This window comes from Dromaius novaehollandiae, chromosome 2 (assembly GCF_036370855.1).
Source record: "Dromaius novaehollandiae isolate bDroNov1 chromosome 2, bDroNov1.hap1, whole genome shotgun sequence".
NCBI lineage: Eukaryota > Metazoa > Chordata > Aves > Casuariiformes > Dromaiidae > Dromaius > Dromaius novaehollandiae.
The window spans coordinates 100,656,265-100,778,092 of NC_088099.1; the positions used below are offsets into that span (position 1 = coordinate 100,656,265).

At 39.3% G+C, this 121,828-nt stretch overlaps 2 protein-coding genes across 14 annotated transcripts; one reads left to right on the forward strand and one right to left on the reverse strand.

Annotated features, from left to right (window-relative positions):
- Window positions 1–2,293: 2,293 nt before the first annotated feature.
- On the forward strand, window positions 2,294–34,785 carry ADTRP (androgen dependent TFPI regulating protein). 2 transcript variants are annotated; one of them, XM_026104761.2, is made up of 6 exons: window positions 2,294–2,913; window positions 10,244–10,378; window positions 11,789–11,890; window positions 23,170–23,285; window positions 27,073–27,224; window positions 33,899–34,785. In XM_026104761.2, the coding sequence occupies exons 1-6, from the start codon at window positions 2,761–2,763 to the stop codon at window positions 33,940–33,942; spliced, it is 702 nt and encodes a 233-aa protein (XP_025960546.2). In that variant the 5' UTR covers window positions 2,294–2,760; the 3' UTR covers window positions 33,943–34,785. The 2 variants fall into 2 exon arrangements, with proteins under 2 accessions (XP_025960546.2, XP_025960547.1); XM_026104762.2 differs by lacking the exon at window positions 10,244–10,378 and having other exon boundaries at window positions 2,296–2,913.
- TMEM170B (transmembrane protein 170B) lies at window positions 13,931–86,737 on the reverse strand. Of its 12 annotated transcripts, none has more exons than XR_010387834.1 (12): window positions 86,199–86,335; window positions 53,892–53,939; window positions 53,218–53,393; window positions 41,074–41,278; window positions 37,986–38,505; window positions 31,840–31,929; window positions 31,008–31,074; window positions 30,147–30,265; window positions 29,458–29,560; window positions 28,815–28,896; window positions 22,102–22,156; window positions 13,931–20,900 (listed from the first exon to the last, which is right to left on the reverse strand). XR_010387834.1 is itself a non-coding variant. In XM_026104787.2 (3 exons), exons 1-3 carry the CDS (start codon window positions 86,293–86,295, stop codon window positions 71,771–71,773), a joined length of 399 nt encoding a protein of 132 aa, XP_025960572.1. In that variant the 5' UTR covers window positions 86,296–86,737; the 3' UTR covers window positions 65,162–71,770. The 12 variants fall into 12 exon arrangements, 1 of the variants encoding a protein (XP_025960572.1); XR_010387832.1 differs by having other exon boundaries at window positions 30,114–30,479; XR_010387827.1 differs by having other exon boundaries at window positions 13,932–20,900; window positions 30,147–30,479; window positions 31,840–31,926.
- Between the last annotated feature and the right edge of the window lie 35,091 nt (window positions 86,738–121,828).

Consider the following 121,828-nt stretch of genomic DNA (forward strand, 5'->3'; position numbering starts at 1 on the left):
TTTCAGTGCAAAGTCAGATAAGTTGACTTACCTCACAGCCCTGGAAGAGGGCACAGGCTGAGAACATTTTGTCGATATAAGGCAATTTAGAGCTCCCATTACTTGTTACTATGCCTTAGCTGAACTGCATTAATGACCAAGTGGGAGCTCCTAGTGTGCTTTAGTACAAAGTCAGCTATCACTGTTTAATTCGGATAAGCCCCTGAAACGGACTGGGAACACTTGCAGTGCGCACTCGTGTGACTCAGCTGCAGGGGAGCAGCCGACTTGAGCTGAGCTGCAATACGAAGCAGATGGAGAACGGTAGCTCCTTAAACCATCCTGCAAGATCTGCAGCAGCACATCTGTCTGAGCCCTGATGTGCTCCCTCTTTCTTCCTCCTCTCTGCCTCCCCAGTGAAACGTTTTGGGCTGGATTTCCTGCTCCACTGAACCTTGAGTAGATGTTCACACCAATGGAAAGATGGCAGAAGATACCACTTTTCTAGTGTATTTTCTTGCTGCATCATACTGGCAGTGAAATAAAAAAGTCTTCATGAAGTGCGGGGTGTTAGACTTCAGATCCTATCTGGCACTCATTCTTTCTCTGTGATTTTTCTACCTCTGATCTTCATCTCTTAGCTTGGCTGAAGGATATGCATCTTGCTTCTTGTGTATGGGAAAACAAAACAGATGGTCTCAGTCTGTGGGACAGGTGTCCCCATCAGAAAACTGTCACCATACTTGACACCTTCTCAGCCATACTGGCCAAGATCCCCCAGAAGAGAAAAAAGGTACCTTGCCATTTTGCATACATTTACATTCATTTGCATAAATCCAGACACCTACTGAGCAGAAGCACATGCTTTCCTGTTTTAAAAGTTGCACTACAGCAAAATCCTCAAAAAGACTGGTGTGAAGATAACTTGTTAAGTGCTGAATGCCTGATGTCTTTAATATGCAAAACAATAACAAAAAAGGCCCTTCCATGCCATATTCCTACTCTTGTTCCTGCCTTCTGCCGCAGGGATCTGTCTTACCAAGGTGGAACAGAGGAAGCAGTTCATGCCAGCACTGCTCCCTCTCCCCAAAACATCTGTAAATGCAATTGAAAACTATTTTCTGCTGGATTTCTTAGGGAAAGACCAGTGACGCTGTCAGAGTCCAAAACAACATGCTCCCATCTTTTCTCCTTCACTCTTTTTTTTGTTCTTTCTGGCAAGGGGTTTTCTCCTCCAACCTCAAACAACCAGAAGAGGATCTACATTTATATTTTTCTAAGTGAGGCAGAAATATTTCATTTGGATTGTGATCACTGGAATGTCTGGGGAATCTGAATGTGGGTAATCTAAATTAGGAAAGAAGTCAATGAAACACAAGAGGATATTGAAGGGCCTAAGTGCGAAGGCTGTTTCTCAACATGCATGCACTTTGCTGTCTGAGTTCATGTGAAATCATCCCACGTGGAGCCTTAAGTCCAGCATCAGGGAAAAAAAATCTGAGAAAAAGACCAAAACAACCCAAAATGCAGCAGATTGCTCAACGGTCCCCAGGGGCCAGTTAGAAGGGCAAAAAAAGAGATCACTTAATGCACTCTGCTTGGCCGAAGCTCAGCCTGCCCCAACGGGACAGCCTCCCCATGGCAAGGAGAGGGTTCAGTCTCCATGTCCCACTCCAGAGCAGAGCTGGGATGAAGGCACTGGCACAGGCTCCCGCTCCCTGCCGCAGCACTCGGGGGGCAATTATACTGCTGACAGCACTGCAGTCACAGAGCCCAGGACCCAAATAGGAGATGCTGTGTGTATTTTCCAGTGTTAATTAGAGCTGCTCAGCAAGAGAGGAGGGGAGGGAAAAATGAACATTTTCATGAGAAATTTTTTGATGGCTGCATTTCGGGGTCATTTCATGAACATCGGCTCCTCGTTACCTTGGGCCACACACCACAACAGTGCCACACCACGGATGAGGGGTCATCTGAAGCTTAATATCAGTGACTAGAGAAGCAGGTAGGTGAGGAGCCCTGCTCAGGGCTTAGGTTTTGCCACCAGAGGCCTTTGCCCCTTGTCTCCATCCCCTGCCAGAGGCACAAAGTGACTCAGGCTTTGGCAGAGCCGCTGCACACATTTGTTAAGGATCCCAGCTGTGCGGAGTAGAGTGAAGGAGGCAGAGCCTTTCCCTACAAAAAATTGTCAACACTCACGGTGCTTTTCAACCCAAAGTACCTTTGCCTACCAATCCTTTCAGCTTCCTTTCCACTCTCATAGCATATTAACAAACCGATTGTTTCTCTTTCAGAGGCCGTTATGTTCCCCACTTCTTCCTCTGGCACAAGGAAAATCAGTCACAAAGATTTCCCAAGCTGAGCTGGAGACACGGCTGCACCAATAGCTGCAAACGAGGCAAATGCTGCTTGTTTTCACTCACTACCCGAAGCGTGACAGGCAGTTACACGCAAGCGGCAGCAGACCTCCTCCCCTCCTCCGACTTTTGCAAAAATACTTATATAACTCTGCAACTAATCCTCACTAATCTTGAGCAAGGCATCTAAATCCAAGGAATAAGACTATTCTTCCCCACCTCCCCAAACTTATCACTACAGTAAAAAAGAAAACAAACAGAAGCAAAGTTCACAGCATTGTAATATTCCTTTCAGTGCGAGCAAAGTGTCCTGAGTCTGCTCCGAAGTAAACTCTCCTGCCCTGCCGTTTCCCATGCACAGCAGCCGAGGACCTTAAGAGAAAAGCTGCTTTTGGACTGATTATCACTTGCTCGTAGCTGAAGCATGGAAATCTCTACTCTCACTGTGTACCATTGCCTTGCTTTTGTCTGGTATTTTTTTGTCAGCTATTCAATCACACTTGTAGGAACAGAAGACCGACCATCTGAAGTGTTCCTTTACGGTGGGCAGTGGAAATATTTGACAGTTCTCAATCTGGTAAGTGAACGTGTTGTACAGTGATACCAATATGTCTATTTGTTTGTCTGCCATCTGTGCCTCAAGACATATGCAGCTGCTGTATTTGCTGCTGTTGAACTGCTTCCTTTAATGGTTTACGCCCCAAAGGAAACTAAGCAGATACCCATGCTTGTACTGTGACATGTATTCACAGGTTTCATGTGGGAAGAATATTGGGTGACAAGGTGGTTGGCTTTCAAAGGGTAAGTACACTGAAGCTAGCTGCCTCCTCATACAACACAAGCTGTGAGGGAGAAGAGGGGGGAAAAAAGGTAGAATACATCCAGCCAGGATGTGTAAGTTTGAAGTGTGTTACTTAACCCTTAACTTACAGTTAAGCAACAGCAATACACATTAGAATGCTGCTTGCAGTTTGACTTCCATTTTTAGTAGGTTTGCATGCCTTGCAAGTTAAAGAAAAGGTGAAACAAAGTGTGATGCTAATTTTGCCACTCAGAGTGCATGCTTCATTTGAAAATCGGTTTAGAGCACGAGGGAAAGAAGTTCCAGCCTGTAAAGAGAGATATTTGTGACATTATTGCATGTGTTTTAATAGTGCTGTCAACTCTTTGCTGCATTTCCTAAAATTACACAGAAAAATGTTGACTGTAATGTGTTCCAGTTCTCCTGTTAGGCTAACGTGTCACTAGGTATAGATTGAAAGGAAAGTACCTAAGCTGCTCTGGGGGAGAAGGGTTGTTCGCAGTCCAGGTGCTTCACCAGTGACTCATGATGGTGGTGGTCATGGGCTGGAAAGATGGGACATGTTGGGGACATTCCTGCAAGCACAAGTTTCAGGGACACCTGCTAGTCTGAAGGATGACAAAAGGGACCTCCATAGCCTTTCCTCCGTTGTGCACAACAGGCAGAGTTAAATATCAGTGTAAGTTCTGGCCCTGCGTGTATTTATCTCCATCTTTAGAGGCATCATTTTATGACAGCACAGGAGTCACCCTACAGTAGAGTTTGATGGCAAACTCTCACGTATGCCTCTAGTGCCTAATGGAAATGTAAGTACAAGAGCACAGTATCACCTCTACTGGCACAGAGCCTAACCTAACAGGACCCCAGCTCCAAGCGGGGCCTCTGGAGACTCCAGGGGACTTCGGAAATATTTATAACCAAGAGCAGTGACTGCCATGTGAGGTACCCGACAACAGCCCAGGCTTCAGGGAGCCACAGCGTCCTTCTCAGGGGCCAAGCCCAAGGTAGTCAGAGTGGGAAGAAGGAGGGTGTATGTATCGCTGCAGTCAAGATTACATACATATGTTGCTCTATTAGCTTCTTATCAGTACGTTTTGGCTTTTTATGATGTTTTTTAAAACTAATTTTACTGAAACACCAATGATAAAATGGTCAGGATTCAATAACCTTAAGGATATCTAGATCCTAACTCTGGGAAGTGTGTTGGCATACATCAGCAGACTAAAGCACCAACAACCAGGGCCCGAACAAGCTGCTGCCTGTTTGCCCAGTTCCCCTCCTTGGGTTCTTGGATAAAGCTGGCCCCAATCAAGCACCAGCTGTACCCTCCAGCAAAGCAATGCCTCCATCCCCCATCTCCAGGCACAGCTATAATGAGATCTAACCCACCAGTATAATAACACGTGTCTAAAATATGAGGTCAAGAGGAGAAAGTGATCCTTATCTGAGTCTTTTGGGAAGCAGAAAGACTCATTGAAATTAGTATGCAGCTTCCTCCAGTGACCAGCAGTGGATGATCAGGGAAAGAAGACGTAAGACGAGTATGTAAGACAGAGAGTAAGTGTAAAATGATCCTTCCATGGGTCTAACCTCTTGGCTTGGCTTAACAAGGGTATACAGACCTGAACCAGAGGCTAAATCCAGGCCAATGTAGCTAATGCCTATTCAGAGCCTTTCTGATACACAGTCATCTATCTAAAGAAAAAACAGAACTATTTATACGTTTGTTACCTTCCATATCTTGTGGCAATGAATCCCATTTTGCCTGTGTGAGAAAGCAAATCATTTTGTTGGCGTAAGCCTGCTTTCTGATAACTGAATTGGATGCCTCTTTATTTCTGTTATAATTTAGTTGCCTTTCCCTGTTCACCTTTTCTTTGCCACTCATTATTTTAGAGACCTCTACCATATTTTTCCCTTAGTTATTCTTTCCTCCAGGCTGAAAGTTCTAATCTTTTTCATCTGTCATCACAAAGGGCTGCTTCTTCCATTAAAACATCCTTGTTGCCCTGCTCAGTAGTTTTTCTAGTTTTGAGAAGAGGTTAAGTAGGGCAGCCTGCAGCGGTCAAGCTATGAGCACAGCATGGATTTATACAGCGGCCTAAAGGTGTTTCCTAGTCTGTTGTTTTTTCCTTCTTAATAATTTTTAACTCTGTATTTGTCTTTTTTGATTACCAATAGGCAACAAGCTAGAGGTTTTAGTGAGAACACCAACACTGATTTTCACCTGTTATTCGATCTCTTGGGCGCTCAGTATCCTGAGATTCTTTTGCAGTCAGGCTTAGCTTTGACAGAAAAAAAAAATATGAAGCTTTATCACCTCACTGTTCACCTCCTTTTCTAGCTCACTCATTAATCTGCAGAACAGCTCAGGTCTTGTTAAATCTGAGTGAGTGGGGGCCCTTCCTTCACTTATCCAGTCCTTTGTTTCCTATCTTTTAACTAGTTATTGATCCAACCCTAACTCTAAAATGGAGCTGTCAGACAACAGGAAGATGATCTGGGCTGAAGACAACATTGCCTTTCTCTTGCACAGAAAAGGTGGTGACAGAGCAGGGAGTGGAAAATTGCTCCTTTGTGGCCTGTAGTCCTTCCCTCACAGAGATTTTTTTTTTTTCTGAAGAAAGGGTTGCTGAAGAGGGAAAGAGGTTGGGGGAAAGAAACATTTGTAGCTGGGGCTTAGAGCGGCAAAGCCCCCTTTCCTGATGTCCCCTTCAAACTGAGGAGCGCTCAGGCAGCTCCCTTCCCACACACGAGTCTGCAAATCACAACTGGGTTGCACTTCTATGATCTGGAAGTAGGCCCAGGAAATGCCTAGGGAGGCCAGGAAATATAGTCCCGGGGTAGAAGAGCAGACAAAAATTTCTGCTGGAAGATGCTGATTTGGAGGAACTGCCACACTGGGCTGGGCTGGGCTGGGCCCGTGCCTCCGAAACTGCCCCGAGCCAGGCAGAGAGACCACTCGTCCATCTCCTCTGTGTCCTGCCAGGCTGTGATTGCCTGGCTTCTGGCATTTGCCAGCTCCATCGCTTGGAAAATTCCCCCCCAAACTCCTCTTAGCTCTTTGGAACTGCTTATTAGAAGAGGCAAGAAATTCCTTTCTACAGAAAATTGCTGTGTCTCACTTGCTCTGATTTGAAATGAAAGATACTGGGAAATGCGACTTTTTCCAGGAATGGAAATGCAGTTGGACTCCTCGCTCTGCTGAAAGAATTTCTTCTAGATATGATCCTCTTTTAGCGACTCTTTCAGTTCCTTGCTATCCACATGATTCTCCCAAGAGAACTACAGCTCTGATCTTACTTTGTATTCAGCTATCTAGTTAATGATTATAGCAATCAAGACTAAAGAAGGAGCTATTTTTGTAAAAAAAAAGAAAAAAGAAAAAAAAAGAAAAAGAAAAAGATATGTAGGTTTAGTTTCAGAGGTGTTCATTGATCAATATTGAACAGGCTGAAATGTCAGATAAAAACAGTTTTGTATCCATTTGTCTTATACAAAACAGTTCAAGCTGAATCATTCATTGACTAATATCTGAGCTCATAAAAGTCTGCTCATTGCCATAAATCATAGTAAAACATTGCATGAGGAGACACTGCACCTTTAAAAAACTATTAATTGCATTCCTATCCCATTTTATTCCTTACACTTTTGTCTCCTATAATTGAAACGTTTTCAATTCTCCTGAAAGCTGTTTTTTATTTATTTCAAAATAGACCCAGTATTTATTATACATATTTTCCAGCATGTTATTGTGAGAATATATATGTGTCTATACTAAAAGCTCACTGTTATGTCTAATAGCCTACTTGGAATATTAGATTTATCCCCCCTTAAGGACAAAGCTTAGAGCCCAAGTTATTTACACTAGCTTGAGAATCCAATGTACTCATATAACTAGATCTTATATATGAAAATAAATCATGTCAGGTTAGTTAAATAGAAATACCCCTTTGATAAAAATGGGCAGCAGATAAAAATGAAGGCTTGTTTTTTTCACTATTCTTAGTTTGGAAAATCTATCTGGCCAATTTAAGCACTTCTAAAGCACCTAGCACCATGTAACTCTGCAGAGTTTATAGAGAAAAGCAAAATCTCTCCAAAAAGGATAATCAAATCCATATTCTCCTCTTTGGGTTAATCATTAGTTTTCTGAATGCTTCCAGTCCTCTTTCTATTCTTGTAGGAATACTTTAGGGGATCCTCTTTATTTACAGTCAGTGGATTTATATTCTATAAGTGGCTGCAATATATTTGCAAATGCCAGCACTGGTGGTTGGGAAATTCACAGGACATCTGGAATAATGTGATGTTTTCGTGTCAATTTTTTTTAATGTCAACATTTTCCCATTAGTGAAGGACTGCGAGGACTGGATGCACCTTTCTTGTAGGAATAAGCTTGAGTCTGGAAGAATGCAGATTTGGAGTCCTGATTCAAGTCTATCAGTGATTCATCTTGCCAGACTGTCTATTATTGGGATGCTAGGAAGGATTCGAGCTATGTTCGGTTTTCTTGTTTGAAAAGTATTTTTATATTCTCCCACTGCTCCTGAAAATGCAGGCTGATTACAAACTAACCGAAACCCCTTTGAGTGAGTCCTCACTAATGGACAAGGGTAGAGCTATGAGCACCACAAAAATAAACCCCTGAGACTGAGTTCGAACTCCTTTAGGAATTGGGGGGTTTTTTTATGTTCAACCAGAGAAATGGATCAGGTTACATATACAGATAAGTATTTTCCATATGGAAGATAACACTGTCCTCTCCTGCACATGACAGAATATTTACCAGACTGAGAATGTGGCTGTTTTGGGACTATCTGTTTCTTTTCAGAAATGTTTGTTTTAGTTAATTTTGAAAGGGAGTGGAGGGGGAGAAAAAGGGAGAAGCCTATCCCTGTCCTATGATTAATGCAAGTCCGACCATGAACGAGATAATAATAGCCCCATCCTCTGGGAACCATGCCTTTCCCTAATTGCTTTATTGGCAATTAGTCACCATGTGTCACCTGACTGTCACCACCCTCATGTAGCCATTTTTCATGCATTTTACAGAAAGTTACTGCTGGCTATATAGGGTGTAACAACGGCTTCCGTTCATCACGAGGCTTTTCTTAGCCCTTCAAGGACCAGGTTTTGGTGTTCTGGTGAGACCAAGCACTCAGACACATACTTGGGTTGAGCATGTCCTTAGCTCCAAGTACACTGTGCCCTAGTAAGTACTTTTCTGGACTAGGCCCCCAACTTGCAGGGTTGAGTCCCTAGTGACTGAAATTATGCCTAGAGTTACAGAAACTGACTGTGATACTGGAGAAAGAAAACCACATTTAAAAGAGCTGGTTTGTGTGTCTTGAAATTGAACAAAACATAAATCAGTTCTAATGAAACTGCTTAATTTTTATGTAAAAGTGTGGCTGTTCACCTCATTTTCTTCAGAGGAGACATGGGCCTTGCAGCTGATCTGGGCGATGTGTGACCTCTGATACACACTGCCTGGGTGACCCTGGGCACCTCACCTAGCCTGCGCTAGCATGTCCCTACCTGCACCCCACAGGTGTGTGTGGGGAGGGAGGGAGGCATGCCACCAGTCATTCGGATGGGCACTGGGCTGGAGTCTACCGTGGCCACCATATGGACTGTGCATGTCCTTTCCCTTTGCCTGGAAGCTGGGATATGGATGGGGATAGTTGTAGATAACTGCAAGGATATGTTAGTCAAGCAATCTACAGCCATTTTGTTCTCCAAGAGGACTCGGTCTCTAAAACTTTCTGAAAATGCTTGTGGAAGCACTTGTTTGAAGATGGGCATGGTAAAATCATAATCCTTTCCTTGCCTCAGATGCTTTGATAATAGAGGAATTTCTGAGGAAAAGGATTGCTCTAATTCTGTCCCCTCCCCAGCACCACCCTTCTCGGCTCCATCAGAAACTGATGAAGTAATCAGCCCCAACTTCAGACATCACGCGCTTCGCTCTAAATAAATATCTGAATCAGAGTAAGATCATGGCAAAAGAGATCTCATCCTGAAAGCTGTAACACAGCCTCTTTCCATCTAAGCAGCGCTAGCGTGTTGAGTATTTGCAATAGGCTGAATTTTGTGTATTGCATCTCTTCGGGACAACCTAGTCTTAAAAAGAAGAGGAAACCCCATGAGTTAAGAGTTGAATCAGACTTGGTGCTGAATGCAAGGCAGCAGGGAAAGAGAAGTACATTTCTGATAGGCTTTTTCTTGCTTTCTGACACATCTGGTTGAGCACGATCTGTTATGTAGCATTAGGAGAGACAATGAAGTAATCAGAAAAGCAATATTGGTTTAAATGACAATTTTCTGACAATCGCACACCCAATTTGCAGAATTGTATTGTATTACAGTGCACTTACCTGATTCTTTATAAATCCTTCCAGCACCCTTGCTAGACAGCCCTACCCTCATTATTTGCAAATGATATTTAAAAACAAAAAACACTCTAGAATTCATTAGTATCAACGAGTTATCTTACTTAGTCCTAGTTACTAAGGTGTGGATTTCTGTTTCTAAGCACTTCAAATTGTTTCCTGAATTCCTTTGAATTCAGCCAAAGAAGTTCTGATTTTGGTAACTTCTGCACCTAATTAACATGTTGGAGCATTTTGAGTTACTTGGCTGGTACAACACTGAGAGCAATTGCACCACGAGTCCCCAGAAAGAAGGGCCTGCATTGGCTAAACCATGGGAGAAGCTATCTAGCAATTGCTTTATGGGAAACCTTTCTTGGCATATTCTGAGTTTTGTTCTCTACTATTCCTACTCAGATACATTGAACATAACAATTAACATATAAAGTGTGAAGGAGCCAGCTTTCAACATGTCCTTCCACCGCTCCCATCTGAATCACATCACACATCTCTGTTTAGACTATTAGACGAGATACTGTTAAAGTTACCTCCCGAACTACTTTATTTAATCAGTTTAGGTTAGTAAAAAAGATTTAGCCAAAAGCTATTTCCCTCATGTGGGCTTGCAGCTCATGAACAAAACAGCTCCCTGAGGAGCAAGAACTGAGTTTATTGAGGAATGTGCTAATTAAAGCTGGATAAGTTTCCCTCATTAGGTGTAATTACTTTAGGTTTTGCAGGCTGTCTTCTATGGGGTGTCCTTCCTGGCTGATGTGTTGAGACTAATTAAGAAACTGCGATGTGTTAAGTGCGTAATTTCCAGCAGAGACCTTCTTTTCAGTGTCCTGACTTTCCCAGTGTCCACAGTAAGTAACCTCTGTACATAAAAATAATCAGTTTCCATATATCCATAGATGTATATAGCATAGCATGCACATAAACAGACAAGAACTAACAAGTAGGCTTTTTTTTACCATTTGAAAAGGGACTTGGACCATTTAAAAGAAGAAATGGTGCTCAGATCCACCTACAAGTCTCATTCATGGTTGAATGCAAAGCCTGTTGTACAAACTTCAGGGTTGCTGTCCCTGAACAAACACGAATTGACCCTGAGGGGTGAAGTGTAACCTCTCTGTTAATCTTCTGTTCCAAATAGCTTTGGCATTATCTACTTAATGGCATTTCTCTGAAGGGCAGCACGGGGCAGCAGGATATGAGACCTAAGAGGCAGTAAAATCTTACATTCCCTTCTCTTACTCCAGTATGGCTTTAAATAAGCGTAAGAGAGAAATAGATTCACAAGACATTAGTTCTAGCCATGGCCTACACCAGATTCACCGTGGATCATCTACTCCCACACAGACAATGCTTTTTCAAACTATTCCGGTGTTATGAGTTGAATGGGAACCAGAAGGTTACTTAGACATGTTGTTACTGCTGTGTGTGAGTGAAACTTGCAATCTCAAAGGGCTGAGAAGCACTGCTTAAATCTAGTCCACAGGCAGCTCAGCCTGCTGGCTCAGTAGAGAAGTCCTGCCAGTGATGGAGACAGTGGCATTGGCTCATTCTTCCTCACTGCACAGGCGTATTCACAAGGCTGCTGTCATATCCCCCAGGCATCCTCACACGCGCACGCTACAGAAGCACAGGCTCTCCTCAGTCTTCTAGCACCTCAAACCCCTGATTTCTAACCCCAGACACAAGATGTGCTCAACTAGCAAATGAGGCCAAGAAAGTGAAAATAAGCTCCTGGATATCAGTAGCTGAGAGCAGAGTTTGTTTCCTCCAGTTAAATTTTTCCACTGTAAATCATCCCCTATTGGAAGAGATGGGTGCCCACAATGCAGCTTGCTTCTGAAACTGCAATTGAGGAATTAGGCTTATGAATTTTAAAGATAGGGTAAGTTTTAGAAAGACTGTCTTATCGAGATCTGTTTTTACTTCGTTACTGAGCTGTGGCTTGACAACCAATCTCTGAGAACTTCTGGACCATCAAAAGATCCCATCTGTAAAAAAAAGTGAAGTTTAAAGTTAACCAAGTATTCCAAAGAAAATGTCATGGTTGGCAGTTTATAAAGGAAGGGTTTCTCACAGTATCAGCACAGAACACCGCACCTCACTGTAAATTCCTTTCTTTATGTTGTAACATGTGTGATATATCTAATTATCTGGCAATCCCACTATTTTTCATGTAGGAGATATTTTGCCTTCTCAGAAATGAAAGCACTATCCAAATCCCATCAACTATGTTTTTCTTTCATTTATTTTGTTTCCAGTTTGTGTCTGTATCCTTTTGGGCACTGTATACCTACAATCGAGAGCTGGTTTACCCCAAAAGCCTTGATGGAATCATCTCCCCATGGTTAAATCATGCAATGGTGAGTAAGAAACACCGCTGACTCTTGCACAGAATACAGTCTTTGCAATGCACATCCCATCATTGCGTTATGTAGCTTTCCAAAAGAGTTTCACAGCTGCTTCTTTCTCACGTCCTTCTTTCTACTTCTCTGAAGTTGATGTTGAGCTGTATACAACAAACAGATGCATGTGCTTGAAGTTGCCTAAAGAAGCCTTTTAGCACACAAGGAATGGCAGTGAATTATTGATTATCAAACCTCTCAAGTCAATGAAATGATGTGAAGTCATAGGTTAAAAAAAAATCCTGCTCGGTTATTGTAGCTCAAAAAATAAATTGTTTCTGCAAACATAAGTCTATAAAATACAAAATGGCTGGAAGTACAGCAAAGCATTTCTTAATTCTTAAAAAAGGTGAAAGAACCAAAGAACATATGACAGCTCAACAGCTAATAAGCTAATGTGTGCACAGCTTTGAATAGCTGGATTGAAATGATTGTTTACAGATTTCTATTAATACTTTCCAGATTTCTCCTTCATTTGCTCTGGCTGTTTTTATGATGTGTTGAATAATCACATATTTCTCATCAGTCAAGTGTAAGGAGGCTGACAGTAACATGGAAACTGTGGGTGGATTATAAGTTCATGGTGGCCTCATGGGGCTAATGGGAAGGGGGAGAGAAGGGAGAGGTTCAGTGCTAGACTTAATCAGAGGAGCCAAAAAGTATGAAATAATCGCACAGAAGTCTCAGCCTCATTTCTCTCCAGATTTCAGTTTCTTAAGCACAACACATTGCAACCCACTGCAACAGTGGCGATGCATTTTGAAGATAAATGCAAGAGGATTCAGGATTTTGAGCTGAAAACTCTTGTTAAATGTTTTGAACAGCCACTTGATTTACATATGCATATTCAGATACATGTGTCTGGAATCCAAACATACATAGGCATAGCCACATTACTGATATCCAAGTGACAAACTGCAGTCATTTTGCACTTTTAACCTTATCACCTGCTCTCTGCCCCCCAAATCCATCTCCACCAAGGCTCCGAAGCAGCACTCCAAACCTCCGAACAGATGCAAACAGGCGCTGCTCTTTCTCAAAAGCACTGTCAACCAAAAATAGGATCCCTCTTGTTCTCAATAACACACTGGTTAGAGATCCAGGAGTCAGTACCAGTGACCGGTCGAAGTTTCAACTCTTCGCAGTAATAGTTGTACTGGGAAAGGGAAGGGCACAGGATGGGGGTGAGAGGAGATGGGCTTTGCTTTCTGTTTTAATCTCAGAGCACAGCTGGGAATTTGCCCTTTCCATTTCCACGTTTGTTTATGACTCGGGTAGGTTGAGAGGTGCTGGAACTTACATTTTCATTTTATGTGGAAGAGCTATTTGCAGGAATTCCTAAAATGTATTCATTATAACTTCTTTCTTACCCTACCTACATCTACATTTCATAACAGAGTCATTTTAACCACAACAAAAAGCTTTTCCATCTCAGAAATGTCAAAAACAGGTGTTAAAAAAGAAAAACAATTCTTCCTCAAAATTATTTTGACGAGAGAAACTTCACACAAAGCAAACCTCTATCAAAACCTAGTATTTTATTTCTAAAGCTCTTAATACACTGCAGACATCTTGCCTTTGACAGTTCCTGGGTGGGAAGTTTTCCTTGCAGTAACTACTGACTGTAAGACATCTGCCGTGAGTGTAGACTGATGCCTGCTATTGACAATCCACATCTTTTTGGATGTGTTCCAATAACGGAGCATCTTAGAAGTCAACTATACACCAGTTCATTGGAGTAAACCATGTGCTGCATTGCATGGCTCTGAAACAAGGGCCATTGCACAGCCCAGGCAATGTCCCTCCAGCCAAAAGAGAACCTGCTCAGTTTAGTCCCATGAAAGTGTTGTATGGGATTACCACATCTTCTTAACTGTGGAAACAGGTGAGGTGGGCAGCAAAACTTTCCATTCAGTTATGGCTGAAGGCAAAATTTCTACAAATGCCATGACAGAGATTTGAAAAGAAAATTTTTAATGTGCTTTAGAAGGAAGCTGTCTTTTAGCATTGCAGAAAGCTTTATTTCTAGACAAAGAGTGTTCAAGTCTTCAAGCTTAGCTGAGGCAATTCTTTTTCCCAATCCAAAATATCCACTGGAAACACTGTGAAGATCCAGGGAGCTATCAACACTTGAAGAGATCAATCTCCAAGCATTGATTACCAAGCAGACACTTTTTCTTTAGACTTTGTTTTCTTGTACATTACTATACTTCATGGCTTCGAGATTACAGACATTTCACAGCAGATTGAGTACAGCAAGCTGGCTTTGGTGGAAAAAGACATCAGTGTATGAGCAGTATACATCAGTGCTATATCATTTGCAGTGGGAGTGTTTTTTTTAACTTGGTCTACTTTAACATTGTAAATAGGGAAAGCATACTTTAACATTGTAAATAGGGAAAGCATATGTTGTTATGTAACTAAAGAGTGAATCTAAAAAATAACCACACAAAAACAGTTCAGGAATATCAATCTTCCTGAGTTCACAGTGAATTTTTAGCATCTTCCTTGTAACAATCAACCAGGCATTCATTTTTCCCTATCTGCTACTCTTACACTATGACAGCATCCTTGTCCACCTGGGATCCGGAGTTGTACCAAGAACATTGCATTTTAGCCACATCTTTGCATTCTCAACAGGAACATTTTCTGTTCTGCAGAAAGGTTGGACAATGAAGAAAGAAATCTTGCTAATAATTTAGAGAGGCCGTATATTCCAGAATACCTGTGTTTCTCTTGTTGTCTTTCTACAGAGTTTAGCCCAAGACTGTGCCTCAGTTTCCTCTTCTGTTTGTCTTGGACAGTTATATTTTACCATCTCTATACAAAGCTTTGAGACTCATGCAAGAAAAAAATACTTGGGTCTCAAACACAATTATTTTACTTGAACAAGGTTTTATAAGTGGAAGATGGCCGAGATTAAAAGCTGCACTGGCCCAGTCATCAAGTGAAATTGTTTATTTCTTTCCCTGTCTTCTCTTTTCAAGCAACATCTGGATACTCTCCAGAAGGCTACTAACTGCTGTAGACAGCTTGGATTGAATCATATGCATGTATTATTCAATTTAATGGCAGTATAGGGGAATACTACATTTTGAAGGGGCTGACAGAATTGAACGTTAAGCAAAAAGGGGCAACAGTGGGTCAGAAGAGATCACTCAAAAACATTTTTCTGTAACAAAAGAAAGGTTAAATGTCAACATTGTCCAGATGCATTCACAAAAACTGTTATGGTGTAACTGTCCTTTTGTAAAGGAGGTTTGTATTTTTTAGTCTGTAGAGTACAATCCTTGTAAAATGTACTAAGCACATTTTCCTTTATGTTTAGGCTGCAGCTATGTTTGGTTTAACCATCTCTTTTCATAACTTATTCTGTAGCTGGTTTACCCTCCTGCCTTGACAAAAAAATCAAGATTTTATTGTCCTTAGCACTTTATAGAAACATAGTTATGAACTATGCATGTTCTGGAGATCTTGTAAACCAAATAACTAAGAATAACAAACAGAGGGATAGTAAATGGAGGCACAGAAGAAAAATGAGTTACCACTCACTCTTATTCATATATGAGGGCATCTGTGTGAAGGATTATATCTTCCCCTAATTACTTTAGGAAGCTCCTGCACCACTAACCAACCCAGTGGTTGCAAAATCTGTGTGTACAGCAGAAGCTGCTTGCTCAGCCCACGCTATCTCGAATCATGCTCCAAGCACGTACCCAAGAACCACTTCAGTTTCAGCTCTTACCATCTCAATTGATTCTTCTTGCAATTGGTATTTAATGTTTAATAATTCTTTTATATTTACACAAGAGATAAACATTTCCATTTGTTTGCATTTCACAGTATCTTGATTTTAAGCGCTCTGGCAACTATGGACATTTACAGACTTCCAACTGTATTCAGCTTTTGGCAAAGAAGGAAAATGTCTCTGAGAGAGATACGGCACATTAAATTAATCACCCAACACATTTAAGTCCAAAGATGCTTAGCTTTTCCCAGCACTACATACATTTTTTTGAAGTTTCCATTTTTGTTGACATTAGCCCTTTTCCTCAGGGAGGAAGTATGTGTTTCAGAGACAAATATTATGGCAGGGAATCCTCCCTGACTTCTGCTACCCCAGAGTGCACAGGTGCAGCCTCCACAACCCACCCCATGAATGAACAGCTGGAGAAAAATATTCCACAGTGAAGAGATGTGTCATTTCAGTCTCATGTTAGCTTCCAGCTGGAGTACATCAGTTTCTTTGACTCTGTGTCTAATGTCAGGGAGAAATGTGATTAAAATTCTGGCTTTGACACTGATACAAAACATTTGCTAATAAGCATTCAGATATTCAGCCAGGGATTTATTTGCAAATACACATGCATGTATGCAGGAAATGTTACCTCTGATGCTGTTTTACCTTTGATCATACAATTAGCATGATGCCTTATCCATTTTCACAATCATGCTCCCAAAATAACTGCCTGTCTCAAAATACATAGAAAAAATATTGCTTGGCAGATGAACATTAACGGACAAGGAAAAGGCAGAAACAGGTGGTAGCTGAAAGTTCAGAGAAGAGTGATGCTAAAGTTAAACCTGAGCAATAGCTTCCTGACTAATTTGTTATCAGATCTGCTCAGTAATAGAACTCTCTGTATCTCCTGCTCTACCCATAAAAGACAAGTAACATGAGAAAAATGTATTTATTTAACCAAACACTTTAACCAAGGCAATTTGCTATTTAAACAAACAAAACAATAAAATGAACAATAGTGCTTAAGCCCCTCCCATCCCAAAAAGAAATGATTAACAAAGGAGGAAAAAATATGAACGGATTACAGAATAAAATTTTAAAGGAGGCATTTGAATGAAGACAGTATCATTGTAAAATAAATCAAAAGAGGGAATTTGTTCCAAGAGGAAGCCAGGAAAGGAGAGAGAGCGCAGGGATCCAGAAAATTATGAGAAGTATAAAACTAAGCAGTGGTTATGGTGACAGGAAGCCATTTAGTTTTATTATGCTCAGATAACACTGAGTGTAATTGTTTATAAAAACATCCAACTCAAGGAAATTTCTAGAGACATTGGGACATTTCCCAACAGAGAACTGAATAACTGAGTAAACATCTTAAGCTTCAACACATGAATGTTGGCTTTTTATGTCTTATAAGACAGCACTGAAGTGGGCTTTTAGTTTTTGTTTGCAGTAACATACTGATGGAGAAGATACAGTCATGAGTATCTACCTGTGGTTTTCAGCACATACGCCCTTTGGGGACTTTGTCTGAAAGAAGATAGGCATTTTTTCAAAAGCACTTGATGGTGTCTGACTGGGCCGAGTGAGGCTCAGTTTGGCCAGTGGTAACTGTAAAACCCCCCTGTTAAAGTCTCACATATTAATGGAGAGCAGACACAGAGGGTATGTAAATACAGACAAATCAGAAATAAACAGCTCTGTCAATGATGGCATCATTTCCTTGGCTCTGGAGTCAAGCAGGGTCAAACTGAGTCAAACTGAGATGCACGCGTTAAGCCTACGTGTGATCTCAGCAACTCCAGGGAGATTATTTCTGTGCTTGAAGCGGAGCACAGGCTGGAGCCGGCAGCTGAGCAGAAATTGTACCAAACCCCGTCTCCTTAGGCCTGGAAAACTTGCTTTTAGTTATATCCTCAAAAGCAGAATGAGTATATAGCACTGAATAAATGCATGGATTCTTCAAAATAATATATGTGAGAAGTAAAAATACTATGTGGTCTTATAGTGCAAAAAGTACTCAGAGAGGACTGTTTATCTCAGTTTAACTCACGAACCTGAAATGTATCCCAGAAAACAACATACAACATAGAGTAGGGAACAAAAAATAAAGACACAGGAAAATGTTATAATCTCACCCTTCTCTGTGGGAGACTAATTAATATGGCAATATTTCAGATAAAGTTCATAAACCTAAGCAACTTTTTTCCTTGTATTCATATGTCAAAGTTTCTGAGTAACCAAATAATTTTGCAATTTTATAATTAGTTGAAATTCCCCTGACTTTGTCAGGATAAAAGCAAATAAACCAAACACAAGTTAAAAATCATAGCTGACAAAAGGAACCACAGAGATTTTTTAAATCAAATAGTCAGAGGCAGAATTCAGATTATAAATGTAATGAGTTAAGAAAACATCTGTGATAATTAAGAGTCCCATAGCCTTTATCCTTCTGCTCAGTGCCCCGTACAAATAAAAACAAAATGCCAATTAAAATACTTCTGTCCTAATATAATTAGTAAATGAAAAGCTTTCCTCAGCAAGAAGGATTTAGACATACAAATGTATTAATATTTAAAAGAACAGAAAAAGAAGTATTAATAGGTTTTGTACTAAGGGATAAATGGATCTCTCATTCCTTGACAGCCAGACCAGTACACACAGCTACTGTCTCAGCCAGTTTTCCTTACCTTGCAGGGAAATAGGTTTTTCTCCCTCTGTGATAATTAGTTTTGTCAGTTTCACTGTTTATATGTGAAACTGAGAAACTGTTAATTGAAATAAAAAATGAGTCACTGTTTCCAGCATTTTTTGCCAATGTTTTGATCTGTGTCAATCTGAGCTTAATTACTGAGCTTTCTTTAAAGCAAGAGGCAAACCTGCATATTTGAATTTGGCTCCATACAGTTATTGCATTCTTTAGACAAATGTTAATTTAAAAGTGTAGCTAAACAGGGTTTAAAGTGCCTTTAATGAACTGTGGCTCCTAGAGACCTATGGTGAATACAACTAGAATGAGAAAACACATATTTTTCAAGAAGAAAATGACAAGTCTTTAAAGCCTTTCAGCTGGTATGATTAACCACGGTATATGGTCCATCACTAATGATGCTGCCAAAGCCAGCTTCTATCGGCTATGAGGGGGAACTCATTTGGAAAGCTAACTGCATGTCATAGGCAAAGGGCATGCTTTGTCCTCCACAGCCAGCCATGCTTTCTTCTGATATTTGCTGTATAAATATGTATCATGAAGAACTCACCTCTTATGGTAAACATGCTCCATTATTCCATAGAATTTCCAGTGTGAATTACCGTTAATGGACAAACTAGAAACTGTAACAGAGCTTTGCAGAAATACGTGAATTCACCAGAAGGCTCTAAGGTAACAGAAATGCAAGGGAAGACTTTCTGGGTTTTGTGTAGAGGTAGAAAGGAATGATGGGAAAAAGAAGCTTTATATCTACAAAAGAACGATGTTAAAACAAACAAACAAAAAGTACATTTGCATTCACATGCATGAAGCCAGCTAAGAGACATTGTAAAAAGCTGTCTTGCATAGTCATTTGTGTGGCAAACCAACAATTTATATGGCCCTATAAAGATCATATCCAGTTATATATACAGTGATTCTCTCTGACTAGTAATAAGCTAATTATATATTACGAAATAAAATTGGGTTATATCATGGCAACATATTCTTAGAGATGTACAATTATTTGTACGGAAGATACAATACACACTTTCATAAATCTTGCACCAGTACTCAGGATAAACTGAAGACCTTTAAAGAACTGTTGATAAAAAGAGAGGCAGACAGCCCCACTCCTGAATACTTTCACTGCTCTTGGAAGTGGATGTGCTCTGCTAGGGAGATGGGAAGCCCAGCTAAAAGCCCTCGTGAGTCAGGCAGAACAGGAACGTAAACTTGTCCCTTCTCCTAAACTGTTAGCTAGTTTCAAAAATACTCAATTTTTCAGTTACTTTCCAGTAAATTTCAAATCTCTTTTGACTTATGAACCCCTCAGTATTTTCTCCAAAACCAGAGATGCCCGTCAGAAAATGACTAGTTAAGCAAATGAGCATTTTCTAAACACAGAATTAAAAGAAGAGCTCTCAACTATGTTTTGCAATGACTACTTGTTTCTTACTCATCATCAGCACAGGTGTGTGAGTTGGAGTAGAGGGCTTCCCCTCCCCATTCCTGGCTTGCAGGTCTCTGTGACTGCACCGCAGAGGACCGAATTGCTGTTCGCGTCCATTGTTGTTAATGCACTGCTGAGGGTGCCTCCAACAGACAGCTAATGTCGGGCTTCTCACTTTGCTGAGGCAAACAAGAAACTGCAATAGGTGCAAAACTCTACTTCTCTTTCCTCTTTCCCCTGTCCTGTGGGATTCATATACCTTAAAGCAGCATGAAGATGTATGAATTGAGAGTGAGAGGCTGGCTAAGCTGGTTAAGACACTGGTGGGCTTAAGACTTGACAGCTTGCTTCCATCAGGAGAGGAGAGTCCCCATTCCTCTATGCCTCCATCCTCTGCTTCCAGACACATGCACTTGCGCTGGCTTTCGGGTCTGCATGGCCTTTGGTGAGCTGCTTCAGCTCACTAAAGCAGAGGAAAACTAATGCATTCCTCCCCCAGTATACATATAGATTTTTTTTTGCCAAGTTAGTAAATCGAATCATCTCACTGGAAAGTCAGAAGAGTGACAACGACGGCCTCCTCAGGGGAGGATAGAGGAGTAGGGCTGCCAGTTTAATGGCACAGAGCTGTTAAATAGGTTCGTCTGCTTTGTCAGTAGGCCCCATGTTAGCGCACCCATCTCCTTGCCATGAGCTGGGTCAGATACGCCCAGAGGGTGCTCTGCAGAATGACACCTAACTTGTGCGGCTTCTCCTACACAAGGACTTCACAGCTTCCCTAGGTGTTCCCTTCTTTGCTTGTAGTTAGGAAGTATTTCCTAGCATAAAGCTAAATCTCTCTTGATGAAAACTGAGCCGTTCACTCTTGGTCCTAACTGTGATGGACATGGAGAACATCACAATTGCTGCTGTATCGGCTTCTAAAGTCTTTGAAAACATTTGTCCTTTCTCAATTTTCTTTTCCCTCTAGATGCAGCAATTCTTTCAGTTATTCTTTCTGCTCCTTTCTGTAGACTGCTTTCCTGTTCATATTTTCTTGCCGTTTGTGCTGTTCCTTTCTGGATGCACTCCAAATTATCTTCACCTGTCAAAATGGGGTACCATAAATCAGAAACAGAATGCCAGCCAAAACCTAATCAATGTCAAGTAGAGCAGACTAGTTACTTCCCAGGTCTTACACACAATATTCCTGTTAATACCATTCCAGAATGCCACACATTTTTTTTCTAAAGCATCATCATACTGCTAACTTGTACTCAGCTAACATTCTGTGAACAAAAAGCCTCAAGCTGAAAAATAAGTACATAAAATGACCCCACCTGAACACTGCTCACTCCAATAAAGAATCATTTCACCAAATCACTCCTAGTAAATTCCTCTTGGTAGAGGAATAATACAGCTCAAGCAACGAGCTTATAGCTGTTAAAAGTGTTTAAATTAATTAAATGAGCAGCAAGGCCATTTCACGTGTCCCAGAGGAATTTTGTAGGCCATTAGATGTCAGCTGAAAATCAGGACTTATATCCACTTTGCATAATGGACAAATCCACTGTGAATGGCTGAATCCTAATAACGAGGATAAAGTGAGAGTTTTCTATCATTGCTCTCTTGCATGGGCATTTTGGTTTTGTTGTGAGACAAACTATTGATGATCTATGGAAAATAAACCTTTTAACGTCATTCTAAAAGTAGCCTAGCACACAGATTTTGGAGTTGAAGACATAGTTACAGAGACTATATATGAAAACAGACTGTGGACATTGAAGGCCTTTTTCAAGTTAAATTAATCCTGGAATCACTTGTACTGATACAGCTATCAACCAGGAAGGTCTTAGGGCTCAAGAATATCTTTATGATATAAGATATCAGAAGATACGAGATAAGATATAAGAGAAAAATCTCAGTGCCAAAAAGTGAGAGGAATTGGAACATCACATAAATCTTTTCTATCCCTATTTTCTGAAAAGTGATAACCAAGACTGAAGCTTGTTTTGGTAGTGGAACTGTTAGGTATGAATAGCAACTCCTGGGGAGGATGCTGGGGGGCTGAGGGAGGACTACAATTTGCAATAAGCTGTCACTTGGCAGTGGCAGACAAAAAGGGATGTCTGCCTCATAGACAGATAAAGCATACTTTAATGTATGTTAATGTATGTAGGTTAATGTGCATTTACACAATTTCATGTATATTTGTGGCATCTTCCATACTATAAATATACAGCAATAAAGCTTTGACACCATACTAGCCTATCATACATTCAGCACAGCTGTGGACACATACATACATTGAAGCCATTAGAATCACTTCCTTTGGACATCAGGGAACTTCACATCATACATCTGATAGATTGTGCCATTAGGTGAAAAAAAAAAAACAAAAAACAAAATCATGTTGGTGTTTTTTTCTTTTTTCTTAAGCCTATTTTTCTTTCTTCCCTGCCCTGTCTCTCCCCATCTAACTGTAAAACCATTTGCTTAATTATTAGGAATTTAACTGAATAGTTGGCTATAACTGTTACAATAGTTGGCTGCCGTTGCACCTCATTGACTGCTTTTGCTGTGTTGTTCCCCAGCACTGTTTAGGCCTTCTGTTAGGCCTTCTGTCCTAGGTATTGCAATTCAAAACTACAGTTTGTTTGCCCAGAGAAAATTACAAAACTTTTAACAGGGAAATTATTTTTTAAAATTGCTACAAGTCAGCCAACATGACGAAGCCTCAGCTTCCCAGGAGCATCCCCCCATTGTCCACTTATTATCTAAGCCCCCAAAGGAGCTCTGCTGCGCTCCCACCTTCTTCCCCGTGGTAAAAGCAAACAGCTTCCCTGTGGGAGGCAGCTCCCCAATTACAAAACAGTTAATGCCACCGCACAACAAACCGCACCTGCATTAGAATAAAACTGATTCTTTACTTCTCTTTTTAATAATAACCTGAAAAAAACCATGAAGATAATTCAGCAATTGCTGACTGAGTTCAAGGAGAAGACTTTCCTTATCTTCAAATGCACATAACAATAGGCTTTACAGTATCTTTTGTACTACAGTGGGTATTACCAAAAATTTACTGCATTTATCAGATGTAAAATGAATGATCACCTACTATAAAATAATATATATCATTCTGAAGGTGAACCTTGTTACAGTACTTTTTACTGCATACCAACAAGAAAAATTCAGTGCTTGTTACTGTAGGAATACTTCTTCATTATGAAAAATGACATTTATGCATTTGTATTTTACACACAGTACTGTTAAATAATCCTTTGCCAACATGCATGTTCTTGAGTGTTGAGAACAGTAATGAATGAACGGGAGGCACTGCTACCAATCTATGACAGATTCTCTTTTCTCCTCAGCACACAGCTGTATTGCCTTTTGCTTTCCTGGAAATCTTTGCCACACCGCATCGTTATCCAACAAAGAAGAAGGGACTGATCCTATTAGGATTTGCCTCTTTTGTTTATATCAGTTGGTAAGAATTGTGTAGTTTAAAACATGGAGTTTTCTTCAAGTGATCTGCTTTGGAAAAGAAGGCTAAACGCTGTATTTAGATTAAGTTTTCTCACAGACACATGGGACAAATAGCCTGTTTTATGGATAAGTCACATAAACATTAGGTGAGACCATAAAAACTCTTTCCAGACATAGGAAGAGTAGCTTTCTTCAAAGACAGTATAGTCCCCAAAGCTATACATGGTAACTCCTGCTATTCTAAGTCCTCTTTAGAAAGACAACTAAATTGTCATAAACTCTGGGATACTTCAAGTTTTTTCTATTAGGATAGCATTCTCCTCTTATTTCTACCAGGACTACTAAATTCACCTTTGCTTTTTATCTTGCTTATTGTAGAAAGAGCAAATCTCAAAGGTCTGGGGGTCATGGGCCCAGAAGACGAATAACACTTATTTTGATATTTGGCAGGGAAATCTGAGTGGATTTAGAAACTTCAGTTAGAAAGTGATACTCAGAGCCAGGTGCATATGGACTGGCGTATCAAGGAGGCGTCTTCTCCACTGTCACCTCCAACTGCACTGATGAAAACCCCTATGTTTCCAGTGATATGCCATCATTTATTTGCAACCAGTTGATCCCACTTCCCATTTGCAGGGATTCTGAGAAAATAAACTATATCTAACTGGGCCTCTCTTCTGTTCATAGCCCACTTCCTCTGTGTGTGACAAACCACTGGAGCTGGGTTTGCATCTGTTCCTGCTCATAGCATCCAGGCTCCGGTGCCAGGGTCCCATCACAGGAGGCATAGACAGCTCCATGAAGCCACAGGCAGCTGTCAACATTTCAAATCACTCTGAGTATACATTACATTGAACCTCAGCTCAGGAATGTATCTGGATAGTTTCAGGATGCACTGTGATATAAGACACTTCCCAGAGCTGTACTGGACATGGGAAGCATCTAGACCCTACAGTAGAATAACTGATAAACAGAGAAGAAATTTGTTCTCACGCAAAGTTTTCTACAAAGTAGCTGGAACTACTATGACATTTAATCTTCCCATTTTACCCACCAGTTCTTACTCCCAGCTAGATACACTGCAACATTATCTACCTCAGTCCCACTGAATGAAAATCTGGAATAGAAAATAAATCACACAGATAAAACAATCTTGTGATTTGAAACTCATAATAGTGGCTTTGGAAGCAATGAACTTTGCTACTACATTATATAACCAAATTAGGAACCATTTATCCTAATCCTGCCCAGAGCCTAATATGATTATGATCATGGCTTCCTAAATACCATTCCTATGTTCTGGTTCACTCAGTTACTTAACGCTAGCTTCATTTTGCTTGTCTTCTGGTGGCCTTTGGCTTTTACTGTCATTGAGATCAGACAACTCTCCAGGCAACGAATGTAGCCATGTGTGCCATGTTTTCTCCTAAAGCCCCTCATACCTAGCAATTTCACGGGAGATACTGGTAATGCCGTGGCTTGAATTCTCACTGTAGAGTGAGAATCAATATAAGGATCTGGCTGCTGAGAGGGAGAGAAATATATTGCCTTCCCAGGTTATTTTCAGTCAATCCTAACAAACGTCGTGCAATAATCCTGGCTGCAGGGCAGTGAAAAATCGAGCACTAGGTGACTCCTTGCACCACGTACCTACCTCTGAGTGGGATTTCGCTAAAGCTTTGTATATATGTAGTATTCAAAACAGAAAGCTCATTTTCAATCGTGGGACATCAGGGCTAAAAGAACTGTAACAAATGTTAGCTAATTCTTGCAAGAGTGGATACTGCACCTCCTGTTTGCACTAAGTAACGCTGTACTCTGGGAGTAATCACGCTGAAAACAATGAAGGATGTATAAATATTAGAACTGGCATTTTAAATCTTAAAGTAACAAAAGCTTGCCCTTTTCCATATCAGTGGTAAAATCAATTTAAAAGTAAAGATCAGGATAAAATAAATCTTAATCATCACAATTATACAAGTGCTTTTGTAGAAAAGATCAAACTACCTTTGTAAGGGAACATAAATCATTATAGATCGCCCACATCAATTTAAATCTAGAGACTAATGGCTCTCTTGTAATGTGTCCATATTCTACCTCTGCTATGAACCAAGATTTTTCTTTCTCTGTATGTTCATTTTCAGGTCACAACCTTTTAATTTCAAATTAACCACAATTTCAGAGAACCCACATAACCCCAGTATTTATTTCTCTTCTTTTTGGATCTTCCCATTTAATAACTCCTTAGGGACTTTTTTTTTTTCCTGCAGCAAGTCCAGAGCTCCCATTAACATTAATGGAAATGATGTACAAGTAATGATAGGACAGAATAAACCTCCCATTGCCTCCCGCTGGTTTATCACAGTATATCACCTCTCAGTGGTATCTATATGATGTCCTAAATTCTATAGCAGTTTGGCATTACCCTTTCTTTCTCTAACTAGAGAAATAAGAGCTCCCCTCTTCAGCCATTATTTTTTCTTTGTACTCTCCAATTTCTCGATTTTGTGACATATTTTCCTGCTGGTGGGGCAGCTTGTTTGTCACTTCTCTTTCTGAGGCATGACATGCCCTATAAGGGGCAAGCAGGGGTCCCTTCAGAGGAAGTAAGGTTGTATTCCCTTGTAAATGCTGGTAGTGGAGAGGAAGGTGCAGAAGACTCCTCAGCTATATTTATCAATCAAGAATTAAACCATTCGGGACCCTTTTGACCCAAGGGTTCTTTCTGGGAAGTGCTGCCCAATGTCAGAAGAGCACATCCTCATAACAATCACCACAGACCTGCCCCATTTTGGTATTTTTTATATAATCAATAAAGAATATATATAATATTATATATTATAATTATATATAATATAATATAATATATTAATTAATTATATTATATTATATTATATTATATTATATTATATATTTTATATATATATTTATAGACTGTATTGGTTTGTAAATTTTATATATAAAGAATATCCTTATAATCTTAAATCCAAGCATTTGCTGCTGGCCATTCTTATGAACTGTAAACCATGAAAAAAAAGTCAGCAAACCGACAGCCACTACAAGATTCATTCTGAGAGAAGAAAAAGCGAGAAAGGGAGGGCCTAAGCAGAAGAAGAGAAGCCTTATAAAGGAGGCATAATTATTATCTTTCTCTTCTATTCTTTCCCTCTTACAAACGATGCTTTGCAAATGGTTCTGAAACAAAAAGGCAAAGCAGTTATATCTCAGCTAGCTACCTGGAAGTTGTTCCTCCTCTCCTTCTACTTTTAGACCGAGGGAAAAGTTGAAAGGGAATTTTCCTTGCCCTCTCAGCTCCTGAATGACGATTCCACTTCCTAAAATAGCATGTGGACTGGTCAAAAATGAGAGGTTAGAGACAGTCAATGAGAAAAAGCACTTCTTTCCACACCGACCCTTGGGATCTGGATTGGGACCCTATACTCCATATACTGTTGGGATACTATACTCAGTATAGCTGAGTACAGATCCATATTTCTGAGCATTTTACTTTTTTACTACTATTTTACTGCTATAATAGTCCCTGCCACTGTGGTGGCAACAGAGCATTGTGTACATTTCAACTTGCAATGAAATCCATCTAATTTAACAGTGATTCAAGTGTGCTTCATAGAAAATGGTCCAAATGCCAAGGAGATGTACTGGCAGCTGAGCTAATTTTCTCTGTATCGAGATTGTTTTGATAACTTGGCCCTTCTGGAGTTAGAAATCATGAAGTGGTTCTTCTGACTGAATGATACTAACCAAAGGTCATTTCTCTCCTTGTCTAGGGTCCTGTGGATTTACTCTGTAACAGGAGAGTGGGTATATCCTCTCTTTGCGTTGTTCAGCCCAGTCGGGCTAGCAGCCTTTTTCACTGGTAGCCTTGCCATCATTGTCTGTTTCTACAACTTCGGAGAGTTCCTCAACCGTATGATATGGGGTCAGTTCATACTTTGCTTTTCACTTCTAATCACTTGAAAAAAATGATCTAAAATGAACTCTTGTGATTGCCTAGGTAGGTGGGGAGAGGAGGTGGGCCCTTGTACACTGCAGGGGCATTTGGGTGTCTGATAAAAATTGTTAGGTCCAACAACAAACAAATCAGAGCAAGCATCCCAACTCTACCAAATAAAGCGTGGGCCAGTTTTCTCTAATGTGGCTTGAGAAACATCTCTTACCAGTATAATAACTGGATTTTGAATTCCTTCTCAAACTACGGTACCCAGAAACAAACTATCTGCGACTAAAATTCTTATGCCACATGCGGTGTTTAGTGAACTAGGGAATGGTACTGCTTACTAACAATTTATAAGAAGGCAATGTATTCAGGTGAGAGCATCTCAATAGCTCAGTAGTAAACAACACTTTTGAAAACATCTCCCTTCTGCTTCTGTACTGATATAATCAGTAAGGATTTAAAGAAAATGAAAGTCGGCCTCCTTGGACAAATACGCAATTAGAAAAAAAATGAGTGGTTTAGGAGGAAACATTCACCAGTTAGAAGAGGAAAGAGAACTGATGAAGCTTGGGAGTTTGGGGTTGGGGGGGGGTTCCCCCCCTTCTGGTTTCCTCTCTCATTTTTCATTCAAGATAAAGTTTTTGAGGATGAAAGTGTTTCTGTCAGGAAAATGTGTGTATTTTATTCAGGACAAATGTGTGAATATTTGCAATTTCTTAAACTAGATTTTTGATGAAAAGAAAAACCCTGCAAAAAACACCTCTGAAAATAAACAAGACAACCTCCCTCTGTTCTCAGGGAACATGTGATGCCTGATCTGTTTTGTGAAGTCTCACATGCCTGTCAAGCCAAAGTAGAGTGTCTATAGCTAGTCTCTCACCATTTGTACTCTGCTACCTAAAAGCAGCAGATTGACTTTCAAATGTGCTGAATAACCAGCATCAGTGTTTGATACCTTTGCAAATAAGATGCTCGCTCTACATACCCATGTTTGAAAATGTTGGCTATATTCTATTCTTGCATAAATACAATATGTGATGAAGATTGCTGGTAACTGAAGAGAGATCTGTAGGCATTTTGCACTAACTCTGGTTTAAGAGACATCTCCAAAAAAGCAAATATTACTACTAATATTTTTTGTTTTTTATATTTAATTAAAGACCATGCCATCGCCACTAAAAGACAAAATAGATCTTGTGTCAGATATCAGATCTTATACAATCTAGGTATCAGATTTTTCATCATCAAGTAAGTATTAGATATTCCAGGCCTAGAATATGCCTGATGCAACAACTGAAGATAATCAAAATAAAGCTAATTTGATTGTCAAGGTGTTAATTGACTGAACAAAAGGTTGTGCCAAATAGAGATCAAGTTAACTGCAAAAATTAGCTGCATTTTGAACTGCTGACTAAATACATTCACCTAAGAAAGAGAGGTTAATTCAAAAGATTCTAAGAAACTAGGGCAAACATCTGAATTTCTCTTCTGTATTCGCAGAATGGCTAAAAAGCAGTTCCAGTTGTGATAGTATAAATGTAGCCTCAGAGATTACATATAAATGTACCATACCTTATGTCCTTCACCGATGTCTGATGTGCTGTTGTGGTCCATGGAGGTCCCTGTGTGTGGTGGGTCTGTCCCTCCATTCATGCTTCATATTTTTTAAAAGAACCACAAAATCATGGCCTTAACAATTACTTGGTGTTTTCATCTAAGCACTGGGCACTCATCCTAAATTGCCTGTGTAATCTCTTGTTACTTTAAATGTATTCTCAGCTCTTTGTCTCCAGGACTGACAACATTACCCAGATTTGCTGTAAAAAAAGCTGCAGTCTGCATCCCAATAGCTGGCCGCTCTGTAGTATCTGAGTCTGTAGTTTAGTAATATGAGGGCTTTGAGAGCAATAACATCTCAGTGAGTTCCTGCCCACTTCCCCCCACTCTTTCCTACTCTAGCACACATTCTTGTCTTTTGCAAGCAGGGTTGTTTTTAACTTGGATCTTTTTCCTGATCCTTTTCCCAGCTGTGTCCACCCAAGAGAGCAGCAGGACTTCCTTAAGCTGGTATCGATAACATCCCAATATTGTTGAAGCTATTCCAAATTATAGTGTGCCAGAGTCTTAATATATTCCTGACTGAGATAAATCTTATGTTCAGCACTGCCAGAGTAAAAACAGATGCAAAATGAATGAAGATGTGATTCCAACATACCTTTTTTCTTGCAGCAAAATGGCTCCACGTGCTTTTTTTGTCCTACTCTCTTCCTGTCTCTCCTAGCCATAACAATAAAGGAACTGAAACAGTTAAAATACTCCTGTGGAAGAACAAAAAACAAAATAATCTGTGGTGGGAAAGGTTCTTCACCTCTCCTTAACATCCACACACCCCCACCCCCACCATGGAAGTGATACGTGGAACATTGTTTTGAGCTTTCACTTCGGTTTGCTCTCCTGCTCGCAGAACAGTGATTTATGCAGTGCCTTCACAGACCACTGCCAACCAAACCTAATGGCATTACATTTCAAGTGGATACAATGCAAACAGCATAGTGGCATCCTTCTGCCTGTGCCTACAAGCCAGGCTGAGTCCCCAGCAGGCAAGGGACAGGCTCAGGTATGGTGCGACTATGCTGGTGTGCACCGCCGGCACTGCCAGGGCAAAAGGAGAGCATAAAGAGTCTAAGGAGTGACACGGCCTCGTAATGAGGTGGAGGGTGATAGTCACTCCCTTTTGATTCCTGCTCTGCCCCTGAAAGCCACAATTTGAGCTACAGAATTATGTAATTGTCCACTGGCCTCCTACCAGCAAATCTAGAAACAACTTCTCTGATACCCCCTGTAACCACCAAATAAATATGCCTGTCCTACCAACATCTGCTGCAATGCTCCCATGCCATGTACCTCCTGCAGCCAGCCCCACCTAGGCTGCTCTGACCAGTCAGTCTTCGTCCCAAGACAAATGCTCCAGAGCAGGTGCTTCTTCTTCCTTCCCTCCACTTGGAGCATGAAGACATGCTGAGCTTGTGTCCAGGGACATTAAGATAAGTTGCGGTTATTAGAAGATACAAGAAGTGATTAACAAATAGCTTCTCAAGTGTCAGAAACTTGGTTTCCTGTGGACTTGCATCTTGTGGCTGACTGTAGGCTTCAGATTAAGATTTTCCCACAGTGTGCTCTGTTTTATAAGGGCTCTCTTCCATGTTGCTTTATAGCTGCAGGCCACTATCATTTTTCCTAAAATAAAAAGTACCAACTATGTAAATACTTACTCCTTTCCACCCATAAATGTATAGTTGGCTCCAAATTATTCCAAAGTCCATGGATGGCAGCTTTCAGCTATGAACAAGTAATTTTTAAAGCTATACATCCTGTGCTTCACAAAAAGATGTGGTATCATTTCTGAGAGCTGGAAATTCAGGCTGCCTAATAATATAACCTTGTTTTTCCTCTTTAGAGCAGCCAAGAGATGCCAGACCCTAAATGTGTTTTAGTATTTATAGACAAACTATTTCATATAGTATTTGAGGTTTTAAAAATGTATTATTTCTCATTTGCCTTTCCCTCCACTTGCACAGTCGGATTCATGGTAACTAAGGCAACCCAGCTGCACAGGCTGAGTGGCACAGAAAATAGTATCAGTAATGACTTTTTTTGTTTTAAATCCCAAAGTTTCTACAGTACTAGACAATGCTGAGTAATACAGAAACTCCAAAGAGGATAATTGGAAACAATGGGCTGATTCTTTTACTGCCATAAATTTACCTCAGCTGAGAATCTGGCTGCAGGGTCTGAGTACCAAAGATGGATCACACGATATCTTCTGTCATTCCTGACGGGTAGAAAACATCACATGGACAACTGATCTCATTTTATTTTGACCTGTCAAACAGGAGCCCCCCAAAATAAAGCAAAACCGCTTCACCTAGGATTTTGCTCCTGGTGAGACAAGCATATCCTCAGGAGAAATTCAGATCAAAGTTCTCCAAAGTAGAAAGACCAACATTTAAGGTGAGGTCTCTTATCTGGCACCAGTGTTTGATGATGCAGTGGATTCATTTGTCTTTCATCTAGCAGGCCTGAAACATTTTCAGCAGCTGCTTCATTTTGATACTTTGAAATCTATGTGAATAGGAGCTATATGTGATCCTTGTCTTACTGACTAGCAACAACTAGCTACACTGTGAGAGATTTAAATGCTTACTGAGGGAAACCAGGCAAATCACTTGTAGGATTTTACAGCCACAAGGCATCTGCTGAGTTCAAAGAAAACATTCCTCCCCGGGTGGTGGAACTGTCTTTTGAGAGAAACAGGAGCAAAAAGGAAGCTGGCCCAAGCAGGATGAGCCAGACCGGTAGTGAGAAAAGGAGCAGCAGCTCCCACCAGCCCCAGCAAAAGGCTCCCCCAGACTTGCAGCTCCCTCTTCCTCTGGAAGGGAAAGCTTTGGCCAGCAGCTGGCTGAGGAACACCAAGGGAAGCAATACCAGAATTAAACATATTTCCAAAGCAAGGGAAGCATTACAGTTTACGGCAAGGGGTGATCCAGTACACTGTGGTTCATGCACAGAGTTGTTGTCAGGCAAAAAAGAAACTTACAGAGGAGTAAATTTCTCGTGAAGACAAGGCCCAGGACATACATGGTGGGATGTCCTCTTCTAGATCATCTAGGAGCTCTTGAAGACACTGCTGATGCAAACAGAGAAAATTACATGCAACTAAATACAGCCAAAGACATTGCTGAATTGTATTCATCCAAGGCTGATCTAAAGTTATAGGGCAATCTTCTTTTTACATATTTTCCATCTTCTTTTTGAAGTACTTTTTTGTGAAATGCATTTTACATAAGTAGATGTTTTACGAAATGTTTTAGGAACTGATATTTTTTCCCCTCTAGGTTTTATTTTTGTACTTACCTGCTTGTGAAACCAAACTCCCTTAACACCATATCACCAGCTGCTGGGAAACCCAGCCTACATGACAGCACATTAATCTGTGCAATACAAAGTAATATGATAATATAAAATCGAATTCTTGATGCTTTCATTTTGTTTATCAGCTATTGAATTGAGATTGCAGAACCCCAAGTGGAAAATCATTGAATGCAAAGGGTATTTGTGGGGGGTAAAAAGTCAGTCAATCACCATATTAGCACGGGCTTAGTTATGAATGGCAGTTTTTGTATGAACTTTAAAATGCTCGTGTTCTGCAGGTACTTGTCAATCTAGACACAGGTTCTACCTTTCTTTATCACAGCCCTGTTACTTCTTTAGTGTCCTGGGGCATTTTAAATAGAGCCTCCTCTCTAGAAAATATTTTCATTTGTTCTATCATGCCTTTAAGAACAAAGAACAGTCCAAGTTATATACGTTTCTTTCAGTGAAGTAACAATGTTTATTTCTACAATTTCACTATATTGTCAGTGATGAATGGAACTCAAGTTCAGGAGCAAAAGAGTAGTATTTAAAAGCCCCAGTGTGTGCAAACTAAATATTCGTGTTTACTTTTGCCTTATCCATTCATCCTATTTGTGCCACAGACTTGTGATGGCATATTTATATCCTTCCTATTTGTCAGTCAAGTTGAAGATTACCACTGGGGTACAGGAATCTAGCTATTTAAAGAAAATATGCATCATCTGTTACATGCCCGGCTGCTGCTGACAAGTTTATCTGACGATCCACTGGAGGGAGACATGATCAGCAGCTCTGGCAGCCCAGGCTTCCAGTTTCATCATTGGAGGCCAAACATATTAACAGATGCTTGCTAATAGATTAGCCCTGGTATAACAGGCTTTTTTTCTACTTCTGTCTTCTATCTTTGAAATACCTATTTGTACCCGTCAGCCTAATGTATTTCCAGGATCATTTAGAAAGGAAGGACTGCAAGGTCTATGTTGCATATCAGGTCAATTGTTGCATGCTATGTAGACTGGAAAATAAATAAAATACAGTGGTTACAGAGTTTCAGAGACTCCAAGGTCTACAGACAAGGAAAGCAGCTTTAAAAGAGGGTTCTCTGTGAGTGGACAATCCTCAACAGGAAAGTGGAGAGTCTGAGGCAGTGTTTTAGATGGTAGGAATTCCTAATCACATATGGCTGGTGGCCCCTCAGGTGCCAAAAGGCAGCATATCTGATCTCTGGCTGCTGCTCCAGAAGGACGTCTTTAGCAGGTCCTGTGCCATCCTGGCCAGCCACATGAGGATGCTTCAGATATCTTAGTTGCAACGTGCTGCATGCAGGAAATATCTGATGCCTTTTCAGGTGCACTTTGTTTTTTAAGCTTTTTATATTTTCTTATACCAACCAGGCTAGGCTCAGCTGCTGACAGATACTTTTTCCCACTAGCAGAACACCATTATTCTCAACAGATTTGGTCCATGGTAGATTTCAAACCAATCTTCGGAAATCAAATAACCCCCTGCTGGCTACGTACACCCCAGGCACATTCAGCTTCTGCAGCACTTAGCATTAACAGCTGGTTCAAGCTGCACATTCATAGCTCACTCCTTGCCCCAGGCAGACCCATTTCCCCAGGGATGCTGGTAGGCTGGGGACTGGTTCACATCCTTTTCCATAGCAGCATGCCTGATCTGTGAGAGGACTTCTCTATTGTGCCTTTTTTAAAGCAATCCATTCTCTTTTTGCCTCTGAACAGGAGATTCAATAGTAATATTGGACTACAAGCGGAAAGGCAAGTGAAGCCTCCTCTTCAAGCCAAACAATCTCTCCATGAACACTAAAGCCATGAAGTAGAGGAAAATAAATGCAGCTGTGATAAATCCTTTCTTCAATGCATTGCAGCTTCTGGTGAAGCCATTATGTCATCAGGCATATGGAAAACTGGTGGAAAATATGAAATGTTTGCCTCTTACATGATAACTCTGCAACTGCTATGAATAAGAAAATTGTGTTCATCTGTTTACACAGATTTCTCATCTCTTGCACAATATCCATGAGGATGTGTCCGTGGTTAAAACTTGTCACTGGTAAAAGAATTCCCTCATGAGCTTGGCACCACTCTGTAAAAGACCTGTGAATGCAAGCCAGCTCTTGTTTGGATTGCTCTTCATCAGGTCTGGAAAAAATTAAGAAGAGGGATAATTTTAACACTGCTGTGACTTCCAAGCTAGATAGATAACAAATTGGGCTAACAAGGACTGTAATTAGGAATGTCTGTTCAGAAAGTTCACCATGAAGCCAAATTCTCCTAACAAGAAACATTCTGGAATATTAATACACATAATATCTCCCCCCCATTTTTAACAATAATCTGAATGCAACACTTTCTTCCTTTTTCTTGGTTTCAGTTAATCTTGCAGCAAAAGTAACCTAATTATACTGACTGTATGATTGCTTTGACAGAAAGCGTGTTAATTTAAAGCACTGTTTAACATAAAGCTGCCTGCCATATAATTACATTCCATTCACATGTTTACTAATCTTGCTCAATATAGTTGATTCCTCTTATCAGCCTCAACATCTTGTTAACATCTTAAACACTGTAGATGTGCTTTGTAAACTCCAATAAACAGGCAAAATTGACTCTAGTGCAAGTGTTCTTTAATGGTCAATGTGAAAAAGAAACATCTCTCTGCTATTAGTGGTACATTTAAATGAGAATTTGAAACTAGCCGCAGCACTTCAGAGCCTAACTCCCTCTTCATTGCCAAAACACATACATTAGAGCTACTGTGCACTCAGTTCACCAGGGTGTTATTTTCATCTTTTTAATGCTGCTGTAGCTTAGTAAAAATGAAACACATTGTAGGCTGCCCGTGAGCAATAAAAAGATAATGCGTATACCTAAGATTGTTCTTCTTACATGCTAATCACCTGATGAAATTTTAGCTTGGGTAATCAATGTACTAGGACTAGCTTGCAAACTATGTTAACTCTACCTGCCAATGAAAGATGTGTGCACATTTAGTAATTCCCAGTTTATCTAGATTACAGCCTGGGCCCTGGCAAGGCAGGGTGGTTCTTTCCATGTCCAGCCGGAGGCTGTGCATGGCAGATTGCACCCTCAGCTTCCACCAGGATGGTGATTACCTTTGGGTTCTGATGGCAGTGACTTTTCTGCTGAAACAGAGAAGTCTGAGAGAATTGTGCAGCTTTTGTTTCTTTATTTAAAAAGGAAACAGAAAAGACAGTGCTTTCTATTACATTCTGCATGCTGCCTGGAAAACGGAAAGGCTACCTCCGAGCTGTGTGCTTTGAGAACAAGATCAAGAACATTTGTCCCCAAAACACAGATGCTGTGATCTTGGGCTCTGCTCCGATTCTTTCTCTGTAACACACAAGAAGCCGTGTAAGGCAAAGAGTGCACATCACTCATTGCTCACAAACTGCCATTGTCCCTGCAACTTCAGCAAGGCCATACTGAGGTATGCTGAGTAAAGATCTGGCCTTTATGACATTTACACTAGATTTTTCTTCCAGTCTCTTTCCATCTCTCATTTTATTTTGAGTAAATATGCAAAGCCAGTCAGAGCTGCTTATTTATAGCTGTAGATGTTCATGGCTGTATAAATTAGAAGTTATTACTGAATGAGATGCCCGCCCACTCACACAGTGCAGCTGTACAGGAATCCTTTTATGCTGCTTGACTGCATACTGTCTAGAATGGGAGGAAAATGATGTGCTCCCAGTCAAATGAAGGGACTGCTGCTTGAACCCTTGGGCAAAAAAACAGCAATTAATTTTTCCTCTGTACAATGTGCAGTACAACAACCTCAATTATCTACTACTCTTTAGCCCTGCCATTTTTGTTTGGCAGGGAGAGAAAATAAAGGTTTAAATCCACCGGAGGAAAAAAAAAAAAAAAAAAAAAAAAAGCAAAAAAAGCAAAAAAACCCAGAACCTATCACTGAACTTCCTTTTCCCAAGATTAAGCTTTTTGAGGGTCTGGTGAGGGAAGGGAAAAGTAAAATTGGTTATTATTTGAGGTAGCACAATGTCAGAAATTCAGAACATATCACACACATCGGTTTTTTTCTGGTGCAGCAGAAACAGCTGTAAAGTAATACTCGCAATGATTAGGAACTTTCATCTTAGCTCACACCTTTAAAAAAGTATTGACAAGTGCTGTTTTATACCCTCCCCAATTTCCCACACAAATTTCTTGCTTTGGGTCTCTGCCAGTTTCAGGGTCACAATCTGACCTCAATAACATAACTTAAGACTGCTCTAAGCCTTCAGTGGAACTGCTGAAGATTTACTTTGATGGATATGAGGCCAGGATCTGGCATGCAGAAAATATGCATGCACACTCTACCAAAGCATCTAAAACAGTTGCCCAGGGAGGCTAAAATCCAATCTGAGACCTTGTGTTCACTTGGCAGAGCACATAATTAAATACTTTGTGCCACAAAATTAACCAGAAATTCTCAGGAGTATTGGTAAGAGCAGGCTCAGAACCAACCATGAGAGCCGGGCAAAGAACTATTTCCCAGGAAAGTTGTTCAGTAAATATTAGAAAAAATTACAGAATTCATATATAGGTCATAATAAATTTTGTTAATATTCAACCTTAGAGAAAGACATTGTTGACTGTATATGAAGATTCATATGAATACCTCCCTAACAAATTGAGTTCCTGAACTGAAGGCACTACTTTAACCTAAAAATTGTTTGTGACTGTGTTTTACCTGCTGTTTTCTCCAATCAAATAATTAATTCAAATACAATTGCAATAGGTTAGACCTAGTGATCAGTGTTCAAAAGCTCCTAAAGTGAAATCTTTGCTTTTTAAAGTCTCTGGAAGCACAACCCTGCAAGGAGCTCAATGATTTTGAAAAGCAGGCCAAATACCTTGGGTGTTTAATGTGAATGTCCTTTAGTTTCTTAACCTCTAGACACTGGTGTTTAAAAATAATGGTTTCAGTAAAATCTCTAGGAAAAGGCTCAATAATAGCTCCTGACTATAAAATCTAATAATAATACTTGATATTTCAATGTCACCTTCTACAGAATGCTCTCAAACATTTAACAAATCTTCAACTTTCTTTTGCTTTGAGAGGGTAATTTCTCTCACTGCCTGGAAGGCAGAAAAAACTCACCTAAGAAAATAATGCCTTTTTCTATATCTCCACCAAACAGAACTACCTGCTCTGAATACGTAGGATGATCTAGTTTTACTGTCTGTAAGGACTAGGTTCCGAAAGGAGAAAGGACTGAAAGCTATATATAACAGCACATACCTGCTTTTCATTATATGAAATATATTATATGACGTGCTACAACATACCACTACTCCCTCTGCCTGTGTTTGGAAACACCAGATTTTCTTCTGCGGCTTTTCTCTCACATCAGGATCAAGAACTCTGACAGCTGCTATATGTACAATAAAAACGTGCACTGCACAGTATATGCACACAGGGAAAGGGTCCACCCATGATGAGCTCAGGACCCCAGTTCACCAACACCGTAATTCATGCTGCAAAACATAAGAGGTGACTGCCCCGGCTACCTGCCTTGCCAGCTCCGAGGTCACCATTCCCATAGCAGAGGCAACTGAATGGGCAGCACACATCTGTGCCTCAGCTGCTGGTGTTCACAGCCTGAAACAGACACACGAACTCTCACTGAGAGGCCTGCACTGTCTTGGGTTGTTCTCACACATAGCCTGCCCACAAAGCACCTTTCCTGCATCAGCCGGAGATGCAAACTCTTGAAATAACAGGAATCAACGAAGCTCCTGAGTCAGAGCTCTAATATGCTGTGATTATATGATGGCTAGTTACCATATATGTCTCTGCACAGCCACAGCTGAGTTCAGCTAGTCAGAACATCAGGGCCAAAGCGGGAAATGAGTATACAGACGTATAAAAACAGGAACTCCACATATAAGCACTTGTCTGCGTGTGAATATTTATAAACACATGCGGGATTTCCACAAGGCTTTTCTGAAGGCTGACGTAAAAAAAGACAATTTTGGTCGTACGCCTTCAGAACAGAAAAAAAATACGTTTTAAGAAGAGGGTATTGCTACCGCCGGGTTCTCATGCCCCAGGAAAAGAGGACTGAAGCGCAGCAGCTTTGCTCCACCGAAAACGCCGACATTTTCATTTTGTGCCTTTTGGTCCGTTTTGCTTTGCTTCGCGTCCCCGGCGCGGGGCACAGAAGCGCGGGCGGTGCCGGCGCCCGGCGCGGCGGCTCCCGAGGCACCACAGCGTCACCTGGCGGCAAGCGGGCGCCTCCCGGCGCAGCGGCGCGGAGCAGAGGTCACGTCGACGCTGCTTTTGTAATTGTATCTCAAGAGTGCTGTTAAAAAAAAAAAAAAAAAAGAAAGAAAGAAAGTTTTGTAATTGCATCACCCGAATTCGCCGCAGCCCCACTAGCATTTACACCTCGCTCACCCGTGGAGACTTTAGCATAGACATTTCACTTGCCCACCTGCCAGGCAAAGCTGGCCCCGGCCCGATGGGGAACCCACTGCCTGTCCCACCCTGCCATCTCGCAGACAAGTGGCATTGTGCTGTTAAGTCAAAATCACAGGGAGAGTAAATAGAAAGTCGACCGTTTTGTGCACACAGGTAACATTAGAATGCACAAGACAAAAGACACAAAGTTAATAGAGCACATTATTTTTATCCATGGTCTCAGATATTTTTAAACAGACATTGCCAAATGGTTTAGACTTTGAATCACACATACCTTAAAACAGATTGAGGACAATCCTTTTGAGGATTGAGGACAGACACCTTTTGAGGAACAACCCCCAGGCTCTGAACTGTTACACTGCTAAATCTGCCTCCTTGTTGCTAGCTGCCAAACAAGAGCCATTGTCCTTGGGCTATCTAGCCAAAAATAATATGATGCACAACTGTGTTCCCACTGTTGTCTTTGCAAAAGTACTTTCAATTTCCAGAGCTGTGTGGATTTTATGCATTGGTTACCGTACAAATAAATCCAAAAGCAGCTGAAGAACTTGAAAAGCAGCTAGAAACATTGAAGGAATGAGAAAGTAGTAGGGAATGAAAAGGAAAAAAAGCCCATTATAAGGAAGAGTTTATACTAAAAGATAGTGAAGTGTTTAAATTTAGCAGCTAGTTTTTGCATTTGTTTTGTTGCTTTCACCTATACAACAACATTTGAGTCCTCTTTCCATGCACTTATGCCATTAAGACTTGCATATTATTTTTACATATTATTATTTTTGAGCATGGCCAATGCACACTTACATATCAGTTTCAAAGACTGCTTGTGAGGAAACATACAATGGCTACCAGTCCCTGCTGGGGAAGAAGTTTGTTATTTGAATACAAAATATCAGGAAATCATAGGCATCACGGATACACAGCTAACTATAAATATGGCCTGCATCTCATGGGAGATCTGTACTGGAATCAAAACTTCACAGAAAAGCATCCAGAAGAAAAACGGGTTTCCTAAGGTGCTTCCTTAATAACTGACTTTATTTCCTACCTGGAGCTCAGTAAATACCAGTGAAGGATCAGCTTAGCCTTACTGTTATTAACAACCCAGGCCATGGTCAACCGGTAGAACTTTGTATTCCTGCTCTCTGTGCCATACTTTTTTTGATATAAAAGAAAGAAGACAGTATCTAGACTCTCAATTGTTCATCTTCCATCAATAATACATTTTGAATACTTATAAAGTCCTGAAAGATGGAGCAAACACACACATCCACATTTGCATTGTACATGATTTGAAAGTTTGACTTTCCGGTTGTTCATCATGTTTCTACTTCTCGTCATCAATCTACATTTGACTTTCCGGTTGTTCATCATGTTTCTACTTCTCGTCATCAATCTACATCCAAAGTCTCAGTTCTAGATTCTGACTCAGATTCAGAGCTGAACTTTGATCTAAGTCCTAATCACAGCTGTAGGAAAACCAAAAAGGGACAAGAAAAGTCACCTCAACTATTTCAGATGAAAACCAATTTTTGTTCTAGGTCCAGTTTGAATTTCTAGCAAATACTCAAGTTGATTTCCATGTAATGCTATCCAATTACAACATATTTACTAACCACAGCATGTTTTGCTGACAAAATGCTACATATACCTGCTATAATGGGCCTCTGTTTAGCCATTACCAGCTATTTGATAAAAGATCTACAGTTTTAAAAGGCCATGGCAGAAGAGTAGAGAAACACTGAAAAGTCAGATCCCCAAGTGGCCAGCAAAACTGTATGGAGAGAAACTCAGTTATGCTCTCCCTTTAAATGTACCTTATAAGGGAGAAAGTATTACAACATTTGAAGTGTGGTCTGCTGTAAGCAAATTCTGAGTCATTCAAATGTAACCCCCAAAGCTCTGTATCTAGTGGAATGCATACGTTCATCATAAAAGTATGTTCCACTGAACACAACTGCAATGACTTCCTGCTTGGAGGGATCAAAGTCTATTTGTCTAGAGAAACATGCACTTGGGCTCAGGTCTGACCACCTGAGTTCATACAAAGCATGCTCCTTCTAGAGCTGAAGGAGAGGAAATGATCCGGAGGAAATGTACGGGACATCATTCCACAAGTACTTTGTTGTCATCACCTCAAAAATAGAGTCACAACGGAAATACGGTTGATCTGCTCATTATGCTGACAAAAAAAAAAAAATGCTGTTAACGGTGCCTTTAGGAGTTTGAGTTTGTTTTGTTTAGTTACTGGGAGTTGGAGTTTTCTAAATTTATCAGTAGATTCACAAAATACTCCTACATTCTTTGATTTGTCTGAGTATGTGAATACTGTCTCCTATTCCCAGATGAGAAAGGCATTTTAAACAAATTGATAGCATGGAATTTTCCCATACAGTTGCTGTCAGGCAATCAGAGCACTGCATTGCATGTTAGAAATGAAAAATGTGCTTACACTCTTTTTAACTTGGACTAGCCTTTGAGTTCCTCCTCCTTGTCTCAGGGTCAGAACAAGATAGAGCAGTATCTTCCAAACGAGAGCACTTTTCACTGCTGCATTTCTCCAGTAAATACCAGACATAGTCTTGCCCTGGGTTTAATCCTTTCACACACCTGTCTTAACTGATGGCAAGCTTCAATGAAGCAGAGAAAACAGTAGCCTGAGGAATAAAAAATAAACACCATTGTATCAAATGCAAGTAGCACATTTGTGAAACCAATGCACCATGTCTTGTTTGTGTGTTGCCTCATATGCTTTGAGGAGTAATCAGTAAAGCATAATTTCCCTCAGGCTTGAGTTATTAGGATAGATTGAAAATATCTCAAACTCAGACTTACAATGCTGAGCCTTCTTATGTTGATTTTCATATGGGAGGACCTTCCAGTGGAAAAGGAGGCATGCACAAAGGAGAATTCACCCCTTGCTACCATATAATCACATGAAACGTGTAAAACTTCTTACTTCCATAGGGTTAAAGAGGAGGTTAAGGTTTGGGCAAGCAGTATGGACATAGAATAATTTCATAATTAACTAAGAGGTTCCTGTCATTTAACTTCACTTGTCTTGAGCTTTCGCTCCCCCATTGTGTTGGGAACAATCGGGGCATTCCAAGCCCTGGCAGCAGAAAGCAGCCGCCGGCAGGCCAAATCTTTCAACGATCTATTGCTAAAGGCGTGCAGCAGCAGCCAGCTCGAGGACCCTGCTTCCTGCCATTGTTATCACAGCAGCCCTGGAATTTCGTCCAAATGGATTTGACCCCTTCACTAAACAGCCAGTGCATATTTCCCTGATTAGTATATTCCTGTGCATGGATAGGGTGAAGTGGGGGTGGTGGAAGGAAAGCAATTTGCTCCATTCCTGCCAAACTGATATTCGTGTGTTATTCTGTGTTGGACTCCTTGCTGTGTGTGCTGTTTTCTGAGGAAGGCAGCTCACCCATCTGATATGCAGCTGATATGTGCACCTAGTGTGCATTTCATTGGAAATGGTTGCAGAACAAATAAAATAACGGCAAGAATGCAGTTCTTCACTTCGCTGGAGTCGCACTTGTGAAAAACATTTACTAGGTGCCATTTGGGCCCTATGGTATAGAAAGCACTTAGCAAATGAAGATGTTGTTTCAAATTTTCAAGTCCAAAATGCATTATACTTTCTAATAATAGAGCTGTCAGGCTAGCATAACTTCCCACCATGCTTGCATGCATTTTTTCTTTCTGCATGTGCTTACTGATTTTGCCCCAGCTTTTCCTGTGCCAGATGTGGCCTTGGCTTCTGCCTGCAAGAAACACTCTCTGCAGTTCAGAGGCTCTTTTTGCAGAAGAGTTGATTCTTTCTTTTTCTTTTTTTTATCCGGAAGATATTTTTCATAACTGTTCACTGCCACTAAGCCTCTGACATCTCAGATGATGCTCCAGTTCTGTCCCACAAGAATACATCTGAATGGCCTTCTTTGCCTTGTGATTTGATGAGTGTAGTCACCCCATTCACAACCACCGTTTTAAGCTTTCTCTGAGCCTTGTACTCCTACAAACTTTGATCTCTTCCAGATATCTCCATCTGTTTTTCCCCTCATATTTACACCCAAAAATGCCCTCATAAAATTCCCTTTGCCTTTTAACTAGGCCTCAAAATGTACAACAATGCTATAATGCTGAATAGTCGCCCATTAGTATTCCAATCTGCTTCTAGCTGCCCCATTTTGTTCCTCTTTGTCCTATTCCTTGCAACCTTCTGACAAGAGAAACTTCACGATTTCTTCCATGACAAGCTGCTGATGTCTAAGAAAAGGTCATTGTTGCCAGTTCTATCATCCAGTCTTTCCCTCTGCCCACTCAACAAACCCTTTCTTAAAGCCAAAGATTGAAAAAGCATTGAAATTTGAATCTAAGTTTTGCCTTTGTAGCTGGTCTGAATTTCTGCCCTAGGGCATCACCTCATCCCTTGAGGGAGTTGGAAAGGTTAGAACTGCCTCTCTTCTCTCCTGTCATTCAGAAGCTTCATGTCTTTCTTAAACAGATTATACTGAATTAATAGAAAGCCCTTTTTTCTCATCTTTCCTCCTTCTGTAACCCAGACGTTACTCCCTAGCATGTTTCCCTCCCTTCTTCACATCAGGACCTCACAGAAGCACTATTTCTCTATGCTCTCCCTGTTCTAAGCTTCTGTTCTGAAGCAGACATGGTAACTTTATAAAGTATTACTAATCCTAGTTAAAAGTTATTATAAAGGACTATAGTTTGCCATGTATTTATACAGTTCTTTGTATCCCAGGGCCATGGCTTCCTTGTAACCTTAAGCATGACTGAATGTCAAAGGATAGTAATCATAAATTGTGTTTCAACAGACTGACCTTCCTAAAAGCATATTAGGCAATGCTTTGTTTGAATAGATCTCCGGGTACTTTGGATCAGAACCTCAGTTAGGTGTCAGCATACCCCTATCTGAAGTTAGTGGCATCATGTCAGTTTACATCTGGAGTAGCTGACCTGGCACATGTAACCCTGTATTGTGACTCTTTCATCTAAGGAGATCTAAATATCCCCAAAGTATTAATTAGGTCTAAAAATGAGATAAAGACTTTGATACAAGATTTACAAGCAGAGAACTGAGTCTTGGGAAGGCAAGACCCAGGTATACTCCATGACATCTTCTGCTTCTGGTTGAGTGCACACCAAAATGCATCTAGACTGGGTTTTCAGTATGACTCAGCACAAGAGAAGTCAGCAGAAATTGCTGGCTGACAGTACTGCTGTAGGGGTCTCGTATTAGGGCCCTCAAAATAGAAAAGCCCATAACCCAAAATCTACTTTAAAAACACATGAGGATAAAAGGTCTGGCCAGAACCCTGCAGGCATAACAGAAGAGGATCTGGGTCTTCAGGTTCATGGCACAAGACCCTCATTTGATCCCCTTGGTCATTACTGGGCTCTGGATGAGACTCAGTGCATGGAAAAAATGTTTCCTGTGCACTGTGCTTTAACTTTGGCCATCCACTCAACTATGCATTCCCATACAGTCACGTGCTACTATCATGGTTTTAATTAGCAAAGGTTACACAGCTGTATCTGTTGTTTCAGTAAAGTTTTGGCCACAGAGTTCACAGGGCCAACCTGAACTGAAAACCGAGGTTATGAAGTAATCAAGCTAAACACATTTGTTGTAATTATGGCTCCATATTTGTTTTATTCACACACAATCACCTTCCTCTCCTACCCTCCCTTCCCCCAAGCCCCACTGCTAGCTTACCAGTTTGGACCAGTTTATTTTTGCTTTGTTGTGAGCTGTAATTCTGCATCATGTAGACAGCTGAATAAAGTCCTATCTATGTACTAATCTAAGCTGATGTTTTGACGGAGATGATATGGATGTTATGGGTGTGCCTTGGCAACAGTTGGGCAGTAAATGATATGACAGCAAAAAGACAGCATTTGAGCTGACAAAGTACATTGTAGCTGTGCTGCATTTTCAACCTCCAGCCAGGCTGCTCCTAGCCAATGGATTCAAATACCATAACTGAGAATTCATCCCGTACCAAAACAATAATGAGAGATAAAAAGAGACTCGGATGGTCTTCCCCTTTCACTTGCATCCAGACTTTAAAGAAGAAACAAACAGCTTCATCACATAGATATTTTGAAATAAAAGTGCACATAGAAGATTGATCACAGACCAAATTTTCTCAGCTGCACTGGCAAAATGTGCGTGCAACCACATTGAAATTTTGGCCCCTGCAGCTATAGAAATCTCTCCTCTTCTAATAGTGAAGAAGGTTATGTCTGATAATCTACATGAAGTATCAGATTAACTGATGCTTCACTCCACACCGCTGTTGTCTTGTCATTTACATTTCACCTATCTTGGGCTGTGTTATTAAGCTAGTATTAAGCTATTTATTTTTATGTACAATTTATCATTCTTTGTTTTCCATAAATTAGCATGAGGCAGTTATGTTTGGATCACTGCAATGAATGCTCCTGTTAAAAAAAACTGTAATAGGTAAGTTAAAATGGCTTATTAACTCATTTAATTAAATGTCTATAAACTCTTCTATGGATAGTCTTACCTGTCTAAGCTTGGCTTGCTTCAGTGTAATTAGGCCTTTTAGAGATCCAACTATACTGATAGCAGTTTACCTCCCCAGGCTGCTTCTCCCTGTCTTTAAATGCTCTATTGGAAAATCATACAATTTTTAAAATGCTTCATTTTGGATTCTTTGTATTCTGGGCTCTATGTATTTAATCGTTAGGTCCCATTCTTTTCTCAGAAACTTAAATGGAGATGGGAATCTCTTTTTTCCACCTTTTTTGTTTTATATATGGAATACAAGATTGTCTTATGATTAAGTGACTCTAGAATGTCGAGTCCAAACAAAGCTGACACCATGATTCACAACAAAAAAAGTAGGAACTCGCAACATGGCTATACTACTCTGTAAAACTGAGTTTCACATCACAACCTGAAAACAGCTCTCATGCATGCACACTCAACAAAGTCTAAGCCCACATTGGACCTTGTTTGTGACAGGCTAAAACTGCACACATGGTAAGGTACTCAGATGACAGAGAGCAACCATTAAAGCCCTTGAATATCACTGGAAGTGGATTAAACCAAGTCTCCCAAAGGTGCTGTTCATAGGTTAATAGTGTCTTCCTAGAAAAATAGTGTCCCCTCAGAGAGTGGGTTTGTTCTTTAAGTTCCCACACTGATTAATTTCTCAATAGCTTCTCCATATAGAGAAGCCTTAAGTAGCAGTTCTTGAGCTCTTTAGCTAGAGAGAAAGTTGCTGGGATTTAGGGGTTTTTTTCCCCCCCCCCCTCATCGGGAGCTTTTATCTTTTCTGTAAAAGCAACAATTTGACTGTAAATCAAAGCTTGTCAGGTGATTTAGCTTGCCAGAATCAAACAATGATGTCCTATAGTCTGATACCAGAAAAAAGCAAAGAAATCATTGTGATAAATTCTGAGAATTATAAAAAATAACGTACTTTTAAAATCCTGTGGCCTTTCTGTGAAAAAAAAGTTACAGAAGAAAGAGAAGCAGACAGCGAATTTCTACTGGATAAATTTTTACTGGCGTTTCCTTAAGTATCTGGATTATCCATTGTGATCTCAAACACTGGTTCATATGATCATAGGTTAATACTGGTAGGAAGGAACCTTATCCAGCCCAACCTCCTGCTCAAGTGGATTCAGCTATGAACATGTAGGTTTTAAGAGTAATTCTCCCACTTTTTTGTTTCTGTCTTAAAAACCACTTAAAACTAGAAAGCAGCTTCTTTCTTGCCATCAAACTTCAGAAAACATTCACATTTTACACTTTTTTAAAACATGGATATTTAAAGGTGACAGAACATGGAGATTTCCCATCATCCAGTACCCTGTTAAGAAGGCAGGGAAAGACAAACTCTCTCAGTAAAGAAATACATTAGCACATACAACGGAGGACATGTTAAAGATTTCTGTTGTCACATCTGACTGTTTAAGACCCATGAAGTCAACAGGTAAAAAACTGCTATTGCCTTCAACAGGGTTGATTGCCACATGATTTTATCTGATGGAATTACAATGATGTAAGCCAAGACTGAGATAATAATCAAGCCTTGAAATCCAGTCAGAAGAGTGTTGGGGAGAAATACTGTTAACCAATAACTGTTTTTTAACTGAGGCTGTATTATGAGCAAGAAATAGCAGAGGAACTCAGAAAGAAAAACAAACTATCTCCCTCCCCACCCCAAACTTCCTCCAAAACAAAATCTTTACTTGCAAATCTGACTTCTTTTGACATGCTTTTGTTCATGTAGCAAACTCGACTTTAAGCCCAGCAGAGCTTAAAAGTTCCCAGGAAAGAAAGCAGTTCAACAGCAGAGCAATAAAAAGCTAAGAAGGGCCACATCATGTGCCAAGCTCTGAACAGAATGTCTACGCAGGGAGTGAGTTAATGCATAAATGATGAAGTAGGAAGTTGCTAATGACAGATGAGCTCAAAATGAAATGGTTACTGGGATTCCTAGATGCCTATTAGATGAAAAAAATAGTAATTGCAGCAAAGGAGAATGTAAGAAAACATTTGGAAAAGAACCTATTCATAGGGTCTATTAGGCATAAAAGTCTCCCTAGCAAAGAGCAGTTACCTCATCTTGAGGCATTTGAAAATTGCTTTAATAAAGCTTTGGAAAATACACCTCCAAAAAAAAACAGTATTGCATTGGCAGGGGGAAAAGACAGGGTGATCCAGCGGGTCTTTTCTAGCTCTAATTACCATGACCTCAGCTGGACATGCCCAAAAACTTTTAGAAAGGAATGCATGTTAACACTTACATGAGGACATGGGCCCCTAGAGAGATGAATGCGTAATTGCTCCAGCAAAGAAACATCATCTAACTAGTCAGAAATGAAAAGATATCGTACACTGAGCCAGTACTAGTTCAGCTGTGCAATTTTATTTATTTATTTTTACTTACCATCATTTTTTTTACTTACCACTAGTGTAATCTAGGCAATTGATTTCAACAAGGCTATCTATCCCAGTTACCAATGAACCTCACACATTTCAAATCCTTTTAAAGTTCAGATTAACACTTCAACTCAGCAATATTTTATAATAAAATTTAAAAAAATGCACTAGATAAGTGCAAATTCATTTTGCAAAGAAATTGCAGTATGTTTCAGTTATTCTCTTTATTGAGTATGCCCATCCTCAAAACTAATGCCTGTAGTAAGAATTAGGCCTGAATGAATTCTTATTGTTAACACTACTTAAAAATAAAAAGTATTTTTTGAGCAAATTAAAATATTTATCTTTATATCCTGTCTGCTGAAAAAAATTAGTTTCAAAAAAGATTTTGGAAAAGATATTTCAGTTTTTACATGGTTTTAAAGTAGTAAACAACATTTTCGAGATATAAATTTTTACCACAGGTTTTCAGCAATGTTATATTTAAGGCTTTTGTTTACAGTTTTCCATTCAATAACCATATTAAAATGCCATAGGAGATTAAAAACAGCAACAAACTTGAAACCACATCTATTAAACATTTCCTGAGAGGGAAAAGGAATTACTGACATTTTTATTGTTTTATTTTTAATAATAAAAAAGCAGAACAGCTTTGTTTGAATAGCAAGTTCTGAGGACTTGTCAGGACAAACATTACTAAGTCCTAAAGTGGTGATAGTTGACTGCAATTAAATACAGCCTTCCAACCTAAAGAGCCCATCGCATAAACAATGTTAACCTACATGGTTAAATCAAAGGATTAACATAAAATCAGCACGTGAGCATATAACTATGTCAAACTGTGGGCATACTATCACTGGCTTACTATCCAAGGCAAAGGCCTGGGAATAATATTAGTTACAGAGAAAGGCTGGGAGCCCTCCCCAGCCCCAGCTCAACACAGAACAATAGGATGCCCTCCAGGTCTGAAACGGGGGAGATGTCTTGTAGTCGTAGGGTCTTTCCCACCACAAACTCTGCCCACCAACTCCAAGGTGAACTTCAGCCCTAAAACTTGTTGGGACCTGAGACGAATGGAAAACACATAACTGGGGACTTCTGGTTCATGGTATCAGCTTTGTTGATGCTGAAGATAAATGTCTAAAGAGAACAAAATTTACAGTTTGGGATTTTTCTAGTGTTAAAATGATAAGGGAAAGACTCCTTGCTAAGTGCTCCCTGGTGATATGACCCTTTTTCACTCACTTAAAATGTTCAAATTACATTAAAAGCTATAATAGGGAAAGACTATATTTGAAAGAAAGATCAGGATATGAACTTCTACCCAATCTTAAAGGGAGGTGGGGATTTTTTATTATTATTACTTTGTTATTGTCTTTGAGATTAGCCTTAACAACAAGAGCTATTTTTGAAACCGAAACATGAGTGATAAATGCTTGGGTAGTGAGCCAGGGCTTCCTAGGCCACTGGTCCTTAGCTGGGTTTTTAAACATTCTAGAAAATGCCTTTTTCTGTTTTTAAATGACACACACTGTTAGCTGCACCGCGATGCTCGATAGGGCTGAACCAGAAGTGGGGAGAGATATGCATTTGCAGCTGAATGCAGAGGCATTCCTAGTGCTGGCAGCAGGAACCTCATGCCTTTGGCACCCTGCAGAGGAAACAGTGCAGCAGAAGTACCTTGTTCTGGACCTCAGGACAGTTTTCGCCCTCTGGGTAGGCCATGGTCAGAGACCTACCAAACGATGCTCTTTTAAGGTCACTAACCTACTTGACCGTGCTTGTATTCCCCGACATGCTGCCCAAGTAGACACGCATCCCCAGCGTGAGTGCAATAGATGGAATAAAATGCTCATTTGCTCTTCTTTCCCTAAGAGACCCCTGAGAGCTATATGATCTGGAGCTTATGTTTTACATCACCCAGCCTACACCCACTAAAAGTGTGATTTTTAAAATGCCATCATAGTTCCATAGACTACAGAGACTTCATATGTATGTGCATATCCGTAAGTACTCTAAAAATCACCGTACGCATGCATGTGCTCACTACAGAGTGGGCTTTTCATACAAACAATGCACTTAGAAAACTTAGCTAGACTGTGTTTCTTAAAAATCACAAACAGATTAGACTGCTTAATATAGACACACAGCAAGGAATTTAAGTAAGAAACCCACCTTTAACTTATTGACGACAGCATGCCTACAGCTAAATATGCACTTATACGCCTTGCTGAAGTGGGAACTTCAAGACTTGCAAGGAACAGGCACAAAATAAATCAGGAAGTGGAATTTTATTTATTGTTCCCTTTTCTCAAATGTGAGTGCATGATTAAAGTTTTGAGGGACAATTTAAAATATAAGTCCAGTAGAGTATAAGTTGGAAGAAATGCTTTATCTTTAATGTACATTATAAATTCTCTGGGATGAAAAATTATATTTGATGTACATTTTCTGAAATGGTTTAGGAAATAAGAATTTTTCCTAACAGTAGAGTGTGACTTTTAGGTCATTCTCCTATACAGAGAAGATAGTGGGCACCCATTCCCAAGAACATAACATAGCCTTATTTGTGTGCTTAATTAAGATGTTTAATTAAATGCACATTGGATTTAAAATGTTATTTTATAGGGATCCTGCCAATTCTACAAATGTCTTAATCAACGTCTACAGTATTACTTTTCGAGAATTGTAAGAGGCCTTCATAGTTGACAACATATTCCCAAAAAGGAAATATTTTCTTCCTCACAGAACTGAATATTTTAGAAGAAGTAAAACAAAAAGACGCTCACAAAGCTGGCATCTGCCCAAACACATGGTGGAGATAAATTTTGCATCTGCCCTTTGTAAGTTGCTTCAGCCAATATTTTGAAAGCTGGCATTTTGTCTGTTGCATTTGGTGTTTCACTGGGCTCCTCCGCACCTGTTTCATACTGTACATATCTGAAATTCTTCTGTATTCTTTATCATTTCAAATACAGGAACATAAACATCTCTGCTTTTCCTGAGATGACTGTCAATGTCTGTGTATACATCACTGAAATTTCCTAGACTCAAATGCTGTTTTCTCTTGCCAGACACCACTGTGGGTCTTCCTGAACAGCAGGCATTTTTTTCAATAGCAACTTGGAGCTACTAAGGAAGAATAGAAGGTCATTTTCTAAGACAGGATGCCAAGAGGACAGGAATTGAATAGTGCTGGCTGGCCACGAGACGCCATGCAAATCAAGAATGCAGTGTGGTCCCCAGGGAAATAGTTCATGAGCCTGGAGTATACGATAAACCTGCAAATAAAGCCTTCTTAGGCAACTGTGATAACAATGTGCCACATTCCAGAACAGTAAAAAACAAAGGCTACAAAAGTCCTTGCAAAGCAGTGCTCCCATAAATATCTGTGCTTTCAAGGAAAAGAAAAAAAATTGGCACGTTTTTCATTCCTGGTTATTTTTTGAAAACAAAAACAGAACAGCTAAGGGTTAATTCTTCTCAAAATCCTTAAGTAAATGACAGCAGAAAGTAGATGTAACGCTCTTTCACCTTTAACAGGCAAAAAACACTGCTACTCGAAAGCCTGAAAATTTAAACATGCAGAAAACACCCATATGCATTTACAATGTATTGGAGGAAAAAAGTAAATACCATAAATAAGGAGGTGACAAACAAATAGTTCCATAGTATAGTACAAGCGACTACTTTTCTGAATGGCTTAATGTTCCTACCTGGTGGTTAACACCTCAATCTCTTTAAATTGGCTTTCTTACCCTTTTCATTTAGACACTGTGCTGTATTTTGTAGATATGTTGTCTCTTCATTGCCGCTCATAAATTGAGCATAGGTGGTCTGAGATACTTATTCATTCTTTTGTTATTTGCCATTGTTCAGTGACAAATCCATGCAAACAAACAGATCATGAAATGGCTGCAGCAAGAATTCATTGTTCACTGTTAATTATTGATGCTGGGTGACAGGCCAAGTGCATAGGTTTGGGTGGCTGGCAGGGTGGAGAGGAAGAAAGGAATGGGACACCAAATAAAACACACTTGCTAAGGTGATAGACAAAACTCTACCATGCATGTATGAAATATGTGATGCAGCATGAGATTTAACAGGAGAAGCATAACTCAGACTGTCCTGGGAACTGAGTAAGGAAGAATCAAGAGTGCCCCAGAATTCACAAGTCAATCACACTGAACATTTGTGAATCAGTTCAAGCTTATTCTCTCACCCCGTTTGCAACCTCTGCTAGGCTTGAGGTTGGCTGCTTCTATTTCAGATCTGAAGCAGCCCTGGTGCATGCACGAGCTCATTTGCTTCTTTGTTCCAGGTATTCCTGGCAACAGCAGCACAAACAGCACAGATCTTTGTTATTTCGCTCTGTAAAAATTCTTTGACATGGTCAAAGATCACTTCTCTGAAGCAGAGTATGACAGCATACCTCACAACACACTACCTCAACAGCAGGATAGTGGCCTTACTGCCAAGGCTAAAGCCAAAGACGATTAGCTGACTTACAACAAAATAAATCACCACTGAGAAAAAGCAGAGCATCAAGTAGAAAGCAGAAAAAAATAGTTTGATAAAAAGCACCTGAATTATTCCATTTCAAGTGGGAAAATTCGATATCAAAAAAGAAAGTACCTGGAAGACTGCCAAAACAACAGCTGAACTATCTGTATCAAGGCTGTATGGCTTTCATAGGCACCCCCAAGAATTGGTTCAGCAGTTAAGTAAAGCTAAGGTAGGCACTGCCTCCCTATTTCTTAAAGGCATCCAGAATTTATCCATGGATGGGTATGAAACACAGCCGCAGCCAAAATAGCTACAAAATGCCTCTAGAAGAGGAATTGCTGTGTAAGGGCTTAACCATGTGACCAGAAAACTATCAAAGCCTAAATATGGGCGGGTGTCCTATACAATAGCTTCCATCTCTGGCACTTTTTAAGGTATTTTATTGCCAGGCTATGTCATCTGTGGGTACTGTACTGCTGTTCATGCAGTGCTTTATTTTCCATCTCCAATTGCATGACATCCTCTTGCAGACTTCAGAGGGCACTGCTCAGACCATCTCATTTTAAAAACTGAATAGATAAAGATCAGCCTGTTATGTCCTGCCAGGACTGGGAATTGTCCTCAAGCGCTCCAGAAACCTATAGTTAAGAATAAGCAAAGCAACAACCTTCTGATCAGAGAAAGTGCTAAATAGGTATTTAGCCAGAGCAATTTGCTTACATAATTGTCTACTGAAGAAAAACCCAAAGATTGCCATTAATTTTACTCTCTGTTTTCAAAAATAATAATCAACCCTTTGCTCTACTGTAATTCACATACTGACAAAGCTTTCCCATTTCATACGCCCTCCTCTCTGTGCGTCTGAAGAAATACAGAGCCATAGAGAAAAAAAGCAAAGTCATAATGTTGGTTATTCACTTCCACAGCCTGTTCCTTCCCTTCCTCCCAAATAGTACCTGTTCTCAGCAGTATGACCCCTAGGAAAGCTCTCTACCCAATTGATGGTTAAGAGCACTAAGCAGTTTGGGAACTCAGGACTTTTTTTTTTTTCAATTACTAGAGAACTCACAGTCCGTGCAAGTACGTGAACTGTGCAAAAATAAGGCATTATAGGTCAAAAATACGGTATATACAGGTTACCGTTCCTCCATCCCTAGGCAGTCAGCTGTTTTTCACAAAAGCTCAAATCTCCAGATGATTCTTCTTCTCAGTTTCATGCATGTTGAAGACAAATATGAATCTGGGTTTGGATCTGCAATCTGAATTTTCCCCAGTGTTCAGAGTTGCTCAGATTCAGTTTCCCATTTCAGACACACCTGCAGAGATTAATTCATTTGGGAAAAATAAGAATAGCATATCATGATATAAAGCCTGCAAAGAAAAAATGTATTAACCTTCTTTTCAGATACCACTTATTGCTGAATGCATATATTCATCTCAAAACTATTATAAACCTGACTCTTGGATTCCACTTCCTCATACTCAAAAACCTCCTATGCAATTATTTCCTTCCCACCCTCCCCAGCCCCTGACCTTCCTGGATGTATGCCAACTTTGTTATTTTTCAAAGGTGAAAAACAAAATCTATCCCAGTAACTTACTCTGGCAAAACCTAACTTAAAATGTTAAATTTAAGAAGAGTGGAATGGCCCAGTCCAGGGGCTTCCAAGCAGTCAGTAGACCTGATGAAATCCATCCCCCCTTCCCCCCCCCCCAAAAAGGACCCTTCTTTCCCCGTATTTTACAATGATAGAGCTCAAAGGCCTGCAAGTACAGAACACTAGTCACATTCAAGCCTGAAAATACACACTTACCTATATCTAGCTTCTTGGCAAGTAATTAATGAAGTTGCCACAAGGATGCTATGGGTCCAAGAACAAAAAGGTGGGTGAGCCATTCAATCATGAACTGAAGTGATGCTTCCCTCCCACATACCCCAACACACAGCTAAAGATCATCTCCATTTATATTATTTGTGAAACAATTTGACTGAGTAGCTAGGTAGCTGGGGGGGGAGTGTGTGTGGAGGAACCTATAGCTTCTGTAAAACAACATACAAAGCAAAGCTGAATAATGAAGCTCTGATTATTTATTCCAACTGGACACCTTCTCCCCCAAGGATCACTGGCACTCAAAAATTTCAGTATCAAAATTTCACACTTCCCTTTTCTGCTTACAAGATCAGTGCCCTGGTGATTTGTTTTATTATTATTATTGTTACTATATTTTTCTAAGAAAATAAGCAGCTGCTATATGGAAGTGAATTAGCTTTCTTTCAAAACATGTTTTGCAACAGGTTTGATTTCATTCAGTGCCAACCAGAAGATAGACAGTGATCTTATTTATGAAGGCTGGATCTATTGTCTAGATTTAATTAGCTGATACTTCCCATTTTGTTATTGCAGATCCTTAATTCTTTTCCTAAAGTGATGTGCTTTAAAAAATGTTTTCCAAAGAAAGCAGAAGACGTTTGTATTCATTCTAATTTTTCAGGAAATTAAAACATGCCAAACTTTTTCAGCTAATTAGCTTGAAGTACCTTGCTGCTCACTGCCAGAACTGACCTGTAACACCTCTCTCTCTCTTGCTACATTTCCAACCATACATTTACTTCCTTTCACACTCTTACATCATTCAGCAACTTTTTTCCACAGGACATTTCCTCTCACCAGCTGTTCATTTACTCATTAGAAAATATATCCTAATGGATACATTGAAGTTTGTTTTACAGATATTGGCATACCGTACTACTGTTGTTTCTGGAGGAAAAGAAGGTGCCACTTCAAGAGGCAAAGGGGGATATTGATCTTTGTGTGACATTCCCCCATACTGCAGAGAGAAACAGTAGAAAGTAGGTAGGCAGGATAATGAACAACTACTATTTCTTCTTCTTGCTATATTCATTAAATACTGTGATCATGGGGGAAAAATGTGAAGAGCTTTAAGGCTTTAAATTAGTCATTAGCCACTGTTTTGCCCAGTAATGAATGCAACTGAACGCTCTTTGGGAATTGTCTGAGTCTTCAAATCATTTCTGTTAGCACCATATGAGACTCATTAATTAAATCTTTTAATGTTGATCTTTAACACCTCACTTATAGCGACTGCTATGTAACAGGATTTGTCTACGCAATCTAGGTTAGCCATTCCCACCTAACTCTGCATGTGGACTCTCTTGCTTTAGAACTAATTAATTCTTCACTTTAATTTCATATTACGGAAAACATTCAAAGAAAGCCAAGCCCTGCACTTCTTGCAAACATCTCTGCTTTTTGAAATGCTTGAGATAGGGACTGCCTATGTACAATGTGATTATGTAGCCATTGCAGTGTGTTTTATCCTTGACCAGGGCCTGAAATGCTACCACAAGAGTAGTGACTTGCAACAAAATTGACCCTTTCTCTTGAAACTGGATCAATGCACCCATAAAACGTATAGCAACAAAGAATTATAGATGAAATGCATTTACTAATCTATGCTTTGCTTTTACTGCTGCTTCAGCAAAACCTGGAATGCTTGCCTATGGAAATCACTGGCATGAAACATCTGTCCAAAACTTTTTGATGTAAATAAATCAGAGCATGTTTAAAATAACAGTAATTCTTCTGAAGGCTTACAGATATTATTCAGTATTAGACAGGGAATTCTCTCTTTACTCATAAATCACACATGCTACACAGAATAGCAATTGGGGCTTCTTCATATTCTCCTTCCCTACCCCTTCAGCCCTACTCTCACAGTGCTGCTACCCTGGGAAAATGGTGAACACTTATAGGAAGAAAACCATGCTACCCCCAAGTTCATTCAACCCATGTCTCCTTTTAGAACATGTTAATAGCTTGTTATGGTGGCATTGACAATATGAACAGTCATCTGCAAAGCACAAAATCATTAGTATATTTCAGAAAATATCCTAGATCACTGCAAAGTTTTGAAATGGCATGAATACCTTTTATATATATGCATATATATGCTTATAAAATGTGTACCAGGGGTTCAGGATCTGTAGCTCATCAAAAATAAATTTAAAATGCTGTTATGTTCTGTAACTAAAGCTGTAGCAGTGCTCATCTAGCTAAGGAATACTGTTAATCTAAGCTGTTCTCAGATACTTGCTATTTTTTAAAACAACAGTAAGTCTCAGAATAAAAGATGAGACTAAATCAATATACCCTTTCCCCTTTCCCCTTTCTAGGTCCAGCACAAAATATACAAAAAACATGATATTAGAATATAGAAATCCCTGCAAAAATCTCACACATTTTTAGTTTGAATTCCCCTACTGCTTCCCAGTAGATTGTGCCTTGCTCCTATGAAGAAAGGTAAAGGCAAGGAGGAGATGAAATTTTACTATTGTATGCCTGCAAGTCCTTTTTTCCCTACAAGACAATTCTCTGTACTGATGTCCTTTTGTCTGCTGCAAGTCAGTTATCATGTTTCTTTCATACAGCTAAAAGGAATCAAAGGGCACTTCAGTCAGCTGACTACTGCATCTGTCTTTAGGACACCTGGGAAAAGGATTCCTGTAGATTTGGGCACCAAACAACAAGTACTCAGTACTAATATCAGGATTCAATGATAATTTTACTTGTCCTTAGTAGAGTAGTAATTTTTTCTTTTAATTCATACTTTTCATAAAGTTTATTTAAAATTTTTTAGGCTATTTAATTTCTGTTTCAAAGTGCATAACAGAAAATTTCCCTTTTCAATAGCGCATTTGAAGTATCCAGCCAATAAATGCAGACAAAAGCAAAGCTAGGAGAACAAGAATATTTGATAGTGCTTATGTATAAGATCATATTTGCAGTATCAATTACACCAGGCAGTTATTGACAAATAATTTTAGATATTTTGAGGCAAGCTCCATTGCAACTGGGGGGCAGTGATGTAGAAAATGCAAGAACAGCTGTAATTTCATATCAGGACATGAATCAAACCATTTAAAAAAGCATCACCTTAATTCCAAAACAGGAAGTTAGGGAGAAAATTCCAGCAGGGATTAAAAGCAATTTGAGAGAAGAGTAACCTCACTGAAATAGAGGCTTATATTCAGCATAGCTGCCAATAAACATACAGCATGAATATGCCCAGGCAAACTGCCGAGTTAAAAAAAAAAAACAAACCAACTTAAAAACCCATTAGGAAAAATTAAGCAGAATTTTGTATGTTGCAGGATCAGTACATACTAGGAATTATGCCTTCACTGCAGTTTACATTTTCCTTAATATGTATCAGACAGTAAATTCCTTTATTTTGTATCAAAATATCTCAGCTGACTACAATAATGAAAGAAATATTAAGCAAATATGTGGAAAGTATCATACTCACTGTAAACAGTGAGTTACAGGAGGCCAGAGAAACCAGAAGGGAAGAGGAAACTGCGCAGGTAAATTAAAGCCTTTCAACACATTGCTGCCGCATTAATCACTTCAAGAACCCACGAGTTAAAAGGCAATAGAGTAGCACCTTTTACTGAACTGAAAATATTGAGACGTAAGCTGCCCTTAAAGCTAAGTTCACACCTAAAGCTCAGAGGCATCTTTTATGACACACTACTATTCCCTGTGCTTTTTATATAACATCTGAGACTATACAAGCACTATGAAGATTTCACAGAGTTCACTGCCATGGGAAGGAGCACCCAAAACTAACATTGGGTTTACATTGTGCAGGGCTATTTTTCCACTATGGTCTAGCAATAAGTTTTATGACACCCCCACCTCCCCTAAGTTGTGTATGCTTTTATGTTCTTGAGATGCATGGGCGCTCAGCCTTCTTTTTCACATGGCAGTACAAGCTGAGCAATTCAACCATGCTCTTATTAAATGACATGTTTGTGAAACTGAGTCTGGAAAGGGAAATTTCAGCTTCTTTTCTACAATTGTCAGGAAAAGATCAATTGGTATAACCTGGTCATGACCCATTATTATTCAGAGGAAGTAATTGGGCAGATAGTGTTACAATCACTAATACTTTCACACAGGTGCAGTACCATCTGCTTCTGCTCTTTTTGGCATGGTCCCTAGTTTAGACATAGGGTAAAACTAGTAGACTGAATCTTGATGAGCCAAGAAAGACCAGTGTCAAATACTTTAGTAGAAGACCAACAGAAGAGAAGTCCGAAGGAGCTTGATACAAGACTACCTTGCAGACATTCAGTTTAAGATTTCTAATAACCACTTTATAAAACAGCCAAAATATTCTTTAAAGCCTCGAACACACATTTTTGCAGTCAGATAGGGTTCATCGTTTAGCTAACTCAGAGTTCATAAAAGGAGATCATCTGCTTCTCTCAGGTGGACATCCAAATTTAGAGGCAACAATCTTTTCATCAGCCATAGCTGCATATTTTCATACTGGTCAGTACAAGGATTTTCAGAGGGGCTATGCTGGACTGTTTGGTCTCAAAAGTAGGATAGCTATCAGTATTCATTCTTTTTGCACTTTAAAGATTCAGTCTGACCTTTGGGCAAGGAGTTTTGCAATAGGTCAGATTGTTTGGAATTTTCTTCTTTTTCTAAGGCAGCAGTCTTTCTTTGAAATCCACAACCCTACAAGTTGCAAGTTCAAAATTAGCAGTGTTTGAAGTTATTCAATGAATCTACACACTTTTAAGTTAGTGTTTTGACAGCAGGAACAATGGCCTATCAAGCAACACGAAATTTCTGGCATTTAATAAATGCCTGCTTCACGCTTGTTGTTTAATTATTGGAGTAATAAATCTCTCCCTTCAGTTTATTTGAAGTACCTTTCAGACACCTGATCCACAGACTACATGCCCAGAAGGCCCTCAGCAAAAATAAGTTTTCAGTGTAATAGTTGAATATTCTTAAACTGACCCTCAGACTTATGCCAAAGGACAGAATTTTAGTGTCGTAGTATTAAAAGTTTACAACAAGGACTCAATTTATTTTTTCAGCTGGAAGTTTCCACAGGATACCTTAATGATGTTTATAGCTTAGATTTAATAGATTTTTCCTGTTCAAATAATTAGTTGGATGACTTTAACTAGCAGAGGCACTCCAAAATACTAAGATGATCAGCTTAGCCTGGAAAAAAACAAAACACACTTTTAAAGAAACAGTAATCTAAAAAGTCTTTTCCAAGTGATTAGCCCACTTTAAATCTAAATTAGCAGTCTTTATTCAGAAGCTGGCAAAGTCACATATAAAGGAGAGATTACCTTAAAGATCTGAAAAGAGTTTACACAAAATTGCAAGGGATCTCCAAAAACTGAACATTCTCCTCCCTCCCCATTTTTCATTAAAGGATGATCCATTTTTACAAAATAGCATGAACTTAGACTGGCATAGGGGTTAATATTGTATCATAGAACACTTCTCAATCCAGACATAAGTTGTCAGATACAAAAAGGAAGGTAAGTGCTGCTATTTTTATTGTGATAGTGCCACAAAGTTTCAATGAAGACACGAATTCCAGTACAAAATGTTTGCTAAAAAGCCCCTTCTGCTTTAGGTCACCTATCATTCATTCTTTTGCTCTGAGACAAGTTTGAATTTCCTCTAAAAAGTTCTGCAGCACTGTGTCCTCAAATCTCTACGTTCATCTGCAGCTAACCTGCTGAAGTGATCACTGTCTTAGGAAGATACCGGGCAGACAGATTCATCAAGTCCAGGGCATGCTAATTGAATGGTTCAGAATGTCTATTTCTAGATGACCGCATGGGAGGTTGAGATAGGCTTGAAGCTGGGAGCCCTAAATATGAAAAAGATTGGCTCAACCCTGAGTAGAAGCACTCATCATAAATAGGTGACTGGGCAGATAAGTAAAAGTATGTTTTTTAGGCTTATACCAGCAATTTCAGGCATTTCGTTCTCTACTGTAATTATTGGTGGAGTTGAAGTTCACTACACAAAGGTTTGGAATCTTTCCTGTAGGATATTAGGTCCTGTAACATAGGTCTACTTCTAATAGGAATTAGTGTATTTTTCTCTTGGTTGACTTTGAGACTGAAATGTTGTTTTGATTGATCTGCTTATAAGGCTAATATTCTTTGGACTGTCCAGTCAAGACACTGGTGGTGGTTCGCAAAGAAATTATTCTGATTGTCACACTTGATAAACATGGTTAGTACTTTGCAAAGATTAAAAGGCAAGAATCTGTCTTGGTACTGAAATGTTTCTTCTTTGAGTATCTCATGTCTGAAATAGGGATCTTGAAGTACCAGAGGCTTCCCACTTCTGGGAATAAGATACACAAGTCTACAATCCACATAATTTTCCATCTTTTTGTAATCGATGAGCAACCTGTTTAACATTACACACACACACACACACACACACACACACAAAATCACTCTTGCTATCTATAGAATGGCAGAGAAGTAGGATAAAATTGAAGGGGAGTTATTTTCTGCATGGGACAGAATAAACTGAAAAGTGATTAGGTTTATTCTATTTCCACATTTGAGAGCTAGAGAGAAGAAAGGTGTGAGGAAGCCTGTGGTACAGCAGTTACTCTGATAGATGCACCTAGCCAAAAAGATAAGATCGTGATCAGGTTGGGTATATAAGGCTCAAGAATAGGATTTATTAAAACAAAGTGTTCAAAGAGAAATCTGTACAGTAAGAGAAAGGGATGAGAACTGTAGCCTGTTTAAATTTACTTTTTTTCTTTTTAGTGTCTAGACTTTTTCCTTACTGTTCACAATGTTTTCTTGTGCAACAAAACAGCTGGTAGTATATATACAAGACTGAAAAACTGGAATTTGAGATTTGCTCACATTTTAATACCTCTGAATACTCTGCTTCAGAAATGTGTCATATTTAGAAGCAGAGGAATTTGATCAACTATTAGAATGCTAATGCACACTGAAACACACCCTGGAAGTAAGATAACAGCAAGTTTTAATGTAGTGGCATTGCACTGACAGAGGTGAGATTGAAGCTGGGCTGTCTGAGTTCTGACTTGCACTAGCAAAAGTGCAGCAAAAAAAAAAAAAAAAAAAGGTATTAAAATACTGAAAAAAATCCCAGTTTGTCAGTGGCCCTATAAAAAGGCCAGAATTAAAGTTGAACTGCACAGGAAGAGTGATAAAGTGAGAGAAGAAAAGAAAAAAGGTACAGCAAGCAGAAAGAAAACACTGTGGTATGTCAGATGGAGGCAATGTCTCAAGGAGAGATTACCTTTTCTCACAGCTTCTCTTAGCCTCCTCTCACTTTTATTATTTCCATACTACATGTCACTGGACAAAAATTTATGTCCTGAGATCCAGAAACATCGCACTGCCGCTTGATTCCTTTATAAAATCCATTTCTTATGCTAGTCATGTATAGAGTAATATTTAATACATTAAACTACTAAGACTTTTTACCTCTGTAAATATAGCATTAAAAAACAGCATTAAAACAAAATTGGAAGTGAGGATTATTGTTCTCGTCATTACCTAGAAGTGCAGTAAGGGAAAGAAAGGGGAGAGAAAGAAGGAAGAATCAAAGGCATGTGCAGGCCAAGAACACCATCTAGTGGCAGAGCTCTTGCTCTGCACGAGGTGTACTTAAACTATTACTATTAGACAAGTCATTGTCTCAGGGAAATAAGTCATTCAACTCTTTTATAATTCTGTAATAATTCTCTACTATAAGAATTGTATCTTCCTTGAGGATTAAGAAGCAATTCAGAGCACATGATCCTGCACTGAACAGGTGATATCCTAAATAAGCAGAATAAAAACCTCTGTAATTGGGAAAGCATCCCTCATTGTAAATGAGCTATTGCAAATGGGCCCTGTAGTAGTGTCTTCCCAATCACACTGTAGCTGCAACGGTTCTGAATTAGCCTTTTCCTGAAGGGCAGCATCCCTGGATATGTACCTTTATGCAGCATCTGTCTGTGAATGACTGGCAGATGAAGTACAACAACTCCCTAGAATCCATTTTTCTGCCAACAGAATACATTAGTCTTTTCTTCCTTATCTTGCTGCTTACTTTTTTCATCACTCTGGACATCACTACCATCATTCAACATGGCAGTCCTAAGGCATCACCTTTGATGTGGATCTCCACACATTTAGAACAGTAAGTCTCTCCTAAAGAAAGAACAAAAAACAATTTGAAATCCAGCCTCTAAGATGAAGCTCATGCCATCGAGTTTCTTGTTATTTCCTTTTCCCTATTCTGGGAAAGCGCATCTTCCCTTGCTCCTTCTCTTACATATACTACAAAGATCTTTATCATAACCCACTGCATCCTTTTCTTGTGCCTCCCTCACTCTTGCTCTTTTCTATCATATTTAAGTTCCACGTTTTTGTTTTCAAGATATTCCACAGCTTGTGCCACTCAAACCATCTCATAAATTATCAAGGCATTTTCACCTGCATTCAGTGGGTCAGTCATGTCACTAGCCAATAGCCATTAACTTTACAAACATTATCATGCTTTTCCCCTTATTAATCCCATTATCACAAAGCTATGTAACTCAAGTAATTATGGTGTTTTAAGAAAGCTTATTCAAACGCTATTTTTTAGCCTGCTGACCAGTGTCATCTGTACCTTGTACTTCTCAACCTGTCCGTAGATAACTGTTTTCTATTGTCTTACACTTAGTTATAGCTTATGTGGGATAGGTTTTGTGTGCACACATGCTATAGTATAAAAGGGGTCCAGTCCATGACTAAAGCTCTAGGCTATCCAGTTGTAGGAATAAGGCTATAAAAAACTCCCAGATAGCATAGCTAAATAAGAATGAAACATTGGTTTATGCTGAATAGTTTGTGGACAACAATCACATGTAATTCCCACAGCATGGGAGGGTACTTTGAACTGTACTGAAAGCAGAAGCTACGTACACAGCAAGCTTCTGAAACAGAAAACATATATTAAGTGCAATTGATAAAGCAGTGAAAACAGAACAAATAGTTCAGGCATTAAAAACAAAAATTCTTTTTTAAGGTAGAAACTGTTCAAAAAAGTAAATACTAGGGACACATTAGAATGCTCTAAAGTAAAATGCAACCACTATACAAAAGTACTGTTCAACTGATACTTAGGGGCTGTGGGAATGAACAGTTTGATTTTTATTTTTGGAAGAGCTGTGTTGAAATACACACATTAAATATGAAACCAGATGCACAGACAGCTGATTACTCTGGCTTCATTTCTACTGATAAGATTTTAAGTTGTTATTATACAACAGTACTTTGTTAGCTTTTAACAATTTAAAAAACTGCTACGGCGCATATCTATCATTACTGGGAATGTTAATAAACAGCACTGTTCTAACACCTGAGAAGCACACTGCACAGCTGTGCAGATACATGCTCTAATTCTTTTGGACACAAGGAATGTATTTGAAATAAAAATTAGGTCTTTATGCTCTCTGAATAACTTAAACATGTGCCCTATTTTACAGTTGAACAGGCTCCACCTGCACTATACCTGTGTGCACAACTTCTTAGAAACATTTTAAATAAGAAATAATTCATACTATTTTTAAGCAAAAGGGTAAAAAAAAAAATGTACAGGAGTCATACTTTGCCAGGCTATTCTGTTGTTCTGGTATTGGGGAAGTAGTAAAAACAAAACAAAACACACTTGTGTGTCAAATGAATCTGATTTAAAAGCCTCTGTGATGCAAGGTAAGATGTAATGGCTTAACAGGATCCCCCAAAAGCCAAGTCTTCCAGAAAGCAAGAAAGTCTGTTCTTGGGGGGGGGGGGGGGGGGGGAGACACCTCTTAAAAAAACTCTTAAAAATAAATGCATATATTTTTTCAGAAGGAAAAAGTGTCTGAACTAGTTTTGAACAACCTGCTTTATCATATTGGGAACTGCCCTTGACCTCTGTTCTCTCCAGCAAGAGGGCTCCAATTTAGGAGGCAGGGATAAGTTACTTGAAACCACCTCCGGTGCTCTTGGCTCCTGTTGTCCCCCCAGCTCCTGATGCAGACCCAGCGCAGTGTTTCCACAGATGCTCCTGCAGCAACACAGGTGCTCCAGGAGTCAGCCAGGAAGCAGCTCTAGGGCATCCCTGAGGTCAGTCAGATCCCAAAGATACCAGCTGTTCTGCACAAGCAGTTAGCTCAAGCAGAGTACAAAATTAACATAGCTATTTGCTTCTGGCAGTTATTATAAAAGCTTATACTTTTGCACAATTTGGCATTGTACCTTGTACAAGTCCATGCAGAATTTATAGTCACATGACTCAGGCATTTTGAATCTTTTCCACCAGACCTATTTCTATTCTTGTGTCTCCACCACCTGAAATAAGCTTTTATTTTGAAAGCAATTTCAGCTTACAAATGTGTTAAAGTCTACTTAAAGATATAGCACTCTTTTTCTTACTCTGCAAAGCCCTCTAAGCTTTTCATGAGAAACTAGCTATTGTGATGCAATCTATAAAACCAGTACTTTCAGTCTACATTAAAGAGATACAGATTTACTAATGAATATTCTCAGACTGATTTAGTAAGACATAGTAGACCTGAATCTTTTATTTAAAATTAGCAGATACAGACCTTAAGCAATAATTTGCCAAACTGGCACCTCCAAAAGCTAGTGACCAATACACTCGTAGTGAATAGAACTTCAATGAAAACTAATCACACGTCACAAAAGCAGGAATAATTAACATCCATCTCCATTACAAGTTTTAGCAAGTCACTTCAACAACAACAAAGTAAAAACATTTACATTAAGCTGATTCAGCATATCTTTTCCAAACACCATCCAATTGTGAGTTGACTTAATCTGATGATGAACTACAGAAGTCAATCTGGTTTTAGCTTCTACCATGACTTTGTTTTCTAAGCTATGGATATGTAGCTGTGTAAATATAAATAATTACTATAACCACAAAAAGAAGTGCCTTCTTTTCTGTTGTAACTGGCCACTAACATATGTTTAGTTTGCTCAGGCCTTTTTTCCCCCCCCCACATGAAAACTGGCAGAAACAGTATTCATAGATGTTAAGATCACACATGAAAAAATGGAGAAGTGAAAGTCCTCAGAACACACTTAAGTCTTGTGTCAACACAGGTCCCACTGAGATTTTTTTGTAATTATAATACAGAAGACAGACACCTGCAAGAACACCACATTACAGTCTAGAAGAATGTGCATCACAAGTCAAATATTAATTTTAGCTTTATTTTGTGTGCATTTGTACATTTAAATCAGGTTCACAAAGTGTAAAACTTAATATTTTGTACAGAGAAGCTCAATGCATAGATTTATGACTTATTTATAAGTACATGCAACAAACTACAGAAAGTTTCTGAAACTATTTTAATAAAAAGTTCAAATAAACGAGCATGAGAAATTGCGTTTCATTTGTAAATTTTGTACATAAGCCATTACAAATATTTCCTGCTACCAGAAAAAAGATAAAAACTTCTTAAATGCTCTTGAAATCTTACAATTAGACAAAGGTTCCGCTGTGCATCCACACTAAAGCAATGGAGTGGAAACTGTGGAGAAATATTCAGTTTAAGTCATTGTCCAACTGTTATTGCTGCTTTTTGAAGAACTTGAAAGCATACAATGAAAACACAGAATTAAAATAGCTAAAGGGCCATATTTAGATCATTACTTCAATTAAAATGCCAAAGGTAACTACAAAATTTTGTCAAATTTTTATTACCTACATAAAAATAATTGTACACAAATAGGGAAATAAAAAAGTTTCTTAAAAAATTAAAAAGTAATAATAGTATACAGTATTTACAGCTTAAGTGTCATCCACTAGAATACTACTATTTTTTAAAAAAATTAGAGTTGAACTATTATATGAACATGCAGTACATCCACAACTCAAAATGAATATCTTTTTCACAGACTGTAATACAGTCCTACACAAAGCATAAGTCAATCAGATGTTAAATTACTCCTCTCCATCACTGTTCTTGCTAACTTTGAGCTTCACAACAAAAGCTTAGGTCAGATCCTCAGCTTAGGTAGCTTCATCAAGTGAAAAGATGAGCATTTATTTCTAAAATACAAAATAAGCTTGCAGAATGTGTTCTACCCACAAAACAATATTTTTATGGAGAGACATTATGCCCAATGAAAAGCGGGGGGTGGGGAGGAGTGTTATTCTATATTATTCTGTATATTACCACAATCAAAAGTTTAATTACATAAATACCTGGTTATCCTTTAAAAACAATAAAAAATAAGGACCTTTGAAACTTCTCTATAAGAGTTAAATTAATTCTGTGTAATGACAATTTCAAACAATGAAAAAATTCCAGCCAACTAATTAAAATAAGCTCTTAGATTTTAGCTCTGATGATGAATATACGTGTGAAAAAAGGTTATGGTTATATAATGGCAATTGGTACCTGAATTAGTATTTTTAAAAAGTTAGCTCTCAAATCAAAAGAGACGTCACTTCAATCAGTTAATTATTGTTTATTCATTCTACTGAAAATAGCTCTTCAGTATTTTGCGTTAGAGTTTCTTCAACCCACAACAGAAGCACAAAAAAAAAATTATTATGCATTCCCTCTAAACACTGAAAAAGAACCTTGCTAGTATTCATGCAGTAGCTTCTTAAAGCATTCAATAACTGCGAGATAAACAATTAGAGTGGAAAAAACTTGTGTTCCTGAAAGAAAATATTCCTTCAGATCATTGGAGTATAATTACTTTTAGATCTGTTATACTGGGATAATATCCTAAGAATTACCACGTCTTTGCAGATTTTGAGATACCTGTGATTATGTTTAAATTTAACACAAACTGATTCCAAGTAGAATGCTAGGCACTAGTGTGGCAAACATGCAGTCAAGCCACAATCTTTGTAACTTACAAGGTGGTTAAAAAAAGAGTAAAAATTCAGGTTAAAGCTTACTTTCTATTCCAACTTTTCTCCTCGCCAAAGGATGTGCACATAAGAAGACAGAAACTAATGACGCCGAGCTGAATATTTTGTGGCTACAAGAGTACAGACGACTTTTCCCATTGACCTTACATTAAGAATGAAAAGCTACAACAATTTTGACTTTTAATCTGATAGAATTTTTCGTCTGTGCTAAATTCACCTGCACACAAAGAGCACTTATTCCTTCTGAAACAACAGCTGAGAATCTGAACAGCCTTTTTATCTTGGGCTGGTCCCAATACAGAGGTTTAAAAATAGTCATAATTAAAAAGGTATTCAGTCAATATGCTGATGCACTCGTATGTTAAACTGTAGTTACACTTCAAATAAAATTATTATATACTGGCTTTTTTTTTTTTTAATTGTCTACTAGTAACCAACAATTTTCAATTTAAATATAGGACACAAGCAGTTTGCACCTCCTCGTCTTTTACCTATAAATATTTAATTTGGCAACAAGAATTTCTAAGTCAGAAGGATAAAAAGCTGCAACATAAAATGACTCAGCTGATTCTGGTGCAGACATCAGAATTATACACATCAGCCTTACAACAAACAGTAAATCATCACTTGTAGTAAAGAAAACAAATTTTGATATAATCACAGCTGGATTGTCTGATGTATTTAAACTGAAATGAAAAACAATTCCTTTATAGGTCAATTGGGCTTCAAGTGTTTCTTCTAGATAACGTAATCAGTTATGAGAAATGAGATTTGAGAATAAGCCAAGATTTACTTTATCTAAGTGTCTCATCATTAATTTTAACTTGGATAGGTGCAATTCATACAAAGAAAAGACTGCATACATAGTAGTTGACAGGCTGATGTGAAAAAAAGTCTATCATACTGGCTTCATGGAAGAACTGAGAACAAGGCTCACGTTGATTAATATCAGATCCTGACACTTCGTGAAAATGGTGGAACATGTTACTTCTGTCAACTGCTAATATAGGAGAAGGCATTAAATATAAAAGGAATGAAAAGAGAAAATAAGAGTGTTTTGTTTACTTTGCCTGTTTAACACCATATCCAGTAGTTCCCACTAATGCAAAGATGTTAACAAAAAGGGACTTTTTTTTTTTTTTTAATAATTTACCAAAGATAGTTTATTTGGAAATCAAATTCAAAACAGTTTAAGTTCAGCAACACCCAAATTCTTTGAAATTGCTTTTCTTCACTCAGTCTCAGCAGTAGTTTTATGGAATGTCCTTTTGACTCCATCACAGCTTCTTATCAGATAGTATTATATATGCCAACATTCACACAAAACACAATTCAAATAGATATAAACTGATCATAACCAAAAATAAATATCAGTGTGCAATGCAGAAGAAGGAACACTATTTCCTTCAGAGTTATAAAAACACAGTGCACATTAAAAATAGAAAGCTACATTACACAAAATCACAACTATCATCTTTGGTCCATGTTGAATATTTAAAACTGGTTAAATTATTGGTTTCTTTAAGAAACTGCAAAGACCAAACCTCAAATCACATTATTAATCATGGTACATACATGGATTAGTTCCGTAACTGTAGAATTACCCATAAAATAACAGATGATAGTTTGGAAGATTGTCCATATACAATACAACTGTAACAGTATGTGTATGGAATGCTTAAATCTGAACTATAACAGTTTCTAATGAAGTGGCAGAAGCTTCTTCGCATTAAATAGTATATTCAGTATTCCCTCCTGCTCCAAAGATTAAATTGTGTTGATAGGTTGTGGATAAGTTGTGTTGATTTGTCCTCTACACTACTGAAAATTTATAGAGAACAATGTAGAATGTGTCTAGCAATATAATGCAGAATCAGGCAGAGCTATTGAAGATAGCTCTAAAAGACCCTGTTTGGAGATCTGCACAGCACTGTATTGTCCAGAGCAGCATTCCATTACTGCCATTCACAAAGAACAAATTTTTATAGCCTACTAGAAAGAAAAAAGGATATCCTAAGTAATTTCATTTTTCTTGGGCAAGTTATCTGAGTTGCTAGTATATATTAGGTCTAGAATACACCTCTCAAACATCATATATATACAAATATAAATAAAAGGGCACCCACAGCTATACGCATACACTCCATCAACTACAGACAGCACCTTATGTCTAACAAAGCTGTTTGTAAGGAGGTGGAATGAAACTTCTCTACTTCAAAGATATAAGCCAACTTACTTGCACCTCCTTTCACTACTTGAGTTATTATGCAGTAAGTTAATGTCATTATCATAGAATACTTTGTAGACTAACTGTTCATCCTCATATGTCCCTTACAAGAAATAGTTAGAAACAACGTTCCATCCAAAAATGTAACTTTCTCTCTGTTAAGCCACTTATACATTGTATTATCTGCCTATTCATTGCTGCTAAGCAATAATACCATATAAAGCAGAGACAACTAAGCACCCAACATAATCTTTTGAAAGTGATTACAAAAGGCTTCCTCCTTGTCAAAGGAGGTAAGTTACAATGGTAAAAGTTTCATTGGCACTGCAATTAAAATAAAGAATGAAGTTCACCAATGAAATTCTATTTGTCATATAAGTTTCTTAAGTTAGCAATAGTTTCTTTTATAGATTTATTAATTTAGTGAAAGATAGCAATGTTGAACACTGGTAGTATAACAACCTTGTACAGTAAATAAGAATCCAGATGCTCAAAGGAGTTTGGGAACTGGGAAGACGTTTAAGTGTAAGGTAAGGTCATGAAATAATCTAAATTACTGAATACAACACCTCATGAAAAGTCTGGGGTTTTTTATTTAGACAAGCATTTCCAGGTTGTAAACAGAAATGCTTTAATGTCTGTTGAGTAACACATTATACCGAACAAGGATGATAATTTTTTTTTTTTAATTCTCTCCCCTAAAAATATATGTAACAAGGCACGTTAGGAGAATTTTCTTCAATTATTTTATTATTGACATTTTACTTAAATACCTGAAACCATTTTTCTTATAAATTAAGATATTGGGGAGAAATTTAAATTGCCTTTTACAGATGTAATAATTTCATTGTCTGCTAAAGTGCAACAACTGCTATGCCAAAAAGTTTCAGCAGAAAGAAACAATGAACTATGAAAAATAAATTTTTGAAGACACTCAAAAAAATTAAAATATGTATGTATTTAGCCACATTTTAAAAGTAATTCAAAGCCAAAAATATTTAACACTGAAAAAGTTTATAAACTTACTTTTACCTTGTTCTCTGTAAAGCCTGTAACTTTGTACATTTTCCAAACAAAAGAAGTCTTAAATGCTTTAAAAGAACAAAATTAATACTAGCATCCTTAGCTCTTAAGAAGGTTTATATGGAGGAAAATAGTGGCGGATGGGTTAATTTGTTACAATACTCTGCAGCACTAAGCAATGTGGTTGGATTGTAAGCTGTATTTTAACCATATCCTTTTGGCTGTGCAGCAGATACCACTGACTTCAACAGTCCTGAAAGTCTTTTTGACATCATAACAGGAACACTTTTGCGCTATTTATTCTGCCTGCTAGCATATTAGAGCCAACTGCTGCCGCTGCATTCAGTTTCCTTATTCCTCACACAGAACTTTGTGCCCTTTTAAGTTTTGCATCTCGAATTAGATTTAAAAATTTCTATTCAACCCAAAACATTTCACATTTAAGACAGTTCACATGCACAACACTACTGCTCCTTTTAAACTAGAAAAACACAAACTCTACTGAAAGCTAAGTATTTGAAAATTCCACATGTATAACCATTCCATGGATACAAGGTGTTCAGAAACCCAGAAGGAAATACAATATAGTGCCCCTCTTCCAAACTTTTGAAATAAGGTAACTGTATTTTATTAAACAAACTTGCCATTTTTGTTTAATAGAATACTGGTATATCTTATTTTTATCCCTTTCCATTCTCCTTATAGGTGTACTCTCTTAAAGACTATGTTATATTTGCTTGCTCTTTAAAGAATATATATAGGGATTAAGAAGTCCTATCAGTACTTAAATAAATATAGGAAGCTTATCTGCAACAAGCAGCCTTTCTGAGGCTTTCAGAGAGCTGGTGACCACCTGTATTTGAGACAAAATATTTACAAGGAAAGTATCAATTTAAGATTTGTTTGTGCATATACAATAGATTGTACTTTGTATCCCTTATACATTCTCCTTAAACTAGTGATGTCTGAACATCTCAGATTTAATATGCAGATAAAAAACCCACGAAGAAATGCTGTGCTGAGCTTCAGAACTGTCACAAGTCAAACATTCTACAGATACTAGTTACATTAGTGTTGTTAAAGCTGTAATTCTTAAATCCCAATGTTCATCTACCTTTCAAAACAGAACAAGTAATTGTTTTTAATGCTGAGTAAGAATATTGAGCATTCAAAGAGATTCTGCTAATAAACAAAAATCAGCTTACTGGTTTACCTGAATTCTTGTAGAGTTTATGTTCTATTCTTCTATTATCACAATTTCAAAAGCTCACCCAACCAACAGTTAAGAGTTTACTTGCAAGTTTGGCATATTCTTCAAGAGTGTCCCTTTGTCTCATTACAACACTGCTAACAACAATGATCCCATTACTAAGCATTAATCTGACTGGCAGCTATTCAAGGTGCTTTGTCTCAGCTTCACATACATGAATTGCACCCTGCCTATGACTGAGGCACATAAGGCGCAGTGCAGAAGTACAGCAGTTCAGACACTAGAGGACAGTCTGTCCACTTGACTGAACCTCTAGATTTGTAGTGCACATTCCACATGCTTCCTTCCTTGTGCACTAATTCAAGTTCACAAGCTGATGAATCCGCTTACAGGAAGCCTCTCTTCAGATTAAAGATTTCTTTAAACCAGGTGAAAATTTTCACAGAAGTCTCAAAGTGTTGCAAGAACTCTTGAAAATGAGATAATTAATGTCAGTACCGTCTGTCCAACACCAAAGACAAGAGCTTCTAAGGGAGCCATATTCTTCCCTGCTACTCTGTAAATTCCAGCTACTGCAGCACCTAGAAATCACAAGGGGGATGGGATGAAATTATTACACACAAATGCACATAAAAAAAGTTGAAGTATATGAGAAATGATTTACAGTATCTGTCTATTTCTATAATATTACAAAACACTATTACCTCACAGCATTACAGAATTATTAGTCTTGCTTGTCTTTATTTTTCTAGTTTTTATGAAAGGCCTTCAGGGATGATTTTCCTAAGTGCATCAGATTACTTTCAAACAAGCTTGCTTTTTTCTTTTCTTTTTTTTTTTTTGTTTTTTTTAAACAAACTGGTGTTTCAAAAGTTAAAAAAAAAAGCAGTTTCCCTGTAGATGTCTTCAAACTTTTTTTTATTTTTATTTTTTTTACATTTTTGTCTTCTGCTAGTTTGAAAAGATAGGAAAAAACCCTCTAGAAACTTTCCAAGTCTACAGTCTATTTTTATCCAGTTTATCTGTGCTTGCGTAGGTCTGGAGAAGACAATAAGACTATTAGTGTCTGTAAAATAATTGCAAACATTTGCATATTTACCAGTTGTAACATTTCAGTTGAATGACTGGTCACACTGTACCGGTTTAGTTTTAACTTAAACTGCTAAAGTGTTAATAGCTTTCCAGTAAACCAAGATGTGCAAAGAATCATAAAATCTTTCATCATTATCTACAAGGGTGTATGAGAGGGAATATCTAATCGATAACACTATATACTGAGCTGTAGCACATTAAAGAACTGAGACTAAGTTTTTGTACAATTGTGTGCAAGTTACCATTTAAAGTGTAACATCAAAAGGCTAGGATAAACCAGAAACAAAACACTGCACTGTAAACAAAGTCAGTTGCTACTAACTCCATCCTATTGCCTTTCATATTCTGAATTTATCATGTGCATTTGAAGAACAGAAGTCACAGAGCAAATGGACAGCTGTGATGTCTCATACCAGAAGACTGAGACAAAGACATACTTTGCATCAATCAGTCAAAAAATGCCTTGCTAATGATGAGCAACACTTTCCATTCAGATGCTTCTGAGTCTTTTAAAAGATACTGGACTGTTTACTGGAGAAAGAAATACAGGCTTGTTCACTACAGCTCTGTTTCTATGGGTAAAAATCTTATTCAATCCACCTCTTGAAAATTCCCCTACAATTAAGCTTTTTTCAGTTTAATGATTTCTTTAGACAAGAAAAGTAAGCACTATACAGAAAATTCAGAAAACACTGGACTCTATGTCTTCTATTTCAGAATTAAGGAAATTTTCCTAAAGATCAAAAAACAAAAATCAACTATAGACTTTTGGCATGTAACATCTCAGATGCCTTTTAACTGTAATTAAACATTTTAAAAGGTCACAGAGGCTTTTTCAGGCTCAAAAGAAAATGGAAAACCAAGCATAATTTTTTAAATCAGTGGCAAGAGTTAAAAAGAAATGAAAATTTTAATTCCTTGAATTAAGGAAATTCTTTGTTTTTGCACAGTCCCTAATGGGACTAGTCTGCTGAAGTGATCATAAAGCCTACTAGTGATACAGAAATACATTAAGTCCCAACAAATTTTCTGCAAATACAATCTATATCTGAATATAATCAGACATCCAACTCCCCCCCCCAAAAAAAAAAAAAAAAAAAAAAAAAAACAACAACAAAAACCCCACACTCATTTTTACAAACACTTTTAGGAGGAGTTGAATTCACTGACTACTGTGGCCAAAATGGCATTCACATAAGTATTAACATTATTAGGCTAATAAGTTTTTTTAAACATACAGCATGAAGTATATTTCATCTGAAATACCTCATCAGAAAGTTAGCCTTATGTTATTTCACTCAGCTACCTTGCATAAGCTTTTTCATTTGTTCCTTGACTAGCTATTGTCAAAAACAGAGACTGTTTAGGCAGAGCCCAGTACTGACCTTAAAATTATTTTGGTAAATGCAGATTGCCCAGATTTAATAATGTCAAATTCTAGTCTCCCAATAACTAACAGAAATTTTTGAATTCTTAAGAAAACAGAGATATTCTGGAAAATATTGATAATAAAAACATCCAAATTTGGTAGTTTGATAATTATTTTTATTTATACTTTTCAAATAATAGTGCACAATACAACCTGTAATGCATAACCCAGCACAATTGGTATAGAGCCAAAATATAATAAAATAGGCTGCCAAAGAGGGGAATGAGAATGTGTAACCAAAAAAGGGGGGTGAGGGGGAAGGGAGAATTGTACGCAGCAGGGGGAGGAGCAGAACAGACTCTTTGGGATAAAACAGAGCTAAAAAATCTTAGCCTCCAGAACAGCTTGACATTTATCTGTTCTTGTCTGTTTCTCGAGAGTAGCCACTGCTATTCAGTCAGTATTTTATGGTTTCTTTATAACCAGTAAGATCCATGCTTTCTCAAAGTTTAAGAACAGAGGATTTTCTTGGTTTTCTACACACTGATAAAGAGATCCCAGTAGTCCAGAAAGTTTGAAAGATCTATCATCTGTAAAATTAAACTTGCATTATTTAATAAGCTATATTGCATTCATTCAGCTACACATAAATGATGCAGAGGATTGGAAATACAAATGGAAAATGAAGCCAGTTTGCTATTTCAATTTCTTAAGCACTGGACTGGGCATGTAAATACTTCAACTTGCATCACAGTTTGCAACACAATAGCTATTAAAAGTCTTTCCTTTAATATTTCATCACTGTAATTTGTCTTCAGAAGTTCCCCATGGAATTTCTTTCAGTTTGAAACAACCCAGTATTGTCTAGAAACAAAAATAGTGAAAGCAGAAAATATTCAGATACCCAAGTTGTGATGCTCCATGCAAAAGCTTCAGAAGCAGCATACAAGTCTGTGGTCTAAACTTGGAGAAATTCTCAGATGAAATGCATTATTTACACAGAAGTAGTACCACTTACCTGTTAAATGTTTTGACCTGTAAAATTGGATGCCAAAAAGCACAACTGTGTTGCTCCTCTTTTTATGCATAGATAAAAGAAACAAAGTACTTTCACTTGAGAAATGGTGAACCTTCCCCACCACAAGATACAGTAAAAGTTTCTGCTTGGATATCTACCATCACATTTCCTATCTTCTACTTACAATATTCAGAAATGGTCATGCCTTTTTGATCTCCTAACAGGGCCACTGGCATATCAATCATAAGACAATTCAGTATCAGTGTAACATGCAATGTAAGGCACTTGACTCCATACATGCCACACCTTAGCAAAACCGGAGCTGAATTTGGCAGAACTATAGAGTAGTAAAGTAATGGAAATTCTAGGCTGGGAAATAAACAGCAATGGAAATAGCCTGTTCAGGAAAACCTTAAGTTAGCGTTTACTATATTTATTACAGGGAAGCATTTTATAAAGTTTTCATTTTTATTTACCTTGGAAACTAACTGACAAGAAAGTCTTTCAGCAGCAACAAGAAATAATCTGTCACAAGTCTTTTATGAATGTGTCTAAAGACAATGCAACACTATTCTGATATTCATTCCCATCTTTGAACTGTCCAGAATGGCAATAAGGCTTGCCTAGAATTAAAAACTTTATCATGGTTCTTAGCTTAACAGTCCCTTATTCTCAACAAAAGCTTTACTGTCCTTTAAGTTGGACTATTTTTGTCAACAATATTGAAAACTTTTGGGTGGAAACTACTGTTAAGGTTACTATAGGCCCTATTCAAAGTGCAAGCTTCTTTCCTATGAAAGTAATATTCACTATTTATTGTTTTTCAACAGAAAGCTCACAGTGCTCCTGGCTGCTTGGAAAAGCTACTGTAGTCCATTTATAAGTTAGATCAAAGTGACTATGACTAAAGTGATATGATAAAGCCAAAGACTGCATAAAGTGACTTACTGATCTTAAACTGACATATATTCCAGTACAAACACAAACAACAATTTATTTGGAAATGTGCAAAAACAGCATCTGATACCAATATCTGTACATGGAAACAACTGTGCAGCATTTCCTTCAAAATGTGCTTGGCAACATCATTTGCAGAGTACATTTGGTGAGGTGTAATGTTTCTGCATTTAGTTAACCACTATCAAAATATTTCTGCTTTCTTCAATGTTTTAATGATGACTATAGATTTTAACTATAGCTCTATGGACCTCATATTAACCCATCTTTCAGCATACTGCTTTAACAGAAAAATGCAGTAGCATCTTATCTGTGGATACAATGTCAAGAAATAAAATCTATCTTGAGTGATATGGAGTAGACTAACACCATGAGAAACTTTAAGACAAAATTGCAACAGAACATTGTACCTGAGACAACAGTGCAGCCTAAATTCATCAGGAAAAGTCTAATGGCATTCCTTTCTCTTTTTTCCCTACCCCAAATAAACTGTAAGGTACCATTATGACCACACAAGAGAGGAAAGTTCTTTCAAATCCATGAGCTAACTATAAAACTACTTGGTCTGTTCTCTTGCTGACTCATATGCGTAGTTCAGATTGTTACATACCCATTTGTTAAAAATAATTAAAAAACACTAAGTTTTTTGATGTAAATCAGTATGTAGTTTGCATCTTCACTTCTTTTAAAAGAGCAACATCCTATCTGGGTGCAGTTTAGAGGTACTGAAGAGGTGGTTTTGATCAAACACCTCTGGCAAAACATCTGTAGCAAATATAGTAGGGCAGTAGCTTTTAAGTAGCTAAATGTTTCCAAAATGAAAGAACAGGAGGACTTCTCTGCTCCTCTGACAGTTCTGTAGTAGATTTATCTTTACACAATAGGAAGAGCAACTCAGATGGCATTTTCAGAAGGACTGCTACATGACTAAGAATTTTTCTTAAACAATTACCAAACAACTACAATTTTAATAGCTGTAAAATAGGTGAAAAAGAAAGACTTACTGGTTATCATTGCTCCAGTTACAGAACCCAGAAATCCAATGCTGACCATAATGACAGAGATCAGCCTCCCCTGCCTATGTCTCTGCAGCATCACAAACATTAATACTCCCACAGCACCATGGACAAAGAGAGAGGAGAAGAGAGCCCACAGGAAAACCCAGTACCACATCTCTGAAAGAAAGCAGTCAAATAAAGGGGTTAATATTTCTGAAGAGATAACCATAAAGCAAGAGATTTAGAAATATTGCATATAATCAACAGTAAAAGTAAAAAGAAAAGCAATACTGTTTTCAGTCTTAAAAAGGAATCCATGTGAATATACCAGAACATGCACAAGACACTTTCTCCTTTTAGAGGTCTATCATAAATAACTGTTCTAATCAAAAAAATTTCTGTCACAATTTTTGTAAGAATACATCTGAATTAATAAGTCCAAGAACAGTTTCTTTAAACAGTGATACAGTATCTTAGAAAGTGCAATTAACAACTGCTGCAGAATGAAATATCAGCTGAAACAGAGATATTTAATGAGGAACGAGTAAATAATTTTCTTTTACAAGAAGAGATGGCAATAGCTAACCTCAAATGGAAAAACTGAGATTAAAGACTTCAGCTTATCTACCCAGGAGCTGTAATGGAGTGCTGTATCAAATTAGCTTCCAAGGAAAACTAATAAAAACACTTGTTAATAAAAAAATAAAAGTTAATAAAAACACTATATTTTAATGAGAAACTTCAATATGTCTAGCTGCTTCTAATTGCTTCTGTCTAGCTTCTAATTGCTTAGCACAGAATTCTAAAGATAGTAATTTAAATAGTAGTGACTACCTAAGCTAGGACAAAAGAAGATGAGAATGCATGGAATACAACATGTGTTTCTCTGAAGCATGCCACAGAGATGCTCATTACTCTGAAAGAAAAGACTAGGAAGCATCAATGAATCTATGTAAGAACTAAAGAATCTTTCTCACGCAATGGTAATTTTCTAAGAATATTTTGTATAACTCAGAAGGGCGAGAAAATGCCACAAAAGCAAAATTGAAAAACTAAATCTAGCCACTTTTTTTTTTTTTTTTTTTTTTTTTTGATGAACTATGGTGATGATCATTAAGTATCAACATAGGATTCAGGAGATTGGGCTGCATTTTCCTGATTGACATAATCCATGAAACTATTATAAATTCAGAGTTTCTGCAATAGTTCCCCCTCAAAAAAATCATGCTGCTTCCTTACAACAGCAGGATACTTCATGTTTATCAGGTGAGTCTGTATTATTGTAGCTTGACATATATCAGTCATTGGAGCAGAAACATGACCCAATTAGTAACAATAAGTTACACACAGCAGATCAACCAAAACGCTAAGAGAACTGTAGTCCTTTGAGCCCAACGTTCATATGATCCAACATTCATGATATGTATACTCACAACACACAAAAAAAAGTTTAAGCTTTTGGTTTAGCAGTACTTTGAGAGTAGACTTATCCTTCCCCCTTCACACAGGCATAAAAGGAAAACTGTATCATAGGTTTTACAATTTCTCTAAACAAAACAGAAAAAATCTCTGAGGGGAGAGGGAAGGAAGGTGGGTGGTCAATATACTCACAGGTAATATTAATAGCTGTAGTTGAAGACTAACTTCTCTTTGAGTGCTTGGGTAGAAGGACACATATATTGAAGGTTACTCCATTCCTTCCTCCTTGGCCCCAAGTTGGGTCTCAAAATCTTTGCAAGAGGATAAGGACTACAGGACTACTCTACTGAATGCCTCATCACTCTTGGAAGCTAGTGTGATAGTGACAAGAGCACTAAGTAGTCACTCTATACATGCCTCGCACAAAAACTCTCTACAGGAAGGCTGATTGTTGATCTTGCATACCATCTTCACGAATAGTATCAGAGGGGAACCACTCTTGCAGTCTCCTAACAGGCCTTTTATGTTATTAGCAAAGATATGGTGCCCTCATTGTTTCTTTTCTAATAAAAAAGAAATGGGCAAGGAGAAGCAAAGGCTCTGTGTGTACAGAACCCGCAGCCCTTCTAGCACCTGAAGCATGTAAAGACAATTTGGCCATACGTAAATAAGCCTGAGGGGATAGAAAAAGGTTTATTTCCTGGCAAAAGTAAAACAGAGTCAGGAAATGGATGTCTTTGGTCGGGAAAACCATGTCAGAAAGGAACACCATGGATAATCTAGCACAAGCTGCTGGGTCTCTTCTAGCAAACATTAAAAGAGCTACCAAGACAGACCCTTTCATTGAAAGACGTCATAAAAAGCAGATTCCCAACAGATCAAAACATTGTTCTATCAGAACCACAAAAACTAATTTCATGTCTCACAGGGGATCATTTCCGTGAGCACTGGGTACACTGTTACTAGACATCTCATAAATTTTAGTTATGGATTGAGTAGATTGTAGTTCAGCAACGGGCTGAACAGATTTTCAAGTCTAAACTGCTTGGGCCACAGTGGTGATAAGAAAGATCACAAAGACTATGACCACTTCACCATGTGGATAACCTAGAAGAACAAAAATTAGAGAAACACACTCTAACATGGAAATCTAGAATGTCTCCTATCCACTCTGCACAAACTTGTGTGTCCAAGTTTGTTGAACGAAAGTAGCTGAAAAGCTTTTCCCTAAAAAATTACTTGACAGGATTACAAGCAGAGAGACTAGCAGGGCTTTTTTTTGCCTTCCCTCACATACATGCTTTTTAAAGGTTTTCATCTGCTGCAACAAGAACTAGTTTTCAGAAGCAATGAAAGATAAAAGTTTCCCTGAACAGAAAACAAAGTACAATTTTGCTGCTTCATCATGTTGGAATTATTCTAGCATATCCCTCAGTGCAAAAATACTTTTTAATTTACTAGAGATTGATTATTGGGCTTTTCTCTTTTGAATGATCAGTATCAGAAAGGAATAGACTGTGAGAGAAGATTCAGTCAATATAGTGGTATGTTCACTGAGTAAGACTACTTAGTGCTAATGGAATAAAAGCCTTGTTTTTTAATATTTGGATTGTTTACATACAGCAGTTCTACAAAAAAATTATACAGGAGCCACAATTAATAGCTTAATTCTGTGTATATAGTTTTTAGCTTACAACTGCAAAGCATTTCAAATTAGTGTGATCTAGATTTAGAAAATAAAATCATATAGAATAATAATTTATATTATGATGCAAAATAAAAAAAGAATAATCACAGAACTCAGCAAATATTCCAGGATTATACCTTACCTAATCTTGACATGACAATAGCATTTTAAAATCTGATATTACAGAAATTGGAAATTCAATCACACAAAGGTTTCTAACCATTGAATTAAATCATACCTTTCTATTGTGAAATTAGCTTTTTCCAGTGAGGGACTCAATAATAAAACACAGGAACACGCTTTCCATAGAACTTAAACACTACAAAATAGGAGCCAGTAATGATCCTAAACGATCAAATGAACTTTTCATCACAGTCATCTTTGTCATATTGAAGTAGCTGTTAAAAAAACCAACGTATTTTTAATTCATAGAATCATATCAACTACTTATATTAGTAAGTGTTTTCTACTCTTCAGCTACAGGCTACATGTTTAGCAAGAGACTACATATTTATTTAGCAACTCATCTGAATTCAAAAATTTCTTTAGATTTTTGAATGGCTATCATCAACTTTGCTAAAACACTGCCTCATTGCAAGCAGCTGAAACAGGACAAATAAATCTCTCTCCAGCATCTTCCATAGAAAAGAGTGTAAGAGTTGTACTTTCTTATCCTCCTTTATTTATCCTTTTTATGCTTGGTAGATCCACAAGCTCACTTTATTTACCTCTGCTCATGAGTAAGACCAGCAATGAACCATCTATGAACCTGAGTAAACCGTCAATCTGGATGGAGATGGCAAGCGGTACAGCCAACCTTTTAAACAAACTGGAGGAGGCTTCCAGCTCCATAAACCTAGAGGGCAACTTAGTCATTCCAACAGATTGAGGGCAGAGAACTTGACGCATGAGTATTTCTGAGTGAAAGTTTGAAGGTCTATAAAATTCAGCATCATCTAACTCCAGAAGTATGAAGAGAGATGGCCTTAAGAAAAAGTGTGCTAGAGTAACACTGAAGGAAGAAAAGCACGTATTGGGGATAATACTCAGAGATGCTAACAGAGAACAGAGGAGCAGAACATGGGCCTCAGGGCAGCAAGGGTCAAGGCCTTGCTTGTTCAGAAATAACAGATTTGTAATACATATAATCCTGAAGAAGTGGGATTGAAGTAATTTAAGAAAATAATGGTACAATTATTCTATGTTTTAAGAGGTATGAACTTAGCTACGTGAGCATCACTGCTACCTCTGATAAACAAAGCATTCTGTCAAAATAACTCAGTATTTGTGTAGCTACATTAATTACCTTGCTCTTCTGATATGAGCTGCATGTAAGGAGTATTTTGCTGGAATGATAATAATGATTTAGCTATGGCAAAGAGTTGCAAATACAAAGCTAGCCTCAGTTTATCTAGTCAGTTCCTTTCAGAGCTGCCCTAAAGAAACAGGAATAAAATAAAACTTTTAAAGAAACTTCCTGCCTCTTTGGTCTACCCTTAGAAAGGTTTCAGAGTTTACATTTAACATATTCAAATTACTTTAAGTAGCCAAAATGCAACTCATTCATACCAAGATTCAGCAGTTTCCAAAGGAATACACCAACTAGGAAGCAGAAGAGATCCAGGTACTCACTAGCTTACAAGGACGGTGGCATACAATCTATTGTGTAGAAGCCACAGCTGTTCTCATAAGGACAATTGAGAACTATTTTTACATCTATTTAAAATCCTAAGCACTTAACTACCATTTTGAATTTTGTCTTCGGTTTATGTTCCTTTCCACCAGCTTTACTTGGGTGCGGTTTTTACTTCTAGAATAGTTGCTTGGCTCAAATACTTTGCAATTCATGCCTTGTCATTCCAGATTTGGAGTACTTCTCTGTTAATCTAATTATTTATACATATCATATGTCTCTGAAGGCATACACAACCTCAATGTTAAAGTTCAGATTTTTTTTTTTTTTTTAACATTACAGAATTCTTAAAGGATGCTAAAGTTTAGAATAACATTCATATCCCTTGTGGTTCAACTTATAGAATTTGAAGTTGTACTACATTAATAGCTTTACCTCAGGTAAATAAGCACAGAGTCAACACAGTAACTGCGTAAATACTAGTATTTACAACAGTTATAAATACATATATCTGAACATGCTGTCCTATTGTCTCTCACCCAGTTACAGTAACTATGCAGTACTTGCCTAGTCCTTCACTTGCAACATTATTTTCTTCCTCTAGCTCTCAGCAAGTTTTGTCAAATGAACGATTGCCTGCAACATTTCACAATCCAAGACCAACTGATTACTCAAACTCTCTCTTCAGATTCTAATCTATGTAGCCAGCCTACCACCATTAGCTTTAGCATTAAAAGGGTCTGTGCTGTAAATCTAAAGATATACGTTACAGTCAACAAGGCAACACATGTCGAAATTTATAAATCTACAGAAATAATGTTATATAACTTCTTAAACTCAAGCACTCAGACTAAGAAATGCAAGGATACTACACGTGCAAGCTTATCTCAGTTCTTTATACATTACAGTATTTTTTCATCACTGGATTCTTTCCTTAATTACTGCATTAGCTGGTACTTCGGAAGTTATCAAGACCATACAGTCAAATAGTCTGTTGCTTGGAGATGCTGGCATTTTTGCTGTGTTAACTGGAAAAGAAGCACTTAATGGAGGGCACTTAAGTCAAAAATTACAGACTAGTCCCCTCAAGTTGCATGACAGGGGATAAAGACACAATCTTCACAATCAGGGAACAAATAATTGCATGATGGAGCTCAAGAAAAAAATATAACAGACATGGAGCATCTTGTGTGTGATGCCTATAATCTCTTATAGATTTTCTCTTTCATCAAATTCAAAATTTATTACTGTCCAGCACTTTTAAATCAAAGATACTTATTTTTAAGTATATGTAAACAGTTACAGAGTCTTGAGCTCAACACCTTAGGACACCAATGGGGCAGGAGGAAGACTGACTTTAAAAGTCACACAGTACAATACAAGTTTTTTTTGTTTGTTTTTTCTCCTCCTCTTAAGAATTGCAGAGGCACTTAGAAGAGACAGTCCTCAACTCCTCCTCCCCCCAATGGTTAATGCAAAACCCACCCAGATCAGAAGCTTAAACCTTTGGAACATGCAATAACTAGACATACACAAAGTTCTACAGTGATTACATGAAGACTAGAAATATTGCAAACCTCTCCGATACGGAAGTAGCCTTTAAACATTTTTTTAACTGCATGTGCAAACTCGAATGTATTTTTGGTTCAGATTCAGCTATTATCAAACTTGTTCCCTAAAGCCTGACCTATCACTAATACTAAAACACAACCAGGCCATATGAAGTGGGTGTTGTTGAGATTTGCTGGAGGAGATAAAATTGGGTGACATAAGAGCCTCCTCTGCCATGTTTACTACATCCTTACCTTCATCTTCTGCAACAATGCTCCTCTCCCTCCCAGGTTGCCTCCTAGGTTCAGCTACAAAGAGCAGTGCTTCAAGCCTTAGCTGTCACAGGGGGAAATGTGCATGCGGCAAGAATGAAATTTCCCAAAGTACCACGCAAGACTACAGACAATGTGTTAAACTAAATGACAGATGGGATTTTTTATTTTCTTTTTTTTTTTTGTTGAACCCGAATCAGGTTCATGGTATAAAAATAATGGTTTGGCTTCTCATTAAGAGAAAGAACAGAAATAAAACAATTAAGGCTCAAAATACTTTCTGGTTTCACCTGGAGTTTAGCTCAGCTCCCAGTTGAAAATTTTGGGGAAAAATATTTTTAAGAAGAATATGATTTTGCTGATAAAATTTTACAGCTTGGTACAAACATAATCCACATTGTTTATCTCAGGAAGATAAATTTTTACTTGTGCAACTTGAGACCTAAGTCAAAAGCATAATTAAGTCCAAAAATAAACATGAAGTAGTTTTAAAGAACTCATGGAATATTGCAGTTTTATGAATGTCATTTAATGATACCCTGAAAAAGTTTCTTATACGTTACATAGATTACTTGATTCATTCCCTTTCACATCTAACAAGACAACTAATTCATTCACACATCTTCTCTCTCATCATGGAAAACTAGAATTTCTGTCTGTGAACAGGAATTTACTTTACTTCTACATTTGGTAAGTACTTTGGGAGGGGTTTACATAAAATAAGTTTCATAACAATTATTCATTAATGTCAAGTACTACATTAAAAACAGTCTCCTGAGATATAATCAATAATGTTGTATACAAAAGATTTTCACCCAGTGGAAGTTGTTGGGGTTTTTTTGTTTTGTTTTGTTTTATTTTTTGACAGTCCACAAAAACATTCAGCACAACAGATCATGGCTGTAAGGACAATCTGCATTCAAGTATTGATTCAGAAACTATAGGGCATCTGCAAATGACACTAATGTAATCTCCAACAACATTACAATGGATGACGATGTCTCCTGTTCTTTAAAGTGAAAAAAAAGCCAACCCCTCCAGCATTAAAAAACCTTATGCAACTCTTCATCATATTGCAAAACCAGCAGGAAACACACTGTTTTTCTTACTTAACTCTTAGCATTTAATCCCATAGAAACACCTACTTTGCATAATGCTCTAAGAAAGAAAAACTTTATAGAGGATGTCTGTCACAAAGAAGAGTTAAATCCATTGTTAGTCTTTTCCTTTAGGGGTATATCTTGCATTTTTACAGAAGCATGCAAGAATAATTATTCAGAAAATGAGCCATGCTAGTACTTAAGAAATTTAATCAGATATACAAGAAAAGTTTATTGATCAAATAAAAAAAAAGATTGTACAGATTTTTTATGTTTTTAACATTAAAAAGTCTCCTAGAAGTTAAAATAACAAGATGTGCCAAAATAAAACCCAACACAGTTTGTATTTGCTACATATTCAACTTTAGCTCCTCCGTTTCCATTCTACTTCTTCCACCTTTGATATGTTTATATTTTTAACTATTTATCATTAATATAGGCAGTCAAGTAGATGACATAGTACTTTTTCATAAATCTCAGAAACACATATCCCTTTTACTCAACATTTTCTATTAAATTTGTCATTACCTAGTATACCCCCATACACAGTAGAAAAAAAATTTACCCAGTAACACCTCCATTAATATCGACTCATTACTAGTCCAGAACTAGAAACTTGTGCTTTTATTTAAACCTGGGCAGAATAGGCAACCAAGAGGTACACCCTCCGCCACATGCCTTTTGAAATACTCTCACAGTGCTCCGTAGGTCCATACCCTTTTTAATCGTGAGGCACAGAGCAGCAGGAAACCTATTTTTGCCAAAGCTTCCTTCTCTTAGCAGAGAAGGAAGACCTGCCTCTACCGTTCCCTTTGCAGCTTTGGTTCACAGAACTTTCCCAGCACAGCTCAGTCTTTAGGAATCCCCCACTCTTCAAGCTACGCCCGTTTGTCAGGAAACATCTGCCACCCCACTGACACCCACAGTCCTGATTGTCTAGGAGCATGCTCAGGGTGAAAACAGTAAGTTAGAGTCCCTGCTTCTCACGCACATCTCGTCTCTCTGATTTTTTATGACTTTCTCTCAAATGCCAATGAATGCATATCCATGAAAACACTCCCCCAAGCACACTCCAGCCTTCCATACAGATCTATACATTTACACACGCTTTCTATAGCACTCTGGTCACACACAGGTATCGATCAGCTCCCGCATATACACGCACACCCTTCACCATTAGCCTTTTATTACATGCATACATACAGAAGTGTGTGAGCACGTTTACACCCTCAACTCCTTTACTCATGCAAAGTTACCAGATCTTAGGCACGAACATCATCCCTCCCAACATATGTCACACAGAGTGACCACTCTACTTTCTCCGGACACGACACTCTTGCACCCAAGCCCTCTGCACACTTATTACACACACTTACAAGCAAGCACGTATCCAAGCACACCGGAACCCTCCCCACATATGCATACACACTAAGTCTCGGGAACACAAACGCTGGCCCTCCCTACATAGCTGCAACAGACCAGCCTCCCCCCTGCACACCGGTCCTGCACACATGCCCTCCATTGTGCACACATACGGCTCGTTCTCCAGCCACACAACAGCCCCCTAGGCACGCACACCGTGTGTGTCACTTGCATACCTACATACAGAAGCGCACATGCACACATATACCCACACACCTCTGCACCCTCACGCGTGCCGCCCTCACACGTGTGTCATGCACAGACCCCCACACATACACACGCACACACACCCCTTCCTGCACCTCCGCCGCCGAGCCACCCCCCGCCGCCTCCCCGGCCTCCCGGCCGCCGCCCAGTTACCGGTGAGGTTGCGCAGGACGGTGCCGTGCGCCCACAGACTCAGCACTTGCTGCACCGACAGGTTTATCATGGAGCTGTCTCCCGTTTCCACCTTCATCTTAGCGGGGGGCCCGGCGACCGCTTCTCCACCGGTCCTCAGCCGGGGGGCGCGAACAGCAGCGGCGCCCTGAGCACGGCGAGGCCGGTGGCCTCTCGCCGCCGGGCTGCGGGGCGGGCGGTCAGCGGCGGCGAGGAGGAGGAAGAGGGCGGGAAGGCGGCGAAGGGACCTCGGCGCGGCGGGGGAGACATCGAGGACAGCGACGGGGGCAGAGGGGGCGATGGCGGCCGGGGGGAGCCGGGCGGTTGGGCCGGCCACCGGCGCTTCCCCGCGGCTCAGGGGCAGGGCCAGGCGGTCCCGAGGTGCGAGCCGGCGGCGGGGGCCGGCGGCAAGGCCCGCGCGGACCCCATCACCTCCTTCCTCCGCAGTAACGGCCACCGCCGCCGCCTCAGTAACGGCATCGCCGCCCCGGTCACCGGCATCACCTGGGGAGGGGCGGGGCAGCTGCGGCGCTCACACGCGCGCGGGCAGCTCTATGGCGCGTCCGCCCCGCGCGCGCGCCCGAGCGGGGGGTGGGGGGAGCCGCGCGTGTAACAGGGCGGCGCGTGCCGCCCGCGGCTCCCGGCGCGAAGCACCAGCTGCTGCCGTAGGGGAGGGAGGGGGGGAGAGAGGGAGGGGAATGGAGGTCGCGCGGGCCAGCGCTGACGGCCCCGCGCACGCGCAGAGCGAGGCGGCGAGGAGGGTGGGAGCCGCGACTCCTTTGGGTGTGGAAGGGGCAGGGTCCCAGGGACCGTTAGGTAGCGCACGAGCCGCGCACCTCTCTCTGATTGGCCCTCGCCATAGGGACGGGCTCACCCCACGTGCCCGTGGCACTGCCCCCTCGCCGCCCGGGGCGTTATTGCCGTTGCGGCCGCGCTGGCCCCCGTTGTGTCGCCGCTGGCCGCGCTCACCTGCTTCCTGGGGCTGACCAGGACCCTGCATGCCGTTACCGTTACTGTTTGGGGGAACAGAATGCAGTACCGAAACACAAAACTCCAGAATACAAGTTTTAGCCTTTCCATGGCTCTCGCCTAGGGGGCTCAGGCTCCTCCAGCTCCACTCCTCAGCTGTGGGAAGAAGGCGAACATGGCCAGTTGATGACAAGGACACTGCCAACGAGCCGCGGAGGAGGGACGGGGCAGGGGCAGATCGAGGCAAAAAGCGACAAGAAAGCAAGGAGAGGAGTCTCAGGAGAGGCTGAGCACCCTGTCTCAGTGTGGAACCCACATTCCCAAATCTTAATATTTCTCTTCTATACCCCCCCCCCCCGCAATCCCTTTCATCCTTATCCATATTAACAGTTAAATTAGCTGTAACATGGTGTCATGGTTGAGGTTGGGTGCTTGGTTGCTTAGCGTGGCAGACTGCCCCAATGATACATTTCCTGTAGGGTGCTAGGATAATTATTCGAGAAACTACTCGAATCATCCAAGAGATCTTCCAGGCTTCTCCCTCCACACCCGCTGCTTCCTTCCAGCCCCTCTTGCCCTCACAAGCATCGGCTCTGCCAGCACTGCAACTACGTGGGGGGAGCATTTTGCTTGGGAAGCCTGGAGCTGTCTGAGCTGAAGTGACAGCAGCGTGTGTGGCAGAGGTGCTGATCGTCCTGAGGCAACATGCAGGCAATGTCGCACAACATTCTGTCTGCTCTTTTGAACTTAAGAGATACACAGCCAATGCTATTGTAGATTAAACCCCTCAAAAGTTAGAAAGTACAAGAAGGCTTGAGTGAATTCTGATTCTGTAGCCGTACTTTAGTCCTAGTTCTTTTGCTTTATGCACACATAATAAAAAAAAAAATGTAATCTTTAGTTAAACACTGCCTCTTTCACAGCAGAGGATTGACAGTGCTTGTTGATTTAAAGGACAGTAATTCTTTTCCATATTCTTAAATATATGGCCCTAGGCAATATTTACTGCACACATTTTCTCAGTGGTCTTTTTTTAACAGTGCTTGCAATAGTACTTCATAAAAGTTATTTTATGTCAGCATATCTTGAGATGCAAGGGGTTGGGGAGGTAAAATAATTCGCAATTTATAGATGAAGAGCCATGACAGACAAATCTACTAATATCCTGTTTGATACAAATGATGTGATTTTTCAGCTATACTACTGTATGCTGTTTAGTTCAGAGGACAGCTTCCATAGACTTTTGTCTATGCAGCAGACAGTGCTTGGCATTTCTGCAAATGGTTATCAAGTCAGGCATTGAGAAACACACAATTAGTGACTCCCTAAAAGTCTCTGGGTGTGACTGATTTAAGCACTATATCACTGGAACAGAGAAAGAATCCAACTGCCAGACTGGGTCCCACTGCCATGATCGAATAAGGTTCTTCCTCTTCCTACTGTTCCATTATTGCAGCAACTTACAGTTGTATAATTCAGGCAGGGGTTCTACAGACAACAGTCTCCTTCATTACACAACAGTGATTTATTCTCAAAGCAGAATTATTCCATACTCTCAGAAAAAATAGCATGCCATTTATGTTGCAATGCAAAACATACAATGGGGAGTTTAGAAACAGTTATTTTGGTTAATTCTTTTTAACTTCTGCATGGTGAACTTTAAGAAAGCAAAAATTTCTCAGTGCACTTTAAAACAAACCCTAAATCTGACTGTATTGTAGATCATTGCTTCATGAACAAGGATGCCTCACAGGACACTGCAACACTAATCAGAGGAACTCTGAGATAAAAGGAAAAGTGACATTTTTTGAACATTTTAATTTATAAACCCTATTGGAATTTACTGTCAGATGTCAGAAAGACAATCAATTAGACGAGAGACATGTATGCAAGCATGCGTATACCTCTGTATATAATGCCTCACTTGTGCCCAGTGACTTTTCAGCCTTCACACACTGATGATTTTTGTATTCCATCCAAGGAAGGATGCATTGGGAATACTGGCTTTGGATCACTTATGTCCAGAGCTTGTTAAAACACACTCCACAAAACTTATGTTTTATGACAGAGGTACAAAGCACTCATTCACCTAGAGGGCAGTTGAATATTGCTGTGAGGAATAATGCTCTAGTTCCCAGACGTTTATAATATCTGCTGGTGCCTGTGCTTTGAGGTTGCACGAATTGCTCTCTCCCTGGAGACAGAGACTTTGGAAATCTTTTAGGCCTACCCAGGTAGGCCTGGGGTAGGGCTGATTATTCTGTGACAGAGCAGGGACTGCAGGTGTCCAGACACATCTCTGTAGAGACACCTCTCTAGAGGTGTCAGAGCCACCTCTCTAGAACTGGCTTTCCTCCCCAGAGCAAGCCACTGAGAGCACAGCCCAGATTCTGCTGAAAATCCACCAGAGAGGTTGTCAAAGTTCAGGTAGGCAACATCCTAATCTCAATTAATTGATCATTTTCTGATCAAAGATAGCTGAAGCACTTAAAGAAGCTCTGTTCACAGTGCAGAAGCAATAAAGGGACAAAGACTCATCTCACAAGGGGCTTCTCATTTATTCCACTTCTCTGCAGTCCCGTCATTCCTCCTTTTTGACATCTACCTCTATTCTTAGGTTTCCTCATTTTCTCAAGTTCTTTTCCTTCTCTTCACTGGATCCCACAGTGGTTCCACTAACATTCATTGCTCCTTTCTTCCCTCCCTGCTGGTCTGCCACAGCCCACACTGTGACTCTTGGTGTAGTACCCAGTCCTACTCTTGGTCTCCTCAGTGTTTCATCACAATCTGCTTTTCAGCTCTTACAACCCTCCCTTTTCCCATGCTTTCCATAGTTTTCCATCCAGTGTTTCTCCAAGCAGCTTATTACAGACCTTCTCTCTCAATGCTGCTTTTTCTGTTTGTTTAGGTTTTGAAAAGTTCTTATTTTCCCTGCATTTTCTCTCTTGCATCCTGTCCCATGCCTTTTTATTACCTGCTCAATGGTACACACTTTTTTGTTATGTAAAAATAAGGCTATCTGGATCATTTATGAAATTATTGTAAAAATACTGACACAAGAAAAAAAGGTGGAGCATGATGATGACATCTCCTGACAGCACAAAGCTGGGAAGAAGATGCAGGAAGAAGTTGAATGAAGCAGGAGAAACAAGGAAAATTCACTACTACAATCTGTAGCTTCATACTGGTGGAAACTGATGGCCAAAATGCTGTCTTCAGAAAGAGCTCATCCGGGAGCAGCTGCTAAGGAGGACCTGAGAGTATTACTTCTCTATGTTATCATGGGGATTATCATAAGCACTTATAGACGGCAGTATATGCAGCAACAGCAGTGACAAATGGGGGCCAAGTGGTGAGGGAGCATGGCTTAGGTGGCTGCTGAAGCTGCGACCTAGGGGGAGAATAAGGCCCAAGACAACAAGGCAGGCACAACAGCGAGGGCCAGAAAGATCGTAAGGAAGAGCAATAATCACAAGAGGCAGAGCTGTAGATAAGGCCAAAAAAGAAAAATAAGAACATGATCTTAGTATTTTATCAGGTACTTCCTTAAAATATTCAAGATGAAAGTGAAAAACTAGCCCTTTTGTAATGGCCTGGTGAGACCTCATCTGAAATACTTCATACTATTGTGGTACCTTGTGATCAGAAGGAATTAAAGCCAGGCTAGGCACAGAAAAGGACTTCTGGAAAGATGAGAGAGTGTGTTGCGTAAGACGGTACTGAGAGAGCTTGTTGACTATTTTAGCTTGGCAAAATGAAGGCTGCCAAGCTAAGAGGGGTATAATTGGTGCCTATAAATACCCTGCAGAAGTAACCTCTAGTGAAAAGAAGCTATTTGAAGGACAGCGTCAGGGGGGAAAAAAAAAAGTTGCATATATTGACCATTAATGTAGTTACACTAGGAGAATGTTTCTATCCAGAGGAAAAAGTTCTGGGCAGAGATTTCCCTAGGAAAAAAGAAAAAAAAATAAAACAAAACAGCACAAAACCCCACAAACCTCCGAGACTTGTGGACAGATACAGGTTTATTGAGCTCAGAAACAGAGCATACGGAGCGGTTTCCTGCGGTCCAGGAAGACAAGTGATGCCTGAAGTTTCCTTTCCAGCGCTATATTTCGGTGGCTACAGCGCTAGTAAGAGCAGAAAGCAGCGCCGCGCCCCCGCCAAGCCGCCACGCCGGCCGCCGGCCGCCGGCTCCCCCGGACCCCGCCGCCGCCCCGGCCCCTGCGCGTCCGGCGGCCGCGCCTCCCGCCGCGGCGCTGCGTGCGCACCGCGCCCTCTGCCGGCTCGCGCGGGAAACGGCCCGGCGCGTGGCCGCAGGCGGACCCAACGGTCCCGGCACGCGGCCCAACGGCTCGGTCGCCGCGCGGCCCAGCACACATAACGGGCGCTGCCGTCCGTGTCTGTGAAAGGGGCGCACCCCCGGTGCTGAAGTGAACCGCGCTACCGTAGTGTTGGGAAAGCACGGCAAGGCGTTCATTTTAGAAGAAGGCCGCTTTCCCCCAGTTTGTGCCCAGAAGTGTGTACGCAAGCAAAGAACACTGGCATGAATTTTGCTCAGCAGCTAACAGAGTATTATGAATAAGAAATAAATGTCCGAATGGTAAGTGTAGAGGGTTGTGATGGAAATTGCATTCAGTTACACTCTTCCACCTGGCAAACAGGAAAAAAAACCACTAGTGACTTTTGAGTCATCTCTTAATTCAAATATTGACTGAGAAAACCAATCATGAGCACTCTTCAAGCTGAAATGTGATTGCATTTAAATAGTGTATCACTGTTATTAATAAACCTTAGAGATACCTGACTATGCACTCTGTTAAGCCTATAAGAGCAAACTAGGTAAACAGGCTTGTGATAATTAGGTCTTTAAGGCTCAGGTCTGCCATTAGAAATAAGAACAGACAGATGAAAAAGTCTGCAGGTAACTGCTGAAAGCTTACACAAGGACTAATCTTTATTCCAGGAGATCTCACTTTCTTTCCAGCATAATTTATATTCCCCATTTCCCTCTCTGTAGTTTCGAGGTTCGGAGGATTCTTTGAGCTGCATGAATGTGAAACACTACAAAAAGCTTGTAAACCATGACTTTTCAAATGACGAAAATTAATTTTACAGCTGGAAAAGTAGAGTCAGCTTAGTTTCTCTGCCCTATAAAAGAGGAGAGCATGTCTACTTATGCTATTTAGAACTTCTATTATTACTTTCCAAAGCTGAATGATAAATTTGATTGGAAAGCTTTTGACCGAATCATTTTCCATTAAAAAAGGCAGTATTGTTCAAAATGAAATAATTTATGAAGTCACATCTTTTTAGGGAAATGAACAACAATGATGATCCTGTATTGCCATGTTTCGAAGTAGATATTTCATTTTTGCATCATGAAGTCAGCTTTTTGTCACAGTAAATGGTCAAAATCCAAACAGTATATTTTGGTCATCTTGAAGAAAAAACTTTCCACTGAAGTTTTTCTAACTAGAGTTAGCCATGCGGATTGACCCACTGGCACTGCAGTTGAAGATTTATTAGAGACAAATTATTTTTACTGAATGGATAGCCCCGGCACAGTTTGGATACCCAGAAATCTTTTTTCCACTTCAAAGATTCTGTTTTTTTAGCCCATGATTCAAGTTGCTGACAAGACAGTACCAAACACAGATAGCAAATGAATACCTCAGACATTAGCAACAGATTTTTGCATACTTCTCCGCCTTTAAGACCACCAATTTATGCTCAGCAGTTACTATGCAGTCAGAAAAACTGGCAGTCACAGTTAGTTGTGGCTTCAGAATTAGGTCATTCAAAGATACGTGGCCTTGTAATCTCAGCTCTTAAAAGGCTGAAATGCGATCTTAGCCCCTGGTCTTGATGATGGATGAAGATGCCTTGACAGCAATGTAGGAGAGGAAGGAAGTGAGGTGATATCATAGGCTAAATATTGCAACTCTTCCCAGCATGAATACAGCCTCACAGGTTGATCTAAACCACCAAAAACATTCAGAACTGGCTTCCAAGGCTATAGAAAGTATTCTAGTAAGGGGGAGACGACAGTGCACAGGAGAAGACCTTTCTCATGTGCCAGTAGATGGAGCTCTTTATTATTAAAGATCTCTGCATGGCAAGCTAGACACTTAAATTTAAGACTTCTGCAATTGTAGGTAACATCTTCCTCCTGCTACCATGACTTGAGTGAGACATTTGTAATGTCACTCTTTCATTTTTGTAGAAGATAAATTCAGATGTTATTTCTCTTTAATATCTGTGAATGGTTATACTCTTCAGTTAAAATCTCATTTTTTAATTAAAGATTTGAAAGAAAAAAGTCAGCTTAGTAGTATCAAAATATCGCTCTGTAAAAGTCATTGACTGTAGCAGATAGTTTGTATGCATTAAAAAACCTTAAAGACTGGACCCATCAAGACATATGTATAAAAGTCGCACTGACTACTCTGAAAAGATATGTGAAGTGATGTTATAGATAAACTACTGCGTAAACTTGGGATCTGAAATTGTTTAAAAGAGCAAGCAACATATTTGCTTTAAACAAGATCACTACTCAGAAAAGTAAGACTTTCTCCTACCCTCTTCTGGATACATACAAGAGTGTATGCACACACACACACGCGGACACACACAGTTTTAAGTCAGGCCTATTGTTAGTGTCACCTCTGCTACTTCTTTTCACAGGATTCATTTACTCTGTGTGAACACCTCTAAAGCAATCGTTTCTTATGATTAAGAGCATTATCCATGTTAACACTGAAAACTGAGTTACCATTTTTATTTCCCTCTTCAGGCTGTTTGAAAGCAGGCAATTACACGTGCAAATCATCTTCAGAAAATACTGGGAATAATCCAGAGGAAACATGCATCTTTCAAAACATGGATGAAACTAATCTCACTGTTCCGCCAGGATTTAAGGATTGTGTAATAATGGGGAACAATCCCTGCTCCTTTGTTCTGTTCAGTATCACTTCAAAAGCATCATTCTGCTAAAATGCAAAAAGCTTCCTACAGATTTATTTCTTTTATTATAGTTTTTTCCCCAATTATTTTTTAAATAAGGTACCAGGCACATGAGAGATCCATGTCAGCAAAATGATGCATGATAGTCAAGTGGGATTTCTTATATGCTTTGGCATTAGCTAGCAAGGTCAAGCAAGTAATTAGCTTTGAAATACCCTATTTTTAAATTCTGGAAGTTTGTTAGAGAAATCTGTTCCTTCATTAAACTATTTTTTATTTAACCTTCACATAACCACATTATTGTCCAGACAGTATATAGGTTTGTATATGTAGTTTGTATATACAATCCTAAATACTGGGATCTTTGTTCTGCAATACATATTTGCATTTCTTTTATGATTCACAATTCAGAAAAACTCAGCTTGTATGCTTCATTGAAGTATCTTGAACTTCAGCCTGCACAGTTAAAGCAATACCTGCATGTATGTATTTGTTGTCCATGGAACACCTAAACTGAGCTCTACCTCATGTCTTGGTTGCATCTCAATCAGTGAACTCTTGAGCAGACAGAAGATGAAACTTGAACAAAGCAGGGCTTTTCCTCAATCCTTCTAGCCCCCCTCCCAAGGCAACTGTGCCTCACACAGAGAACTTCTGTGCTTTGCAATACCACAGTAAGTTCCTAAACAGGTTCTTCCCCCACACTGATCTAACATCCATTGAAATAAAATGGAAATATCAAACTGATTTCAGTGGACTTCACAGTCAGCTCTGAATGGCAGAATTATCTGATCTTATCATGTTTTTTTTTATCTGACAACTAAAACTACCTGTAGTAAGACTATGCATTACAGATACTTCTAGAGATTCAGTTGCTGTAAGAAAGAAAAAGTTCCTTTCTGTCAGTGAGGACCATTGGTACGTATTTTTATTCCTCTATGCCATAGATCAGTTTTATCTAGTCTTACACAGTTCTTGATTAGCCCAACATGTTTGCAGTGCTGATTGACATAACCTAATTGTCCATTTTATCAATATACTGTCTACTTCAGATAATTATTTTAGGGCATTTCTTTCCCTTTTCTATAGAAGCATAACTGTGTTGGCATCATTTCTGTGTCTGCCCTGATTCCCCTAGCCCTGCCACAATCCCATAAAATTCAAAATCTGGCTCTTCTCTTGATTTTAATTTACTGGTTAATTTGAAATTTTTGCCACCACCACAAGTGTATATCATCAACTCGGACCACTATGAGGTTCCCATTTGAATTCTTGAAATTTTCAAGCTGTTTTAGCAGGTCTTTGAATTCCTGTCATCCCTTCTGTTTTCTCTCTTGTTGCAGGTAAAAGCTATTTTTTTCTTTTTGTCTGCCCTAAGTCATTTTGCTCAACACTGCAAAGCATACCTTTGGAAGACATAGTTGTATGGCATTTTTATATGATTGACTTGAACTGTGAACTACGACAGGAACATCTGCTTTTGCCTGCAGATAGTAGAGGTAATAGTGGAAGATAACTTCGGAGTTACAAGAAAGGGAATTGCTTCTTCTCACCTCACTGTGACGTGGCAGGCTATCTTCACTCAGTGACAGCAGATCCAGAATTTTCAAGCCAAATGTTACAAAGGCTGGGTTTTTCAAACATGTTCTAACATGGTTTGCCTAACCTGTCCTTAAAGGCTTCCCATGATTCCACAGGCTCCTGAAACAACCCTATTCCAATGCTTCTCTGCCCTTTTCCATTGAAAGGTGGTATTTCTGTATAACCGATTTTGGAATATTTTATCATCGACTTGCTTGCACAAGAAGGAATCACTAATATAGCATGATTTATTACAGAAATCAGCACAATGTCTGCACAAGGCTATGGAAACATACCTTTTGATGCAAACGTGGTTGCAGCTGACAATATACAGCTGATAATATACAGAAGTAAGAACATCTGTGCAGTGTTTTGCCTCAATTGCCTCCAACTATGAATTCTAAAAATTCTAAAATCTAAAAATTCTCACTGTTTTATCAATACTGTACAACCTTCTTTAATAGATGTTCCTTAAATCAGGAATTTGTAAATGGTGCAGTTCACAATACAGACCTCACATTCTAGCTTTGTAAATTATTATTGTCAATTTACAGTATGCTGTATCTTGACACATTCTTTTTTTAATCACTGTTCTGAGGAAAAGAAAACCAAAGGCATACAAAACCACACATACTTGTAATTGTTAAGCCAGTAAATATGTTGTTTGGATCCGGTCTTGACACTTCTGCAAATTCTGTGTGTATGATCCATTAGCACACCTGAGAGTTTCTTCTTAGTGTTCATTTGTACTGTTGGGCTCTTCAATAATACGGCTTCTAAAGAGAGGAAAAAACAGCAGCATAATTACAGAATATAACAAGGAATCAAGAGACATAGGATCTCTTTCTAGATTAACCTCATGTTGACAGGTAAATCACACAATCAGATCCCTATTATACAGTGTCATAGTTTGTGAATAGTCCTCTTGTCTACAGTGGGTCCCAGGACTTGGATATTATTCAAAACACAAAAAGGTCTCCAAATTGTATTTGTAAATCCTTTGGGTTTTGGTTTCTCCAATTAGAAAACACAGATAGCATTACTTGTGAGGCTTATTTCACTAATAGTTTAAAACACATTGAAAGATTCAGACAGACAGCACTGAGAGTATAAGGTATTGCCAGAGATAAATACTTTCAAGGCAGCTTTGTTATTTTTCTGGCTAACTGCCCACAGTGCTTGGCAAGCAGTTTAATACCACTGGTAGTAGAAATATTTGATTTACTGGATTTGTATGCTCTACATGATTAAAAACCTAAGAAATGGAAAAACAAAGTGAGTACTTCATCATGCCCATTCTAACACCCTGTCCAGAAGCCCTCTTTCCAATCCCTTCCAAGTGAGCTATCATGATACTAATGGATATTAAGAAAAGGGAAGAAAACTTAGGTGAGGACAGGAAGCGTGCTTTCCCACCCAAAGGATGATCAGTGCCTTATCCATTATGTCTAGGCTCTGCCTCCCTCTATGATTTGCTGCAAGAAATCACCTCCTTCTTTGATGGGGGGAATAATCTGCAATTTGGTTGCACAAATCACCTAGCTGGTAGAGACTTTAACTGAGAAGTCCACACAGAGCAACAGTATTTTGGCTACTCACTGTCCTGGGTCCAGAAGCAGTCTAGCTACATTTGCATGGGCCTGTGTGTGGGAGCAGGAGCTCTGCCTTCTGCTTAATTCTCCTGCACTCCTAGTTCAAGGATTAGTGCAGACTGAACTGCATGAAAGTGGTCTGCATCCACTTGCATGGAAATGCCACAAGTCAGGCATATTTTGTACGCAAAACATACCCATTTTCACTGCCAGGCCTTGTGTCCAAAGCCCTAATTAATTAGAGGTGCAGTTTCACAATCAGTTTAAGCACATCTAAGGCTGCACAGAAACTGAAAATGACAGTCTGACACTCTCCCCCCCAGGCCCTCCACTGAGCACGCACTGGTAAGGCTGTGCACTGAGACCAGACTAGTAAACTGAGTGGTCTGAAAACTAATTTTCCTGTAGGAGAGGGAGGGAATGAATAGTTAGGATGGCTTTGTGCTTTCACACATTTGTAGATGGATCTATACATGTGTATGTCCTAAGTCTTTGCTTTGAATGACAACAATGGAAGAAAAAGAAGATATCACAAAACTTATCACTGCTAGGAGTGTCAGGATCTGATCCAAAGTGGCAAATAATACTGCCAGCTTACATGATGTTACCTTTTGACTGCACCAATTGCGACGGCCCTGCCCTAGAAAGAAACTAACTGCTGATAAGATGATGAAGACTATCACACAGACATTTTTGTTTACCTTTTGTTTATTTGGTCAGGAACAGAAACGGTGTGGTAGGATTAATGCAAACAGGTGGCAGTAATTACAGAAACGACAACACAAAATGTAAACATAAGGTGAACATCAAAGTTAAACAGGTTTGCTTGAAATGTACACTGAATAATGAATCCACTTTTTAACAATCCGTGACTCAGGAAAAAAATAAAATCAAGAATAGTCTTGCAATAGGAAAAGAACCACAACTAATTCAGTAAGTTGTCTTCTACAAATAATTTTCCTGTTCCTACTTAGGCATCAGGAGAAAATCTGATTGGTCTCAGTTAGACATTTGCTGTCCTGTCCTCAGATAATATTTGAGAGCTGAGATAGCAGGAATGAATGTGTACACATTTTGTACATTTTAAGAATATTAACTGAACCCAGGAATAAACTATTCTCAGATGGAGGTCTCAGACCTGCCTAACAAAGAGAAAAACTGAAGCAGATACTTTCCAAGGGAGATGTATACAACGGAACTCTTCCAGGCTTTCATTACTTGTTCATAAAACTGGCCAAGAAGAGATTAAATTTAATTTACTGAAACAGATTATAAAAGGAAAATGTCTCAGCATTCTATCCCTTGTGAGACAGATTCCATAACAGAGAGTTAGCTAACAATTTAGTCTTACAGTGTGTGTACATGTTCCACCTCACTTCTGAAAGAGGAACTTGGTGAATTTGCAAAACAAGGAGAAGCACATGTTAGTCCAAGTTCTCTGTTTGTGTCAACCTTTATGGGTAAAGCAGTGCTATGTGCCAGAACATTAGGGAAAGGGTTTCAAGTGTTGGTTTCCAGTTCTCACTACATTACATGAAAAAGTACCTTTTCTGTTTCTACTTTTTAATATGGGGGCAAACAAATACAGCTTCCATAAAAAGCACGGCAGTAATATAAGTACTAATAGTATTACAGATGTGTTGCTAACAAAATCCTACTGACTAGGGGCTGGACATCGTCTGGGTTATGCCAGCACGAACCCTGGCACAGAGCCTTCTAGACAGACTGTCTGTCTGGAGAGGAAGTCGGAATAAGTGGCTTCAACCTTCCTGCAGCCAGAGCTACCAAAGGAAAACAGTGCTGTTCAGAAACCGGATGATGTTAGCTGAAGACGGTTGTGCCACCAGGGGACAACGATTCATCTCTGTCTACTGGCAGCCACTTCTGCCAGAACTCTTCTGGAGGGTTGCCCAAGACTTACAGTTGCCCAGCCTTCATCCATCCTCCTTTCCATTCTGCATGACACAGTACTGGAAACTCAGTAACTACAAGACTTGCTCAGGTTAAGGTGTGCACTGAAGATACATCTTAATGTCACTGCTTGCCGCCTTTTTGGATGTATTCGTCCCTGCAATTCTCCAGGGCTGTACAGAACACTTTTCGAACCTCTCTGTCACTCACAGCTCGCCTGCTTCTAAATGTTTAGAGGCAATCCACTCCCTCCAACAGCATTTGAAAGTCAGACTCTCAAAGTCTCTAGGGCGATTACTCTTAGGTTCTATTTAAAACAAAGTTAAACCATCCTTTAGCTGGAAATTTAGGCTATTCCTATAGGTTTCCAATAGATGCTGCTTTGGCCATAGTGTCTTTCTGGCTGTATTAATTTTATTCTGCCTACAGCAAGTAGAGGCCTTTTTTTTTATGCTGGGGGCTTGCTGATTAGATTATGATTTGCTTTTGCAATTGTGGAAGTATAGCTAAGAAGAGAAATTCACTGCTAAGTGAAGAGATCAGTGCAAGGTTAGAATATCACTCAAATTTCCAGCCTGAGCTGAGTTCTCATTGGTGCATAACACAGGCAGGACCTGATGCCTAAAAGCGGTGAATTATATCCAATGCTCTCTCATAACATAACAAACTAGTTTTTCAGAAGGATTTCATGGCAAAATGTAATGGTAATGATGGTAGCTGTGACGAGCTAAAGGATATAAGCAATTCAAGGGAGAGGCAGAGATAACAGCAATCAACTGACAAAATTGAAAGACAACATTGTTAAAAGAATGCAAGAACGAGAATTACTCTAAAACAAGGCTTAAGGTCTGTGCAGAAATATACCTGACTACCTTACAGGTGACATTCAATGTACAAATGGGGTGAAAATTGCATACCTGCCGATTGTCCTTTGTAGTTCAGAATTATATCATCGGTATACACAATTGTTTCATTTGAATATGCAGTAATTACAAGCAGTTACTTCCTGCTAGACCTTCCAAGATATTCTTCTCTACAAGAATAATAAGGATTGAATGGGATTGAAAGTCTCTTCTTTATGTAATCAGGTACAGAGAAAGGACAATGTTTTCTTACTCTGCCTTGCAACAGATTTTTTACTGAGAGGTAAGCTACCTTGCATTTATAGCTGTGTAAGAATGCATTCACAGCCTGTTACTGCAGGTTAACTTAGAGGCTGTGAATGTACTTTTAGCTTACTGTGTGGTAACTTGTATACCCTTCATACTGATCCTAATGACCAGAGCTAAAACATAACTGAATTTTCACAGGTAGCTAAGGAATCACAGATGAACTCTGGATCCTTTTTAGCTATAGTTTGAAATTTCATAGTTTAATTTCTAATGAGGCTGGTGAAGTAAAGATCTCCAGGGAGCTGGCATCTTTACCTCCAAGGGTCTTTTCCACAGCTCTGTTCCAAAAATACAAGGATCTGCAAGTTGCTTTAATCGTACTAGTGCTGTTGAACCTGTTAAAGCTCAAACATGATGTCAACTGCAAGCCCAGCAGGGCACTTTCATGAGCTTGGATTTCTTTAAATTACAAAAACACACTCTTTACAAGGAGCGGCAGACCTTTAATGTCAATGTTTTATAGTCCAGGTCACAGTTTTTTCACCCTGTACTTAGAATATCAATCTTAGCTTGGTTGACCTCACACTGCTGTACAGATGTAGAATATTCTGCAGGAACAGTAAGTAGTGTAATTAAAGCACCTTGTGACTTTTGAATCAAGGCCAGTCTTACCCTGTTCATGTTTAGTATCTTATAGAAGATGAAGATTATTATTTTGCACTAGAATTTCATTTAGAAATAGGTAAGATCAGTCCCCTTCATGTTGTTTTTCAGTGTGCAGCATAGACTACTGGGCACTGGTGCTGTGATGTGGGAAAAGCTGATCATATCCAGACTCAGTAAGAGCAAAGTATTAGATAGATCTTAAAAAGAACAGAAAAGAGAGGCAGGCAGAGGCAAGGGGAAAGATCCTAAGCTGGTACGTGTTATGTTATGTTTCTTCTTTTACTAGAGATCTTACAGTCATTACAAGGTGCTGGGAGATGTTTTGTAGCCTCTGGTGTATGAAATAGATCAGTGTGTCATCTAATATTTGGTCACCTTTGATTACAGGGGTATATTCTAAGAATTCAAAAGAAATGTGTGTGGTAGATGGACAGTTTCTGATACCTCAACTACTTTACTCTGTAACAGGCTCCAATATTTCTAGTGATGCTATTTGTAAAGTAAGCAACTGCTCAGGGAGGCTTTCTCTGCCAAAGCATTAAATAGTGGGCTGCAGTCCTCAGTGCTGAAATATGTATTTCAGTATAATTTTTTTCTAGGATGCTATTTGGAGGAACTCAGCAACAAAAATAACTGACATAATACTGTGCTATTGTATGGCCACCTGGACAGATGAGTCAGAGTAGCTGTGTTTGTTTTCTGTAGAACACAGCCACATTTGGCCTTTTCTTTCAGGTATGTGGGACCAATAAATTTTACATAAAATTGTCAGCAGCTTTAAACATAGCCAGATAAGAAATGCAAAGAGGCCAGCTCCAAGGAGGCATACTTAAAGAGTGTAGTCATGTTCAGACTCAGTTTTCACAAGATTGTTGCAACATGAAGTGTGATCACATAAACCCAAAGGGCGAAATTCAGCACCAGTGTAAGTAGTCCAAAGACATACTAGTCAGTAAGTGGTGCCAAGTAAGCCAAAGGGCTAGGGCTTAGATGGTACACAAGTATTGCCTAGGCTTTAATTAGGTTCTCCACATAAGGCTGAAATGTGATCCTCCACGAGAACTGAAACAAAGAAAAACACATTTCTGAAATTGTTCTATTTATCAGATTGATTCCATGTCTTGCTGTTGTGGAGCCTGCTGGATTTTACATGAGCCATGGTTTCAATAAGAAGATCTCTGTGGCAAGTCTCAAACTTACCTTAAACACAAATGCCCTTTGGGAGGATGCCAGATGAGCATCAAGTTTGAATAATGAGCTCTTTGCAAAACTAACATCACAATTACTAGTACACTGTCTGTAGTCCAAATGTGTCTTCATGTCACTAACATCATAATTCTACAAGCCTAACAACACTCTGTTTGTCATTAGAACATCTGAAGTTACAGGTTTGTAGGTGCTGACTGCAAATCTCCTGAATTTACTCTGAATTCATCTGTTTCTCATACCATACCACTGGGCACCACCATTCACTATTCTAACCTCCATATCATCCAGCTGCAAGTCATTTTGACTCTCCTCTGCTGACTCAATCAGATGCCACCAATGAATTGGAAATAAAGGTCAAATTTCAAGGCATGCTATCTGTATCTCTTGGGTTGGAGATATACAATAGGTCCAGAAACACATGCGCTCTGCCTTATGCATTCTGTATTACTAGTCAGAAGGAAGCGCTTCTACATAAGTTAGCGTAGACTTTGGCTAAAAGATGATTTTACGTTGCTTTTTGGTTTACTTAGTAAAGGCATCAAGAGTACTGAGTTCAAGAGAATCTCTTTCTATCACAGAGATAGAAACGTGACTGAGTAATTCTGCATAGGGTTTGTGGCTGGCATAGCAAATGAGACAGAATTAACGTTTCATTGCCTAAGAGCCCACTAATGCAGCTGTAATTAACAATTGTATGCTGGGATGCCCAGCAGTTGTGAGGAAGGAGACTTAACATGCCTTTAGTGCTGTTTGTTTTACAAAGCAGTATTTTAGCTGAGTAAGTTACGAGTATTCTAGGCTCACTGGGAGCCAGCAGCACAATTTGATTTCACAGACAAGTAACATTAGATCCTAGAAACATTTGGTGCAGTGGATATTGCTGGCATTGCTGACTGCTGCTTTCTAAGAACATAGATTCTGTCATGTACCTTTACTTAGGGCACAAATTGCTTTCTCTCTTGATCGGCAGAGTGTTACTCTAATCTCACATTATTCAGTATCTATCACTGTAAAGGCCATCAAACACCTTCCATATCCCTTGGACAGTTCTGTAAAGTATGGTCTACAAACTATCCCCCCCCCCCCCCCCCCGCCCTCGCCAAAAGATTTATGCTTCAGAGCAATTAGAATGTTTATTAGTAAAGAGCTGACATTTAACCAGCACAGTAACTATGGAAAGCACATTGAAGTTGTGAAAGACACTTGGATAGTCTGTGCACATGATGCAGGAAGAAAGGACAGGCGGGCAGGCTTTCCTTCTGCAGGGCAATAGAAATTTGCTGAGCATCTGCTACAGTCTCTCACCTTCCATTCATACCTACAGAACTCAGCACATCACAGTTTCTACCTTTGGAAAAGGAGAAGAGAAGGGACAAGCATGATTCATAAGGATCCTGGAATGTGTTTTGGGAAGTAAACAAACAATCTTTCTGAAACATACAACCCATCCGTAAGCAGAATCAGAGCTCTATGCCTTCCTAAGGCCCCTACTCCAAGTTCTAAGAGGCGCTTTAAACTTTTTTGAATGGGATATCAGTGCATCATCAGCTGCCAGTTTTCTGTGATTGTATCCGGAAAAGCCTCTTGAGCTCTTCCATGTCGCATCTGCTGGTGCACACAGGCATGTTCAGCAGTCTTCCATGTTCTTTGACAGGGGAAACCATTCACCATGCTACACCACAGCTGTTGCACTGACAGAGCTGAGAGGCTTGCACATGGCAGCACAGTCAGCAACAAGAGCCAAGAGCCTTCTTGGACCAGCCCTGCCAACAAATAAAATGTTTCAGGTAACTACATCGTAAAACTTATACATTTCAAGCAAAGAGGAGGAAAATAATCTTTGTTTAGGTTCAAGGGAGGACTTCATGCTCAGACATCTAGACAAAACAGCTTGAAAGAGTGAGGGGGACTCCATTATGTGCTCATGAGAGGCAGACTCTGTGATGTTTTACTAGTTGTATTTTTTTTTCCTCCAATATTTTGACTTCATTGCTGTTATTGTTTAAATATCAACAAGATGCATGTTGACACAGGTACTCCAGATACAGAAGGTCTTGCTTCTGTAATCTGTGTGGTCCAAGTGGTGCCTTACTTTATGCATGCTGTCAGTTAATGCCCTAACTGCACTGGGACTATTTTCAAAACCTGTGATGTCTGGTCCAAAGGAAGAATCTAACTAAGTACACCTAAAACATCCTACTGAAAAATAGGCTTATTTGAAGATAAATTATAATAGCTTTTTAGTTTTCCTGGGTTTATTTTCTGGTAGCTGGATATTTATAGCTGCAGTTTTCTACTATTTTTAGGTTGACTCAAGAGGGAATACCCCTTGCTAATGTGAGTAATAGCTAAATGAACTAAATCATGTTTAAAGCCATATCACACTTGCTCAGTCTGGGCCTTCAGCACCTGACACCTATTATATTAAAAGAGACAAAGCAGTCTAACTAAAGTAACCATAAGCCATGGGGGAAGGCAGAAGGGAGGGAGTGTTAAACCAGCCTACATCTGTGATTTCCATCATGGGCAACTTCATTCAACACTTCAAGGAAAAGAAAGCAGGGAGGTAACTCTGTGTAAGGCCACCATGAGATTAAAAAAAAAAAAACCCTTCAGAACAGAGTGGACTGGTTAAGAAAAACTTTTCCTCTGACACAGTCCTTGTTCCCTGATCTTTCTCCTGGCAAAGTAGAAACACACAGCCAAAAGCATTCACATAGCTGTTGAACTTACTTACATGAGGAGTTTAGTGTAAGAGCTGCGGCTGGTAGGAGACAGTGCAAACAAAAGCCAAAACAAAGCCCATTTGATAGTGGAGGTGGCACATCACACATACTCTTTTCAGAGGAAGGAAAAATGACGGAGATCCCATTGTCTCTGCTTTTGTACATCTTACCCTCCCCTCAGGCATTTACTTTCCAAGTGTCCTTTGCAGTTGCTTGTGGTATTAAAAGTGCTGAGCAGATCATTTGTCTGGCAAATGCTAACCTGGGAGAGCATTAACTTTTACCTCTTTCTTATAGTGGCCTGAAGGCCTTTCTACTGCCCTATCCTGAACTCCTAAATAAACTATCAACAGCATTACAGTCAGTCTTATCAGCCCAAAACTACTACTGATGCTAAATAATACCTACTTCATAGCTATAGCTTTGCTGTTTTCCTACCCCTTCTGTTTTGCTAGGTCCATTTTGTTGACTGGAGTCCACTGTGACACTAAGTCCTTTTAAAGTAGTTCTGCTTTGAGGATTTCAGTCCGAGAACTTAATTATATCCTTTGTTATATTCCCAGACTGCAGAGAGTAAGTAAGAGGATGCATGGCACAGTGACCTTTGGTCAAAGGGTAACGCAAGCTGCCAAATCAAGACTACAGAGAAGAGAAATAGTAAGTTTGGTCAACCTAACTAAGTTTATTGTACTATTCTGCTATCAATGTACTACCTGATCCTGGCTTAGCTGTGCTGTTCCCCCTTGGAGCGCATGTTTTCCATAGCCTGCCTCACCAAGAACTGGGAGAGGAGATTATTTCTCAAAGGCATATTCTAAGGATTAACTAACTGTAGTTTGCAGATGTTAACACATTACTTAAGATCTTCCTTAGCATCATCTGAGCAATAAGTGTGTTTGGTTTTTTTTATGTTGGCTTTGAGAAATCAGAAACTTTCTTTTTTTAATAGCTTGCAAATTATGAGAGGTTTCAACCTAGCCAGAAGAATTACAGCTTTGAAATGTGAAGTACTAACCAAGGTCACTTCTGCAAACATAACCCTTGATTTTAAGAACTGGCAGAAAATATTCTTCCCCATTTGTAGGTAGAGACTGTTATTATACACTGTGCTGTTCACAATCTTCTCAAAAATCAAACCTCTGAATTTTGTAACTTTACTGCCTTAGAACTACATAAAATATGCTGGTATTAGGTAACACTGTAACCCATCTTCCCCAGTTTTAAGTAATCAGAAACATAAGGAGGCTTACAAAATCTTTCAGATACATGCCAACATAGCAAAAAAGTTATTTAGCTTTTCTACTTTTGAAGGAAGTCCACTTCGCATGACTAACAGTCTATCAGACTCCTTTTGCAGCTCTTTGTTACTTACCATATCCCACTATTGCTTTTTTTTTTTTTTTTTTTTTTTTTGGTCTCCTCCCAATCCAATTGCTGAAAACAAAACATTAGAACTGCTGTAGGCATACCCCATTTCCAACTTCCTTCAAAGCAGAGATAAGACCAACACACCTTGCAAGATGTGCAGAAACTGTGCAGATTTAACTAGTGAAACTTCTTCCCAGAGGTACAGCATTTTCATGGTGAAGGGCCTTTTCACCCCCATTTTAATCTAATGGGACCACAGTAGAGAAACCTCCCCTGACAGTATCTTGCTAAGGAAAGAAGGCTTCCTTTCTCCAGAGGAAGGTCGATATAGGAAGGTCAATATAGGTCTAAATCCAGTTAAAAAAATATATATATATGTATCAGAATCCAAATACTTAACGTCCTAGAGCTTGGGTGCCCAATGCTCTGTCACTTCATGATTCAGATGTATTCTGAACTGGACCTGAGATACAGTCTTCATCAAGTGCACTGGGATTGCTATGTAGCCTTAGATGCCTTTTGCAAGAGTCTAATCATGGATACCACACGGGCATTATCAGAACAACAATTAAGAAATCAGTGCCTCAGACAGGAGACAGAGGACAAGAATAATCTGCACTTTGATGTTACTGGATGCATACAACAGAAATGTTCCCTAATCACTAGGAGCCAGCAAAAATTGCTGTGTGAAGAGAAGGGTTCATGAAACCTTTTACACCTCTTCCCCCCACACCTACAACAGCTCCATTGGTTGTAGGAGCTTGTGAATTTTGCTGGAAGCAAAGTCACAGGCTGTCTGTTTTAGGGCATTCTGCAGGTATTCTTAGGGCATCATCAAGCATTAAAGTTCCAGAAGGAATGGCTCTAGGTGTTGGGTTGCTCTAACCCAACACCTATAGCACAAAGGGATACAAATTTGAACATAGTTCTTTGTACAGGGGGGAAAGGGAACACACAGAATGCACTTGTTTCCCAGTCAGGACATTGGTTACCTTCATAAAGTACTCTCCCTCACTGCCTAAACAGCACAATCTAACATGAAACCAAATACCGGCTCCTAAGAGAGGGTAGCACCACAATGCTAGGATTGTACCCAGCTTCCTCTACAAAGCCTATTTCTGTTCTACTGCAGTGGAGTGAGACAACTGATTTGACCTGGAAAGTAGCCTACTTATTTTGAAGGCAAGGGAGAGGATTTTGGTAAAACATAATGTGTTTTCTTCAGTCTAGTCTTGACTTAGAAGTCATTAAAAATTACCTTGATTTTAAGCAGGGATTTTTTCTTTCTTTTTTTTTTTTTTCTTTTTATTTCCTCCCTCAAAAGCCTGCTCTATCCCTTCAGACTTACCATACAGCCTCAGAGAGTCTTCTGTTTCCAGTAAGGTTTGTGCTGGCAGAGCACATGAAAAGCAGCCTTGATGGTGGGTGGCTTCCTGCTGTGAAGTGTGACACCCACCTCTACCTTCCTCTGGCACTCACACCTGCTCCATAAAATTCACATCGTGCTCCTAAAAAGAGCTGGAAAAACCTTTTGATACAAGTTCATCAAGGTCTTATTCAGCCAGAGGGATACATATCATTTACTCACAATGAACCTGCTAAGAGGCCAGTCTGCTTAATACAATGGGCTGCAGTTTTGCACCAGTGGATTTTTAGCTGAGAACCAAACAGGTGTAACAAATCAGTCGAAATATACCCACCACATCAAACACAGACACCTCCCAAATAATAACAGATCATGAGAGCCTTATAAAGCTATTTGTGTCTTACTGAATGAAATAGATAACATGTACACAGCAGGCTGTTGCATTTCAGCCAGAAAAGAAAAAAGAAGAAGAAAGGGCCTGAACTGATTCTTGTTCTGTTGAAGTCAAAAGAGTTTTGCTGTATGCTTCAAAGCTGTTTGGTCCCTACTAACACGGAGGAATTTATTTATTAGTTTCCTTCCTTCCTTCTACCCCATCCCATCAGCTGCTCTTTAGATCAGTAAAACATAGCAGTTCAGTTAGGGAAGGGAGGTGGGTAGGAGGCAGACCAAAATGGTAGGAAGGAAAGCAGGTATTAAAATATTTTCCCAGCAGTCATTTTAGGTGTATCAACCTCACATCAGTTTACAACTAGTACCGAAGCAAGATGACAGGATTCTGACCCATATGTTCTGTGAATGTAAAATAAAACAAATATGTAAACATTTAAAGATTCTTAAAGTATCAGGTTGAAATTGATCCCAGTAATAATTTGAATAAGGGTCAAATTCAATTTTGAATAATATGTAATGTAACACCGTAGATTTCTGTAGGTTCTCCAGAGAAGAAGCTGACCCAGTACTCTTGCATTTGCAATGTAGAGTGCCTCTAGACTTGTAACTTTTTTCTCTTCCTAAAAGATGCTTGCCTCATTCAATTAGCAGATGTAGCACACTGCATGATCGCACCTAATATACAGTTAAGAACTGTTTCAAATTGTTTATGTCTAAAGAGGCCCAAATTTAAAAAAAGCATTTCTAACTTCAGAGCTCTTATGTTTCAAGCTTTCTGCCATTATTTTAATGAATAAATTGTGATTTTTTGGAGTTGGGGGCAGGGGAGAAGGAGGAGAAGCACAGATTTTTTTCTCCCTCACCCTATTCCTTAAATGCTCATTGAATCTTTTTGCCACTTTTCTGCCTTTCTTCTGTAAGATCCTCGCTATATCTTGATCTGAATGTCTTTGCTTAGTGAATTTAAAGACTTCTTCACCAGTTCTGAGTTCCACTTTCTTCTCTTCTCCAGCAGTTTACAAACCCAGATTTCGATGAGGTCACCAGATTTTCTCCTCAGGTGAACAAGATTGTCTTTTGCTTCTTTCTTCTCCCCCATATTAGCAATTTCTCAGTCTTTCTGGCTGGCACATTTCTAAATAAATGAACATATTTACAAAACCAAGCCTGAGGCATGTGTCCCCAGCCACAGGGAACATTTGGGCAAAAAGCTGATCTGATAAAAGATGTTATCATTTCTCAACCAAAGACAGACAGCAGAATAAAGGTGCTTACTGGGGAAAAATAGTGGGGCAGTCTTAGCAGTAACTGCTGCTGTTTATTAATCTTCCCTAGTCAATAAGAAACAAGCTAGTTGTGCTCAACCGGTTTCCCACTGTAAGGGAACATACACAGCTGGCTGAAATGAGCCCTTTCTCTCTGATGAACATTCAGTAATGGATTTGCTGCACCTAAAGCAAAGCCTTTTTTCAACACTTATTTAAAAAAAGCAGCAATCGGTTGTCCACACCCCAGTGATCTGTGTAATTGCATTCATGACATAGTATCACCAGGTTTACTAAGAAAGTGGCAGATGGTAGTTATTGTTTTTAGAAAAAAAGCACATATGTATATAGTAATTATATTCAGGATATTCCTGTTAAAAAAAAATCATTTCTTTAATTTAGTAGAGGATATTAAAGTTTGTTTTAAAAAATATACTCTTTGAGAAGAGTGGCAGATGAGTTAACAAGCTCGCCTGCTGTTTTACTTAAAAATGTCCAGCAAGAGGTGATGTTTTTTAAAAAATGCATATAAGTGATGTAATTTGTAATTGTTTCATAAGAGAGGGCATGAACACTCTGGGGTAAGTTTTATGGCTCTGAGGAGAGGGCATGACTCCAAGGTATAAGGGCTACACTCAGAAAAGGGAAAGAACAGCTGCTGAGTATCAAAGGGAGAGAGAAGAAAGGCAGCCTTATGGACCCTTTAGGTGGCAAGAAGATCATAGAACATGTTTTTTACCTTGGGTATTTAAGATGCAATTACTGTTACTATTTGGGCTATGTATTGCAATACAAGATCAATATTAGATTCCTGCCATGAAATGAACAGAAATAATTCAGGAAACTGGAAGCAGAGAAGGTGGCAATGCGAACATTATCCTTTTATTTTTCTTTTAATGTTGCACATGTAACAGAGAAGTATGACACTTTCTTTATGAAAACACCCCAGTCTTATGCTACATCTGCCATGGACAGGCAACAGGAGTATTTCCTTTCCATTTGCAGGCTGTTGCTTTTGATTAGCACTTGCTTTGGAGTGGAATAGGGCTGTCTGCAAAAGATTTTGCTCAGTTAAAAATTTTGGAATTTGGCCTTTAAAGTCTGTGTGTTTGTGTTTGTATAATGGACCCAAACATTGGATCTGAATTAATGCAAGCTTGTTTGAAGATTCAGTAGGCTGTCTGTTCTTTTCTGAACTGAACAATCCACTGACTACTAATCTTATATAAATAAATATATAAATAAACTTTAACATCCCTGGAGTAAAGACTGGATCTTAGAATGGGTATTTAACCATCACATAGAGAGGGCCAGTCTTTCTAGTGTCTGTGTGTACCTTCATAATTATACATTTAACTACTTTAAGCCAGGAGGAGTTGTAACAAGACAGTTATTTCAGGATACTCTCTTGTTAGTTGGCTAAGATATTCTCCAGAGGAGTGAGAGATATGAATTTAAATGCCCTTGGGCACAAAAGAGATTTGAATATATTTACCTCTCCCTTCCAAAATAAGTAGATAAAAAGCAGCCAGCATCAGTTCATGCAGAGCTCTGATATATGTTCTGATCATCTGACAGATGTTCTGATCATGCCCCACAGATGAGACACCGAAAAGAGGTAGAAGAATTTGTGACCCCCTGAGAATACCTCACTGCTGAGGCTCAGAGGTAGGTTTCCACTTCCCCTAGAACAGCAAAGAGGATTGGGGAATCTGCATTTAGACAGAAGCATCTAAAATGGCCATTACGTATCTGAATCCTTTTGGGAAGAGTCCTTTGTCTTTCATCTTTTTCATAGCTATTTCTCCAGAGCTAGGCAGATGCTTGCCAAAATAGGAGCTGAATAAAACTTGAAACATTTTAGTTTTCTTGATTTGTTTTTTAAGAAGAGAGGATGAAGAGAATGTGTCCTGTTTTATTAAACAATTTAAAAAAAGCAGCTCTGCACTCAGCAGCATCCTGTGCTCTATTCAGCTCACTTCTATTTCTTCTCAGATAATTACTTGCTTGAACCTCCAAAAAACTACTCTGATGGACGGCTCTGAGGTAAAGGCTGTGCTCTGTCCACTTGGATTGCTAGTGAGCAGCAAGAGGCTGGGGAGTGTATGACAGGAGCACTGTCTTTGCTGGCAGAAATGTAAACCCAGCCAGACAAGACTGACACTGGGCTACTCTCTGATACTAAAATAAGATACTAGCACTTTAAATATTATTTGTAAGGGAAAAAGCAGCAGTGGGAGTTCACTGGGAACAGACTGGCTGCCCAAACACTTCAGCAGCATTGGTGTAGAAGAAAACCAGAAACTAGAAAAAACAGCCACACTACATCTGACATGGCTAATGACAACAATTTATGGTACATCAGAAGTCAGATATTTGGCTTTTCTCTCTGTTTGCCAACAACTCAGTGGTCAGATCACTGCCACTCAGCTGTGAAACTTCGGTGATGCTATGACAGCATTAGACACCAGGGTAGGTAGAACTGTTGTGTCTGGCTCCAGGAATTATGAATGAACATGCTGCCTCTGCTACAGTAGTTACTGCCCAGGGTCTGTGGGTGTAAGCATACAATTACTCATCTTCTCTCCTTTTGAGAATGGATGCCACTGTCTCAAGAGTGGTAGCTGTCATCCCTGGCAGGTATTATCTTGGTGTTTTCTGTTAGAGGAAACCAGAGGGGAGAGGACAAGGATATAAGTGGGGCTTAAGAACTTGAAAGTCACTGAAAAAAGAGACTTACTCCATCTGAGTTCAAATCTGATAGTAACTTTATTTACATAAATGGAGAAAATAAAATTCAAATAATTTAGTTACCAGTATAGTGAAATCATTTACTACTACAAAAATCAAGTATTTTAGACATCGCCCAGCCAAAGCAACCCATGACATCAGCTCTGTTTTTCATCAGCTCTTGAAAAAGTTGTGGGTTGTGGGGGATATGTGTGGGTTTTGTTTTTTTAAATCATATATCAAGGACTGTTGGGAATAGAACTGGTACTAAGTCTTGTTTATTCATTCAGGGAATGAAATTTACTACAGAGGAAGGGAGAAAGAAAAAGGAGGTAATTTCTCTCACACCACCATTCTGTAGATACTTAGCCATCCAGACTTTTCCCTCTATTGCCAAGTGGAAAGAGAGAAGCTGCATCTCGCCCTAGAAGAGCCAGTTTACTTTTTCTCTCAGCTGACCTGAAAGAGAGCCTAGAGAGACAAAAGAAGCATGGAAAAACTCAGACTCAAAGCCTAAACAGAATACAGCTTTCTAAAGAGCCCCAAGAGCCACATGGTGCCGACAGCCAAACTGACAGTAGTGGTAAGTCCAAGTGTCCCAAGCCAGCTTTTTTATCTTCTCCTCCTCTTCTCCTCTCCCACAGAGACAAACTATGTGTAATCTTTTGGGAGCTCTTTTCTGTCATGTTCCTGAGCTTTAAGAGATTTAGATTTTCAAGCCTTTATCTACAACTGCAGTAACCAGGAACTTAGACAAAATATTCTGGAATCATGAAATAAACAGATGACAGAAAGTGTAGCTTTAAGTTTTATTCCAGAAAAGTATCAAGCCATTAATTACATTGCATAATCTGTAATGAAATCATGATAGCACATAGAAGTCTGTTTCATTAGTGAGACAATAAGAAAAGACTTATTGACTCACTAACATCCCTTTAAGTGACAGCTGTCTGTTTTCATAGAAGACTTCAGTTTGAGTACTGGTTTAGATTGCAATGTGTCCACGTACAAGGTTTTAAATCAGTTCATTAGAAAGCATGAGGAGGATGTAACTGATGTTTATTTCTAGCAAGAGGTTTCGAAATAATATTGTTACAAGACAACCCTGAGAAGCTCAGAAAGAATGTTTGAAGTAGGTAGATTTGGATAACTTCTATCTTAGACAGAATTTGCTTAGCATGAGTAGCCGCACACTTGCTTAGTATGAGTAGCTAAATTTGCTGAAGCCTTAGGCCGCGCTCCTAGTTCGGTAAGAAAGGGCCTCAGAGCTGGTGCAGGCTGGAAAGATAAGGGAGTTACAAGCAGTCTGCATTCTTGTGCCCCACTCTCCGAAAGGGAGGATGCCAAGGCTGAGAAATAAGGCCTGTTTGGGCACCAGGACCTTGGGAAGCAAAGCTTCCTCTCACTGTTGAAACAGTGCTGATTAAGGGGTCTGGATTATGTCTTCTTCCTCAGGGCCCTGGGAGATAACACCTACTGACCCAGCTGGGGCAGTGTTAATTGACCAGGACCTTGAGAAGCAGGGGTGGGATCCAGGGAATGAAGAAATCACTAACCAATCAGTGTTAAAGGGAAAGTCGTAAATCTGGCAATTTGTGTGTATAAATGCTACTTGAAAACTTGGGGGGGGTGTGCTTGATTTGTGGGAAACAACCGAGCACCCAGGCTTGCGCAACTCTGAAATAAATAAATAAATAAATAAATGTCTCTCCTGAGTGTGTAATTATTGGCTTATTGCACACCGGGCAACGAATCCGCTTTTCGGACAACAATATGACACATTTTTTTTCAGAATATAGAATAGGAATATTCTTGAAACAGGAGCTATGGGAGAAAAAAGTTGGTAAAGGACGGAGAGTTTTCACAATTTGCAGCTTATTTTATCAAGGAAGTAACCATGAACAAAATGATCTCAGTATACTTGAATTACAGTTACCTTTGCATGTAGTGCTTAGCTCATGATCCTACGTGCCAAATACTGTTTCTGCACTGAGAGTACTTCTGTGTACATGTCAGATAACAACTCCTCTTTGACCTCAGCTGTTATCAACCTTCTGGCTTGCCAAAATTCCCACTGCTGCCTATTCAACCAGCCATGAATCACACACCGACAGAGTCCAGACTTAGTGAAGGAGACCTGCCACCCCACTCCACCCCACCCCACCCCACCCCAACAATGTCCAGCTTTAGGTTTGTTCTATTCTGGATGTTTGCTTCTGTCTGCCTTATCTTCATTGCCACACAGTAGTGTGAAACTTGGTGGTATGTGACTGAGTAGCATGTCAAGTGTAGCAAACAGCCTGAGAACAACCCATTTAGTAAACTATTCAGCGAATACCTACAAATAAGGGAGGAATTTGAAGAAGTCAGGAATTCCCTGTGAATGAATCAGAAGTACGAAAACCTGTCCAAATTTGGCAAGTAATATTTTCCAAACTGAAGTAGTGTACCAACATGGGACATTCAGACCTTGCAAAGGCAACTCATCCCCCCACCTCCAGCACTTGTCACAGACAGATCTGAGAGCATTTTGCCACATAGGTCACTATCATTATACTCCTTTTCTAAGTGGGGAAAGAGAGGCTGGCCTGCAGATGGTCACCCTGCAAGCCAGAACTGGAGCCAAGAGCAGAACAAAGGTCTCCTGTGTCTCAGACCAGTACCTTCACAGTTTAAAAGTCTATATACTCTGTTTTGTTGGAAGGAGTTTCCAAGTACAGATTTGTGCTTTGAATGTAATGTTTTCAAGATTTGAATGTTTTTTTGAATTGTTTCAAAAGTTTTTTTTCTTTATCAAATTAAAAAAATAAACTTCATACGAGATTTTCAGTCTGTTTAAACCAAAACCCATCACACCTCCTGTAATTATCCTTAAGTTCATCACAAAAGTAACCAATAGTTAATGTTTAAGTGGTCCCATCTTCCTTCTTATGGGAATTAAGAAAACAGATCATAAATGGGTTTGTATGATCTTATTACTAAACTCCACAACAGACTGGCATTGGACACAGACATTTTGTAGGAAGAGGCACTGGAAGAGTCTGTTTGGTGCCATTCTCCAGCTAAAGGTTGGTTTGTGAGCTTAGAGGGTGATGGAAATACAATGTGCAAGAGAAACAAGGAGGAGACAACACGAGCAGGGACAGGGCAAATTATTACATCAGAGGCTATCAAGAATATCCCAAATATTACATCATAAACAGCCAGTGACTCCTCTTCTCTAACCCAGACCTTTTTTCTGGGACAGACTACTGTAAGATCAGTGTGACCAAGGAAAATAGAGAAAATGACCAGGTAAATGGCTTGAGAGGTGAAGGAGATGGAACAACACTGGTCTACTCTATTTGTCCCTCTCTTTAGCTACTGACAGCAGGAACACAAAATAAATGAAGCTACTCCATGAGATCTGCTGGCAAATTTTTAATGGTGACTGCTTTGTTTCACTGAGTACATATTATAGAAGTTCATGGTGGTGATGATGGAGAATTGCATTATGCAAGCAACATATTCCATTTTTTTTATATTCCTTTTAAATAAGTCTTTCCCATGAACTTAATTAGTATTGCAACAGTTGTCACTTTAAGTGGCTTATTATCACTACATCATCCCCAAAGTTACATATTTTTGTTTCCATCTCTTCCAGTCCCAATTCTTACCACTTTAAACCAATTGCCTATCAAATATTGATTACACAAAAGGAAAAAGGCCACTCTCCCACCTCTATTAGAACTTCTGATTTAGCCATCAGCTTTATAAATGGTCTTACTCTGATCTTTCTGAGAAACGGTATCTGATGATGCAACACATAACCCAGTATCAGGTGCACTGTGTGGTTACTTCCATTATGAAAAGTAATCGAAACAGATTTTTCTTGAAATGGAAAGTTAAGATCCATGACCCCCTCTCTATTAAGAACTATTAAAAAGAGCAAATGAAACTTGCTTTTCAGAACCGTTCTGCTGTAAACAGCACAACAGCTTGCACACAGCATGAAAACATGCTCTTCTACACCATCAAGTCCACCTTTCTCAAAAGAAAGGAAGAGAAGGAGGCATCTCTATACAGCTCATGCACCCAGAACTACCCAGGAATTGTCTGAAAAATAATAAGCAAAATCCTTCCTTTTGGTGCACAACCCAAATTCAGAGGGGTTAGTACATTTGTCAGAGTATACAAATGAGTGGCCTTTGATACACGTTTTGATATATAAAGTAGGAAATACATAGGTTTTATACAGTTGTGGTCACATTCCTCCTCTTGACAAAAGAAGGCCAGCTGCTGTGCCAGGGAAAGTTGTCAGCATCAGAAAAAAATAGACTGCTTCCTCCTCCAGAAGACAAGCACCATCCTAGCAACAGAGAACTGTGTTTTTTTCACCATGGCGATTATCACATGACTCAGTTGTCTCAGCAGTGTTTACCTAACCTCTGTGATCAGACATTATAGTACATTGTAGTACACCCACATAAATAGATGTAAGACTTGGACCTTAGCCAGCGTAGAGTTCAAGGACTTCACATCCATCCCTATGCTTTTATTGCTAGTTACAACAAACACCACCTATCAGAAACAGAAACTTTAACCTCCCACTAAGAATGCATAAGCACCAGTATGGGAATCTTTATTCTAGCAATCATCAGCCTTTGGGGGAAGAGCATATGAAGACAGGACAAAACAGTCCAAGACTGAGCCACTGCTTCAGCTTCTCACTGCTGTATTCACACTGCTCTCCAAACACTGTAAGAGAAGGAGTCTCTGAGCTTATAGACTCACTTTCTCTGTGACTGGCTCCCTTTCAGCTGGGGAAGCACTTGAATACTGCAGCTGGAGACATCAGAAGACCCTAGACAAAGAGGTTAACTAGGGAATGGTTAGACTCCTTTTTACAGCTGGAAGCAATCCCTCACTAGGGGCCTTGAAGCACAGATTTGAGAAATTCTAAGGGCTTCTTGTGCACAGCTTCCAACCCAGAACCCACATAGAACATAGGAACTAGAGGACTTTGCTGTTACATTGACGAGGAACCTTATCGCTAATTTCCAAAGGTTCTGCTGTGATTGGGACAAATTCCTGCTTTAAGGCCGTCCCAGTGCAGTGCTACTCCCAACAGCATCTGCAGATATCCTACGAAACAGCCTCCCTGCCAGTTGCTTTGTGTTGGTGCGCTAATTCCCTGCCACTGCAAGGGGAGCTGTGCGGTACTGTTGGCCTGTGAAAACCAGGTCCCTTATTTCAGTGCTTAGCTATAAATTTGGAACTGAGGGTTGCTGGGTTTTTTTGTTGTTGTTGTTGGGTTTTTTTTGAAAATCATGGGCATAATCATTATTTGGTGATTCAGAGAAGACACAATAAATGTTTTTCTAAAAAGTCAGGACATTCCATATTGGCTCTAGTAAGTAACTCTCTACCATCAGTAACAGTATTTTGCAGCAATCCAAGTCAAGGAAGCAGCGTTCCCCTGTCCTAAAGGTCTTAGAAGAAGAGTCTTGCCCAACTCAAAACAGTGTTAAGCAAACTGAGTGTTTTGCACTTCTTGGTGCATCTACAGACGAGCACAAGTCTCATGGGGCTCTCCTTGCCTCTCCATAAGATAGGGACAGTTATGGATAGAGCGAAGGCAGGACAATGGTTCAGCGTGACATAGTTTTGAGGTATTTATGAAGGCTTCCCCCTACCATACCGCAAGGTATGAGGCTCCCATGCCACCCTCCCCACCAGTGCCACTCAGGGAACAGCCTTAAAAATGTACAAGAAAGGTAGTGGAGACCAGGGTTTGGTGCACCATCCTGAGAGCTAATCCTAGTGTATTTCTGACATTTTGCAAAGAGAATGGGATCCCATTTTTTTAAACCACAGAGTTCCTGCAACCCCAATTCCCCTCTATGTCCGTTAACTCAAGAAAGTAGCAGAGCGGTTAGAGCTAAACTGATTTCCACCATGCTGTAAAGGCAGAGAGTAATGCAGGTTTTTAGAATTATGTGTGAGTTTTTGACTTGAAAAGTTCTCCAAATCCCAATCCAAAACCAACTAACCAAAAAATTCCATAAACACATTAAAGCAAGTTAAAAAGGATAACATTCTTTTGGCTTATAATATTCAAGCTGGTGTCAAGTTGTGTATGAAATCAGAAATGGAGAGCAGTGTTTTGCTATGAGCAAAGCAAATCAATTGGAGCTTAAGGCAGGAGGTGGCTGGAAGAACCAGTTAGAATTGTAAGAACTGATTTTGTCTCCTGTGTAGTTATAAACCTGTTAAAGTCTAAAACAAGAATAAATGTAATCAGAACTATGTTCTTTTCACCTGAGTATGTGACAACGAACAGGCTGAGAAGACCCACTTTGAAATCTAATATTGGTGCTACTGTATAAGTAATTTAGTAAGGACAATGCCAGCAAGAGGAAATCAAAACCTAGTCCACTCTGCTTAGATTTGACCTAAGAATTGTTACAGTTTCATGCAACACATTTCACAAATTTATTCTCTCACTGAGTCTGTAGATTGTCTGTGAACAGCTATCAAACAATATCTTTTGCGTGAGCTCTTTATTCAGAATGATTTCCCCAAAAAATTCTAACAGGAATCCCTGAACTGTATATCCTTATGTATGTATCATTGTAATGAATAATCAGTATTCAAAGTACAAGCCAAACTTGTTAAGTTTGAGTGGCCTGATTGGTCACATGAAATTGTTTCTGAACTTTTTTTTTGTTTTTACATGTAGGCTGCACTTTGGAAATGCATACTCATGGGTTTTTAATTTATTATTTCTGCCTATTCTTTAACATTGTATTTCTGCAAACATTTCTGCTGTTGGTATGTGCACTTAAAAAATAGTAAAATGGTCATAGGACAAGTTTTCAATTAAGAAAATACTCTGGACTTGACTGACTATAGACAATAAATTAATCCGTGTTATAATGGAAAGTAGTATCAACAGAGATTTATATCAAAGAAGACTTTCCTCATAGGACAGTCCTGTATGTATAAGCAATCTCGTCAACTACTATATTTGCTAGTGCCTAAGATGCACCAGCGTAGAAGATGCACCTTTCCCCAAAAGAGAAATTAGAGAAAGAGAAATAAACGGGTATCAACTGCATGCCCCACTGCTAGTGGCAAAACAGCTCCTACCACTTCTTCTGACACCTCTGCTCCTGTCACTGCCACAGCAGAAGAGCAGTGACAGTAGAGTTAGGAGCAGAAGTAGCAGATGATCATGTCTTCAGTGCATAAAATACATCCAAATCTTAAATCTCTCTTACTTTTTCCATTTTGGGGAAGAAAAATTGCATCTATGTATCAATAAATCTGTAAACTGAGAGATATAAAACAGCTGGTGCTGTCCATATTTCAAGGCATTTTGTGCATTACATGCACAAATGCAAATCTATGTTAGTAGGATATTATTTAGCTTGGAAAGTTGAGGGCTCCAAAATTAAGAAATGCCAATATAAAAATTGCCTTTTCAATTTGAGATAGCACCTTTTATATATGTGTGCATGCACATTAATATTAGAGCGCTTATAAACCTCTGAGTTCTCCGAGGCTGATCCCTAGCTGCAGGATATCTCACATGTTGTGTCTAACCTTTCAATATACAGGGACAATAGCGGGAATGGCACTTTGCTATCTGCTGGGAAAGTGATGGAGCCAAGACAAAGTTTACAGGTAGGAGAAATATTTTTCATTAGCCCAGTTAGTATAGCTAGAAAAAGGAGAAACCCTTTCAGGCAGACAAGTCCTTTTTCAGGTCTGAAACAGAAGCAGAAATTCCCGGACTAAATGCAAGCTGAGTGTTCTTTGCTCTGCAAAAATCTGTACAACTTTGGGATCTGAGCTCTCTGAGGCAAAGGCTTCTCTTCCTCAGCAGTCGATGCAAATCTTTATAGATGGTTGCTTGCCTGCCACAGGGGCAGACCTTGCTGAGACCTGCTTTCCCACTGTTGCATGAGGCTTTTCCTGGCAAGCCAGGGCATCCTTGCTGAGGGTGCTATGCTAAGTGAGGTGCCTTAAAGAGAGCTTTTGCTCTGTGGCAGTCCCTGACTGCAGAGGTAGTGAGAGAGGAAAACCAGAGTCCTCAGCTGCATCTGTCTGGGAGACAGGTTATGGCATTAACTGCAAGCAAATGGGGGTAGAAGGCAGCTCAAGGCAGCAACCAGGTTCGTGACTCCCTACCATCAGAGACTTGAGGGAGCAGAGATGCAACAGGCGCAGCTCAAGCCAGGCAGGAGCTGGCAGTCACATGCTGGTTGTCAGCTAATACCTTCATACCCTTGACAAGTCAGCACAACCTCACAACAGAGTCTGAACGTCAGAAATCCCATAAAATGGGTTATATCCATCTGGAGTTGAGCCCTGAGCTCCCTCCCCACCCAAATCACCTGCAGCTGGGCTGAGATAGTGCTGTGTTCACAGTTACCTGTCAGCATTTTGGCACTTGCTCTTGCATATCTGTTTTCTGAGATAAATTATTTAGCTTATGTGCTTCTCATGACAATACCAGAGTGGCCTAAGAATTAGTGGTGCTGCATTAAGAAAAAAATAGATAGATGAAAGAGAGAAAATCGTTACCAGAGGGACAGGCCACGTGGATCAGATCATGATGTGGGTCAGTTAACAGTTTGGGCTGCCTTTTTCATTTAGGAAAGCCAGTTCAGATCTCTAGTGAATTACCATGAATTTACTCCAGGGCAAGTGGGGTCAGTAGTGGCCTTCCTGCCTTGCAGATTTGTTCTCTGAAGTTGTAATGTCCAAATAATGATTCTTTTCACCTCATCTTTTCCTTGAAACTTCTTTTAAGTATGCATGCTTACAAGTTACCTTAGGTTAGCTTTGTTGGAATAGCAACAGATTATTGCATGTACCTTGGTTTTGGCTTTTGTGAACTCCTCTGAATGTTGAAAGCTATTAGGCTTCCAGGTTCTCCTCCATGTGATCCTCCTGGTATGGCTTCGTGGTGGCCTGATGTCATACCTAACCACAGAAGACTATGATCTAATATACCATAAACTGTTAAAAAATACAGTGTCAGACACACTGGTTTCCTAACCTCACAGGGAAAATATTCATGTCATAAAACTTCTTTCTTTTTTCAAAAGAAGGGCACTGAAAGATGGTATTTAAAATACCAAAAAAACTACGGCAAATAGGAATATTAAGTTGGTGAGTTGGCTTCTTTTTTTCTTTTGAGGAAGAAGTAGTATTTGGTACTTCTGTAGAATGGGGAAGATACTCTAAAGACATTAGAAGATGGTTTTTTTCACATCCAGATCTCTTTATATCACACTGGTAGTTCACCAATTTAGCCTTGCTAGAGTGGTATAAAGCAGCCTATGGGTGAGAATTTGGTTCAGACAGTGTGGAATTAGGATTTAAAGTCAATCGTTTACAGGCTTGAGCTGAGGAAAATAGTTATAGTGAATAACACATGAAAATGCAATTCATTTGCTGCAAAATGCTTTTGATGAGGATAATATGGAAGCAGGAATTTTCAGGACATTCTGTACAGACAGGAAATTGTGAAGGGAGGAAAGTATAAAAAAAGACAAACTCTTCAAGACATGGACTTTAGCATTGCTGCTAATCACTGTTTTGTTTTCAGAAACTGAGATACTGTACCGTTTTACAAACATGCCATTTGTGTTTAGAGCTAAATTGATTTATTTTGAAATGCAGCCTTTTTCCTGAGGGCTTGTGGCCTGTAAAGCTTTCCGATTTTTTTTTTTTTTTTTTTTTTTTGGCTCACTATGGATACATTC

What these genes read in the sequence shown, in the direction of transcription:
- TMEM170B (XM_026104787.2), bottom strand. Translation starts at nt 86,295, where the DNA reads ATGAAGGTGGAAACGGGAGACAGCTCCATGATAAACCTGTCGGTGCAG. An exon ending in CGTCCTGCGCAACCTCACCG is followed by an intron (nt 76,932 to 86,198) that starts GTAACTGGGCGG and finishes GCTTTCTTTCAG; the next exon opens with AGATGTGGTACTGGGTTTTC. An exon ending in AACTGGAGCAATGATAACCA is followed by an intron (nt 71,902 to 76,760) that starts GTAAGTCTTTCT and finishes TGTGATTTCTAG; the next exon opens with GTGCTGCAGTAGCTGGAATT.
- ADTRP (XM_026104761.2), top strand. Translation starts at nt 2,761, where the DNA reads ATGGAAATCTCTACTCTCACTGTGTACCATTGCCTTGCTTTTGTCTGG. An exon ending in ATTTGACAGTTCTCAATCTG is followed by an intron (nt 2,914 to 10,243) that starts GTAAGTGAACGT and finishes TAATTACTTTAG; the next exon opens with GTTTTGCAGGCTGTCTTCTA. An exon ending in CCTCAACCGTATGATATGGG is followed by an intron (nt 27,225 to 33,898) that starts GTCAGTTCATAC and finishes GCCTCTGAACAG; the next exon opens with GAGATTCAATAGTAATATTG.